Here is a 101,588-nt window from a genome sequence, read left to right as displayed (position 1 = left end):
AAAAAAAAAAAAAAGTTATTTTGACTTTTCTCCTATCTTTCTTACCCATTATATATTTGATCCTTAAATGAAAGGAAAAATAGACATTATTTTTTGTATTTTTCCTTATATATATATATATATATATATATATATATTTATTTCATCTTAATTTTTTTTAGTTTTCATCTTACTTTTACTCTAGATCGATGTAATATATATATAAAGGGGAAAAAATATACTATAACGGGAACTTTACAATAGATATAAGTTGATTGATAAGGCAAGTGATGTAAAAGAGAAAACGCGAAAGAAAAACTTTTGTAGATATTTTTGGGTTAGACATGATGATGACTATAAAAGTATTGTACACCATATAATATATAATCAACAAACTAGTAGCTGATGGATGAGGATGGAGTGAGTCTTTTATTGATGTGTGTTGGATGACAAGCACAGCTATAAAGTGTTTAGTTGTTGTAAATCAAGGATACATTATCTTTATAGTAAGATTATACGAAATATATAAGAGGGGGTCCATAATATCAGACCAATGATGTCTACACTCTCTATCTGGCTAGCTATAAACGTACAGCTAACTGCTCATATATTGCATGAAAGTTGTATGTGACCCAGATCATCATCAATGCTGTTAAGTGTTTGACAGGATTTTTTCACTAACTAGAATTTCTGCACGTGATCCAAACAAGCAAGTGGATCAGATATTAATATCGTTTTCTTGATATTTTAATTTTCGAAATTGTCTGGTAGACATACAAAGTACTCAATTTATGTTAAAATATATATATATATATATATATACTACGTTACTGTATTCGATAAAAGTGAAATTGTTCGAAAAGTGAAATTGTTCGATTATTTGATTGAATAGGTAAAATTTAGTACCTCAATTTAGATCTCGTAGTTCAGTACCACATTATTAGATAGATAAAAGCCCTTAATTAACTTATACGAAGTACTATTAACGTGATAGTTGATTTAATAATTAATACCAAGTATAGTTTCCCACTTCCAACATTTTATACTAAGGGTCTGTTCTCATGGACTGAACTCAGCTGAACTGAAGTGAACTCAACTGAACTTATTAGAGCTGAACTGAACTGAATATTTTATAAAAGAAGGAAATTAGGAGCTAAACTGAACTTATTAGAGCTATACTGAACTGAAAATAATCGTATGAGAACAGACCCTAATAAGTGGCCTGTTTTATTTATTTATTTATTTTTTTTGTGTTCCACTCGATTCGACCTTAGGGCTAATCCGGCTTCGAGGCTAAGTTCTGAGTGGTTAAGAAATAAGTGGTGTTTGTTAGAGTATTGCTATCATAAAATCCAGTGGCTCATGCATCTGCCCGTACATTTACTAATGCTAAGTCCTACCTGCATGAAATGTCATAAATCTGCCTGGACTCCTTCCCTCCCAACCAAAAATAAAATTGTTAGTTAAAGTTCTTTGATTTGTACTTTCCACTACTTTTTTCAGATATCAAAAATCATGGGATATTTAATTTTTGAGTTTGATCCTTCTACTCATTGAACTATCACCATTGATAAATAGGAGATCTAAATTATACACTACTCATTTTAATTGTGGTAAGCTTAGATACATAAAAGTACATATATCCGTGTTGGTTGGATTGCATTACTATCCATAGATCTTTTCAAGTACTCTTCTCATGGATGATTACATATACTAGTAGTATACAAATTCATCACGAGTATAAAACTATTATTTTATCTAGTTATATATATCAAATAGACATAAATGTAGTGTAATAGTGTATTAACATAAACACGAAAACTTGCATAATGCTATGAGATCAATGAATTATTGTGAGACTGTATACGGTGAATTGTTGCTTTTATTTAGCTATAATACGAGTAATTCTTAACATGCATGTCATGTATAATAGTTATTTTGAAATCGTCTCACCCAAGCCAATACATGTAACTTAATGCCATGAATTTAATGTGTTACACTGTTTATATTTATACAGGTCCTTTGCATCAATAGTGCACTGCATTGTGTTGTTGGCCTTGGTGCTCTTTGCAGTTATGCATGACATGACTACTTCAAGGCTCCAATCAGCTTTCAAATAAATCAGCAACATTTTGGCAGATAGAATTAATGTATGAGGCCACTTCACTTTAATTATTTTTGGAAATTTGTATAATTGTATGGATGAAGAGAAAATTTTCTTTAATTTATGAACTGTTTGATAGGCCTATTTTTCTTAGAAAAAAAAAAAAAAAAGAAGGAATAGTAATGGTGATTATTACTTTTTTTTGGGACATATTTGTTGTCCAAGATTTTATTTATTTATTTATTTTTATAAAGAAGTTAGATATATTTCTCAAGTTCAATGATTTCAAATAAAGGATAAAAGAGGAGATGAAAAATCTGTAATTGATTGAGGTGCATGTATTATTGTTATCATATGATCAGGTTGGATATAATTATTTGTAAATCATGCAAGTATTATTGTAAAGTTGTATATCATCATGTCAGGTTGGTCATGTCATCAATTTACTTTAATTTGTTGAAAAGATGACATGAATTATCATCTTATTCATCCCCAAAAGATGGGAAAATTTGGTGAAGTAATTCATTTTAAGATTTTCCCCTTGAATTTTGCACTTAGAGCATATGGCATGGCATAAACATGCAGATTTTGGACATAGTTTCAATCCATCATCTCCTATATGTCCAACCAATTCAAATTTTTAAAGATTGATGTAACAAAACTGACCTATTGTGTCTGAATTTAATAGTTCATTTTAGTTCAACTTACAGCATTAATGTGAAAATTAAGTGCATAATGACCTTGTTTGACAATTAGCTTTTAGTTGTTCATAACATATGCATAATGATTTCTAGGTTCAGTTTTGTTACATCAATACCAGTTTCCATTATTATTGAAGGTATAGTTTATTCAAGATAATGTTCGGGGTTTACAACATCATGTCACTACAACCTTTCTATACATGCTACCATTGATTGTATGTGCAACATACTACGAGTACTTACATAGCATCATACTTAAAGAGTCATCAGGATATCAACCAATGCCTACTTTATTATATATTTATATTGAATAAGTTAATTTTAAGTATTGAGAGAAGACGTTTTGAACGGATGACTTTCATTAATTCAAAAATTATACTCCATAAAGAGAAAAAAAGGCCGACCAATTTCAGGCATCAATAGACAATAACCCAACATATTTGATACCTCACCTAATTCAATAATAATCAACATTTAAACACAGTATGGTAGCATTCCCACCAAATACAAAATATTTCCACTTAACATATGTGTGCTGTGTGAGTGTGACTACAGTGATGAATATCTTTTGACTGAATATTCTTTGCTTTGCTAAAGTCAGCTCCTCTTCTAAGCACCCCCAAAATAGTACGTACTCCGTAATAAACACCTTAGCCTATATGAAACATTGCATATTTTTCTTAGATGACTACAATCTTGAGAAAGGAAAAAATAAAATAATTTGAATATATTGTATGTCTGAAAGTAAATGACACTATGGGAAAATAGTACGTACTCCGTAATTAGTACTCCTTCCGTCTTTTTATTAATGTCCACTTTCTATCATTCATTACTCACATAAAGAGAGAAAGTGAATCATTAATAATTAATAAAGAGACGGAGGGAGTACTGTATTTGGAAATTACAAAAGGGTTTAACATGTAAGAGACCCGGCCCACCAACCTACTCCCAAACTTCGTTGATCAAGTGATTATCCTGGCTCTACAAAAGATTGTTAGACAAACTATAATCATCTTGTTAGATTCTATTAATCAAGATATACATATATAATAATGTTTCAGATCAAGTATCCCAAGATTTAAAAATAAAATTTTATTGATTAGCTCCCATTAGTTAAAGGGTCCTAACACTAGGACTAGGACATGGACATGGACATGGACATCGACCTTATCAGCATACCTACTATATGTTGATAATATCAATCCTCTTAGGCTCTTACTAATTGTATTTTGTATTGTAATTAATTTTCTGATTTAGAAGACAATAACCTAATTTTGAAATATTGTTGATGTCACTAACTAGATGACCATCAAGATTTAAGGTAAAATAATGCTTAGAGCTGGATGATAACTCAAATCTGTGTATTTAGAACCTTATATAATTGTTCTTAACTAACCATTATTTGGTTTTAGCTGTGAACTGTAATACCAGTAAAATTGTAAATTATGCTCATATGTCTCAAATCTCTCGATGACATCTTTGCTTACACATTGAATGTACTAGGAATAATATTACAACAAAAACAAAGAACATGCCGGTTTTCTTGGTTTAATTTGATATGATATAATTTTTTTTTTTGTGTTTAGAGAGCCACAAATGGCGGGGGTCAGAATCGATCCCAAGATTTCCTAGAACCGGGAAGGAAGCTCTAATTACTTGAGCTATCCCTTACTCTTAATTTAATATGATATAATAAAATCTTTAGAAATTGTGAATTAATCAAGTTAAGTAACACTATCAGCCCTGCCTATAACAAGTTACTAGACCATTATATTTTCTCTTTATGTCATACAAATATTATATTTAAGGCCAGACCCAAAGCCACATTATAATATTTAAGTATAATATTATTATGAAGATTCAAGTATAAAGTATTAGATAATATAGATTAATAAACTAATAAATATAGGAGTAAAATATAAGTGTGCCCAGGTCATGGTCAACAATGCTAAGTATACGTGATAAAATAAAGTGGGGGTCACCAAAATCATGTTATCATGTTATTCGCTGGAAGATTATCCTGTTTGATACACTGTACATTTTGCTGCTACCCTTTTGATTTTCCACTCACAATTACGGAAAATTATTTGTATGGATTTTAATTAATTAATTAATTACTCAATACTCGTAGTCGTTTTCCGTACGTGTTGTTGCTTTGTGGTCTTGTCGATTTATTTTGATATTTTAAGTTCCACTACAAATTAATATTCCACACGTTTTGGGTTTGTTATACTTCAGTCATTTTAATTTAAGATTTAATTTTTATTTTTGACATTTTTATGGATGATCAAATGAGGTTACTTTTACATATAAGGGTTATAACCAAATGAAAAATGGGGGTTATTTATATAAAATTAATTGATGTTACCCATATAATAAATTAGGGGACTCTTATGAATAAATTAAGGGCATGTTCACTTCATCTTAATTTTATTCAGTTCAACTCCAATCACTTCAGTTCAGTTCAGCTCCTATTTTCCTTCTTTCATAAAATATTCATTTCAGCTCTATTCAGTTCAGTCCAGCTCCAATCAGTTCAGTTTAGTATCACTAAAGTAGTATCACTCATAAATATTTTATACTTTTATCATATCTTGGGTCTGTAACAAAATTATTTTTTTGATGAGACTGAAATTATTTTTAATGAAACAAAATTATAATTGCTGAACTTAAATTATTTTTACTGAATTTAAATTAATTTTACTGAACTAAAATTATTTTTGCTGAACTGAAATTAATTTTACTGATTTTCTCTTATAATTCTTCTTTAAGAAAACTGAATTTACTGCACTGAACTTATATTTACTGAATAGAAATTATTTTTACTAAACTGAACTTATTATACTGAACTTAACTTATTTTTACTGAACTGAAATTATTTTTACTTAATATTAATTTTTTAAGGTGTTTGGCTCATGTCATGGGATGTGACGAAGTTTTATACTGGCTGTCACTGGCCTACCGTAACCCTCCTCCTTTATCCAGGCTTGGGACTGGCAGCGGGAAACCCACTGGCGGAGTTAATGTCAAGTTGGAGCAATGGAGGCAAAGGTTGGAATCTAGAGGGTTTAAGCTAAGTCGGAGTAAGACTGAATATTTGGTATGTCGTTTTGGCACTCAGAGGGGGACACGCAATGAAGTGGTGAGTTTGGATGGAAAGGATTTGACCATGAGTGAATGTTTTAAGTACCTAGGGTCGATCATCCAGAAGAATGGTGACATTGATCAAGACGTGACCCACAGGATTAAGTCAGGGTGGCTTAAATGGAGAGCGGCCACGGGAGTGTTATGCGACCGCAGCATTCCCTTAAAGTTGAAGGGAAAATTCTACAGGACTGCCATACGACCAGTGTTGCTCTATGGTACAGAATGTTGGGCTTCTAAGAAAGAGCATATTAAAAAGATGGAGGTTACGGAAATGCGCATGTTAAGGTGGATGTGTGGAAACACTTTAAGAGATAGAATCAGAAATGAGGTTATTCGCAAGAAAGTAGGTGTGGCGGGCATTGTAGATAAACTAAGGGAAAATCGTCTGCGTTGGTTTGGACATGTAAGACGGAGACCCGAGGGTGCACCGGTGCGAAGAGTGGAAGAGTGGGACCATGGAGGGATTAAACGAGGAAGAGGGAGACCAAAGATGACTTGGTTGGAAGGAGTGAGGAAGGATATGAAGTGCATGGATTTACGTGAGGATGAAGTTTTGGATCGTAAGGGATGGAGGAGAAAGATTTATGTTGATGACTACACGGAATGATCAAATTTGGTTCATGTTAGCCGACCCCACTTTTGGGATTAAGGCTTTGATTGATTGATTGATTGATTAATTTTTTAAGGTGAAGAGAACAGGGCCTAAGTGTATAAAAATAAATTACAGTACAATATAGAGGCACATAAAATGATAAAAGGACTTCTTTATTTTGTAACCAGATAAGAATGAGGCTCTCACTAAGGTGGTCAGCCCATTAACTATTAGCCCATTAATCTCTCTAGGCATTATTGCACTTTATAGGTTTTTTTTTTTTTTTTTTTTATTTTATTTTATTTTTTTTTTAGAGAGAGAATTACACTTTATAGTTTTAATTTTGATGTTTTGGGTCTAGAGAAAGGTTTGGGTTATACAATATGTTCAATTCAACCCATTTTACCTATACTAATATACTATATATATGCATTCATCATTTAATATCCAATATTTTGCATTATAAAGTTACTAATTCAAAGCTTTTCATTTTTTGACAATTGATAAATGGAAAGACATCAAGATTAATTCATACAACATCGATCAATTTTTTTTTTATAAAATCTATAAATGATCTCTAAACTTTATTTAGACATTAGACCTCGCACTATCAGTTTGACTAATTGACCCGAAATTCAATATTTAAAAACTGCGAAATTAAGTTGATAGATTTGTCTACATATTGTAGAAAGTATATTAGTAGAATGATTATACAGATGTAAATGTTTTAATTTAAGAAAATAATACATGAATGTTCAGTTGTATTAGCATATGACGGATGTAGGTGTTATTGTTCTTTAAATAGTCTTGTTTTGAAATGACGTTTGAGATGACGGTCTTGTAAACATTAGATAGTGGGTTCTTACCTTTGTAAGGCCTTTTCTTGTCGAGATGATGAGGGCAGTTGCAATAGCTTTGGAGGTGGCTGAAAAGGTAGGGTTACTAGTGTAGTGCAAATGTGCAATGTCTTATAATCTAAATGGATGACTAAGCTCCTCTTTTGGCATGACAGAATCACGATTCTTATGGGCTGTTTGCGTTCTTTCATTTGGTAGAAAAGAAATCGGGTTTAAAGTTGAAGCATTACACTAGTTAAATATCGGTGTAATAAGAAATCGGGTTGTGTTCTTTCATCTGCGTTCTTTTTTTACACTGGTTTAAAAGTACTGTAATAGACTAGATAGCCATTGTATTAGAGCCTTTTATTTAGAGGTGTGGAAAAAACCATTCAACTTAATTACATGAAAATATAGCAAGTGCGGCCATGCCACGTTTTATTTCTAGTTAATGAGGAGCTTTTTATGTATAGGGGAATAGCCCCTTATTTGAAAAAGCTAAAAAAAAAAAAAAGAAAAAAAAAGAAAAAAAATTAAATTTTGTTAGGAATATTGAAATGCCTTAAATTCGATTCCAATTTGTAATAAAGCACTTTTAAAATTGTTAAATAAGGGCCTGTTCATATTTACTGAACTGAGCTGAACTGAACTGATTGGAGCTGGACTGAACTGAACTGAACTGAACTGATTAGAACTGAACTGAATTGAATTGAGCTGAAATAAATATTTTATGTGAGAGGGAAATTAAGAGCTGAACTGAACTGAACTGAACTGAACTGAACTGAACTGATTGGAACTGAACTGAACTGAACTGATTGGAACTGAACTTAACTGAACTGAAGTGAAATTAAGTAAATGTGAACAGGCCCTAAAGCTATAAAAGTAAAACCGATCCAATTTTTTGATTCAAAAATAAATATAAATACATTCAAACTTATAATTTGGTTTTGATTGAACTACCCTTAAACATATACTTGAATAATTGTCACCCCTTAACCTCACATTACAAAACAAATTCATACTCATGATTAGCAAAAGACATAAATTGCAGGTTTTGCAGTATAATAAAAGCTACATATACCCCCCTAAAAAGAGTTACCTAGCTATATACATTCCCTCTTATAAAAAAAAACACATACACATTCCAAACATATAATACAATTTCTTAATAAAATTAGTACATCATTAACATTAATGATCAACAACTATTATTGGATCAACTCAATATAAAATAATTAATCTAGTAGATTCTATATGTATCCTAAATAAAGTCTTGGTCTTCAATTCTTCATTGAGTAGACTACACTATTACTTAAGGATAATTAATTAATTAGATACTGTAGATCTTTCCTTAATCATCATGATCTTCCTATATCTTTCCTTGATCATAATACATCATCAAATCATATCATCATATCAAACGGCTATTATTAAAAGCGAGTTCATCATAAGAGTGTACGACAACTCTAGGGTAGTCCCACAAAGATTTTTATTCCAACAAATTATGGATTACCCTTACATTAATTAAAGCCCTTTTATTTTATTATGAATCCTTGTCTTAATAAAATAATAATAAAAAAATATATAAAAAAATCTTTTAAAAAGAATGATTAAATCTCTACCGTATTTTCTCCCTAATTTCTTCTAGTTAGTGTGAAATGATCTTGATTGATCCGTTGATTTTCTCTCTCCTAAATTAAGAGAAAAAAACATGTTCCCTTTCCAACGAAGTTGTGAGCTGTCGTTCAAAATTAGTGATGAGGGGGACCAATTTGAAGAAGAAGATCAGATTATGTTGAATGATAATAATAATGTTTCTGTTGTTGGCCTCAATAATACAACTAGTACTAATCCTGGCCGAGGCCGAGGTCGAGGTGGTCGTGGTCGTGGTCGTAGATCATCATCATCATTAGCTAGTAGTAGTAATACTACCACTAATACTGCTAATGACGATGATGAAAGAAAAGTTATGCATAGAGAATATGAACGTCAAAGGAGGCAAGAAATGGCTGATCTTTATAATTCCCTTCGTTTAACCCTTCCTTCTGAATCTATTCAGGTTAACTAATTTAATTTCTTAGGTTACTTTGATTTTATTTTAATTTATAAATCTTGTTGTTGTTTTTTTTTTTCTTTTGGTATGTTTAATTTGATGGGTATGTATATAATTTTTGATTTAGTATATAGTTTTTATTAGGGTTTTTGTTTAGGGTTCTATGAATTTAATTTAATTAGAGATATTTAAAGTAAGTAATTAATTAGGTTTAATTTGAAGGTTGTTACTAATAATGGAAATTTCAGGGAAAGAAATCAACAAGTGACCATATAGGGGAAGCTGTAAATTACATACAACACTTGAAGAAGAATGTAAAGGAGCTTGAAGAGAGAAGAGATCAGCTTAAACAATCAGTAGATCAACAAGAATCGACGAGTTCGACTTATGAAATAGGTGGATCTAGCAACTCATCTGTAATAATCAGACAATCTGTAGTTGGTTTTGAGATAGAGATTAGTGTTGGATGTGAAGATGAAGACCGGTTTTCGTTGTCAAGCGCTATACAAGTTGTTTTTGATGAAGGACTTGAAGTTATGAGTTGCACTTCAACCAAATTCAATGATAGACTAATTCACCATTTGCAATGTCAGGTAAACTTACAAAAAAAATTCATATGTTTACATGTAGTCTATGTGTGGAGCTTACTATCTTAAGGCTAAAGTTGTTAAAAATTTTAATCTTCTTCTAACTTCAAGGTGTTCATCCAACACCCGAGTGTAATTTTAAAAGCATATGGGAAAAACCGAAAAAGAATGTGAAATGGTGTAAAATTATATTTGGGTGTTATGTTGGATGCTGGTTACATTCCCAACTCGGCCATTCAATTTAGACAACTATCTAGGATCTATTGAACCATGCAAAATCACAAGATTCTATCTGGTTGGTAGTCATTGTCGTTGTTGCTATCATGAAAACATGGTAAAGTTATACAGCAATACAATACATGTATATTCTAAATTTCATGCAGAGTTATATTTCTTTAAAATTAGGCTCTTCTTGCAAGATGATTGCTCAAATTACCCTTAAAATTTTAACGGCCTTTTTCTAATGGTAATTATTCTACAATCCATTTGGCAAGCAGTAAAAATTATTGGTGGTAATAATTTTTGTTCATTTTGCAAGAACTCTTGCCAAGTTCTATCACTACATTAATGCATCTATGAAGAAACAAAATCGTATATCATTTGTAGATGTTAATTATAGCATCATTATTGCTACCAAACGTGCTGTATATATGTTAAGGGTCTATAATTTTCAGTCTCTTTATATAGGATTATGCTTGTTGTTTTAGACCTTTGATATGATTAGCTAATAGTACAAACTTCTCGTAGAGTCGTAGCTAGTATATATGTGCTTCATGATGTTGATCATTCAGGTATATATGTATAGAGCCTTATTGAGTCAATGAGTCATGCATTTTACTCTATGTCCTCTTCCTTAATTGTATATTTGTAGTAATGTTCTTTGATTCAGCAAAGTTTATGCAGGCGATGCAACAATCACATGTATATTAACATTTAAGCAGTCGTATTATCTAGGAAGAGGTTTCATGCTACTTGGTTTAGCTTTAGCCTAATCAAAGAAAAAGAGCATACATAGATCTACATCAGAATAAACTTCGTCATGCATATTTGTTTTGTAATGAACTATAAATTATTAAAATGGCACATTAAACTTCATGTATTTAATATATTGTGAGATGGCAATATTCTTGATTACTATCATACGGGTAAGGCAACTTACATAATTACATCTGACTCCCTAGTCTCTCTAATTAACGATATTGGGGAAATCTTTATATTGATATTAATGTTAATTGTCAATGTTTTATGTGAGTTTAAATCGAAAGCAATTAATTCTTTTATCAACAAGTATATATGCAATATAATTCTGTGATAATAATTAGTTTGATACACAATTTCTATATGATGCAGGTAGGAAACACAGCATGCATTGATGTGAATCAACTACAACAGAAATTAAATGACCTCGTTTGCTGATTATACATACTATCGTTATACATAGCCTGTTATGGTCTGTGACTTGATCCAATTCTAGGTTTTTGTTTATGAAATGGAGGGAGCGTATATGAAACAAGTAACGAGTGTAGACATACATATGTTCATTTATTATTTTGACAATCAAATAAATGTATTGCTAGAGCAGGAAGGGTGGATATGATGTATGAAACAAGTTATGAGTGTAGATGAACATTCATTTGATTGTTCTTTTAGTATTTAGGAAAACCAATATTGCTAGCTAGAGCAGTGAGGGTGTATGAAACAAGTGTAGTTGTGTTCTTGTATAGTATATATAATTGTGTGAGAGAAATTTGTTTATTCTTGAAGAGAAGTAAAATATATTAGCAAGCAAATTATGATATATGTATGCTTGAAAAACTTGTATTTTCAAAGATTGTTATGATTTATGTGCATGAAGGAATAAATGAATTTGATGTAACATTTTTTTTATTTTATTTTTTTTGTAAGAGAATTATTTGATGTAACATTAATTCAAGAGATTTTCATCAAAGAAAGAAAAAATTTCCCCTACTTTATGAATTTCAACATCATACTTTATAGTAAAAAAACATAACTTTGTTGTGATTATGATGTATGCTTGATATATAATTTCAACAATTTAATGATAATGATTTATTTTCTAGCATGTATCCATGTTGGGCTAAATCAACAATCACATGTTCATATCAGTTGTTATACGTACGTACTCATGCAACGGCCTTATTCAAGAGCTAGATGTTGAGCATTTAACAGCTTCTTTGACCATGAAAAAGTTCAAATAATGTGGTTTATTTAATGATTAAAGGAATATGATACGAAACAAAATAACAACAAAAAATTATCGCTCCCTAAAAATTAAACGTGATTAGATGTCTAAAACTTGCGCAACTAAATCGAGGGTAAATTGTATACTTTGTCCCAATTAACAACTTTTACTTTAGTGAAAGCATTTAGGATGTTTCGCCCTTTTTAATAGACTAACCAGTAATCAGCGACACGAAGTACACTTTCTCTTTTAATAATAATGTCAAAATGAACAAACAACATAGTGATAGTAAAATTTTCATAGGTGTGGGCCAATTAATTTTTTGGTCATGGTCAGTAAAGCTTATTAATATGTAATGAAAAGATGCTAAAACTATTGGCAAAGTGCACTCCAATAATCTTGGTTTTGGCATCTCCCTCATTATATTGCACTGTATAATTTGCTGCCTGCCGCCCTATCGCCTTTCTTGACATTTGACATGGAAAAATGTACAGTAGGGGACAATCAAGTAGTTAGATGTACATAATTATACATCAAACAATTGTTATTATTATTGCTATGTTTGAACTTTTTAGAATATTAATTATTATATTTTGGATATTACATTTGTGTATATGTGCATGCTTTTAATTTTGCAAAACCTGCAATATTTGTGCACGATTGCATGATAGAAAAGATATGGTTGGCTACCTACTAAGATCAATTCCATATATCACCTACTAATTAATATCATTACATTCACAATGTGGATGTCAAATAGGAATAAGTTGGTTGATTAAAGTTCTGCAAGCGGTACTTAAGAGACGGAAATCTTGTTTACATTTTTTGTCCTTATAACTTTCTAAATCATTTCCATTATTGAATTTTAGTCAAACTCCCTTTACCCTACAACATGAATATTGATAGTAGTATTTATGACTATACATTTATTTATCATTCAAGAACTGAAGGCGCATCATATATAATCACGGTACTAATATAATATATTTGTTTTATTTTCACTCAATCTATATCCACTTCGGCGCAAGCTTTAACTTTTGAGCCCGGCCATTTAATTCACTTACATCCTTTTCATTAATGTCTTCCATATTTTATTTACAAATCAAGAATCACATACATTGTAGAATGTAGACAAGCAACTCAATCAAACGCTTTGTATTAGCTTTCTAGTCAATCAAACAATTTTTTTATTATTATTATATTTCTTTGTCATGATTTGATAAACTTTTAAAAAAACATCGTGAATCATATTCTTAAAAACCTCGATTACATGCATCAACAATCCTTTAATAAGTTTGCCCTCGAAATTAACACGAATAAAAAAATTATAAAAATTTATATACTTCGTTGAAATTATTCACCATAAGCTCAATTCGCTAACTGTTCATTAATCGGCGAGAAACCAAATCATTGAAAAAGCTGCCGCCCATTTAGCTTAAAGAGATTTTGAAGACATGTGTTTATTTAAGAGTACGATGTGATTTTTTCAGTCAAAATTCAATGAGACATACGAAGTATATTTGATTTTTCTACTTTGATTAATTTTTAAGTTAAAGGTATTATATACTAGGTTGCTTGTACACTCAATTACACATATGAAAAACTTGTTACTTCATGTGTTCCAAATTAGTGTTTTGGCTCATTAGATTTTATTTATTAGGATAATGTATAAGACAATGATTGTATTAATTACCACCGTTTTTGTATTAGCAAGGGGTAATTAAATCCTGATTTAATTTGACACCATTTACAAACTCCACATTGAATTTATGCATATATAACAAAAAAAAACAAAAAATACTCCGTACAATTATGTGATCTTATTACTTTATTATATTAGTCTCAATATGTATTTTTTAAGTATTAATTTTATTGTTTTTATTGATACATGATTGGAGAAGTTAATGGTTGTTAGATGTTTATATTTACAAAGTTAGGTAAGTTTAACCATAATATGAAAACATAAGTGGTAATTATCTTCCAATTATCTTCCGTTTGTTTTTGTATAATTTTGTAAAAAAATAAAAATAAAATCAGGAAATCAAAAGAATCATTGTTATTTTTAAAATAAAAATAAATAACTAAAAAATTACACTGAACGTGTCCTAATAGATTAAAAACCTATGACAAAATTATAAATGCTTTGTGTTGCTTTTATCTTGATGATTTCTATTTTCTAATTTACAATCTTAGAACTACATGAATTTTTTTCCTCAAGTGTAATCATTTGGTATCAACAATGTAACATATAAAACACAATATTTATTTCAAACTACTCTATAGTACTTCAAAAAGAATATTTTAATTTTCATTAAAAGAAACAATTCCTACACCTTAAAACTTCATCCAATAATACATTAATAGATAGTAGGCAGTCGAGATCTTTCCATAATCATAGTAAATGATCACTCCCTCATCATCAAATCATAGAAGGGACAGAAAATATTCTAGTTCATAGCATATGTACAAAATCGTGGAGCCCTCAAAAAGGATGCACGCAGTTTCATGTATACTCCCTAAAATATATAGGGTTTTCAGCTTGATAATGCAACCGTTGTATATATTATGTGATGCGACAAATAGGTATCTATCATAGTAGCACAACCTTTCTTCTTACATCTATTCTATAAATAAGTGAAGATATGTTAGATATCACAAGGTCTCCCTTCAAAAACTACAATAGTACAAAACACAATCTTCTTCAGATCTCCCCTGAAAAAATATATAGACAATAGAGTATTATAAAGTCTTTGATTTTTCTCTCAATTATTTTCACTCAAAAAAAAAAAAAAAAAAAAAATCATAGAAATGTTTCCTTTCCAAAGATCTGGTGAGCTTTCCTTCCAAACCACTGAATTTGTTGCGGATGAAGAACAAATAGGCGCGGCGGAGAATCAGATTTATTGGTTGGATGGTGCACCGTTAAACATAGAAGGAGATATAAACACAGCTAATGTCAGCCTTGGCCCTATTAACAATAGAGGAAGAAGTCGAGGTCGAGGTCGGGGCCGAGGCCGAGCATCCTCTAACAATACTAGTAATTGTAATAATGAGAATGATGATGAACAAAAGAAGGCTATTCACAAAGAAGTTGAGCGACAAAGAAGATCAGAAATGTCTAATCTTTATTCTTCTCTCCGCTCTACCCTTCCTCCAGAATATATTCAGGTATTTATCATTTTTATTTTTTGATTGATTAATTATTTTGAGGAAATGAGCAATTTATATGCAATATATCAGGTTTTTAGTTTCTAATTTTGAAGTAGAAAATGTTGGTTCAAATGATGTTGTTTAGCTTATGCATAAATGTTGAATTAGGGTTTTTGCCTTTTTTTTGTCATTTAGGGTTTGTCGGACTTTACTAAAATCAATCCCCCAAAACCTACTTAATTTTGTTGACTTTAAGAGTTAAAAAAATAAATTCATACAAATTAAAAAGAGGGGCTCATAATACAGGGTAGTTTTAGAAGAATTGTACATTAGATGTAATGTGTCTTCAAAAAGATGTAATTTGATGTGACAATATATGGTCATTACTCATTTGTTTATCGATCGAAAATAGAATTAGAAAATAGGTAAACTATTTGGTTGATATTTTGTGTTCTACTAGGCCTAAATGAAGCTCAACTTTCACTATCTTTACTTCAAGAAAGTCGAATTAAAATGGTAGCGTAAATTCTTAGAGAGTTTATGATATGTACGGAGTAATTTATACTAGTTGTATGAAATTTAATTTCAGGGAAAGAGGTCTACAAGTGATCACTTAGCTGAAGCAGTGAATTACATTAAGGACTTGGAAAAGAACATACAAGAGCTTTCTCTTAAGAGAGATCACCTAAAAGCCGCCCCGGAAAGTGATACTTCAACGTATCAAGTGGGGAGTTCTAGTAATCCAAGACCATCCCTTGGAAGTGTAGAGATAAATCCATGCCTAGGCGGGCTCGATATAGACATTAATGCAGGCTATGAAGATGAAAGTTTTACTCTTTCAAGTGCTCTTCAAGTGATTTTTGAGGAAGGGCTTAGTGTTACAAGCTGCTCATCAACCAAAGTTAACCAAAGAATAATTCATAAGATAGTATGCGAGGTAAAATGCAATGTTTTTTTTTATTTTTTTTCAAGTTTCTAGGGCTATTATTGAAGGAGCTCATGATAATTAAAAGATTTTTCTTCAATTGACTTATTAAAGTACTTGTGTAAAATAGAGGATTCTCTCAAAATCATCGAAAAGTTGTCTTCGAAATTCTCTAGCTTCCAAGTAACTAGACCATTTAGTTAATAGATAGAATGTCAATCCATAGTCTAAGGCGAACTATGAGCTATATATACTTAGAGTATATATGTCATATACTTCGTAGCAAGTAACATTTGCAAGATGTTACTCAATTATGTCTTGGCCTAGTTCTTAAGATAGAGGGCATGTGTACGATCTGTTACAAGTTCAATTCCTCCGCCCCCAATTGTAACTTGTATTGCCTTTGTGGCTCATTCACACCAAATTAAACATTTGCGAGATGTTATGTCATGTATGTTAGGGTATGGTGATTATATATCCATGATGACTAATAATTTTGTTGCAATATTGCAGGTGACTGACGTAACATGCATAGATTTCCAGCGGCTTCACCAGAGATTGTACAATCTAGTTTCCTAATCAAATAATTGATCGTACCTTGTATTTTCGTGTGTTGCTTCACCCCCATCCAGGTTTTGCATTCTTTATTTTACCTCTTGATCTTAATTTAATGATGTGTTACACTTCTGCCTGAATTCTCACTGGAGAGAACTTCTAGTCAGTACTTAAGAGTGTGACCTTATATATATATAGAATATGGTATTGATATTGTTTAGGAGAAATGTATGGTTAAAAAATCCTTGGAGCCGTTGGAGCCTTGGAGGTGGATAAAAAATCCGATCTAGGTGAAGAGAAAATGTATGTGGCTGTGGTAGATTTTTGAATGGATACATATGGTTGTATATCTTGTGTATCTCATAAAAGTACCGGGGTTTATGTTTATGGTGGTACTTTGGATAATCGTGGTGTTATATACTTATATATGTACTCATACTCGTACCTTTTATGTAGTGGTGTTTGTAAATTAATGTGATATCATGATAGGGTTGTTTAGATGGTTGGGAGGTAAAATATACGGTACTAGCTCCTGGAGAGTTATCTACCATTGCTTAGATATCTTGTAGTGCAGTTTGTGTAATATGTTGTTTAAGCTTGTTTAGGGATTCATCTATTAATAGTAGCTGATTGTATTTTTGATGTTTGATTTTTGTTTATTTCAATCGTAATTCTTATTGAAATGCAAGTGTATTACGGAGTATGTATCATTTTTGTTGTTCCCACGTGCATGCTATAATTTAACATACACGAGTATATATAACGACTATATACTACAATGAAGTACAATATAGATATATGGGCCATTTTTCTTGATATAGAAGGTCTGATTCTTGTAGTATTCTTGCGCCATTATTGTCTTCAAAGATTGCCAGAATTTCTGCCATTATCATTATCCTAACTTTTATATACGTAGTACATAAGTATCCTAACTTTTTCTTTCATGAGTATATAATACAAAAAATATATGTTTAACAATAATCCATATGTATAAGTTCAAAGAACATGATTAGCATACGATCATGTATTGATTGTGCTGATTATTTAGATGCCTTTAAATCGTACTTTAAAACTAATAAATTTAAAGTATAGTACTTTGTTTTTAAGGTAATGTTGCTGCTGAACCATGCACAAAAGAGATGTCACAAAAAAATGTACCTTTTTTTTTTTTTTTTTTTTTTTTAATTCTATGACCCTATGATTAATCATTGATTAATTCCATGGATGTCCTTAATATTTGTTTATACAAGTAATGTTTTATGGCTAACAAATCCTGGGATATGATATTGATCCTCATCATGAATAAAATTTAATATCATAAACACAAGTATAAAACACCGGGTATAATTAACAAATATGCAACCATGGGAAGATAGAGGATCAAGAAGATTTTTTTCCAGAAATTAGGATGACAAAATCTTGATAATGGTTTAGTTGGGTATCTATCTTTTAAAGATTTTAATACCTCATTTGATGCTTTATTAGTTGTAAATGATTATAGGAAGATACGTTATTTTAAGTAAAATAATATAATTGAATGATAGAAATTCGATCGTTCTTCTCAATATACTATCTATCATGGATGGTGTATACAATAAATTAGATTTCGACATGTATTTTAATACATCTATCATGGATTGTGAATGCATTAAAATTAGCTTTTGACATGTATTTTACAGCTAATAGGAAATTCTTTACATTATTCTTTTATTGGTTGCTAAATAAAGCATTTAAATGGATAAATAAAATAATTATAGGTTTAAAAAAAAAAAAAAAAAAGCTCCATAACACAAAAATGTTGTAACATTACCAAAGTATGGGTGCAATTCAATGAATAAAACACCTAAAGAGTAAAGGCTATGCACTTGACACAAATAAGCCCACTATAGTTAAACTGATTAGACACATTTCAAGCCCATCAAATACAACAGCATATATAAGTACTCCGTAAGATAACTTCATTGATACGAACATTCATGTATATTGGTAATGAGGTACATACTTTGATATATTTAGCTGATCGTCTTTGTATACTTGGTCATATATATCAACCATTTATTTCCTAACGATTTCGTGTGGTACGAGTCATACGACATCATAACCCATTTATGGCTTACAAAGATGTTGGTTTGGGCATAATTTCAAACAAGTACATACCTCTATCTTCAAATAGCTAGCTACATAAATTACCAATATACAGATTGGTGCTTAAGACTATTGTTATGGGAAACTCATTTCTCCACCACAGCAGTACATAAGGAGTACGTACGTACGTGATTCTAGAAGTAAGATCGATTACTAAGGTGAAAAGTGCTCAAAGAGTACATTCTTTAGACTTCTTTGTATCTCAAGTGTCAAATGTTCATTTTATGCCAAAAGCAGCGTGGATCAATACGTGCAAATGTGCAATTATTCATACAACAACAATATATGTAATGCTTCAGACACCAACTTAAACATATATTCCGATGTTATATGATCACTAGCTCTATCCAAGTGCTGCTGTTTGTCTACAATCTATGGTGCGCCATTACAAGAGTACTTATATAATATGTGCAAATGCTGTTGTATCTTTGGATTGATTTAACCGCGAATTTATGGGAAGTTTAACAATGCCTCAAGAAGAGAATGAATAATATTTTCTTTTTACTTAACACGGTTGATGATAATAGGTTGTAAATAATGAAATGAAACAATGATTTATGTGCTTACTCAATGACTAGTTGTCTTGATCAATTTGTTTGTACATTACTACATACGGAGTACTTTATATTAATAATTACGAAATCATATAGATTAGATGGTAAGTCATTTGCATTCCATGTGAACTTTGATAAAATCATAAAGATATCTTTATATAGAAATTATGAAGAGATCGAAAATCATTTGATTGAAGGCTTTTGTATTGACAAGGTGTCATGTGATGTGTTAACATATTTTGACTAGGGTTTATAGAATGAAATACATACAGTAGATGTAATTGATTGAAAAATGTACGAAATTAGAAATGGTTTTATAGATAGGCCGTAGAATTAATGGATAAGATGAGAATTAGACTATGACCCTTTTCAATTAGTTTTTATTAGTAGTGAGAAATAAAATAGGTTGTAATTAGCTTTATTAAAGTATGAAGTACTTAACAAAAAAATTATTTCAATTCAGATAAGTTGCTTGAACAAGACCTATACTGGAAAGCTTCATATCATCATATGAAGGCTTCACTTCTTAGCATGATCACTCACATATACATCCCTTTATATTAATAGGTGATATGCATACATGGCAACCGTTTGAAAACCTAAAAATTATGTTTCTAATTTACTTTTAGCAATAATGACTTTATCTTTACCCTTAATCATGTGAAATGACTGTTAAATTAATTACAAAAATTATAATTTCATAAAGTTCATATTTCTCTGAAATAGCTCTAACTTTCAATCTTGATGAAAAAAGTTATTCCACCATCAAACACTTTTGTACCTTGTTAAGCTTGCATTGCAAAGTCTCTACACCTCAGGCATCAATCACCTTTTGTGCCCCCTTAAAAAAATAATAAAAATTAAAATAATTAAAAAATTTAAAAAAAAAAAAAAAAAAAAAGGTTGGTAAAGCTTTTAGGAGGATAATTATACCCAAAATTTAGATTTAAATCATCCATGTATTGATTGGTGGATATGCAATATGTCTCCACATGCGTCCAACAATAACAACAAAATATTACTTGGTGATACATAGTGGCAGATTCCAGTCAAAATAGGTCAATAAATAGTGGAGATTGCTCAATTGTGGGATAAAAAAAAAGGTTTTTACTTAAAAAAAAAATAATAAGTTGGTTGACCTAGTGTAAAATTGCTGTCAACATGATGTGAAACAAATTAAAAGCTCAGCAATGGATAATCTATTTACTTTGTATATTTAGTAAGGTTTTGCCTATTGGTTAAGACTTGGGGTGTATACATTAAGTTGAAGGTTTAATTAAATTTCTACGTATTTTTATTCGTGATTTATATTATCCTTGTAGCTCATTCAATCTTTAAAAAACTATTTTCTTTCTTTTAGCCTATAACAAATATTTAATACTATAAGCCATTTATGAGTGTCACAAAAAATCAAAGAAGTATACAATGTATTATGAGTGTATATTGTATTCGGCCTAAAAATAAGCAATTTATTAGAACAATACTCCATGTTACTATTAGCATGAGCATCAAGGGCGGCAAAGATTAGTCGGTTGCCAAAAAAAACATATGGCAATGAGGGTGTGCCAAGGGGCAAGTGTTCCAGGTCGATATAATGTTAACATGAAGTACTTGTACTATCAGTTGTATGATCTTGTATAGAGCCCTGTATGATTTTACCTCGCCCCTAATATACATGAATGGTTACGTTGGCGCGGCGGCCAATATGCAACATGCCTCTGTTGTTGCCTGTTGGCTCCGTATATGCCTTTAAAAATAGAAAAAACATATTTGAAGAAATCAAAATATATAGATAAATAAATAAATTATTGCACTAATTAAGCTAGTACTCCTATAATTATATGAGCGAATGAAGCCATGAAGGTCTTTGAAGAAAGTGCGTCACCAAGTATAAGTGGTATCTTTCCAAACAGTAAATTATGATTGCAATTTGCAAAGTCAGGGATTTGGTGCCCCAAAAGAATAGTGGAAATCATAGCACAAATCGTCCAACAGTTGTACCCCACATGTTTAGGCAATTGGAGGAATAATACCATTTGGGACCCCACTATAAGATTTCCTTACACTTCCTCTAATGGATGCTCCATCAAAAATTTTTAAAATTAAATTATGTTGTGTTTTGGAAATTCTTTGAACTAATAATTTTATGATTATTTAAACAATAATCATAATATTATAGCATTGCATTAGTTATATCATGTAGGATATACAACGATTGTACAACAAGTTGTTTTCCGAGTATATATACGTATCATTGATTGAGTAATAAAAATGTAAACATGATCGAATATTGAAGTATTTGTACTAGAATGCACTACTCTTTTGTGAAGATATGACTGGTGGGTACGAATAGTACTAGTATTGAAAGAGAAATATGCCTTCAAATTGCCAGAAGTGGTTGATGATTCATATTATAGAGAGCCCCAGGAGACTTTATTAATATTCAACTTTTTCTAGTTGGCCATTTTGTGTGCATCAACGCCGACCTCATTTTTTGTTAGTACAATCAAATTTGTTACACATACAATGTTTATATATCAATTTATATATGTTTATATATTTATATCAATGTTTATATGGTTTCAAAAAAATATATCAATTTATATATTTTTATACAATATATGTATATATATATACATACAAAATGTGGTGATTTTGTATATGAATGTGAATTGAATGAATCAAATCGGATATCTTAAATACGGGCTTGTTTGTTAGTTTGACCTTTTAGCTTGCTGCTTTTAACTTCGTCTTCTTGTGTTTGGCATGATATGGGTATTGAATATTGTAGGAAGATACTTGAGCTTAGTACAACTCTTTATTGTTGTATTGGTTGTGTTAAGACAATATACTACTCGTATAGTCGTATGATAATGATACACAGTTAGGGGCATCAAGCTCAAGTACTATGTACGTATACAACTCTGTTACCTACTTATCTCTACCAAATTTATTGTGATAATACAGCATAATATTGAATTAATTACGAAAACAAGATATATAGATAGTAATTTTCACCAATTTAATAAAAAAGCAATAAATTTTTTGAAGTGACATTGCCTACAAATTAATTATAAATTCCAATTTAATTTAGTGCACTACTAATTTTAGAAATAACAAAAGCAGCCACAAACAGCTACAATATTCCCTACTCATTCCAACAATTTTATACGTCCGACATTAAAGCTTAGGTAGGACTTATGAAAAATCAGTGACTTAAATAAAATTATTATACAAAAATAAATAAATAAACAAATGAAATTAATTGAACAATCTCTTTCTTACTAAAAAGTCCTAAAACATAAACTCGTGAATGAGCAATAATGAAATGAAGCTAGCTTATTTATGCATGGTTTGGTTTATTTGCTGCTATTTTTTCAGACGCATGCAATTATATGCATGTATAAAGTGAGAGACGCCACCCTAGCTATGACCTAAGTGCTAACCCTATATACCTACTTATATTTATAATTATACTATACTATAGTATAACAGACTATAGCTTATATTATTAGACCTTAGGTTATTAATTATGTTACATGAATATTGAATATACAAAAGCTAACGGTTTCTGAATTTTATGGAGTTTTTTCTGTGCTAAGGATAAAAGTCATAAAAGAAAAGTTTATTTAAGTTATAAGCATGCATTGTACAAGGACAAGGATAAAAGGAACTTTTAAGTGTTGTTGATGAGACAAAATGACAAAACTATATATAGCATCCAAGATAGACCCGAAATTTATGTTGATCATCTCTACACATTTTGCAACATCGGAGTCAATGCTGTTTGATAGTGATAGTGCAAATGTTTCTGTACTACTTTTCAAGACTCATTTATAAGTAAGAGAGCTTTGAATTCATCGAGACGTACTATATCGATCTAAAGAGTATATATGTAGTCCGTATGAGTATGACTTTGTTCATTTATCTAAATAGAACTAATTTCGGAAAAAATAAGTTCAGATAAAAAGTCAATAAGTTCTGAATTGGTTTCCGAGCTTAAAAACAAGTAGGAAAAATTCGAGAGAAAATAACGTAACATATAGAATCACGGTATTATGTGAAATAGCGACGTTGGGAGTTCTTTGGTGTATTATTTGACCACGTATGGAGGAGTACAACATATTAAGAAATTCATGTGCTATATAGTTTGATGGGCTTTATCCATCGCATTTTGTAGAGTACAACAAGTCCCTGGAAGTAGGGACATTATCACATGATTATGTAGGCTATCGGAGGATTAATCTCTTGAATGGGACTACTTAACATGCTATAATATGGGCCTAAAGTCTTAACCATAACCTTTTTAATCATAAGTCCACTAGTGATTACATTTTATAAGCACATATTATAAGTGGCCTTATAGGATGAGAATATTTAAGTAAGTTCTCATTTAGTCTATCTATCACCAATTTTTACTTTCTACTTTGTAATATAGAATTTTTATTTCAGTGGTTCACTAAATTGTTGTAAAATAGAGTCGTGAGTTCAAAATTTTCATTTTAAAGGGGTTAAATTTAAAAAAAAAAAAAAAGGTCATAATTTTTAAAATATTTTCAAATTTTGGAAAGAGATATCACATATCTTGTCTGTCCGTCCCCAATGTTCCATCCTCAAATGCTCATTCAATAGTTCATACAACCACATGTATCTACCTCTAATTTCTTGTATTTGATATTTTGATACATTAGTGTTTTTCCTCGAGAGGAGAGGACCCTAACATTGTTACCTTTTCGTTACCTTAATCCGCAACTCTAATTTAAGCTACACTTGAGCTAATTCATTAGGCTTATTTGCAAAATAAAAATCGCTAAAATTAAATATTGATTTAGTTTGAAATGAGCTATAAATACCTCTATGACTACCTTCATTTTGAGTCCAAGAATTCTTGATTGAAAATGTAGCTTGTTACCCCAATTGCACTTTGTGTTTTTTCTATTAAAAAAAAAATGTATATATATGTATAAATCTTAATAAGGATATTTATAAAGGGAATACATCAAGCCCACACATATGTAAGGCCAGACCACCTCATTTCCCTTTCTTTGAATCTATTAGCAAATTTTTTTTTTTTTAAAAAAAAATAAAATATTAGCAATTTATTTACTAACCATGTACTAATTGTAAACTAATCTGAAAAGTGAGACGAATTTGGAAATTGAATGTTTTTAATCTGTATACTACCTCCTTGACATATTATTTGCAACGATTTAACATAAAGTTGAGAGGAAAAATGTCTAATTGTTGCAAATAATATGTAACGGAGGTAGTAATTATTTTAGTCCTTTGATTAATCTATTTGTCTAAACTCTAAAGTAATACTAAAAGTGAATGGTTCCTTATCCCCATCCTATATTCCTATTGGTGGAGTGGCTACATAAATTACCACTTAAAAACAAAAACAATGTTGTATATTTTCCATTTTCTATTTTTTTCTTTTCCCTCTATTATTTCGGGGTGTATCTAATCGTGATGATGATATTTTGTAGTTCACTGTCGATATCTCTGCATGCTTCTGTTTTGTTATACAGTAGAAAAAGTGATTGAGATTGTTAAAATATTAACACATGTGGCAATCAAGGACTTTCCCACTTATTATTGTATTAATTAATATTTTATTAATTAATTAATATTGACTGTCTAGGCGTCTAGCAATAAATCAATAGTACGGAGTATAAAAAACAATACTCCATATCATTCCTAAAAACCTATAGATTATACTCTCTCCGTATTTAAACAAGTAAAACGTTTTTGTATTTTTCATCTAATTCATTTTGACTAAAAGAAATGTTTTAATCATTTAAATACAGAGGGAGTACCAGCACATTTTTGTATTATTGGAAAAACTTGATCATTATCTCATACTCCGTAAGCTTTTATTTTTATTTAACTTGTTTTCTTTTAAGTTCACAGGTAAAGTTTATTCATAGTCTATAACAAAATTGGTTAAACTTTAAGATAGAGTTATAATAAGGAATGGTAAATGGTAGATCCCAAATGATGTATGAGTCATGTATACTATTTTGGGATAAACGACCAGTTTATATATTAACATTATTTAAGAATATTTTAAATGTTTATATTTAGTACAGAGTAGTATTTTAAATGTGTACCATTACTGTATTTACCGATAACCGACTTGCCGTAATCATATACAAAACCCACGATATTATTTGCGGAAAAAGAAAAAGAAAAAACCAACCATTAAAATTTGAAATGCAAACCCAAAAATATCCTTTTCCAATGTCTCTACGTATGAAATTTGTGTTTGTCAACTCCAAATTCTTGAGTGGTCATTGAAAGGTGTCGTCCACATCCCTAAAAATAAAGAATCACCCTGGAAAATAGACCCAAATAGATAAATAGAAAGCTCAATAAAAGTGGGAAAGCTCAATAAAGGTAGGATGGGAGATCTCCTATCACCTTTCGCCTTTCTCTGCTTCATTTCCATTCATATATACGTTCTAAAGATGCCACTACCGCATCAAGTCGGACCTGCTCAAGGCATGCCATGACCAAAAAACACTACTTGGATAATAGGGCACTATGCATTACTCATTTGCTCATACGTGCTCGATCCAATAAATAAATTTATTGAAAAAAATGTGTCATTTGATTTTAACACATAAACGCAATGAAACATGATATGACATGTGACTATGTGAACTCATCGACTCAAGTCACTCTTTATCCTACCTAGTTGGTTGGGCTAGGTCGGCCTATTTTCATTAAGCTATAATAATTGATTTTGCATAACAAAAATTGATTATTACTTCGTATCTTTTTTACATTAGACATCAGTCTTAATCACTAGGTCAAAAGTCATTGGTAGTATTGGTTACTTCGTGGTTGGTAATAATCTATTTTGATTGACCATTAGTTACTATTTGAGCCGCTTCGTGCATCTTTTACCTAATCAATACTAAATCAAAAAATGATTTATTTTACTCATTGTAATGTTTGTTGTTTTCCTTCCTATTTCTCACTCAAATTCTTGCAATACTATACAATATGGATGCACTTGAGGCGACAACATCGGAAAAAACCATAATCGTTCTAATCTGGACTAATTCTAGAGCTTTACAAAGTATACTTGTACCTTGCCCATATGTGTAGTAAATCGTCCCAATTCAACAAGGGCATAATGGTTAATCAAAGTCCAAGTTAGATTTGATTTGGGCATAATTTTTTTCAAATATCGTAAAATAGTACACACAACTATTAATTTCTACACCAAACAATACTCTAAACATAATCTCTCCAACAAAAGCATAGCATAGCATTGCATTACATAACATACTTTAGCATAACTGAAATTTACAGCATAAAAAAACTGATAAGAGCCGCGTATTTCAGACCTGAGTACAATCATTACTCCCCCTCTTCTACAATTAATCATGCAAATTTGTTTCGTACTTTCGCTCTCAATCCTAATGACCCATCAAATTTTCAAAAAAAAAATTAAATAAAAATGATAAAACTTTTCTTTTTACAGGGTTTTGAATTGAAAAACAATGCCAAAACTGAACAGTCACATTCATTAGTACAGTTAAGTTTCCACAAATCTCTCTCCATTTTTTCCCACCTTCTTCCTCTGTTTTTTTTCTCACTTTCACTTTCAAACATTTCCTAATAATATTAATATTCACTGTAATAATAATAATAACAATAAGTACATAAATCCTCCTTATTCAAACCCCTCCAAAACCCTAGTTTCTTGGGTTTTTTTAAAGCTCCCATTTTTCTCTCAATTCAACCAGAAAAATTAGAAAATCCCATCTTTTTCCCCTGTTAATTTTACAGAGTCCCCTGTTTTCTCACACCAAAAACAGTGGAATTTTAATTTTTTAATATTTTTAAATTTTATGAAATGAGTGAAAACAAAGATGAGAGAGAAAATTCCCCACATCATCAGAAAGAAGAGAGAGATTCAGCAACAACCCAGAAAATCAGGGGACCTCCACCACCTCCTCTGTTTCTTCCTTCAAGCTTTGATTTTGAGCAATCAAAAAGACCAAGATATGTTCATCACCATCATCATCATCAATGGAAGCAACAAAGCCCATTGGGCCTTCAAAACCCAGAATCAAGCCCATCTCCTTCAAACCCACAAGCCCAATTAACTTCCCCTGATTCATCTTCTTCACCTTCACTTTCTCCAATCCCATCTTCTTCAACTGGTCAAGAACTCACCAACAAACAAGAACAACAACAACAGCAACAATTTAGGAAAGGGAAGTATGTAAGTCCAGTTTGGAAACCCCATGAAATGCTTTGGCTTGCTAAGGCTTGGAGGGCTCAGTATCAAGGAGATGGTTCGGGTTCAGGTTCCGGTTTCGGGTACGAAAGTGTAGGAGGAAGTGGAGGGAGAGGGAAAACAAGAGCTGAAAAAGATAGAGAAGTGGCAGAATTCTTGAACAAGTATGGAGTAAATAGGGATGCAAAAACAGCAGGGACAAAGTGGGACAATATGTTGGGAGAGTTTAGGAAGGTGTATGAATGGGAAAGAGGTAGTGAAAGAGAACAAGTTGGAAAGAGTTATTTTAGACTTTCACCTTATGAAAGAAAGATTCATAGATTACCTGCTTCTTTTGATGAAGAAGTTTTTGAAGAATTGTCTCAATTTATGGGCCCTAAAATGAGACATTCTTCTCATCTTACTTCTCTTCAAACTTGTTCTAGATCATTTTCTACTAGTGCTACTAGTACTAATCCTTGTGATCTTAGTCTTAAAGCTTTGCCTCCTCCTCACCCTTTTAGGGATGATACTTTCCCTCTTTCTAGCATGTTTTCAGGTATGTTCGTGTCCGTTTACTCCCTCCGTCTCATATTATTATTTATTTAACTAATATCACATGTTTGTTGCTACTGTAATTTGATATTGACAGAGAATATTACTCTTTTCGAAATCTATGATTAGTATATTCGAGTAATATTCTCTATCAATAAAGAACTAGTAATGTGATAACTAAATCAGAATAAAGATACTAATAATTTTGTATATTTTTTGTTTTTATTACAGAAAGGGCAAGGCAAATGCAATCTTACTTGATGCATAACCCAAGGAATCCCTTTCTTGGGTTCGAGCCACATTCATCATCAAATGTAGGAATGTCCCCTTTATCTACAACAAGTGGATCTCCGAGAGTCGAGCTCCGAAGAATCGGGAGAATGAGGATGATATGGGAGGAGTGGGTGAGCTTGTGGGCGGAGGAAGGTGAGTACCATAGAGGGAGAGTAAAAGTACAAGGGTCTAACAATTTGTTGAATGCAGATGAACTTGTTTACTTTGATGATTCTATGGTGGCTTCCTCTCTGGAAGCCTTTGAAGATGGCCCCCTCAAAGGCTTCTCCGTCGACCGGTTCGCCCCCGGTCAGCAGCTCAAGGTGTTAGGAAGACGAAAGCACTCCTCTTCGCCTTCCCCTTCTATGTCATCAGCTGGTAAAATAACATATTTCAACACTAGCTAAACCACTTCATAATAGTGTTATATATTGACTTATTTCAATGTTGCATAATAATATGTGTGTATATATGATCATGTTATTGTGTTTTTGTTATTTGTAGATTTTAATGAGAGACTTCCCTTTGCAATAGCAGCTGAACCCTCTATAAGATGTAAGTTTTGATCAAATTACAACATTTCTACATTTAATTGATTTATGACCTTTTTTTTTTTTTTTTTTTTGTTACATATATAAACCTTATTAATGTTACACTTTGATGTAATTGTCAATTGAAGAAAAGGTTTATTACATGAAGTGATTTTATTAGTGATTTGTAAACTTCTTAAATGTAGGGGAGTTCCAAGACCCTACTGAGTATTACCTTGGTTGTCTAAGGTCACCACCGACAACACTACCAACCTTATTTGAGCTCTCATGGTACATACAAGAGCCACCACCGGAGGAGTTTCGGCTTCCCCTTCGCAAGGACATATACCGCGATTTGCCTCAAGGGAGAGAGCTCTTCTTCACCACATCCTCGAATGAGCCACTAGATTGTAAATCATTCACCATTGACGTCCTTAGTTCGCTCATTCGATCAATCCCAAGCATAACCGCCTCAACCTCATCAAGCCGGGACTCCTACATTTCCTTATGGGATGATTGCATCAACCGAGTGGTGTCAAAATTTTGTCCATATGAGATGGTCTTTACAAGAAAGCAACTCACCAAGGCAACATCTTCCGAGTCAATTCGAGATCAATGGCCAAATCTAACAGGCATGGTGAAGAATCTTTGTCTTTGGAGAGGTGAGGAAATTGATCAACTTAGAGAATCACAACCTTTTATTGATCCTTCTTCAACTATTACACAAAAAATTTCATGGACCTACAATGACCTTCCTTATGTGTTAGGGTACTATGCGCTTGGACACAATGTTACATTTTGTGCATTAAGCCCACCCTCACCTTCACCTTCACCTTCATCATCTCAAGACTCGCAAATAACCCGAACCGATCTCTACTCTCTAGACCTAACAAACCCTTCAGAGAGAGTCAAGTTACTAGTCCCATGTTGGAGAATTGGCATCTTATTAGCCTCCTTAGCCGAGAGGTGCACCAAGAATTGTTGTCAAAGCGACTATGAACGACTTGATCAAGGCGATGGAAACATAATTGAAATGACAACCACGACGACAACAAGATTCTACCCTAGCAAAAGAAGATGGCAAACAACCAAGGAAATTTACTCGGTCCTAGACCAACGAGTAGTCCCACACGCGGAACACATGATCTCCTACGACGAAGAAGAATTAGCCCTTGTGTTCAAACCAAGAGGAGTAAAAACAAAGCCAAAAAACACACAACAACTAGTATTAGCCCTAAAACAAGTAGCAAAAGCACTAGTAGCATTACATGACCTAAGTTTCATGCATAGAGGGTTGTCATGGGAGAAAGTCCTAATGATGATGGAGTCAAATAAGGCCGAAGTAGAGTGGTTCGTGGCGGGGTTCGAGGAGGCGGTAGGGGCACCACAGATAAATCCATATAACGTATCGGAAACGGCGAGAGCGGTGGCGCCGGAGATGGGGAGAGGAGTGCATGGGGTGAAAGTAGATGTTTATGGGATAGGAAATTTGATAAAAACAAGTGAAGTAAAATCAGAAGGAATAGTAGGAAAACAGCTAAAGGAGTTGGAAGGAAAATGCATGGAGCAAAACCCAGAACAAAGACCAACAGCAGCTGACTGTTACCATCACTTGTTGCAGATTCAGTCGTCGCTTTCATCAGCCGCCTCTACTCGTTGCAATTGATTCCTGCAACAAAATTAAATTAATAAATCACAGGTTTTTTTTTTATTTATTTTAGGGTATTTTTAATTTTAATTTATTGATATCTATAAGTGGGGAAAAATGTTTATGTGGGTTTGTGCAATTTGTCAGGGTATGTGGTAGAAAGAGGAAATACTCCTATAAAATTGACTGTTCATTGTTGGGGGTATTTAGGGTATTTTTTTTAATGCTAGGGTTTTATTTTATTTTTGAAGGATACCCTATTTTCCAAAAAAGAAAAAAAAAAGGGAATTATTGGGGAGGTAATTAATTGGATAATTGAAGCTAGAAATTAAGTGTAGGAGAAATGATGTGAGTCAGTGATTGTGACTGTTCAATAAGGAATTTTTTTGGTAATTATTACTCTACTAATTTGTGAATTAATATATGTGTTCTACCATTTTGAGCTAGACTTCATTATAAGTACTTGTTTGGATTATTACTACTTGTATGCCAATTGACTTGTTTTCTTTTGTGCATTTTTGGTTTGGGATGTGTCTTTTATTTGAGGATGTGTTGTGTACTTTGCTTTAGATTACTCCATATCTTTATCAAATTAGTGGTAATAATAACTATGTGCCTTGAGCCTTTCTTAGCGAGTATGGAGTTAATACTAGTCTGAGAGAGATCCCTCAAACCTAAAAATTGAAAAGTGATATTATTATGTTAGATCTAGCTGTCACATTATACATTTATACGAATTATGTTGACTTGAATGTGATCAAGTTAATTAGACGTAGTCTAACAGGATTATTATGTATATGAAATTGTCAGACTAACCCATCTAGCATTGTTGGTGTTTGGAGATTAGTATTACATTAAATATTACCTTCATAAGTTATAATTAAATGTTCAAGCACATTGTTTGTATGTAGCTGGCAGTCTATCACATGTATGTAAATCAAATTAAAGCTTGTTCATATAGTGCTTTAGGGCCTATTCTCTTCAAATTATTTTCAGTTCAGTTCTTAATTTCCTTCTCTCATAAATATTCAGTTCAGTTCAGCTCAGCTCAGTTTAGTCAATCAGAACAGACCCATAGACATATAATAATTATTGTAAGCTAGAGGTCATACACTGATACTTGAGATGTAAAATCAAAGTAGGATGGAGTGACTTCCTCTTATCATTTATTTACACTTGGTTGGGTATATACAGATATATAACTACTGTTATTGATTTTGTATTATAAGCTGAAGGGAGACTAATGACTACACTATTAATTTTCATTTTTTTTTTTTTTAGTTGTAATCAAGTCTTTTCCATTGGAGGGTGTTATATATAGTGGTGAGTTTTAGATTAGTTGATTTGTTTTGTATTGAAAGTATTAGAAGCACAAAACATTTAACCTATAATTTAAGTGAGTTACTATGCATGTTAGATTCGAGTCATTACATGTCAAGTGAGTTACTGTGCCTATTAGAATCACGTCTAACTAAAGCTTTGTTAGCGAACATTTCTTCCATTTTTGTGGTTTTCCCCAACATTTCCTACACGGTAAATGATATGTCTTGATCATTTAGATCTTTGATTCTTGGTGTTGATTAATTATGTTACAATTTGCTTTCTTTTGAAATGATTAGTAGCTGCATAATATTTTAGTAAGCGATCAAGTGAATTATGGGTCGATTATTATTCTAAACTTAGCAATGACCTAATTATATTTCTTTAGGCTTTTACTGTATTACAGTAACTCCAAATGCTCTTTAAACTCCATAATCGAGTATTATCCTTTCGATTCAATACATCTAAAACATTGTACCCCATTAATTCACATTACCATACTTAAGCTCTTGTACTTAGACTCTCAAACTAATCAATTTGTTGGCCTCGTCTTCATTAGTGATAGTGTGCTTTCCTCCACATTTATACCTTTGTGACTACTTATTCTTAATTATTGCCTTACTTTTATATGCCCTATCTCCAAATAATACAATGACATTAATTAAACCCTAATCTAATTAAACTATTGATTATAATAAAGAAGATTACATATTTAAAGATAGTTCCTATGTTTCTTCTTAATTATTTTGTGAGGTATAAAAGTTTTGTCAATCTAATAGCTTTCAATTTTTATTAACCTACGAATAAACAAGTTTTTAGTATGCTATTTCCCTCTTATAAATTTCACCTTTAAATTTTCCTTCACCAGTATATACCTTTAATATGTTAAATAATGAGTCCAGTGGTTAAGTAATATTTGGACTCGTTGAGGAATTCAGGTGACAATGAGAACTGAACGTCTGAACAACATTTAGGTATATTAAATTAGGTGGATACAATTACCTTACCCCTTAACTAACATAATAGAGATAAGTTTCATATCCAACAAATCACATTAATTAGCTCCAGTCCAATAAATTAAGCCTAGAACTTACATGCTCTACTTTTTTTTTTTTTTTTAAGGAAATTTTGACAATTACCACCTTCTGTTAGGGCCATTTTAGCAATTACCACCTTCTATTTTTTTTTTTTTTGAAAATTACCACCTTCTATTTTCAAAAACATCAAAAGTTACCACCTTCTTGCCCCCAACTATCACGTGACGTCGTTTTGGGCCCATTCTTTCCCTTTCCTCCCTATTTCCCTCACATTTCTCATTCCTATTTGGATTCTCATCTCCCCTTCCACTTTTTCTCCCCCAAACCACCAATAAGTGTTCGTCAATTTTGATTTGGAGGAGTGAATTGAAGTGTTTTTGATTGTTTGGGGGAAAAGAAGTGAAAGGGGGGATGAAAATCGAGTTAGGAATGAGAAATGTGAGGGAAATAGAGAGGAAAGGGAAAGAATGAGCCCAAAATGACGTCACGTGGTAGTTGAGGGGCAAGAAGGTGGTAACTTTTGATGTTTTTGAAAATAGAAGATGGTAATTTTCAAAAAAAAAAAATACAAGGTGGTAATTGCTAAAATGGACATAACAGAAGGTGGTAATTGTCAAATTTTCCTTTTTTTAATTAACCTAAAAGTAAATACCTATGCACTCAACAAATTGAGCTTAATATGAATGGAATAAAAAGGAGCTTTAATTTATTTATTTAGTTAGGGGTGACTGGTGAGGGTTCTTTTAATTTTATTTCTTCTTTTGTCAAACATAGAATGAATATACCTTAACATTTTTCTTAACAAACGATAAAGAATTCAAACATCATATGCCATAACAAACCTGTGAGATGAGTTCAAACTCCAAGAACAAGTCTAATTTCCATTCAAAAAACAATATGAAGTAACACTTATCTATACTATATACATTAATTAAAAACGTTTTAAAGAAAGTCTACATATCATGTTACACTCTCCTCTATTTGTTTCTTATTTCATGTCATCACTTATATAGAATTAAAATATCCATACAAGATCTGAACATATAACCTATAATTCTAACCTTAAATGTCTTATCACTAAGCTATATATGCACGTTATACATAACAGTTTTAAGGAAAATATTAATATATAGGGAATGATAATATGAAGATTGAGTCATAAATTAAATACTGAGGGTCATTCCTATGTAAGTAATAACTCGAGGTATTATTCAAACTCAAGTAGTAGTTGAATTTTAAAAAATAAAAATAAAAATCTTTTACTTCCTATGTCCCTTTCTTTTGCGCCATGGACTCACTTGTTGTGAGAGATTTTTGGATCAAACGGAGCAAATTATAAGGGACAGAGGTTGTATATATATTACAAAAAACTAATGTCAAAGGGAAGTACCTTAAAATTAACCAAAGTAAAATAATAAAACTTAAAATATTGTTCAAAAACCTATGTGTAACTGTGTAAGTGTGTAACCTTGTATGTAAACATTGAATTAAAAATCTTGAAAGAACAATATATACGAAATACTTCCTCTATTCGGTTTTAATTGAAATGTTTAGAAAATTACATTATTCATTATGTTGTCACATTTGACCACCTTTATTGATTTATATATGGTGGATAAAATATAGTCATGTGAAATTTTGTTAAAGTCGTCTTGATATTTATTATCACAATATTAAATTTATATGTATTTTTATCTATTTATAATTAGAGATATAAAAACATAGGAAGTAATATATTACTCGTAAAGTCGTAACATATAACGCCTACTGAATAATAGCGATACGCCTATACAAGGTGAAAAAAGGAAAAGGAAAAGGAGGTTAGATTGAAATTAAGAAGACAGCAGCAAAGGTCAAATTAGTATTTTGTTAAAAAATGGGTGATACGTGTAGGTTGGATCAAAAGAATTGAAATTTGCTAGGCCTCAACTTATTTTCTGGATGGAGTCTTTATACTGGTAGATGCACACAATCTTGCCATTTCACAATTTTTTAGCTGCTTTTTAGGTGCATATGATTAGCGCCCGTCAATAAGGTTCCTAGCTTCAATCCATGAGTTGGTGCACCTCAATCACCGGTCACCACTAGCATAGGCATGTTTGGGGGCCTTGGGGCGTGGCCTAGTTGCCGGTTAGCCTTGATTACAAGCTGATAAGGGTCAATATGACTACGAGTCTCTATAGGATAGAGACACGAACTACATGAGCCATAACCATGATGTATTACAATATTACATACGTAAATCTAATACCAAGTATGAATTTTTTTTACCATGATTTAATTCTTTAACAAAAACGCTAAATGTTTTTTCAAGTTTTTTTTTTTTTTTTGGGGGGGGGGGGGGGGGGGGGGAGGTCAAGCCCAGCCCACATTTTTAAGAAAACTTTTACTAACTTGGACCTGCTCAAAACTGTATTGGCCCAATAATATAGCCCCGCACACTTCATTGCCTCGAAATATATATACTAGTATATATTTTTGTCCTTAATCAAAGGCTCAAATCCATGTGCCTATTATGTTGTACAACCACTTGTATTATCAATCTATCACCAACATGGCAACAATGCAACATGCATATTAAAGACAAAACAAACCAAAATTTTAATTTATTTATGTTAGTAAGTTAGTAGTTCGTATTATTATACCCATTTAGATCTCAAATGCATTGAAACACATGATCCGCTCCACAATTAGTCTCGACATTTGTACTAAGTATATATAAAAAAAAGTAATAGTTAATGCTAGAAGTTTTAGTCTAAGTTAATCTGACTTTAACAAGAATATGTTTTTAAGATCAAATTGTATTAGTCTATGAATATAATATATTGTCGGAAACTTCAGCGGCCGCCAAAGAAGATCTTTACCCCACTTGCTTACCTCCATATCACATGAATTGAGCCTTGGGGAGCAAGTGATCACCAAATCTCCCACTATTATAAAAAAGCTCACCTTATCATTTCTCATAACTCATTCTACTTAATCCCACCCTTTGCCCCTTTATAACCAAAAAAAACCATTACACTAGCTATACACTCAAAACATAACATTTAGGTAATTTACCAATAATTATTACCACACCACATACTACCTCCGTTTACATAGTTATTTGCAACAAAGGGGGTCAGCGCGGACTCCTAGACAAAAAAATGACAGAAATTAGCAAAATCCCAAACCTCAAAGAAACCCTCCTCATTACCTCAAATCCTGATGGAACCTTCACTCGTCCATTTAACATTTACCCAACCGTCCCTCCTTCCACCGACGACCCCGATTCTCCTTCTCTTTCCAAAGATGTAACTCTAAACACCGAAAAATCGACTTGGGTTCGAGTCTTCTTACCTCGACAATTCCTTAACTCGTCATCCTCTTCTCCTAAGAAGAAACATCCTATTATAGTGTATGTTCATGGGGGCGGCTTTATTGTTGCTAGTGCCGCACACCCTAACTTCCATGACTTCTGCTCCTACGCAGCGAGCCAGCTCGCTGCGTTGGTTGTCTCGGTCGAGTACAGGCTCGCCCCTGAGCATCGTCTACCTGCAGCATACGACGATGTTCTAGAAGCTTTGAAATGGGTGAAAGAGGGAAAGGATGAGTGGATAGAAGAGTACGGTGATTTATCTAGTTGTGTTATGATGGGTGATAGTGCAGGAGGTAATATAGTTTATCATACTGGATTAATGGCCGCAGCTCGAGTCGATGAATTGAAACCGTTGACAATAAAGGGTTTGATTATGATCCAACCGTATTTTAGCGGTGTGGAACGAACGGAGTCCGAGCTCCGCTCGGAAAATGATTCAGTTTTGAAACTTGAATGTAATGACTTGTGTTGGGAAGTGTCTTTGCCGATTGGGGCGAACCGGGGTCATGAGTACTGTGACCCGGTTAAAGATGGTGGTTCGAGTTTGTTGGACCGGGTTCGAGAGTTGGGGTGGCGGGTTTGGGTGGTGAGCTGTGATGGTGATCCGCTTTTTGATCGGAGTGTGGAGTTGGTGAAGTTAATGGAGAAAAGAGGGTTGGATGTTAAGTCTAAGTTTCGTGAAGGTGGTGAGCATGGGATGTTTGTGGGTCATCCTTCTAAGTACAAGGCTGATGAATTGTTGGATTTTGTTAAAGGCTTTTTCTCTTAAGTTATTAATTTTTTGTCTTTAAGACAAGTACCATTTTATATTTTTATGTAAGCTAAAATGAGGGACCATAACTTTACCGTTACGTACTCACGTACATTACTTTTAGTCTCGCCATGTCTCTTCCACTCTTTTTTACATAATTACAACATTCGAATGGGGTAAGCTTAGGGTGGCAAAAGAAACACTGCTTTCGCACATTTATTTACTTACACATAGTAGTTTTAATTACACATGATGTATGTGTTAATTAATATTTATATCCCGAATTACTATTTTTATTTTATATTATTTGCAATTTAAAAATAATATTTATAAGACATAAACTATTTTAAAATTACAAATAATATAAAATAGAAATAGTATATGAAAGTAATGACATTACTCTAATTCCAAACCTTTTTAACAAGTGTATACAAAGTATGCTTTTTTATTTTTTATTTGCTTGAATACCAAGCCCAGCCCACTTTTTTGTTATAAATCTTTTCTTAGACCTACTCAAAAGTCAAATCTGTATTGGCCCAATAATATAGCCCACGCATACTTCATTGAATCATTGCCTCATACAATTCTCATTTAGCTTTACTGCCTTAGTCATACACTCAAATCCATGTGCGCCATTGAAATTACACCGTCTTGATTTCAAGGTAATACTCCCTCCGTTCCTCAATTAAAAGCCTCTTTCACTTTATTATGTGAGTAATAAATGTTAAAAAGAGACTTTGTATTAAGGAACGGTGGGAGTACCATATACTCCCTCCGTCCCAAAAAGAACAACCCATTTGGGTTGATTACGCGGGTATTAAGAAAGTTAAGTAAAAAAAAGTAAAAGTATATTGGAAAGATAAATTTACATGAGGTTTGTAAAAAATAGAGAGAGAAAGTAATAAAATAACATGGAAAATCAAATTTTTATATGGGGAAGCTAATTTTGCACAAATATTGTAGCAAATTGGTGGGTGTTTTAATGCAAATGGGTCATTCTTTTTGGGACAAAGTTTTGGCTAAATGGGTCGTTCTTTTTGGGACGGAGGGAGTAATTACCAATGAACATTATTAATTAGAATCCTCTGGAACTTGAGATATTAAATATAGCCTATGAATTCCTCAATGCATGATTTGCTAAACAATTAGTCTATGAACATTAGATTTAGCTATGACCTCGAAACCTCATCAAGATTTCCTCAAAAAGCATGGATTATAGTCTTTGATTTTGTAATTTTTTGACCTTTTCTCGCCCGTAAATAAAAATAGCCGAGATGTTTATCATGGTCCCTAATATCCTCCGGGAGTCCAATTGTGTCGGTGGAACCATCCAATACGAAATGGTAATTTTACCCGTTCACAACTTGCAGTGATTTAGTAAAGATCAGCCTACCACGTACGTTTATGACAACATATAATGATCATATCTGGTTTCAAAAAGCAATATATGCCCCCAAGATATATCCCCTAGGGTCTCAACACCTTTCGCTATCGGGCCCCGAAACCTCAAAATTTTCTCAAAAAGTGTGGAGTTTAGCCTTTAATTCTGTAATTTTTTGACCTCCTATCGTCCGAAAATAAAAATTATCGAGATGTTTACCATGGTCCTTAATACCCTCCGGGAGTCCAATTAGGTCGATGGAACCATCCAATATGCCCTTAAACAGTCATTTTACCAGTTCACAACTTGTAGTGATTTCGTAAACTCAAACTTACCAAGTACGTTTATGACAACATATAATGATCAAGTATGGTTTCAAACGACATTATATGGCACCAAAATATATCCCCTAGTTTCTTAGCACATTTCGTCACCGGGCCCTGAAACTCAAATTTTTCTCAAAAAACGTGGATTATAGCCTTCAATTTTGTAATTTTTTTTTTAATCTTTTTTTTCACCCGGAAATAAAAAATGCTAAGATATTTACCATGGTCTCTAATACTCTCCGGAAGTCAAATTAGGTCGGTGGAACCATCCAATACGCCCTTAAACGATCATTTTACTTGTTCACAACTTGTAGTGATTTTGTAAACTCAATCCTACCACGTACATTTAGACAACATATAATGCTCATACATGGTTTCAAATGGCATTATATGACCCCAAGATATATCACTTAAGGTCTCAACATTTTTCGCCATCAGGCCCTGAAACCTCTAAATTTCTTCAAAAATAAGCGTGGATTATACTCTTCAATTTTGTAATTTTTTGACCTTTTTTTGCTCGGAAACAAAAATTAATGACATTTATACCATGGTCCCTAATACCCTCCGAGAGTCCAATTGGGTCGGTGGAACCCTCCAATATGCCCTTAAACGGTCATTTTATCCGTTCACAACTTGTAGTGATTTCTTATACTCAAGCTTACAACGGACGTCTATGACAACATATAATGATAATATATGGTTTAAAACGACATTATATGTCCCTGTGATGGATTCCTAAGGGTCTCAAAACTTTTCGCCACCGGGTCAAAAATCTCAAATTTTCCTCAAAAAGCGTGGATTATAGTCTTCAATTTTGTAATTTTTTTACCTTTTTTTCGCCCGAATATAAAAATTGATGAGATTTATATCATGGTCCCTAATACCCTCCGGGAGTCCAATTGGGTCAGTGGAACCATCCAATATGCCCTTAAACGGTCATTTTACCCGTTCACAACTTGTAGTGACTTCTTATACTCAAGTCTACAACGGACGTTTTTGACAACATATAATGAGTATATATGGTTTAAAACGACGTTATATGTCGCTATGATAGATTCCTTAGGGTCTCAAGACTTTTTGCCACCGGGTTAAAAACCTCAAATTTTCCTCAAAAAGCATGGATTATAGTCTTCAATTTTGTAATTTTTTGACCTTTTTTAGCCCAAAAATAAAAATTGATGAGATTTATAACACGGTCCCTAATTCCCTCCGGGAGTCCAATTGGGTCGGTGGAACCACCTAATATACCCTTAAACGGTCATTTTACCCGTTCACACTTTGTAGGATTTCGTAAACTCAAGCATATCATGGACGTTAATGACAACATATAATGATTTTTTTTTGGTGCAAATGACAACATATAATGATTGTATATGGTTAAAACGGCATTATATGACACCGAAATGTATCCCTTAGTGTCTCAAGGTTGTTCATTACCGGGCCCTAAAACCTCAAAATCTTCTCAAAAAACGTGGATTATAGTCATCAATTTTGTAAATTTTTGACCTTTTTTTCGCCCGAAATTAAAAATTTCCTGAGGAGTTTACCATGGTCCTTAAAACCCTCCATGAGAAGTCTAATTTGGTTGGTGGAACTGTCCAATATGCCCTTAAACAATAATTTTACCCGTTCACAATTTGTAGTGATTTCGTAAACTCAAGCCTACCACGGACGTTTATGACAACATATAATGATCATATATGGTTTAAACAGCATTATATAACATTGAGATGTTTCCTTTATGGTCTCAAAGCTTTTCGTCACCAGACCTCAAAACCGCAAAATTTTCTCAAAAAGCGTGGATTATAGCCTTCAATTTTGTAACTGTTTGACCTTTTTCGCCCGAAAATAAAAATTGCCGAGATATTTACTATGATCCATATTACCTTCATGGAGTCTAATAGGTCGGTGGAACCATCCAATATGCCTTAACAGTCATTTTACTTGTTCATAAGTTGTAGTGATTTCGTAAACTCAAGCCTAACATGGACGTTTATGACAACATATGATGATCATATAAGGTTTCAAACGGCATTATATGACCTCGAGATATATCCCTTACGGTTTTATGGCTTTTCGCCACCAGTCCCCTTTACCTCAAAATTTCCTCAAAAAACGTGAATTATAACCCTCAATTTTGTAATTTTTTGATTTTTTTTCACCCAGAAATAAAAATTGCCGATATGTTTATCATGGTCCCTAATACCCTTCGAGAGTCCAATTGGGTTGGGGAACAATCCAATATGCTCTTTAACGGTCATTTTACCTGTTCACAACTTGTAGTGATTTGGTAAATTCAAGCCTACCACGTACATTTATGACAACATATAATGATCATATATGGTTTCTAACGACATTATTTGACCCCGAGATATTTTTCCTAAGATCTCAAAATTTTTCGCCACCGGGCCCGAAAACCTCAAAATTTTCTCAAATAGCGTGGATTATTAATGCCTTCAATTTTTTAATTTTTTTGACCTTTTTTCACCCGAAAATAAAATTTATGAGATCATTACCATGGTCCTTAATACCCATTCAGGAGTTCAATTTGGTTGGTGGAACCATCCAATATGCCCTTAAACGGTCATTTTACCCGTTCACAACTTGTAGTGATTTCGTAAACGTAAGCCTACCACGTACGTTTATGACAACATATAATGATCATATATGGTTTCAAACGACACTATTTGACCCCGAGACATATCCCTTAGGGTCTCAACACTTTTCGCCACCGGGGCCCGAAAACTCAAAATTTCCTTATACAGTGTGGATTATAGCCTTCAATATTGTAATTTTTTGACCTATTTTTTGCCCGGAAATAAAAAATGCCGAGATGTTTACCATGGTCCCTAACACCGTCCGGGGGTCCAATTGGGTCTGTGGAACCATCTAATATGTCCTGAAACGGTGATTTTACCCGTTCGCAACTTGCACCGATTTTGTAAACTCAAGCCTACCACGAATGTTAATGACAACATATAATGATTGTATATGGTTTCAAAATTCAAATGGCATTGTATGACTCCAAGATGTATCCCTTGGGGTTTCAAGGCTTTTTGCCACCGGGCCCCAAAACCTCAAAATTTTCTCAAAAAGCGTGGATTATAGCCTTCAATTTTGTAATTTTTTTAACTTTTGTTGCATGGAAATAAAAATTGCCGAGATATTTACCATGGTCCCTAATACTCTCACTACAAAAAAAATAAGAATAGGCAACACATAAAATTGTAACAAAATAACAAATGTTGTCTTTTGTAGGAAATGGCAACAATTCTTATTTGTTACCTTGATCATACCAATCTATAGTACATGACAATGCAACGGTTGCAAAAGTGTTGCTTTAGAGTGTGTTAGACAACAATATTATTAAATGTAGTCTCTTCTCTTACATAAGACAACATTTATTTCATATGTTCCCCTACAAGATAACAACAATCAAATTGTTGTCTATATAAAAATATAAAAGTTTATATTATAAAAGCATTATATTATTATAATACCTATTTAACAACATATATAATTATAAAAAAAAAATTGTATTTGATAAAGGAAAAAAAACTATTGAACAAAATTTGTATTTAACTTTTTTTTTAAAAACAAAATACCAAACGTGTCAATGATTTTAGGTTTAAGGGGCTTTGAGTTATCACATTAAGTCATTTATGGGTCATCGTATCATTATCATTTTCATTATTATCATTATCTATCAACTTATTATTTTTAAATCAAATTGGTGTTGAATTATCGACAACTGAATGTACCATATAATATGAGTCACACTAAAGTGGTTAGGGTTAAACAGGTTGTGGGTTCGTTGTAAATAATTTGGGTATGATGGGTAATAGACTTATAGGTAAAAACGGGTCTAATGGGTGGTCGGGTTTATATGATTTCAGTTAAACTTTTGGTGGGTTATAAACAATAAAATTTGAGTTAAAACTTGTGGCAGGTTAATTATAAGCGATTTGGGTAAAATAAGTTAGTTGTAGAATGAAATGATTTAGGCTCATCATGTTTATATGATTTTAAGTACAATACCATTAGGTTTGAAACCTAATTGGTACAGGTAGATCATTTACAACTCTATTTGAATTTCACCTTGTATTGGTTTATCAATTATGTCTCTTAATTAGAAGATTATTTTAGAAGCCCGCATATTTATCTTGATAATTTTGGATAAAATTGTATATTCCTATAATTGGCATATCTTGACCAGAAATAGGGAGCTTAGATATGAATATATGATTTAAAACTGATTTAATTTAATATAGGGCAAGTTACTATCGTTTTCAAAACTAATCAATATGCCGCATTATTTTATAAATAATATGAAGTTATTTAACCTTTATAACTCATTGAGACATTGATCAAAATAATTTACAAGGAGTTGAGCATTGAATGGCATTGGTAGAAGGTGCCCTTTACCTAATTACCTATCAAATATTCAAAATACACAGAGTACTTTATAAGAAAAATAGAAATCATGACATAAAACTCGTTAAGAGATAGAAATTAGACCATTATCCTTATTAAAAAAAAAAAATTAAACCTTTTTCTTCTATACATAGTTATAAAAAAATTCACTTTTTTTCTTTAATAGTTGAAATAAAAAAACCTCATATACTCATAATAAGAGATAAAAAGTAGAACTCTCTTAAAAACTAAAAAAAAATTAAAATTACTGTGGAACTTTTATCTCAAAAAATAAATAAATAAATAAATAAATAAAATAAAGACAATCAATCACCGCGAAAATGGTGAATTGTTTTTTGGGTTTTTCCACTAAGAATCAGTTACTCATAATTAACAACGAAAAAAAAATCGCAGCGAGAAACGCTTCTCTCTCTTCAATGGGTAATCTGCCACTGCCAGCCCCCGCTGCTACCTGTGTGCCAACCTGCCGCCGCACCGTCCATCCACCGCACTCCAGTCTCCAGCCACCGCACAGCCACACTCTAGACAAGTTAATTCCGTATTCATACTTAACTATTGATTTTTAAGCTTTTAATTTGTTATTCTACATGAGTTGTTGGGTTGATTTTGTGCATAAATTAATTGTTTATGTTATGTAATCTATCAAGTTAGTGTGGATGTTGCTTGAAATTGATGATTTGTTATTTAGTTTATCAAATTAGAGAGTTAGGGTTTCTAAATTTTTTAGGAATTGATAATATTGGTTTTCTCGATTTTTTTTTTCCTTAGGAATTGATAATATTGGTTTTCTAGATCAGCCACTGGTGTAAGTTATCTTTAGGAATGAAATTAATGAATTGATTTCTATCAATCAAAATTCAAAGAAAAAAGGATTACAAGCTCAGCCCACCTTCTTTATGAAATTAATAACCAGATTATATAGTCATTATTTATCCTGCTTAACTTGAATTTGCTTGTATGATACTGTAGTAATGTTACATTTCATAATTGCATTTATTTCGTTAATATATGAGCTGTTGTACATTCAATTGTTGCTTAAGATTTGTAGCCATTTTATTGACATCTCCACTTGATTACATGTGTTTATTGATGGAAATAATTCACATACAATATTTTGGTGGATGCAATTTGGTACAATAATGTTTAGATGGAATAATTTGGATGCGATTAAATAATTTCTTTAATCAAGATATATTCTACATAGATGTTCAAGAATGTGGGTTGTGTGTGAGAGTTTGGTGTTAGCATTGCTTTTATCTGGAAAAAGCTGAGTTAGTGTTATTGTCTACTCTGTATTATTGTTGCTTGAATGTTAACAGTGCTGCTATAGTTTTTCTGTTCAATTGCTACTGTATTTTGTCTGAAATTATTGCTGCATGTAATAATGTTGTTGTTGCCATGTTGTATTGCTGCTGTTGTTCCTTTGCAGTTTCCCCATAGCTGCAGTTCTATTTGTCCCAAAATTATGGACTTGCATTCGTTTTTAGCCCCTATCCCCTTCATAAAAGTTATAGATCTTGAAAAGTTATCCAATCTAGGCTCAAAAATTTCTCAATTTGGAATTGTGTGCCGAAAGTTATGCCTTCTAGAAATTTATGTGGTCTGCTAACTTGGTTCTATCGCAGCGAGGCTATTATTGTTCTCTTGATGCCTATGTGAGGTTGTTGCATTGAGTTGGGTAGGGTTGCTAAAAAGAATACTCTGCATTTTATTTTTTATTTTTATTCTATTTTTCCTACAATTTTTTACAAATTACTTCTTAAATTAATATGTGGATTTGGAAATACTGGTGTCTTTTGTAAACAAATGTGATTTTGGTGCATTTCTAAACTTGAAGTGATTGAGAAGAATTCTTGAAGTTTTCAGAAATTAGCTTGAGAGAACCATACAAGTTATAGTTGTGCCAGATTATAAACGGATTTTGGGGCTTGGTTATCTTGGTTGTCAGGTGGTTAGATGTGCCCTAGCTCTAAATAGATCATTATTATTGTAAAACTTGTGTGATTTCATAGTTGTAAAAATGAACATGTTTGTGGGAAAATTGGCTCATTAAACAACACTTAGAGGAGTTTGTCCATCAAGGGTAAGCAAAATAGATCCTTTGTGAATTTATTATGTTTAATATATAATTTGAGAAGGTTCGTCCTACCTCTCTTGTTTCAGTGTTTGCCAATAACCACTGATGTCAGGACTTACAACGAGAAAATGCTTAACGATGAGTTCTACATTGGTCTATGACAAAGAAGAGCCACTTGGAAGGTTGTAAAGCTTTTTTAAATTTTTTTTCTTTGATACATGTGATGAAAAATTCGCTACATTATAGATTGAGGTTACATAACTTTTTATTGTAGGAATATGATGAGCTTCTTGAGGAGTTCATGAGTGCAGTAAAGCAGAACTATGGAGAAAAGTTCTTGTTATACAGGTTTGTTACTAGACTTACTACTGTCTATGATTATAATTTTTATTATTTAAAGTAATTTGTATCCTTTCATATTTTAAAATTTAATTGGATTTATAACTGAAATTCAAAGACTACCAACCATAATGCCTTCAAGCTGTTCTCAAAATACTCAACAAGTTATCGTGTGTTAGTTCAATGGTGATATTCAAGTATGTAATGAGATAGATACGTTTTTATGTTATAATTTACTCTGTGTCAGCTCTAACCCCTTTTTTTTTTTCTTTCAATTCTATTCTTCTCTGCATAGGGGACTACATCTATTGTCCTAACAAGAATTTTTTCGACACTGAAATTAGTTGGTGGCACCTTGGCAGAACATACATTTTTATTCCTTGGACCAGGTTAGGTAAGAATGATACCTTTTTTCTTTGACGTTGAAGCTCTGAGTGTAAAGTGGTTCTGATTGAATTACAGTGAAGCTAACATTTTTATTCAATTACGGTGAAGCTGATTCCTGTCATATGACATTGTAGGATGCCCAAGGTTTTAATTCTTTGTTTAGAATTTCAATTATTTATCTTAAATTTTGAAAAACTATGTTATTTTTTAACTTTTTTATTTGATTGGTATTACAGGTAAAGCACATGGAAGAAAGATATATATTGAAGACAGAGAAAGAGAGTTGATTTATTAGAGCTTTAGATTGTCTATAGTCAATTGACTTGTTTCCCGCTTTGGACGTTACAATACCTCCATTGTATATATAATTAGATACGAACAATTAGTGGTACTAATAATGTACTAGTTTGTGAATCTATTTAGCATTTTTAGGGTAGACACATTGTGTTGTATATTTACTTGGATATTGTTTTTGGATTTTGATAGATGTGTTCACATGCGTTATGATATAAAAAATTTTACATCTATATTGATGTTCAGCTTCCATTTAGATTAATTTTTCTACCATTGTTCAGTTCACACGTTTATTCATTATAGTTCTTTCAATTCATATACAATAATTTTTAAAGCGTTGTCTATCAGATTTTTTGGCAACAATATTGTATTATTACTATCTAATACAACAGATAAAGAGCTTGATGCATATTTTTTTTTTGAAAGAAAACATTTTTTTTAATGTTTTCTAAGATTGCAACAATTTTCTTTTGTTGCCTTTGTGAAAGTGTTGCCTTAGGTATCATTATATCTTGGCTTTTAAAATTGTTGTCTTTGAACTAAAATGTGTTGCCTTAGGAATAGACAACGGGGGCATAAACTACGCCTCATATGTGTTGCCTTAGCTACAAGGCAACACTTTTTTGATATTAGGCAATAGTTTTTCAGCGTAACCTTTGCTTTATTTTGTTGTAGTGTCTCCGGGTGTCCAATTGGGTCGGTGGAACCATCCAATATGCCCTTAAACGGTCATTTTACCCGTTCACAACTTGTAGTGCTTTCGTAAACTCAAGCCTACCATGTACTTTTATGACAGCATATAATGATCATATATGGTTTCAAACGGCATTATATGACGCCGAGATCTATCACCCAGGGTTTCAACACTTTTTGTCATCGGGCCCCGAAATCTGAAAATTTCCTCAAAAAGTGTGGATTATAGCTAGAGCCGTCAAAAACTGACCCGACCCGAAAACCCAATCTTAACCGACAATGATATGAACGTAGCCTGTACTCGAACAATGGAGTGAAACTAGTGAACTATATCTTGACCTGAACCTGACCTGATCTTAAGCGAAAGTCGATTTGATCCAATACTTTATGACCTGACCTGAACCTGCACCCAACCTGATAATAACCGTCAACCGATTTAATTTGACCCGAATACAATCCAAACTTGAACTAGTACCTGACCCAATTAAAACCTTAACCCGAGTCATGGAATGTTTAATAAAATTTGATATACCTTTTATTCAGCTTATATACTGGTATTATATTTTTGTAGACCCTCAATCCCATTTAATAAAATCTTTTGTTCATCTTATATACCTTTTGTTCTCTATTACTCTTATATAGATTTAATAAAATCTTGATGATGCTTGCTCAAATTATGGAAGGCGTAATTATATACTTCAACTTGGCCACATCGATATTTATTAGAGATTGAACTTGAATCAAAACCTGACTCAACACTAACCCGAACTCAAATGTACCATCTTGTTAACCCATCTAAACCCGCCTCAACACAACCCGAACTTGAAATTAACCTTAATATGATTTTAACTCAAATTGAACCCAACCTATATTCAAAAAGGGGAACGACCAGTTATAAGTTGAACTGAAATTGACCCGACCTGAACCTGAACCTGATCTGAAGCTAGATTGATCCGACATAATCTGATCCTGATTTAACCTGAGACCTAATTTGACCCGACCCAAACCCGACTTGAATACCCAAATTGACAGCTCTAGGTGTATTTTATTTGTTTAAATGCCCATTCAGATCTCAAATGCGTGAATTTCTTGGGTTCAAATTAATAACATATGATGACAAATCATGATACCAAAATACATATTTAATGGTACCAACAAATGTAAAATATTTTAGTGATATCAAAATAATTTTATGCTGGTTATAAAATAATACCATTTTGATACCAACGAATATTATTAAAACCCTAAACTTGAGTTTTAGAGCTTAAGAATTTCTCGATGATTGAAACTCATGATTCACTCTACAAGTCTATGAACATTAGCAGAAACTATTTAGCCTAAGTCGATCTAATTTTCACAATAATAAGTTTTTGAGATCAAATTGTACTAGGTCTATGAATATACGAAGTAATTGATGAATTGAAGTTTCAGCGCCCGCCAAAGAAGACCTTACCCCACTTGATTTGCTTTCCTCCGTATCACATGAATTGAACCTTGGGGAACAAGCGATCAACAAATCTCCCACTATTACAAACAAAAAAAAAAACCTACCAAGGCACCAAATGCCAAATCATTCCTCGATTTAATTACATTTAGATCGTTTACCAATAATTAACACTCCTACTACATCTATTCATCTCATTTTATTTTAATTACTTCAAAATAACTAAAACTAACAAAATAATCCAAAACCTTAAAGAAACCCTCCACATTACCTCAAATCCTGATGGAACCTTTACTCGTCCCTTAGACATTTACCCTGTAGTCCCTCCTTCCATCGATGACCTAGATTCTCCTTCTCTTTCCAAAGATGTAACTCTAAGCTCTGACAAATCGACTTGGGTTCGAATCTTCTTACCCCGACTTTTCCTTAACTCGTCGTCATCTTCTCCTAGGAAGAAACGTCCTATTATAATGTACGTTCATGGCAGCGGCTTTGTTGTTGCTAGTGCCGCACACCCAAACTTCCATGACTTCTGCTCCTACGCAGCGAGCCAGCTCGCTGCGTTGGTTGTTTCTGTTGAGTACAGGCTCGCCCCTGAACATCGTCTTCCTGCAGCGTATGACGATGTTCTAGAGGCTTTGACTTGGGTCAAAGAAGGTAATGATGAGTGGATACAAGAGTACGGAGATTTATCGAGTTGTGTTTTGATGGGTGATAGTGCAGGAGGTAATATAGTTTATCATACTGGATTAATGGCCGCAGCTCGAGTTGATGAATTAAAACCGTTACAGATAATGGGTTTGGTTTTGATCCAACCGTATTTTAGCGGCTTGGTTCGAACTGAGTCAGAGCTCCGCTTGGAAAATGATAAAATTTTAAATCTTAAATGTAACGACTTGTGTTGGGAAGCCTCTTTGCCGATTGGGGCTGACCGGAGTCATGAGTATTGTGACTCGGTTAAAGATGGTGGTTCGAGTTTATTAGACCGGGTTCGAGAGTTGGGGTGGCGGGTTTGGGTGGTGAGCTGTGATGGTGACCCGCTTTTTGATCGGAGTGTAGAGTTGGTGAAGTTGATGGAAAAGAGAGGGTTGGATGTTAAGTCTAAGTTTCGTGAAGGTGGTGAGCATGGGATGTATGTGGGTCATCCTTCTAAATATAAGGCAGATGAATTGTTGGATTTTGTTAAAGGCTTTTTCTCTTAAGTTTTTAGTCATTTATTTGTCTAAAATAAGTATCATTTGAGTGAAAAAAACACAAAGACAAATTACAATTTTTATTGTAATTGAAATCCTAAGTTATTTATCATTTTTTATAGTACAATTTTACAAATTTCATATATGTTTATTGTAATAATTACTTGTATTATTTTTCGTCTAAGTGAAAAGCTTCATATTATGTCATGATTTCATGACCTATATCGAACACTAATTAGTTACAAGTAATAAGATATGATTATATTGTAATAGCATGTACTCATGTAGCAATTTGGCTAAATAACTTTTTTAATGATAACTCCATAATCATCATCTATTTCCAAAGCCTGTTTAAGCGTTCCAATGTCAACTTTCCAATTGCTTTTTTTAATCAATTGTCTAACACCAAATATATAGTATTGTAACGTACCACCCTTGTATCAAAAATAAGATGGATCATGGGATGATAGAAAGAAGTAGTTCAAGCCTTCAAGGTCAAATTACTTAAAGGGTGATTTGGTCTTTTATCTTATTTAATTTATCTTATTTAGTACTCATTACTTTTGATTTTAAATCTCTATACAAAGAATGAGAAATCTCACCACCTCTGCTACCACCGCCACTACAACCACCATCTTAGTATTCCTCATACTCCTTTACCTCTCCGTCCAAAAATTATATCCGTCACAAAAAATAATGTCACACGTAACGTATTCAATCCCGATAGATCCTTATAACCGCCTCCACATCATCCAAAACTCCGATGGTACACTAACACGCCTCCCCGAGTTCTACCCCACCGTCCCTCCTTCCACCACTAACTCCTCCGCTCCTTCTCTCTCCAAAGACGTCATTCTAAACTCAGATCACAACACCTCGGTTCGAATCTTCCTTCCAAAAAACGTTTCGAACCACGAAAAAACCCCAAAGAAACTCCCAATACTAGTTTTTATTCATGGAGGTGGATTCGTCCTTTGCAGTGTAGCCACCCCTGTTGTTCACGAGTTCTGTTCTGAATCAGCGAGTCAACTCGGCGCGTTAGTCGTCTCGGTTGAGTATAGACTCGCACCTGAACATCGTCTTCCTGCTCAATACGACGACGTTTTGGAGGCGTTGAATTGGGTTAAAGAAGAAAAAGATGAGTGGATAAAAAATTACGGGGATTTAACGAGATGTGTTTTGATGGGTGAGAGTGCAGGGGGTAATATAGTCTATCATGTTGGGTTGAAGTTAGCTAATCAAATCGATGATTTTAAGCCGTTGATTACTAAGGGGTTAATTTTGATCCAACCGTATTTTGGTGGTGTTGAGCGTACTAAATCCGAGATTAGGTTGGTTAATGATGAAACCTTGTGTTTAGTTGTTAATGATTTGTTGTGGGACCTTTCTTTGCCCGTCGGGTCGAATCGGAGTCACGAGTATTGTGACCCGTTTGTAGGTAATGGGTTGAAGTTATGGGACCGGGTTCGGGGTTTGGGTTGGAAAATTGGGGTGACGGGTTGTGATGGTGACCCGCTTTTTGATCGGAATGTGGAATTGGTTAAAGTATTGAAACTTAGAGGATTGAATGTAAAGTCTATGTTTGATAAAGGTGGTTATCATGGAATGTTTTTATCTCATCCTACTAAGACAAAAGAATTGTTTGAATTTGTAAACAATTTTTTCATTTTTAGTGATCAATGATGCTCCGTATTAAAGTTGTAAACGCTTGATCTATTGAATCATTTTCTTTAACTCTCTCTTCTTCTTAGTGTCATTTTTGTTTTTCAATTTTTTTTTTTTTTTTTAATATATGCCTTTTCATCCTAATGTTCAGTTTATCTCAAATGACCCTTTATATCTCTTAAATTTCTTCCCAAATTATAAGTTCCTTCTTTCAAAATTCCTACGAAAACTAACTTTTATGCAGAATTCTTTAATCAACCTACTGCAAAAACATCTCATCAAAATATTTTAACCTACGCATTGCACGGGTGAAATACTAGTTGTACATTAACATAAAATCGTACTTGAACAAAGTACCATAATTTAAGTGAGTTTTTTCTTTTATTGTCAATAGTTTCGGAATAATACCTAGGCTATAGCTTCTCACCCCTCTCTTTTATGCCTATAGCTTAAACTAATTTTTTTTTTTTTTTTGAGGAAAAGCTTAAACTAATTTTCACTCCTAACTAATATTGAACTATATATACTATGCTTAATTAGATTATAAAACAGCAAAAATGCAACGCTTTGCTTAAACTAATATAGTTTACTACGGATTGTGTATTAGTTTGACTTCTCAATGAATAGAAAGAGCACAGTCCATATATAACAAGCTTATTTTGGTTGCTAAATTAATTTCTACTACTAGCCACTCATAAGAATTATGTCAGATCAATATGTAGCATAAAATACTCGTATTACTCCACATAATTGGAAAAATTACATCCAAATCCTCTTAATTTCTTAAACAAACAATGAAAAATGCCATGGGATTATAACTCTTTTTTTTTTTTTTTTTTTTTTTTTTTGGATTATAACTCTTGATCCCGTCTCTTATCAAATGGCTCATAAATAAATAAATAAATAAAAATACTCTCGCATCTGATCATAGACATATTTCCAATAGAAATTCGAGCAATTGGGACAGCTGTAATTACACCAACGACAATAAGAGTACAGTCTTTTTTTTTTGGCTATACCTTATCTCATCCAAATCATACATTTCGCTATTAAATCAACTATTTTAGTTTCCTTCAACAATAATCTAAACAACAATGGATCCTACAAAATTACCTGTATTATTCCTCCTATTTACAATCTTAGCAATTTTACCAATCCATAATCAAGCACAAAATTCCACCAATGATCCTTACAAATTACTCCACCTTATTCCTAATCCCGACGGTTCAATCACTCGAATCAAAGAATTCTATCCGACCGTACCACCCAACACTTCTTCTGTTGCATTCTCTAGGGATGTCCCTCTCAACCACGATAAAAACACGTGGATTCGACTCTACTTACCCAACAAGTCCGACCTTGTAAACCTCCCGATCATAGTTTATGCCCATGGGGGTGGGTTTATTATTCTTAGCACTGCCACCCCTAACTTCGACTGGTTTCTCTCCAACACGGCGAATAACCTCACCGTGTTGGTTGTCTCGGTTGAGTATCGGCTCGCACCCGAACACCGCCTTCCTGCGGCTTACGACGACGTTTTAGAGGCCTTGCATTGGGTAAAAGAAAAAAAGGACGTGTGGGTGAACACGTATGCGGATGTTACAAGGTGTATTTTGATGGGTGAGAGTGCAGGGGGTAACATTGCTTACAATGTAGGATTAGGAGCGTCTATTTTAAACCATGAGCTTAAGCCGTTGGTTATTAAAGGTTTGGTTTTGATCCAACCTTTTTTTGGCGGGTTAAATCGTACCGGATCTGAGTTGAAATTACCCGATTCAGCTGGTTTACCCTTAGTGATTACGGATTTTATGTGGAATTTGTCTTTACCACTTGGAGTTACTAGGAACCACCTGTATTGTGATCCGATGTTTGGAGGCGGGTCAAGTAATTTAGATAAAATTAAAGAGTTGGGCTGGCGGGTTGCAATAGCGGGTTGTGATGGAGATCGACTTTATGACAAACAAGTAGAGGTATTTATGTTTTTAAAAAATCGAGGCGTAGATGTCGTTGGTAATTTTAGTAAAGGAGATTACCATGGTGTTTTTGTTACTGAACTTGCTAAATCTCAAAAGTTGTTTGAATTTGTTAGAAGTGTATTTTCTTACCTTCGTTATTAAATATTTGTACCCTTTTGTTCCTCATTAATTTAAGTGAAGTCCCATTTGATAAATAACGGCACAAAAATTATGTATTCTATTTTATTTCATAAGTGTAGTACCAAAAGTGACAAACAGCTTTAACAAACACAATGGACCCAATACTGTCATCAAAGATGAATTTTTCAAACTTATGTCCCATCATTTTCGATAATTGATTCCCTTTCACACTTGAGCATTAATGAAATGCAACTAACTTTTCTCAATCTTCTTTACTTATTAGCTTAGATTCAAATCACAAAAATTATACTCTACTTGTACTAAGCTAAGCTACAAAAAATGAAAAACCCAACAAAACTACTAGTATTCTTGTTCCTAATTACAAGTTTAGTATCAATCCAAATTACTTTATCCAATGCTCAACCTCCCTTAATAGATCCTTACGCATTTTTCCACATAATTCCGAACCCGGATGGCTCAATCACTCGAATCAAACAGTTTTACCCGACCGTCCCACCCAACACATCCTCTAGTATTGCCTTCTCTAGAGATGTCTCTCTTAACCCCGTTAAAAAGACGTGGGTTCGACTCTACTTACCCAACAAGTCCGATATCTATAACCTTTCAATAGTTGTTTTTGCACACGGAGGTCAATTCATTCTATTGAGTACGGCCACCCCTCAATTTGACACATTCCTCTCCAACACGGCGAACCAACTCAACGTGTTAGTTGTCTCGGTTGAGTACCGGCTAGCCCCCGAGCATCGCCTTCCTGCTGCCTACGACGACGTTTTGGATGCCTTGTATTGGGTGAAGGATAAAAAGGATGAGTGGGTGAGAAAATATGGAGATGCTTCTAGGTGCATTATGATGGGTGAGAGTGCAGGGGGCAACATTGTATACAACGTAGGATTACGAGCGTCTGTTCTAACCCGTGAGTTAAGGCCGTTAATTATACGAGGTTTGGTTTTAATCCAACCCTTTTTTGGAGGATCAAATCCGAGTCGTAATAAGGATGGTAATTTTCAAGCAGTGGTTGATCTATTGTGGCATATGTCTTTACCCGTTGGAGCTAATTGGAACAATCCGTATTTTAACCCGATGTACTGTGGCGGGTTGCGTAATTTGGATAGGGTTAAAGGTTTGGGTTGGCGGGTTGCAATTGCGGGTTGTGATGGGGATTTTATTTTTTATAGGCAATTGGAGGTGTTCAAGTTTCTTGAGAGACGAGGGGTGAATGTTTTTGGTAATTTTAGTAGAGGGTTTTACCATGGTGTTTTTATTGGTGATGCTACCAAAGCTCAAAAGCTTTATCAATTTGTAAGGAATGTTTTCTCACCTTATGTAACTTCTTGAATGTGAAAGTACATTCATAATTATTATGCGGAACCTTATTATACATTGTTTCTTATTGTAATATGTCAAGACTTAAATATTTCAAATCATATGGAGTCCATTAATGTGTCTCGGCTTTACTACTATACCCAAATTTGCTTTTGTTTTCATTAGTTTGATCTAGGATACTCATAATAGAAACCATATTCATTCAATTACTTAAGTAAATACTTACTACTTATATATATGACCCTTTTCTACTAGCTTATTGGCTTTGATTTGCTCAATAATTTGAAGTTAATAAGATACTTCCCCGAATTTGACGGACAAATGGACAACATAGTTTTATTAGTCATAATATACATTCCATGAAAGGAAATAGTGCAATTATTGGAGTAAGGATTTAGGATATAGATTATCAAAGGCTTCAAATCACTAGGTCCTCTTTTTTGGGTATCATGGTAGGGCAGAATAAGCTTCATAGGACTATATAAGCTTACGTTGGAGAAAAGTATAATTATATGCACCGTTGATCCTTACCAATATATTTAATCAAAGCGAAACCTAGATGGTACACTTACTTGATACGGAGCTTTCATCTAGGCATCTACACATGCCAGATCCCAATTCTTCTTCCCCCTCTTTTCTTACCTAAGATTAACCACTTGATAATATAACTAACAGCAATTTGTAGCATTTTTTTTATTCGAATAAGCCACATAAACACTATAATTTAATAATAAAGGCGGAGGATTTGAATACGTGGCTAATCATATGTAAGCTCTTAATATTTACGACCATGTCATGACCGCCGAGTCCATTATACTACCCAATTCCGGATAATGACGCACAAATTAAATTTATCTATTCTAATTTAATGTACTCCGTAATATATGGCGCAATTCCTAACATTATGACAAACACCTTTAGCAAACATAACGGACCCATTACTGCCAACAAGTACGACTATATGGGGTTTTTTCAAACTCACATCTCATCATTTTCAATAATTGATTCTATTTCACAGTTATGCAATAATGAAATGTAACCAACCTTTTCTCAACTTTCTTTACTTAGCTTTGTTTCAAACATAACATTTACTAAGCTAAAAATGATAAATCTAACCAAGCTACTAGCATTCTTCATTCGAATTACAAGTTTTGTATCAATCCAAATTTCTTTATCCAATGCTCAACCTCCCCTCATTGATCCTTACTCATTTTTCCACATAATTCCGAATCCGGATGGCTCAATCACTCGAATTAAGGAGTTTTACCCGACCGTCCCACCCAACACTTCTACTAATCTTGCCTTCTCTAGAGATGTCCCTCTCAACCCCGTTAAAAAGACGTGGGTTCGACTCTACTTACCCAACAAGCCAGATAACTTTAACCTACCTATCATTGTTTTTGCCCATGGTGGTGGGTTCATTATCCTAAGCACTGCCACCCCTAGCGTCGACTCTTTTCTCTCTAACACGGCGAATAATCTTAACGTGTTAGTTGTCTCTGTTGAGTACCGGCTTGCCCCTGAGCATCGCCTTCCTGCTGCCTACGACGACGTTTTGGACGCCTTGTATTGGGTGAAGGATAAAAAAGATGAGTGGGTGAAAAAGTATGGAGATGCTTCTAGGTGCATTATGATGGGGGAGAGTGTAGGAGGCAACATTGCCTACAACGTAGGATTACGAGCGTCTGTTCTAACCCGTGAACTACAACCGTTGGTTATCCGAGGTTTAGTACTAATCCAACCATTCTTTGGAGGATCAAATCCGAACCGTGTTAAGTACGGTAATTTACAAAAAATGGTTGATTTTTTGTGGCATTTGTCTCTACCCCATGGAGCTAACTTGAACAATCCTTATTTTAACCCGATGTACAGTGGCGGGTCCAGGAATTTGGACAATATTAGAGGTTTGGGTTGGCGGATTGCAATAGCAGGTTGTGATGGGGATTTTATTTTCGACAGGCAAGTGGAAGTGTTCAAATTTCTTGAGGAACGAGGGGTGAATGTCGTTAGTAATTTTGGTAAAGGATTTTACCATGGTGTTTCTATTGGTAATAGTACTAAAGCTCAAGAGCTCTACCAATTTGTGCGCTATGTTTTTTCACCTTACATAACTTCTTGAATTAGTTGAATGTTTTAATGCTTGTATACTCAAGCTTGCATTAGTTATGCCTTCATCCTTAATTTGCGCATGTTATGTTAGTGTTGCATATCAGTATATCTGGCCCAATAATGTAGACTAACAAACATCAAATCATATGGAGCCCATATTCCTTGGGCCTTTTTTATATTTATCAGAATTAACTACAGATTTTTTTTTATTTTATTTTTTTTTTCCTAGATCTAATCTAGCATAGTTTTTTGTTTAAAATAATGTCAATGTGCAATTGTGCATGCAAGTGTCAGAAGGAAGAGGAAGGAAGAGAAGGAAAAAAACAATGATTTTATTTTCCGATGTTTGGTAAATGTAAGGAAATGAACGAAAGATCGAGAAAGGAAACATCTTTTAATCTGTGATAGTGCGATTGAAATTATTATTATCACTTTAAATATAATTTTTAATTGACAACCCACTTGAATGTAAGGCTAAGGCTTACCTATTATTAGTAGTAATATCTAAGAATTGTGCACCAAAAAATCTCAAAATTGCTAGTCATATTTGTTTATATTGAAAATTAAGTAAAAATAGAAGCATCTACTACTTGCTCGTAGATAAATTGGACTACAAATAAACATTTAATGAAAGTTTTAACTTTTAAACAATTAACAGGTTGAAGTTTATGCAATAATAATATTCCTTATTTGCTGGCAAAAGTTCGTGCAATGTACAATACAAATCAAAGGCTATACCACATTATAATTCTTCAATCTCTTCTTTAAAACCCCAAATTCTACTTCAATTCTTATAAAACACTACCACAAAAAAAAAAAAAAAAAAAAAAAATCAATCAACGACTCAGATCCAACCATGGCTAGTGAAGATCAAAAGTCAACTCCAATCTGCACCATTGATCCATACCAATACCTTCAATCCAAACTTAACTCAGATGGTACACTTACTAGATACCTAGATGTTCCATCTGCACCTGCTACACCAGATCCTAACTCTACTTCCTCTGTTCTTACCAAAGATTTTACTCTAAACTCGACTTACAATACTTACGTTCGAGTTTTCCTCCCGAAAATTGCACTATCGGATCCTTCCAAGAAGTTCCCCATCGTAGTGTACTACCACGGGGGTGGTTTCGTTCTTTTACATGTCGATTCTTACTATAATCATGATATCTGTTGTGCGCTTGCATCATATGCGTCGGTGATTGTTGTGTCTGTTGAGTATCGGTTGGCGCCTGAGCACCGCCTTCCAGCTGCTTATGATGATGCTATGGATGCTGTGAAGTGGGTTCGTGATTCTGTGGTTAATAAGGAGCATAGCACTTCTGATCCGACTGTAAGTTCATCACTTTTAGTCTAGGTTTTAGTCTTTTTCATTGATAGTTATTTGACTAATGAAATACTTGTTAAGTCATGTAAAAAGTATTCATTTTAATTCTTTGGTGTTAGGAATATTACATGGCTGATATACTGCTACAATTTGATTAATAATAATAATATAACAATATTTCAAATGACGGTGTAATTTGTTTAATTATATCATAGCAAAAATAGAGTCAAAATTGATGAACTTTGACTTTGAAAAGTCACAAACATAGCAATTGCAGTATCATACAAAAATTTCTTAATGAGTAAATTTTTTTTTAAGTTTTTTTATGGGGAGTAAATTTTTTTGAAATAAAAAGAGGTGATATTTGATTGCATAAAAACCCGAGTTAACGTAACGAATGATAAAAATATATATTGGGTAATGGGTATATGTGACAATCAAACCTAGTAAGTGACATAGTAGTTAGCTAAGTTACTCAAAGGGAAGAAGTCTATCAAAATTGAGGTAAAAGTGTTTTTTGAGTAAATTCAATATCGAAATAAATCCTTTATTTTTTTAACACACTCTAAAAATTAGTTTTATTATACAAACACTTAATAAAAGTCAACTTGCATTGTTACATGTATTGAGAAACCAAATAAATACATTACGTATTTTATATCTTTTATATTTACGATTCTGGCCATAAACTAATTTTAAATATATATTGTATGATTTATTATGTGTGTAGGATGAATGGTTGTCCAAGTATGGAGACATTAGTAACTGTTTTTTGATGGGAACAAGTGCTGGAGGGAACATAGCTTATCAAACAGCATTAAGGGTATCTTATCTCATTGACGATCTCCACCCCTTGAAATTTAAAGGTGTGATTTTGCATCATCCATATTTTGGTGGGTCCCAGCGTACCGGGTCGGAATTGAGGTTAATCAATGACCCATATTTGCCATTGTCCGGTAACGATTTGTTTTGGGAGCTCTCTTTGCCTGAAGGGGCCAATCGTGACCATGAGTTTTGCAACCCTTTATCAGGATTAGCGGGTGATGGATTGAGTCGGATAAAAAGGATCAAGGAAATGAGTGTGCGTGTGTTGGTCACGGAGTGTAGTGGTGACCCCCTTGTGGACCGTGTATCGGAGTTTGTTAAGGTGTTGGGAGATATAGGAGTGAATGTGAAAGGGCATTTTACTGAAGGAGATTATCATGGAGTGGAAATTTTGGACCAAAAAAAGTGTGAAGAATTGCTTGTTGTTCTTTATGATTTTATCAACTCCTGCTTAAATGCTTGAATAAATGTTGCGTGTTGATGAAACATTGCAATTCAAGTCTTCACTGTGCTTTTTATTGCATCGTCTAATTTTGCATAATAAAAATTTCTTTGAAGTTGTTAACGCAAAAAAAAAAAACTTGTACTTCGAATTTTTTTATTATAATATTATAAGACATCAATTGGCGTTATAAATGTAATAATTTATAGTTCTGTTTTTATCGTCTTACAAAGTACTCGTATTATCTTATACTTAAGTATACATACATTTTCCAATATCTATTGATATACTCTGTATCATATATGTATGTTCTTTCCTCTTGAAATCCCAAGTCCTCAGGTCATTGCACAGCTAACTGAGCTAAGTTGTCTAATTACAAGAAATCAATAAAGAAAGCAATAATCCAGAGTTGGTTATCCATTTTACTGCTCACAAACTTTTAAATAAAATGGATGTTCAGTAATTTACTGAACATCCGTTATAAAGTAACAATAATATGTGCAAAAGTTACACTAAAACGCACAAAAGTTACACTAAAACGCACAAAAGTTTCCCTGACATATATAAGAGCTATGTATGCTTCATTAATAAATTTGACAAAAGTGACACTAAATCTGACAAAAGTGTACCCGATGTACAGTAAATTACTGAAAACCGAATGTATACAAAAGTTTTCCTTTAGTGTTTTGGGCTGCAAAGACATCAATATGGGCTTTAGTATTAGTGGCCCAAGGTTACAAGTCTTACAACTAGAATTGGGGTGGTGGCTCTTATCTATCAAGGACAAATAGCACTTTGTAAGTTTTCCACGAAAATATTGATTACAGGTACTATAAGTCCATGATTAAAATGTCACTAGCAGAATTCAACCCACATACGAGCCTCACCAGGAAAGTATGGCATGGTGGTTAATGGGCCATATGGGATTAGTTATGCTTGAGGCTGCGTTTTAGACTATTATTTCATGTAGTTCGTATGACACGACACAACACAAAACCATAAATAATTAATAGTACTGTAAGATTCTAAGTTATAGGCTGGATCTAGCCAGCCCATATTGTACATGAGCTTGGAATTGCATGAATGCATGATACAACACATTTTGGGAGTAATATGTAGTATAAGTTACTACGGAACAATTATATATTTATATTAAGTAGTGTTAGTGGAAAATATCTAATATTTATATTAAGTAGTGTTAGTGGAAAATATCTAATATCTTGATATGTTTAAGAAAAATAACATCATTGTATAAAAATTTAATACTACGAAGTAAGTGATTTTTTATTTTATATTATTTTATATTGCTTCCACTGTCCTTTGCATTTTTTTCAAGAAATAATTTTAAATCATGCCTTATACATAAATTTTGTAAACCATACAACCTTTCAGAGAAAGTATTTTTGACTGGTATCCAATTAAGGTCAATGAAACACCTACATTTAATAAAATGTTTTTTCTCTAATGAATTTTCTAATGAAAATGTATTCATCAATAAAATGTCTTCACTTTTATGCTTTATACTCGGTTCAGTTCTAACATTGACCAACTATAGGCTTAATGCTAAAGATTTAAGGTCTATAGCATGTGTATCATAAATTAGTTAGACATGATTTACGTAAATTAAAAAAAAAACTCTCAAAATTAGAACTTTCACACTAAGATGCAAAATATTGTTGATACTTCCCCCTCATATTAGAAAATGTATAGCGACTTCAACCAAGTCAACTCAAAATTAGTACTCGTAATTAATTAGAAGTTCAAAACTGTTGTCAATCAATAACACGATTATGCTATGCTTCTAAGTCTTCATATAAATAGGAGTAAACAACACTTAAAGAATATCAAAAACTATAGTCAAAATAAAAGTACACATACAATTATATAGCTAGATCACAATCAAATTTCACACAACATTATTCGAAGAACAACATCACAATGTTCTTGGCGTAAAATCCGCATGAATCAATGGTCAATTAAATCAAACAAGTAACAATATTGCATTGCAACCACGAGACAAATAGGAGATGTTTTTTGTTCACAAGATCTTATCACAAAGACCAATTTCAAAGATTATATACAAAATTATACTTTTGTTGACAACATGATGTGTACTAACCACTAATGTGGTTGAGTTCACTGCACCAAAATTATTACAAAGGGCCAAGTAAGAACATTAATCTCAAAGCAAAATAACTCCCTTTGTCAAATTGAAAACTATAATCATTGTGATTGAGATTTTGTTTAACTCGATCAACTTAGCTCAACAGAAAACGAAGTTATTTTATCTAAACTTATCTTTGATGAACATTAATTTAACCATCATTATTTTTTTATTTTTATTTTTACTAAACTTTACTTATTTTTGTTGAACTGATTAGTTATATTTAATATATTAGTATACGTACTGCTAAAACTTAAGTTAAAAAATTGTGGAAAGTAGAACCTAAATTACAACTAATTATTATCATTGTTAATTACATCTTATATATTAAGCTCGAACTGTAGACTACTCAACAGTACACTAAGGAAGTATATATAAGTAGAACAACTATACAAGGCAAGGATTGAACTTTAAAGTATAACATGTTTTAATCATTGTGATAATATATTTTAAGAAGTTTTAAAGGATAGACTATTTTAATGTTACATTTATAAAAACAGTTTGTGGAGGTGCCAAATCTCATCTACCCTATAAACTTTCCCCGCTACACATAAGACAATTTTTTGGATGTCAAGGCTTAATTAGGCCGGCCTTTCGAAAAAGTACTTAGACATTAATATAATAATTTGAGATTGAATTACATCCATATTGTATCAATTCAAGGCTCATATTTCATATGCCCCTGTTCTTTTTTACAATAATCCTTATTTAAATAAGTCAAACACAAAAATAAAAATTTAGGGTTCGTTTGGCATTGTTGTGGTAATCTGTTTTTTTATTTTATTTTTGTTTTCCAAAATCATATGATATATGTCATATAATGAATTAAAAATTAGTCAAACTTATTAAAATCATGATAATTTTAAAAACTGACAACAAAAAAGTGAAAACACCCTGTTTTCTGTTTTTGGTTTTTAGTTTTTTGTTAAAAAAAAAATAGAAAATAAAAAACGAAAAATAATGTCAAGCAAGCCCCTAATTATTTTAGAATATATATAATATAAGTTTCTTGATAAGATTATTTAAACTAGTTGATATCCACATTGAAAATCCTAATTAACATGGGTAAAAGTATTTGATTAGTAGCACCCACAAAAAGACAAAAGTCAAAGAATTTTTTGGTTATAAGAATCCAATGCATGCCATAGAAAAAATAAATTATCACTAGCAAACCATTAGAAAGAGTTTCAAGAGAAACTATAATAAAATGAATAAACATCAAAAAAAATCAGGAACACTTGGCAATCAATAAACTAATTAAAATTCATATAATTAGAAAGGAGAAAATGACAAACCTATGATTTAAATTTTTTTAAAATAAAAAAATAAAATAAAATAAAATAAAAAACCTTGTTTAATAAATACCAGAAATAATGAAGCTTTCCAAAAAATAAAAATAAGTAAAAAAAAAAGAAATAATGGAGCTTGGATTTATCTATAACATGAATTCCACTCAAAATTGACATGAAGTTCCCATAATATTTGTCGTTTTGATGCATGCAATCGACAGATTAATTATTCAAAAAACCAACTTTTTTCTAGGCAAAAGATAAAAATAAAAAAATGCAAAATAAAACAAGAGCTTCATCCCAAAAATATTAGTTGAGTCTTGATAAGACTATGCTGTAATATTGAGCCCGCCATGATGTGGTCCTTTGTAGATCAGGATTGATCGAAAAACTACATAAAAACAAAAAATAAATGAATTTATAATATGAGCAAAAAACATGAATTTTGCTTTAAAAAGGAAAAAAAAAAAAATTCCAAGGTTAAGTTTCTTCCCCCTGTTTTTATTACCCTTGAATTTTTCTATAGTACGTGCCATACTAAACGTTAATAAGGACCAAACCCTACGTGGTTAGAAAAATATCTCGATTTTCAATTGTAATAGACACTCTGTGAGCAGTGACACAACCAAATTTTGATAGGGTATATGGATATACTCGGAATTATTTTATCTTTCAATACGTGTATTAATCTGGCGTTATTAATTTTTGATTCATAACTTTAATCATTAATAAAAATTTCTAAATCTTATAAAATCAATCCATGACATTTAATTTTACAAATAAATTGGTAGTCCGTATGAAAATGTGGTCAGAATTAATTAGTACATACTAGATAGGATATAAAAAAAAAAAAAAAATCAAAACTAACGCATGTATTGAGAAAATTACACTTACTTATTGTGAAATATTTATAATTTCATATTAATGTAAACTATGATTCTGCTTCAAAAAAAAATGCTTCAAAAAAAAAATGTGAACTATGATTCTATGAAGAACATATAACATAAAGTACACAATACGACTGATATAACAAATGGCATACAAATGATAATTGGAGTTATATATCATCCTTTTTGTGTAAAAGTCACAAATGACAATAATATATACTAGAAATTAAACTCAATCTCACGTCACCACATTCAAGATTTTGCCAGTTGTCATCCCCTTAAAATACTAAAGTTAGTTAAATTTTGAACTTGATTGAAACTACTTGTACAGTTGCAAGTGGCACTTAATCGTACCTTGACTGGCCGACTACAAAAACTAGAAAAAGAGAGATCGTGAAAGAGGAGAGAAAAACAAAATAAAATGGTTCAATTTCATAAAAGAGAGCGATTAAAAAGAATGGATCTTGTCTTGTTATTCTAATAAACGATATCTATGACTAAAGATTTCAATATCAATCACTAATTAACCAACAAAGTAAACGACAGATGCACATTTAGAAACAAACAACAATATATTTGATCTACTATATACCTTGAATAACCGTTATATGTATATACGTTTGTGTTTGACATGCTGCCACCGTGGCAGGTACTAAATATAATTATTAATGTTTAATAATTAGGAATCCGGATCTTAGGTTATACAATTAATTAATATATTTGCATGGAGTTATTCTTGATTAATAATAATTGCAAAGCACGACGAGGTATCCGATCCTAAACAAATTTGATCATAATAATTATATGCATGATTTTTGTCATTATATAGCTCAATATCAACTAATTAAAGTATTGCTTTGGTCAATTTTTAATTAATTTTAGCTCAATGATCAGTTTTGTAGAAAGTAGTCCATAGCCACCAAAAAAAATTATTGATTTTTGTCGTTTATGATAAAATCAAATTGTTGAATAGTAATCTTCCATTTTACCTTTTGCTTTTAAAAATGTGCATTGTTTAACTTTCTAGATCGCAATTTTGGAGCTACACAACCAATCATATAAGTATGCAATTGTTTTTAGCTATACAATTAGTAGTAATTTATATATATGCAATTGTCTTTAGCTATACAATTAGCATTAATTAATTAGCTAAATACAATGCAAGTAGTTTTTCATGATCTACTTTATTCAATTCTATCATCTATCTTACCCCCATAATCCAAAATTAAAGTTTTAGCCCACATTCACGTACATGATATGCATTTTGGATTTTGGTTTATTTTAGTATACTAAATTACATGCATAATAGACATTAGTTTTAACATTGAGTTTAGATCAATACAAAATTGGTAGTGCATGGTTTTTTTTTGTTTTTTTTTTACTTTAAATACAAGGGTAGTGCATGTTAATATACATATGTAACTGTAGAATATATAGAGCAATCAATATAATCTTAATATGTGTTATGTAGCCGTTAAGGGAAAAAGTACTCCATAATTAAAAAGCTGAAGGAACCTAATCGACATGTTCAAATATAATGCTCTCTAAATCTAACTCTTGTAAAAGAAATTACTATTCAGAACGATACAATAATTTCTCTCATAACTTATGCCAAAACGTAAGAGAAGCAAATAAAGAAGTATATGTTACTCCGTAGTAGATAGGTTATCCTACTAGACTTCCAACTCTCCTTTGCATAAAACAATACTTGGAGGTAAAAAGGAAGGTAGCTAGCTAGACTATCTTTTTCTTTAGAAACAATTGATTTTTTGCAATAATGTATGTATAATTCACAAATTCTTATATGTGGCACACACTGTATGTAATAAAACTAGAATTTTTCTTTAAAAAATAAATTAAAGATAACAATAAAGCAAAATTATGAAAAAAAAAAAAAAAGCTTTTTTGTTTGTCTTTGGCAACTAAGATTTGGTAGAAGCAAAAGCTATTGCAAAAAGCTTTGAGACTTTCCACGTGTACTAAACAAGGTTGCTAAAACATAAATTAATACTTTTAAATTTAAATTAGGTCCCTTATTAATTAACAGAAGAAATCAAAGCTATCACAACATGTCTAGTTGTCTACATGTATGGAAAACATTCAAAATCAAGTCGTGGTGCTTGTTTATTAATTGCGACAATTGATTACGAATATACAGTAAGGTAACTTGTATTTTTCTTTTATAAAATAACAAATGAATTCATTAATTGAAACTCTTATAAAGCCAACTTTTTGTTTTTTTTCGAAATCTTATAGAGCCAACTTGTATGTTGTAAAATATTTCTGTTTTAAAAGTTTTGTGGGGTAATTGAAAAATACTTGCAACATTATATGGATTGGATAGGATTTTTAAGGAATTTGTTGGTGAGAATTTGAGCTGAGGCTTGCTTTCATATTAATCTCCTAACGTCCAACTTCCATATACTTCGTATAATATATCTATCTATCACTTGAGGATTGTTATGTACTTGCGTTGTATGTAGACTCAAAGGTAACGGTATAATGGGTAATTTCTTTATAAATCGACATCATAGTATATATAGGCTTGTCTTAAGCTTTTAGTTGAGATGGTCCACTAACATGGTATCAGAGCCAGCGTGACACAAAGGTCACGGGTTCGAATCTCATCCACCCCCCACTTTCAAGTGGAATATTAAGCGCTGGGTATGAGGGAGGCCCATGCTGCATCCACACTTCTAGCCCAAACGGGCTCTCGTGTAAGGGGGCGTGATAGAGTATAAAACATATTCCTGGGCATCAACCATCAGCTTAAGCTTTTGGTTGAGATGGTCCACTAACACTTTTATTGTATCTCTTATAATACGGATTACGGAGTACTACGTATAAAATTGGCTCAAAATTATTATAATAGTAAAGAGGTGGTGATCGAATGGATACATATAGCAAAGTTTAAACAGTACCTATCTTTTTGATAAAAACTAATTTATAGATATGGAGTGATTGAAGGAAGTAGCATATTTCGTTCAGGTTTAAATTTAGGTAATAAAATGTATATCATTATATTCTTAACTCTTTGTGAAGCACTTATTCATCAAATAATTGTTGTGTATCGATGGACGTACTAATTAAAGGTCGGTTATATATTAAAAAGTCTCTAACTGCATACCTTTGGTATATCATATCGAAATCAGATAAGATTATTGCGGGCCGAATTTGGATTATCACTACCTTATAACAGTACCTTGCATATAGATAGAATATTCTAGCACAGTTAGAGATCGACATCGGGGCAACTCGATCATGTTAAATGTCTAATGAGAGATATATATATACATGCATATACCTTTTGTTAACTTGAAAGGAGGAATAAAAAAATTATAGAGAAGGGGGGGGGTCATGATAGCTTGAGAAGAACAAAGTTAGGTTGTTCACTAGTGGCAATGAGAATATGGCCAGCAAAAAATGTAAAGACGAGGACATGTCAAATGAGGCTGGTGAAATCCATGGTGCAATCTTAGCAAGTGTCCTTATATGTGGGATGTAAAAGAGTAACGACAATTTGAATTTGTAATTATTCAAAGGTTGTCAAGTTAAAGCCAGATGAGAAGGGGGAATAAACCACAAGGTTTCCACGTGATTGCGGGCCTTTTGGAACAAGGGCAGTTTTAGTAACACTAGCTTACCCTAGCTACTAGTCTACTACTACTATTTATTTCATAGCCTTCAATTCCTACATTTGTGTCGTTGTCTTCATTTGTATGCACTTTCCATATTTAAGGCTCCATTATTTATGGTACTATACCCATTAATTTGATTATATATACTAAAATACGTACATGAATGATAGGTTACAGTTTCGAATCGACCCGTTGTAATTTATATCGTATTGTCCGTATGTATTGAGACAATTAAACAACATGATTTAAGCTTCCTTTTTTTTTTTTTTTTACAATTATAATCCATAGTTAAATTATTATGCTTTTTACCTAGTTGACTTGTATACTACGTATGAGGTTAAGGTGATGAAGTATATGTAGTGGCATTATCTCTAAGTTATAGGGACCAAAGTAAACCTGGCCTCATGCAACTTATTTGAGGGATTTCCCATATCTCTCCCATGCTTCAAATGAGTCCCATTCTTTCAACCAAAAATAAAAAATAAAAAAAAAATCAAATCAAATCAAATCAAATCTCATTATATTTTGGTATATATTAAATATGTTTCTGTTGCTCTTCAAAAAAAAAAAATTATGTTTCTTTTGCATATTATTTGATTTTAGTCAAGGTCCGATCAAAGAAAAAGTCATAGAATGAAAAAAATGTGGATCACGTGTAAAAACTAAAAAGACTAAAAACTTTATTTGATATACTATTTAAAAAGGTATGGAATATAATACTAAATTAATTCATGTGCATTGGATCTTCATTCATTCCTATTGCCTACTGTATTAGTGTAAGCATGTAAGGTCATCTAAAAATACTCTATTTTTCTTGTCAAGATAAAATCAAACCAAATTTGACATTATGTTTAGGTAACTCATATATGTCGATTAAAACATGGAAAATGAACAACATACAAATTACAAAATAGGTTACTAAATGACCTTTCAAACTATAGCCTACATTTATCACATGGAACTTTATTTTTTTCTTTTGTTTAAGGTATGTGTAGGTCTTCTCTCATCTTCATCAAAGACACTTTCCACATTGAAGAAATTTGCTTAGGTAATAGTTGTACACCATTCACAAGATATAACTAGTTGTATAGAAAGTAATAAAAAGTGACAATAAAACCTTTAAATTCATCTAGTGTATACTTTGTCTAAGGAAAATTGAAAAGGGAGGATTAATATATACTAACTATCGATCATTAGTCTCTCTCTAGAATTTCATATTAGGTTCTTTTGAATGACACATGTTCTTCCTCCACTAGTAGACATGTACTGAAAAATTAAAGAAAGGGTCAAACTTAGGACTCGCTCCTTAATTATCTCCCATAATCCGGGATAAAATTAGTACTCTTTCTAGAGTTGGTTTATATGAGGTTGGATCATGCGGATCTAAGAACTAGTGGGTGAAAAGATAATAAGTAAAGTATCCAATCCAATATACTTGCTAAACAAGATTAAAATTGGTACATACATTAACCTACACATGTCTGTAACGTGTAAAATTTTAAAAACTTAACTAGAGTATACAATATGTGAGTCAATAAAAGAATAATGGTTTAATTTTTCTCTACATATGAGATGACAACATTCACCTGCATACTAGATACTCCACAACATATAAATTACATTCGACATAGGTAAGTTAAAGTGTACTATGTCTCGTTCGAATACGAGTATCACCTGTAAATGTTTGCGAAATTTAAAAAACCTACCCATGGGAAAGTAAAGGTGGGGTAATTTATATTCGTTTGTACAATAGCTAGAATGGTAATTAATCATTAATGGTACTGTTACATAATAGTGGGGGGAATAGTGTTCTTTCAATTCGTGGGGACTAGAAGAATTTTAACTCTATGCTTGATTTTCAAAATGTACTGCATATTCATAAATTAACATCAACAGAAGAATGTTGCAGTGTTTAAAGACAAGCACCACGACAAATGTTGCAAGTATTCCTTGACATACTATATTGTCACAACCTTCCAAATCTTCAGATATAAAAATATTACAAACCTCAATAAATCCAAATGACCAACATTTTTTTGCAGCTAATTTAATTGAGTCTATTATTAATTTCTAATGGATTTTAGCTTCTCTTTTGAATCATTCAATTAATTTTGTGGGGTCCATTTACTTGGAAGTATATACTAAAGTGTCTTTTACCTCCTGCCCATGTAAATCCAACTAAATAATCAATTTTCATTGGTTAAATGCCAAACAATATGACGTAGATTCTGCCACCATTACATCATTTTTATTCACCCAATTACAATTCACTATATATGAGTATGTGTGTGTAATACCTAAATTTTTTGTATACTAACCTTTAAGGTGTTAGTTACCACTCCCACTGTTGATAATGTTAATTATGCACATATATTTTTATAAGTTGGCATTTATTAAATTTATATTAATAAAATAGTTTATTTTTACTTAAAGTTATTGAAAAAACCTATTATTTAAAGATTTTAATTTAGTTTTACCTAACAATTTGTGGGTCGTAAAACCTCCAAAAAATTATATATATATAAGAATATTTTCAACCTTTTAGTCCCTTTTCTTGCATCTTTGTCTTATTCGCAATGATTCCTATCTATTATAAGGATTAAAAAGTAGCTTAACTTGCTAATTATATGTGTATATATGTATGTATATATATATGTGTGTGTGGATATATATATATATATATATATATATATATATATATATATATATATATATATATATATATATATATATATATATATATATATATATATATATATATATATATTTGACAGAGTTGACTCGTGATCAGTCTTGTGTTGCATAACTTCTTCATGGGGTATATTTTTTTTAACGGTGGTGTAACTGATAAAAATTTATAAGATACGAGTATCTTTAACTAAGTTTTAGATCTATACTCATCTTCACAATAGTACACATATATATTTGGATGAAAAGTACATTTAGGCTTGATTGTATCTTTGTAAAGTCATGTGAGTTGGTGAGCTTGATCTTAATTAGATGAGTTTATCCAACTCATGATCTTGCATTGGTAGGGTAGTGGCTTTAGGTAGGAGGGCTTTAAAAAGATATTATTTATGCATAAAAATAGGAGAACATATAGTATATAGTATATATTAATTAGATGCTAATATTTTCAGAGTGTCATATTTGATATTGGTGAGCACATGAAAATTGGACATACGTTAGTGCTATTCGAATTCAGCCAACCCAAACTTGGCCTTAATATTTAGTGGGAGTCTTTTACCTATTCAGTATTGGAAAGCCGCATCTATTGGGGCAACATCGAAATGGAATACTCGTTACGGACATGTCAAATTGCTCTTTATATATAAGAGAAGCTAAGGGAAGGGGTGAAAGGACTTATCAAACACTTAGTGGATACTTTATTTTATATTATTTCACTTTTGACATTCCCACATAGCTTAAAAATGAAGATGGTTAATCAGAGTTTAAAAAGATAGAGTTACGTTCATTCCATATGGACGAAGTTTGTATCAAAATGTTTGTCATCATGCATCGTACAAGGAGAGTAATCTTGTATGTAGTAGTTAAATTTGGAATCATTACGGTATCATGCATTATTATTGATATTATCAATCTTCTTTGATTAAACACTTATAATCATCAACAATTCAAAGATTTGAATTCATCACTCCAGAATCACATGATTGATATTATTTCATCGAATTTTATACATGAAATGAAAGCCAAAATTTGATTATCTATCTCTACTCTCAAATTATATCACTCAATACCTCAACCTAACTCTAACTACTACTACTACTACTTATCTTCTAAATAATAAAGCAAGGAAAGAAATAAAACTTGCATAGCTTCATAATTTAAATCTCCAAACTACCATGGAAACTTTTCTTTGTACTATGATCATGCACCATTTCTATCTCCTCTTTCCTTCAATTTCCAATGTCTTGTTTTTTTCCAAATAAAGGAGTTTACTAAATAAGGGCTAACTTCCAACATAGGTCACATTTAGATTTCCACCACTTAAGCTCTTTGTTGTTGAACCCATTTAGAGAACACTTTTAAAGTATTCATATCAGCTCTATAATGCTTTTGTGTAAATTCTAGCAAGATAGGCCATGTGAAATCAGGATATTTCCTTTGGTTGTTCTCATTGTCTACAAGTTCTCTTGGTGGTTTTACCACTTTATCCTTGCTTGGGCATAGAAAAAATGCTAGTGATTTTCTTGGTTTTTCACTATTCACCACTGCTCTATGTAGGCAACTCTTATATATTCCATTCGATTGAGCCTGCAGTAGCATCAAAGACAGACGTTAGAAAACGCATGTACATGTCTTTTAAGGTTATGGATAAACAGTTAAATTATAGTCACAAGAAGTATAACATAATATAGTGTAACACGTAATTTAATAAATACCATGCAATTTAAAAATATATTTAGTGTTTATTATCTATAATCCTTATAATTTGCAAAAACTTAATTAGTATATTATAGCACTATGAAAAGTTAACAAAAGGGCACCCACGTATCATAAATTCATAACATATCAGATATTATCATTCACATTTTGCTATAAAAAGGTGTCCTAAAAAAATAGTACTTTCCTTTATAAGTTAATGAAGTTAAAAAGTGAAATACCTAATTTATGTTTTTTCTTTTTTTTTTTTTGGAGATCTCCTTGTATTTATTTATTGAAACTTTAAAGGAGCTACTTAAAAATAATAAAAAAAAAATTATGAAAAAAAATCTAATTTAATCATAAAGATATGATTAGAGGCACAAAGTTTTAATATCATAACAAAGATTTAATTTTTTTCAATTCAACCAACAAAATATATATTTTAAAAAATCTCCCTAGAAAGTTTTAATTCACTGAAGATATGAGAGTGACCTTTCATAAAGTATAAAACAACTATTTATAAGGTGATCAATTTTAGGACAAAGGAAGAGTTAGGATAAGATATTAGTGACATATTATTGGACGCTCCATATACGTACCATGAAAGTGTCACCAATGTTGACGACAAAAGCGTTGAAATTGGGTGATATCGAACGCCATTTTCCATCTGCAAACACTTGAAGACCTCCAACTTGATCTTGATGAAGGATTGTTAACGATGTTGGATCACAATGAGGGCCGGTACCGAGTGTAAGGTCCGGCCTTCGACATGGTGGATAGTAATTCAATCGCATCACTGATTCATTGTCTTCATAAAATTCCCTAAATGGTTTTCTTCCTACTCCCATGCTTAGTCCTAGCAACTCCATGATTCCTAGGGATAACGTGCTCATCGCCTCACAATAGTCTTGGTACACCTTCCTGTTTATTGATTGAAATATATGTTGTAAGTAAATGAGTTAACAATAATAACCATTGAAAAATCTTTAAGAATAATAGTAACAACAACCAAAAAAAAAAAAAAAAAAAGGTTTAGGGTAGCTTACCCTAAGTGATTGAAATCATCACCCAATTTATTGTTGAAGTATTCTTGGACAACTTTGTTGGAATAAGATGAACACTCATTATTATTGGTAGAAGGAGGAGAGAATTGGAAGGAGAGAGTTTCCTTCCAAGGAAGACTCGAAGAAAATCTACCGGTGAAGCTACTAGCATAGCCACAATGCTCTCCAAACTTCCTTTGAGCCTTCTCTTTCTGAGGCAAGGGTTGGTCAAAGAAATGATCCATCAAGTTATGGGCATCCTTAACCAGCTTGGAATCAACACCGTGATTCACAACTAGGAAAAACCCGTGCTTGAGGCAAGCCTCACCCACTAGCTTTGAGGCCTCCAGGGTTGCCTGGGAATCCCCTGAAAGGAAACCCTGGAGGTCGATGAGGGGAACTGGCAACTCTTCCGGGTCAATGATGCTTGGCTTCTCATCATCTGGCCATATAAATTGTTGTGGTATGTTATGTTGGTGGCTAAGAATTGAGGAATCGAATACAAGTTGTGAATCATCTTTTGTGTTTTGGTAGGTTTTTGTGGTAGCAAGAGGTATGTTTCTCATGCAATCAATAGCCATTTTTGCATGAAACTTTATGTATATATTTTTTTTTCTTTCTTATGACCTCAAGAGTAAGAAAGAAAGAAAGTAGCCTTAAAAATTATATTAGAAAATAGATGGAAAAGGTAAAAGGGAAAAGGCGTATGTTTTTCAATGAGTAGTGAAGGAGAAATGTTGAGGGATTATATAGCTCTAAAAAAGGTAAGTAATTTGCAAAAAGGGGCTTACAAAAATGTGTATTTGCAATAGGACTTATAAAGTGAACAAAGTAGGGAATGGCCCAAGTTGTTTTGTCGTGTGTGGAGATTGACAGAGAAGCTTTTCCCAATGGAATTTGGCGTCTCTTTAAGAAAGAGAAATTATTAATTAATTTATTATTACTTCTACTAATATAATTAAGTGAGTATCAAATATAGCTAAGCAATGCTCTCATTTTCATTTTAGTATCTAGTGATATGTGTCAGACCTAAATTAATTTTACCTATATAATCCAATCTTTCAATGGACAGCCTTGAAGTAAGGCAATTGATTGTCAGCAAATTCATAGGTCCATCAAATTAACAAATTAGTAAAAATTTCTAAATTGAGTTGTATCATTGATCAACTATCTATGCATTACTTTGTCTGTGCTATCGACATGTTAATTTTTATTATACATTTGGGTGTATATCGTACACCTAATACAATATTTTTGTTTAGTTGCTCATCATGATTTGGAAGAGGATCAATTTCAGCAACTAAGTATAAAGTAAGTGTGACTGTATCATGTTCATATGATGGTGTACTCAGATGTATTATAGACATCAGTCTATTTTGTACGAGTTAATAAATCAATTAATGATTAAATTTCCATCTATACTCTTAACTAATGCTAACACATTTCTTGTTTTGTGGGTATTAAAAAAGGTATTTACAAAATACGTTGTTATTTAAAGCGATGGCCTGGTTAATACAAAGTACGAGTACTATTCTTAATTGATTTTAAATTAAAATAGTTAGCTAAGCTATTCTTAATTTCATTAAACCAAGATCTAGCAAAAATTCCAGTATTTGCACCAAAAAAATTAAAAAAAAAAAAAAGGTTGTCAACAAATACAATGATAGTGAAAAATCTAAAAATGATAAATTATTTGGGCCATGTTTTGATGTTTAAGTGAAAAAATAGTTGGTAATAACTAATAAGGGCTCCTCAATACGTGTCACATAAACTTAATTTTGACCTTTAATTGCCAAAAACATACACCGAGCACTCTCTCAAGTTCAATTGATGATAAATATAGTATATGAATTAAAACTTGAGTTGTTTCATTTTTTTAATTACTCAAATAAATGAGTGCACTTGTACTCTAAAGATTGAATGTGCCACGAGATCATGCAGATTTGCCTTTTCTTTTATGGATGATTATATTAGTTTACAATATTATGAATTAAAATATTATGATTTTTGTTGTAAGACAAACCTATGACATAAATTAAGTTCTTAGATACGGAGTATACACATACCAAACGTCTACTAAAAATGCTAAAATAATTAAGAAGAAGAAAAAACTTAATTAAACTTTCAATCATAATATCATAAAGAAGTGAGAAATATGTATAGTGATTGATTGGGTTTAAATAAGAAATAAAAATAAATAAATAAATAAAATAATCTTAGGAAAAAAAAAAGTTGTATAAAGAAAAAGTTTTTAGCAATCGTGGGTATAAGTTAAAGTGATTGTTTATTGACAAGAATGTGTTTTGTTGGCTCTCTTTTTTTGCTAAATTAGACCCATACATGATGAATTGATGATAATATCTAGATCTTTATTTGCTAAATATAAAGCAAACCAGCCCAATCCTATGAAAACAGTACAAAATGATGGTCTATTACCAGATTTTCTTTAACATATTATTCCGTCTCAAAATTCTTTTTTAAAAAAATTTTATATTGACTTTTTTACTATTTACATGTTATTTTTTATCATAAAATATTACTTCGTATATTTTTTTTATTTATTATTGGGTTATCTTATCAAATAAAAATTTTTATATTTGTAGATACTTTTTTTAGTAGTAAAATCAATTATTTGATAATTAGATATAGATAAATAACAATAATGAAAGTTTGTACATCAGCAAATTTAAAAGCCAATATATTTATATCGAACAATGTAAATAAAATATACTATTTTATATAGATAATCCGTACTTGATAAAATTTTAAAACCAAACGACTTTTCGGTCTCTAATATGATTTTATCGTAACACAAACGATGATGATGACTCCTCAATTCCTCATGCTAGAGGATTTCTAGCTCTTACACATTTCGGAATACCAAAATTTTAAAAAAGAATTGAGCTAGAAAGCAATATGGTGTTGGAACCAAAAACGATACTCTGATCAACCATCTGTTTTTGACAGAAGAAAAAGATACAGAAAATAATGATATAGGACCAAAACAATTTGTAATAATGAGAAAATAAGGTTAGGGGTAAAGACATAAAAATAATCACAGTACACTTTCAGTTTCAATTGTTCAATTTTGTCTTTTCAAGCATAGTAAAAAAAACGTAAAATTAATAATATAGACGAAATTTAATCTCACATACGTTCTTTACAAGAATTTAACCAGCCGAGCTGGATTTGATTTCGATTGTAAATTTAGGATAAAAGAGAGTTTTTGTACATTGCAATTAAATGCAAAAGACTGCCAAAAATTTGACATATTATGTGGGAGTATTAGTAGTAAAGCGATGTTACCATGACACGGGCCACCACCGGCCCACATATTTTACTATATGGCTATCGGGCTTTGCCCCAATATTAACTTGACCGCTAACATGAAACTCTAGGCCTAATTTTGTACGGACTACTAAATTGATAAACTTTTTAATATTTAATTTCTCTTCACTGGATATTCATATTGCTTCCAATTCTTGGAAATACAATAATTTATTTATTTATTATTATTTGGGAAAATATAATAAATCTAGTCAGTATATAATTAGGGTTTCTTTTGTTATATACGAAAATTATTAGGATTTCTTATGCCTAGCAATAATGCAAGTTTATCTCCCGTCAAAAAAACAAAAAAAAAAAATAAAAATTCAAGTGTATGTTTATGGAAATTACTTCAATTTTTTTGGGTGTTTCTCGGAATGAGAATCGATCTCAGGATCTCCTGGAACTGGGAGGGAAGCTTTTACCACTTGAGCTTTCCCTCACTCTCAATTACTTCAAATTGTAGTAGTACATTATTTTGTATTCAATGGATTAATTGTTGTGGTAGATGGTAACTATGTAAGTAGATGATAAATGTGAGGATTGTCGTCTATTAAATTTTAGTTGTTAGAAATATAGTCAAGGTAATTGTTTGGTAAAAGTGTTCATTACAAACTAGCTGTTGATATAGTTAAACTTTTAAATGGTGATTTAAATGGTAAATTTAAGTGACATTTGATGAACACCACTCCAAAAGTTAGTTTTGTTAGCCTTTGTGAAATAATACGGATTAATTCAAAAGTTAATATGTACCATTATATATTTATATGGCTTAATTCGTACAGTATTTTGTATTGATCAAAACATCAAAATACTAAAAGTTATTGTCAAACACATAAGGTAAAGAGGCCCACTAAAAAGCCCAAATTGAGATGTCATTCTAAAAACCAATTGTCAATAGATGAAATTACCCACTTAGATTATAAAGTGAAGCTCGCTCTTACTTAATAAATATTTTTTTAGGCCGCTTAATAATCACACACTTGCACTTTATACACTTTCACAAAATATGTCTACTCGTTCCGAGTGTGCAAATCTAACTCTGTAGTTAGAAATGATCCTATCAGGCTATCATTACTTCTATTTGATCGACATTTAAGAGTTCTAGCTTACAATTATTACCTCAAACGTAAACTTCGTAAAATACTATCAGTTGTAATATTCATGTACAAGCATTATACATGCGTCAGTGAGAGTGAGAGTGAAAATGATAATGATAGAGAGATTAGTTGATATTTTATTACCTAGAAAACGAATTTTGAAAGCATCATATTTTGTAATACTTATGTTATTATACATGACATTACTGAAAGTGAACAAGATAACGATCAAAGCTCACAATATTTCTTAGAAAAAACGTTGCTTTTCAAAGAAAGGAATATCCAAAATGTCATATTGCTAAAATGTTTGACTTTGGATTGATTGACAAAACATATCAATCTTCATATTTTCTTGATATTAGAGGATGTAATTAGACAAATATGGGTAGGATATTAATGGTACATGCACCGAGGAAATAAAGAAGCCACTAATGTGTTTTAATTATGCGATTCTTCTCAAGATCATACCATCTTAATACTAATCACCCCTCATAAATGTATATCACAAGAACCCCTAAAAATATGTTTAAAAAAAGTCAATTTACGAATAGTTGATCCCACTGAAATGTTGTGATGAGACCTATATCTAGAAAAAAATATTGCGTTTTAAAAAGTGTAAAAAGAAATGACTAGAATATAAGTCTATTGAGCTATTCCATTCATAATTCATTGATTCTCACAGTCAGAGTCCAATTTAGATAAGTGGTCAAGAGTCCGTATTTATGCGTTAGGGGACTTATTAGGGCCATTAACGATTTAAGAAGTGACATATGGTGGACACATATTATCACTATCATTTAAAAGTTTCCGATATATACTAGACACTAGAAGATATATTGCTGGCAAAATTTCATGGTGGGTCTGTTGCATTTCATGCTCATGTGAAGTAATTGGCACATTAGCCTAAGGTACTAGATCATTTAATAGTTTCTACTCGAGAGGAAATCAATTTATGGATGCTGATCTGATGAGATCTATTCATGACATTTAAAAGACAATTTGGTAAAAAGATTCGAATAAAAATGTGATAATGGCACATAATTTTGTTTGTGTGATTTGTAGTCATGCTTACCACTAGTTAGTTTTGCTCCACTTGATACAATGAGGAGGCAAAAGAAACTTTTTGCAATTTGAAATTACCAAGATTGGTAATAACGTACCTTTCAGTTACTCTATGGTACAGAGTAAATCGTACAATTATATTACGTATTACAAAGTGTATCATAACTCTATTAGTATGTGTTAGATGGTTTTTTATTTGTTCAATAATACTATTTAAATTATAACTCTCTCTTTCTTTCAAATTACTTGTATCATTTTGATTGAACTGATTAATCAATATAGATTATTCTTCACATTACCTTATTTTAAGTGAAATGAACAAAATCAACATCTTTTTATTGAAAGGTTGAGATAGAATAGTATGAGTAAGAGTAGGTCATACATTGTATCTTGCCTTTCATTTGAGCTTAAATGTGGCATATATCTCAATATAAGATGCAGATGATATACGGAGTATATAATGGGAGACTAATTTCACCTATTATTACTAATTGGTTATACAATAACTTTATGCGAGATTCTATATGGTCTAATCTCTCCCTAGAAAGTTTTGTCAATGTCCAATGAAATTGTGACACACTATCTAAGGATTCATAGCAAGGTAAAAGATTCTGGGCCCAGATGATGAATAACTTAAAGGAGAGATTTTGTTCGTTGGCATGTGCAATAATCTGTCAATGTTGTTTGCCCATTCAAAGTGCAATCTTCATGGGCCACTTCAAAACTTCATTCAAATATCATCATCATAATTATTCAAATATCATCATCATAATTTTACCAGGTATGATAAGTATAACAGTTTTGTTAATGGACCAACTCAGTCAAAACCTTAAAATGATGGTTGAAATCTAGCAATATGTTTTATACTCTGTCACGTCCCTCACACGAGAGTTCAAATACAGCATGGGCCTTCTTTTACGCTTAATATTCCACTTTAAAAGGAGGAGTAGATGAGATTCGAACCCGTAGTCTTTGTGTCATGTTGGCTCTGATACCATGTCAATGGACCAACTCAAATAAAAGCTTAAATTATCGGTGTTACCAATATAAATGATTTTTCCCCCTTATATATTAGTGTGCATATAATACATTTAAAGTTCAGTCAAATCAAACTAGCACAAACCAAAATAATATAGAGTAAACAAACCAAACAAAAACACACTATAAATTTATATATTAATACACCTTATTTCAAGTAAAAATATAGCCTAAATATATATGACCTAAGTTTGTATTGAACCAACCTATTTAAATTTTTGAATATACTTATATGTCTAGGCCCAGTGAATTTTCGACACGTGATCCAAGTTGCAAATTTATTCTCAAATCATACCCCATATAGCTAAAGGCACTAAGCTGATCAAGACTCAAGTGAAGTACTTCGTATTTCATTCACGTGTTCACAGACATGTTAAATTGTACAATTTGTACCTTCCAATAAACCAAACCAAATTATCTAGACTTAAATTGATATAATTGGTTGAGGGTTCGAACTTATAACCTTAAACTACGTCATTCATGTGTTCTCAAACATGTTAAATTGTACATTTTGTACCTTTCAATAAACCAAACCAAATTATCAAGACTTAAATTGGTATAATTGGTTGAGGACTTGAGGGTTCGACCTTATAGCCTTGAACTACGTACGTGTCTACTAGTTCTTGATGAAGGTAAGAATCTTTTATTTTTCTACTGTACTTTCAAGTGTATGGCCGTTAATAATAACAAAAAAATCATGAACATAAAAGTCTAGCCAAGGATCCTTTACCTAATGGAAAAAATAAACAAAAGAGTTAAATTTACACTATTCTATTTTTTATTTTTTCTAAATAATAGTAGGAGTAATAAAAAACGTGAGCTCACTGCTGACAACATCAGAGCATTCATTTTCTGTAGAAAATTGACTAAAAAAGGACATAAAATTCTCCAATGAACGTTGTGTCTTGCTCCCAGCAATAACTCGTGTGCTCTGCAAATATGGTATCGATAAATAATCAATGGGTGTATGTATCAATGTATGTGTACTCATATTATGTGCTTTTTCAATGGTGTTTCAGAATTAATCAAACCACGTACTCTATTTTAATTATTGAAACTTATATAATTGGTATGTATAACGATATATTATAAATATATATTAGATGTATCATGTATATCCTAAGTTTTGATCCCCACGTACTACAAATACGACACACATGCCCATGCAAGTTTTGGACTACAATCCATGTAAATTAGAAAATAATGTAGTTTCCTAGATATCATATATATGATGCTCCAAGATCCACAATTTATTTGCAGGTTGTTGCTTGCCATCAATCTTTGGACCCATCATGAGCCATAACAACAATTACCAAGATATGATTAGCTTTGGCCTCACTCGAAGTGGATCGGACCGTTTACTATTTTTGTTTATTTCATCACCGTTGCAATAGATAATGAAAAACTACACTAAAACAATGACTAAAAAATAATACTAGTAATAATGTCAGTCGGATAGCAATTCAAAAATTTACATCGACCTAAGCTACCTATTAAAAAGAAGAAAAATATCGACTTCTATGCCTTCTAAGGGGCATCATTGGTGTGTCCGACTCGAATTTTTTAATAATTGATCTTTCGTTTACCTTCTATTTGATGGCTATTGGAGTCACCAAATTCTGCTCAAGTCCCAAATTTTGACCTCTAAAAATGTTTGTAATTTGTCATCAACGAAAATTACATAACATTGTCAACGAAAATCACATAATTTTGTAATTTGTCTTTAAACCATACTCATTCATATATTTCCAACAACTTTTTATCATCACTGTTGCGCACAAGGTTTAGACAACATCATTGATAAAACCCTTACAAGGCTTACTCAGCTCCAGCACTTAATTTCTGGTTATATGCATAAATTAAAAGTTTGAGTTCTTCATTTGTATAAATATTCGTGATATTAGTTTTTGTGCCTACATAAATTCCAAGATATTTGTCATCTGACTTTTTTAAGGGGCAAAAAATTTTGCATCTTCAACAACTCTTTTTGTTACTTTGAATACTTTAGCATCCGTGCAAAAGCAATCAACTTATTTTGTGAGAAAAATTACTCATATATTATATTGCACATATAGAAATATAGATAAATTTGAAAAAAAGAAGAAAACCCAAAGAAGAAGAAATATTCGTCATGTACATTTCATAGCTAGGTGACTATGTTTAACATAATTTGGATTAGGATTTTTGTAAAGCTCAGAGAAAGTGACAAACTATGCTACCACTAAAAGTGTCTAAGATCGACTCTTGACAATCAATGTTGTTAGAATTGAGATACTTTGGGTCGAATAGAGTTGTTTAGAATTGGATTGCTTGACACGTAAAACATTAATTTAAGATTCTACATGTCTCAAAAACTCATGGCAATACCCTTGTAAAGGCATAAGAAATTAAAAATTATACGTATATGAAGTTCAAAAGATCGACTTATATATGCATATTGAATAAGATAATTAATCCACTAATTTTCATTTTAACCTAGGGTTATTGGGCTCCTAAGTAAAGAAGTTGACATCATTGATGAGTGCTGACATTCGTATATTAGTAAAAAATCTCCAATGTTGGAAAATTAGACATATTTTTTTGGTGAAAGAAATTAGCCATATTTTCCTTGAAGCAAATTATGTATCAAATTGACTTTATGAAGGTGTAAATAATCAATCCATGATGAATGATTTTTATCCTTGTGTACTCCAATGCATTTGGATTGGCCCTTAAAATGTGTGATCCTAACTTTATTTTTTTAATTTATCTTTTACATATCATAATAAAAAATAAAAATTGCTATTTTAATTAATATAGGGTAGCATTATCACACAAGAGGACAAAAATCCTTTTCTTATCAAGAGAAATAAAATCTAAAATGTTATATGTTGATAAATAACATCCACAAGTTAAAAATAATTTAAGTCGTGTGATGTTCCAAATTCCGCTTTTGGAAACATTACTTAGCTAAGTGAGGCAATATTAAAAATGCTTTTCCTATTTAGAGTAACACGTTGTTTCTGGAACTCTTGCGTACAATGTGACATGCAACAATGCAATTATTTCTCCATATAAATGAGCAAAATAATGGACAACAATACTATTATAGTGTTTCATCCACTAAGAATTTTAGTAAATAAAGTGAGGACTTATATATATGGACAATGTAAACGCATAATAAAATATTTTATGAATGTTAATGGAATTTTAAATATTTGCTCATTATCAATTTAATCATACTATTCAACTCATGATCAATTTGTTTACGTTGTTTAAAATCTTGAATTAATTCTTTAATCAATAATTTACAAGTCTATTATGGTATAACCATAAGATTCATAACATAACAATATAAAAATACTTTAAAAATTTATAATTTTGTTATACTAGTTAAAAGGTCAAAAATAACTAGTGAAAACAAGTCATGTATGTAGTACTTTTTGTAAAGTATTTTGTCAATGATATAAATCAATGAATCGTAAGTTAATCTTCTTAGGATCGATGTATTAGCAAAATTGGTTCAAATATGTAATGTTAGTTGAAAAATTAATTTAAAGTTATATATGAATTGAAGGTGGTAACTAAGATTTAAAAGCACGGATTTACATTCAAATGCATAATTAATAGATAGAAAGTTGAAAAATTAATCATAAAATTATATAGGACGTGGTATAAATTAAATACGTTCACTAGCCTATATAGATAATTGAAAAGGTAAATATGCTAGATTAAAGGCTAGCTAAACAATTGTGTGGGTACTAAACAACTATATTAGCTTGGTTGAGGTGTACTCCCCACATTATATCTCATTGCTATCATTTATCAGTAAGCTAGATTATAGGTACGTAATTAAGAAATATTCAGATGATTAGCTCATCAAATCTTATCTCTAGCTACTAAACGTACATAACATAATATTTTGGTGTTGCATACTTACATTGCATCTATAGATCGATGTCAACATAAAATGTCTATTTTTCATTTTTATGTATCATTAATTATTAGAAAAGATGAATCTCGATTGGTTCAACAAACAGTTAAAATATACGGATCGAAGTATGTACATTATTAGACTGATCGGTCTAATTACGAAAGATACAAAGAGCTTGAACGATCTTCAAACGAAGAGCTAGATTGAAAACGGAACATGCAACAGATATCCAGCATATACCACCATGCTGCATATAATAAGCTAAGAAGAGTAAAATTTTTATTACTTCGTAGGCTATATGCATGGCACACATTATGATAAGCTAAGAAGAGTACAAATTTTTATTTAATTGTATAATAATCACATCAAATCTATTGAGTAAAACATAATAACTTACTAACATGTTGGGAAATGACAGTACGTGCATACATATACATCAATACATGCATAATATGATAATAGTAATATAGTATACTAAGCTAGCTACATGCGTTCGTTACTTTGAATTAGTTATGCACAAAGATTAAGGAGGGCATGCCGCTGGAGAAATTAAAGTATGCTAGTGCCTAGCGGCTAGCGCATCATGAAAAAGAAGAAGAAATATCATTATTATAAGTTCGGGTGAAATTTATGTAAAAAATAAAGATGATTAGGTTTGTATCTCACAACTTTTTCATAAGATTAGTAGATAAGATTTGTATCGATTCAACCCCACTTGAATTCCTGAAAATGTAATACTTAATAATTGATACAAAAACTATTATCAATATAGAGTACATTGTTATGCAATTCCTTACAATATTTAAATATATATTAGGAGGAAGGAAACAATTTAAGATTAAATAATTAACACATGCTAAATTAAAAAAAAAAGGACAAAAAAATATTGATTGAGAAGGAGAAGACAAAAGAAAGAGTTGTATTAATAGAGGCAAGTAACATGATGAGTAGATTGTAAAAAATAAAATAGACAAATGGTAAAGCAAATTATTGAAATTAAAGTGTAATTAATTATAATAGTGGGGCAAATAAGGTCCCTTGTTTGAAGGCAAAGAACATATCCTTCATCCTATGACATCGACAATGTTAGACCCAACTAGGTTGGATGATCTGTACTACTTTCTAATCTTAGATTATAAAAGAATATTTTTCTATTTTTTCAAGACACCCATTCTTCTCATCCTTTCCTAATCCACAAAAAGTTTCTTCATATTTTTTTTTTTTTTTGTTATTTTTTTTATCTTCAAAGCTTAATTAGGATGTGGGGAACAAAGATGATACGATTTGATATTGCTCTTGGATCCTTTAGAAAGAAAAAAGTTTGTCTTGATTATTCATTGTTTTTTCTTCATTCAAAAATTATATATGCTCTTTTTAATCAATCAAGTTTTTACTAGCTAGGTCCTAGTTTGGACCCTGTCAAATTAATTTTAACTTGTACCTATTGTAAGGGGACAAATTTTTAATCAATGTCTTTGGATGATTTTCGGTCTCGACTTGGGAGTCCATAAAGCCATGCATGGATAGTTTCAATTAAAATTTAACGGTTTGGTTGAACATAAGAAAGAAGTGAAATTTTCATACTAAACATGCATAATATTATAAAATAATGTTTAAATATCCATTTATCCAAGGCATTAGATCAAATTCTGATCTAGCATGAGGTTATGATATTTTCAACAAATAACAAATTACACATTTCATGGCACATATACATCAATATATTATGATGTTGGTACTCTTCAAATCCCATACAGTTTAGATTCATATTGAGATCAGATATCTTATAGATTCGATTAATGGTACATATTCAATTGTGGATATTGACAATCTAGCGAAGTAGCGATTCTCGGTCCATAAACAAATAATAGAAAAGACATGAATAAAGTCATGAATATTATTGAGGGAAAACTACTTGACGCCTCAAAAAATCAAAAATGTGTTACCGAAGTACTATACAATGATTCTTAGGATATGTAAACTTTCATGAAAAATTCATTATATAGTACGGAAAACAACGGTAAATTTTCAATATTAGGGTTGCAACACAATTAAGAATTTTGATGTGAAAAGAAGAATCAAGAAGCTTTAGTAGTTATCCCACACAGGATTCAATTAAATAAATCAAAGCAAGAAATATTGCATTTATATAAGGTGATGTACATTGTATACCATACATGCATGAGATGAGATGGGTTATTCATATCATTTGCAGCACGTTAGTAATTCAAAATAATTCTATAGACTAATGTCAAGAATAATAATAATAATAATACATACTATAATAAAGATAATTGCTACCTCTAAACATTTTCTATTTACCCTTTATGTCAAGCCGTTGTAAATAATTTGAAATTGTGATAGCATGTATTTCGGTATTCTGGATAGATGAGAAAATGTACGAGTATGTATGATACGAAGTATTACACTATCGCAGATGGAGTTGAAAGAGAGCTGACAAAGTTCATGGATAAGCTCACACTCTCAAAGCATAAGATTGGGTCAGGGGCAGGTGGTTCTTTGGTGCTATGAGAGGATCAAAAGATGAAGACATGAAGTTATGTATTCTGTCTCCTCTTTAGGGGTCGAAAATATATTAAAATAAATTCTCGAATAGCAACATCTGGTGCATGATTTGCATCAATAATTAAATAATTAGATTTTTATACTTTTGGTGGAGATAGTTTGAATTGCTTTTAGGGGATGTCTACTGTGTAGAAAATTTTTGAGCTCCTATAATTCGAGACTTTGAGTACTCTGTATGTGTTTTAATTTCCTTAGAAAATGTAATTTTAATGTAAAAATTGATAATACAGTGATAATATAGATCTTATATAGTTGTATTCTATATGTTAGTAAAATTTTACGATTAAAAGAAGATATATGAATAGTGAAAATTCAATGTTTACATTTAACCTGAAACATAAAGAGTTATAGACATAGAAAATTGGGCTAACACAAACTTGTAAATAAAACGATGTTCAGTAATTTACACTAAAAGGCGCAAAAGTTACAATAAAAGTTACACTAAAACGCACAAAAGTTACTCTGACATATATAAGAGTTATTTATGCTTCATTGATAAATTTGACAAAAGTGACACTAAATTTGATAAAAGTGAACTCAATGTACAGTAAATTACTGAAAAACGGGTATATACAAAATTGATTGCAATATCACATAATTTGGATTTGACCTACTTCAATATTATCTAACACAGTATGATAAAATGTCTAGTAATTACAATGATAAGAATATTGGTAATAAATTTGAATATGACCCAACCTAATTCAATCCAAAACCAACTCGAACCATGCTTCTCATATTGACATACATTTCCCAATCCAAACTCCGAGTAATTCAACCTATTTGAACAGCAAATAACTAACCTCTAAAATCTCCTAAGCCCTCTTGGCAAAAGGTTTTTAATACAGAGAACAACTTATTCAATATGTATGCCCGAAGTTGATGGGAGTTTTTCATTACTTGAAAAAGAGTTCGTTGTTCAACGAAAATTGAAAAATAATGTAACCTCTAAATTTAACTTGATTATTGTAAATCTACGAAACTTAATATACTTATGGCCTGGGTGAGCTCTGATTAACCTAGGGGTATCGCGAATGAGCTATCAGCTTATCAGGATATCACAAGTCTGCCTCACCCTTAGGATCAGTATGAGTTATAGGTTCAATTTTGTTTGTGTGTTTGGATTAATTTCCTCTTCAGAAAGACTTCCAGTAACGTACATCTTCAAGCACGAACGTGTCAAAGTGACTCAAGTGTACGAAACAGCAGCATTGTAATGAAGCAAGGTAGCAGCTCCAATTCGCCGCCGTGTGACACGTGATGTATAACCCCAGAACACTAGTCATATTGCATGGCAACGCTTGCACCAACTGTTAGCATTTTCGTACTATCACACTGTCTATAAAATTCGTCTTTCATAAGGACATCAAATAATATACACCATCACTTCCCCTTGCTTAGCAACCGAAAAGAAATCATGAATTTGAAATCTAAGCTACCTTTGTTCCTGCTGTTCCTGCCAGTTTTCCTAACCTCCAGTTTGGCAGTCCGCATTCCTAACCAGTATGAAGCATCGAGTGATGAACATTGGCAATGCCTGCAGCGTTGCAGAAGTCAGCGCGGTGGCCTGTTAGAGTGTATCGATGAGTGTAAAGGTAAGGGAGGGAGTGGGGAATGGGTGTCTGAAGGCGATGACGAGTTGATTGACATAATGATCAACACACACCATGACCGTGAGCGCCAGTTTGAGCAGTGTCGTCGTAAATGCCAAAGGCAAGGCCAGCGTGGCCAAAGCGAACAATGGCAGTGCCAAAGGAGGTGTCAGGAGGAGTATCAGGAGAGGGAGAGTGGTAGAGGTGGTCGTTATGGAGATAGGGATGATGAAGTAGAGGAGATCAGCCAGGGTCGTGACCCATACAGTCGACGTGACCCACAACAACGCTTTGAGCAGTGCCAACAGAGATGCAAGAGGCATGGACAAATAATGGAATGCCAAAGGATGTGCCGGGAAGAGCTGCGAAGGCAAAAGGAGGAACAACAAAGCCGGCGCTATGAGGAGGATGACTTGGAGGTATCCGAGAATCCCCAGCGTGACCCACAACAACGCTTCAAGCAGTGCCAGCAGAGATGCCAAAGGCAAGGACAAAGAATTGAGTGCCAGCAGAGGTGCCAAGAAGAGCTACGAAGGCAAAGAGAGGAACGCCAAGGTGGGAGCTACGAGGAGGATGACTTAGAGGAATCTGAGAACCCCTACCGTGACCCACAGCAACGCTTCAAGCAATGCCAGCAAAGATGCCAGAGGCAAGGGCAAAAAATCGAGTGCCAGAAGAGGTGCCAGGAAGAGCTACAAAGGGAAAGAGAGGAACGCCAAGGTGGGCGCTACGAGGATGATGACTTAGAGGTATCCGAAAACCCCCACCGTGACCCACAACAAAGGTTCAAGCAGTGCCAGCAGAGATGCCAGAGGCAAGGGCAAAGTCAAAAATTTGAATGCCAGAGGAAGTGCCAAATAGAGTACCAAAGGCAGGAAGGAAGAGGCGGGCGCTACACAGAGACGTCTGACCACCCCAATGTACTAGCTTTCTTCTTGAAACTCACTGGATTGTTTTAAGTGATGACGGGTGAGTGATGTGGTAGCCTGACGGCTTTGATGAATAAAGTGTACGATGTAAGATGAATGATGAATTTCACTTTTCTCTTTCAATTAGCTGCAAAGGACCAGAGAGGCAGGGAGTGTGTTTTACAACACCATCTTTCTGTTTTAAAATAAATATAAATAAAGCAATACTGTTAAACAATGTCAAAGTTACACTGCTGCCAAAATAAGAAAAAGAAAAAACAATTACCATAGTATTTCATCCAAGCTCACCTAGAACCGTGTGGAACACATAGTGTTAATGGTTTGTTACATAAATGGAAAGGTATAAGTGAACAAATTAAGAAACACGAAATGCACATCCACCAGGCATGTATGCAGCTCAGCTTGCGAAACTATTGAAGATTTAATTCATTGATTTTTCGATTGTGAATATTTTACAAAAACAGACTACATAATTATACATGGTATAGCTTATTCTTGAGATTATCTGAACACATCCAACGATGTTTTATTCCAGTTCAAATAATATTATACTTCGCACTATATTTTAAACTATTTGGGGGGGGGGGGGGGGGGGGGGAGTGAAAAGCCTAACTCAGCTAGGATACCTGCATGATGGGGAATCAGGAATGAATCTAAACTTGCCTATACTCTTTGGTTTATGTGATGACAGTAGGCTTCTCCCTTCCGGTGAAGTCCTTCAGCTTCGATATAGATAATGCAAGATCTGAACATTGTAGGTAGCAAATAAGGTTTCCAAACACAAATCAGGTCATGATATGAACAGCATAAAAGGGGAAATAACAAACCTATCAATGGTTTTAATGCTATTTGGGCATCCAAATCGTGTTTAGAGGCATCAGGCTCAAATTGCTCAATGTATACTCTAATTGTTGCACCTGCAGAACCAGTACCCTGCAAAACAAGAGAGTATTCAAAACTTATACAATGTGAATTCTCACACACACACACACACACTACTATTCAATCGAATTTTATTATTTCTATTTCCCTCCATCTACCAAAAATTTCTACGACAGCCAAAAAAACCATAAATTAAAAATATTTGCACAAACCTAACAGGAAGATTTCTTATGAAAAGATTGTGTTAAAGATATCTAGTTTAATTGGCAAAGGTGATGTGGCACACTTATAAATGACATGGGCTGAGACATAAGATAGAAAAGAGGATTTCTAATAAATTTTCCACCCTGCAAAATGTTTAACAGAAAAATGAAAAGTTTGAGTTTGCACATACCGATAAACGAAATATTATTCGTGACCCGTCAGTAAAAACAAAGCGAACACCTTGCTTTGATGCCACACTTCCATCAACCTAAGAACAATACCCAAAATAAGGCTACTAAACATATTTGTAGAAACATTCGTATTCCAAATCTTTTTGATAAAAGCATTAAAACTAGAACTTACAGGATCTGTGTAGCTGAAGTCATCTGCGAATCGAAGGACATATTCCCCTGTTTCAAGAGTCGCGTTAGTACCTGCACTTTGACAGAAGCCTCAGATCTAAATTTCTAACAGCAAAGCAGAACTTACCATATCTATCTCCTTCCCTGCTCTTAGATATCAAGTCTCTGAGATGGTCGACCATCTTATTAGCACCTTCAGATTCACACTCCTGTTAAGATGAGCATCAATGTCAAAGTTCTACACCACCACTAACAGTATGTAGCTCACCTCAGAAAAGGTAATGAGGTCAAGTTGCCAAGACATATGCAGCCTTGCATCTAATTGATACTAGTCACTAGCACTACAAAGGTTGGTTCAACTTCAAATAGACCATAAATCCCACAAGGAAAAAAAAAAAATTTAATTCCTCCGTCCTCAAATAATCTTCATGTATTCCATTTCAGGACGTTCAAAAAAATATCGTCTTTTACATAGATAAAAATAAATAAATAAATTTCACCGAAACCATGTGATGTGAATCCCTCCACTATTTTTTTATCTCACATTATCACCTCACCCTACTAAATTCCTTAATATGCGTGTCAAACCTAATAGAAAGATATTTGTGGACAGAAGGAGTGATTTGGTTAATGATACAAAATCAATCAATTCAGAGTTTCAGACAAAAGCAGATCTGATGCTCACTTCATAATCATATCTGGAGAAAAAATTCCTCCCATAAGTTGCCCAATATTCTTTGACTACATCTGAGACGGAAACAAGTCTTTCCCCAGGTTTTGTCTCCTTGTTTCTGTAAGCGATGATTGACATCCAGGCTAAAACAGCCCTGCAATAATGAAACTTTAAAGTCATTCCACATTAAAGATGATATTTGAATTACACAAATATCAGAAGCTCATTACCTCTGGCATTGGCTAAAACACAAAAATATGGATAATCAACAGCACACTTTCACACATATCAACGTCTTGGTCTATGCTTTAGTCCACTACAGAAATATTGGTCAGAAAAGCAGACTCTGAGAGTTTCCACAAAAGTTTCCTATATACTACGTACGTCACATAACACAGTAACTGTACAGCTTTAATTGTACATTTTTTCTAAGTAACCTGGATAAAGTAGAGCATGGGCACTTCCCCACCCCCTTCTTCTCCTTACCAACTACATTCTAAATGTGCGAAGTGGATTACAATAATCTGGTGCTCTGTGCACAAAATTAACGCCACCAAACAGAAATCTATGCTGTCGTACTCAACCCAGTTATTGGAACATAATGTGTTCCAGGTGAGATGAAGAAGTGGATACAGCGCCCTTAATAGAACTAGGCATCGGCAACTAAGCTGCAAGAGACCTATCCTATCGGCAAAGTCATCCATTTTTGGGAACAAACAATAAATCGAGAAAGATAATTCACATCTTTATTCATAATCAACAGTTCAACACAGTAGGCAGCTGCAGCATGTTCTTGAAATGGATTCTGCAGCCTTCAGTTGAAAGGCTAAAGGTAACAAGAACAAGGAGGGACAAATCTAAATGAGCTCATTCAAGAAAAAAGATTGATGGCATTTAGTTGCATATCAGAACAAGGTGAGGCAATCCAAACCAAGCTCATAACCTTAGAGGAACTGATGGCTATTAAACGCAAAACAGACAATCATTGCACTGAGATAGAAGGCACTGCCTTGGCCACACACAGACAGTTCAAAATAAGAGAGTTCATAACTACTAGTCATAACTCATAAGGCTTACCATATGCCATCCTTTTCACGGATGTGATCAGAGCCAGTACCAAAACTCTCTTCACCACAGATTGACAATTTCCCAGAATCCATGAGATTACCAAAGAATTTCCAGCCAGTGGGAACCTGAAACAAGAGAACCATGCATTGTCAGCCAATTTTGGATGATACCAAATTTCAACTAATTAGAAGTGATTTTATAAAAATAAGCTGATACATGATCTATGCTGATCTAAATCAGTTTTTCAGCTTCAGATTCCATTAAGTGAGCTGTAAAGGGCCATTATGTTGGCCTCCATAGAGCATGAACAACTAATGCAAGGCTGATTCAGGCCTATATAAGGTTTTATTGCTGACACAAAGATCATGCGACATGATTATGACACCAATACAACCCCTCAATTAGCATCTTCCATAATGTGTGATCAATGTTGCAATCAAAACTGACATTACAATCTGAAATCCTGAATATCTGATTATAACTTTTACAAGTGAAGAATAGAAACCTCAAAAAAGGGAAGTTTCAATTTTTCAGCAACACGATCAAGTGCACCACTTGTAGGCATGGATCGAGCCAAACCCTGCAGAGCACATACAGCAAGCACTGGATGAGCTATGAGAAACAAGTATAAAAAGATAGTTGATATGCAGACAAAAAGATGCACAGGTTTTACCTTGATTCCATCACGGAAGTATGGAATTGCTTCTAGAGCATTTGCTGCAATTATAGCAACTGAATCTGAAGGTGTAACAAAGAAACTTCTACCCAGAATCATATTTCTATCCCCATCACCTGGGCCATCAAAAAATACCACTCGTAAACATTTACGCAAAGAGATTGCTAAAATTACACACTGATAATGAAAATTACTGTACTGCAAGAATCTTCGTAACAGCTAGACAAACATGCAAACCCATATAATGAACACTCACGGGAAACTTAAAAATATGGTAAGTAATAAAAAAATAAAATAAAATAAAAAAAAAACTATTTCCTTCTTTTTTTTTTCCCCTTGGTGGAGTGTTAGCTTTATGGCTTCAATGAGTTCAATATCATTCTTTTGAACAAATCCAGGCAGAAAGACACAATGTAAATATGTAAAGACATTCAAAACCTGATTCTTTTATACCTGCTCTTTTTTATTTCACAATTAAAGATCAGGAAAGGATATCCCAAGACAACACTTCCATAGTCCTTATAGTCTGGGGGTGAAATAACAGCCAACCACAATTTAACCGGTCAAAAAGGTTCTAGAAAACCTTTTAAGAAATCGCCTTCTTTTTTATAAACTCAGAAAGCATTTTGCAAAAGATTGAGAATGTGAAACGGAACTTTAAAAAATTTCCCAGCAATTTCCCAGTAAATAGGCAGTAAAATATGGTGGCAATAACTTAACTAAAACGAGATTGTGTGCTTCTTATCAATGTCCAAGGTAATGCAAGAAGGCAACTCTACTTCCAAGTACATGTTTTTCCCATATATTTCCAATACCATTGTCAGAGTGATAGCAATAAAATTTTGAATAAAAACAAACATTTGGAGATAGAGTTGGGTTAACATGGACAGTTCATGGATCTCTCATCACAAATTACACAGAAACTTCATAATTATTACTTGCAAATAATACTCCCCACCAAAAGGGCCATGAGGAACTGACATTAGCTAAAACAATGGCCAGAAGGGGGGGGGGGGTGAAGATGTCATACCATCACTAGCAGCCCCAAAGTCAGGTCCATTCTCACCGTACATTATGTCAACCAAATCCTTAGCATAACTGTTCCAATCATCAGTCAGAACATATCATGCATAAAAAGTTTCCACCGTAAGATGTGAATGTAATCTTACGTGAGGTTAGGGTCTGGATGTCCATGGCCAAAGTCTTCCAGAGGAACCCCATTTGTTATTGATTCCTAAAAGAGGCCTCAAGAGATGTAATCAGCATAGCAAAAGAGTTATAATTTAATCATAATACTGTTAACTCAGATAAAAAAAAAAAAAAGTTTACCGGACTGGCACCCAGCTTTTCAACAAAGATTGGTTTTGCATAGGCTCCGGTAACTGCATGCATGGCATCAAATGTGAACCTGAGAAATTATTAACGGAATTTACAATGAAAAACTTAGTAGAAGGTAAAAATAAAATAAAAAAATAAAATAAAAAAATAAAAAAAGATGATACATAAATGAGACCATCACTGGGATAGATCATGCATAAACACAGAAAACCAATGAGCAAGATTTAAATTCACAGAAAAGGAAAAAAGATGTAATGAAACCATTAAAACCACATACTCCAACTAACTAATATGCGGTTAATTATCCTCTATTCATACAAAAATTTACAATAATTACTATGCAGCATATACTGAGGGTCAGACCTCAAGTATACTAATCAGTTTGGGTCAGATGAGTGTCAGACACAGGCACAATAAAATAATTGAGAGTTGAATGAATTAAGGTACACGTGTCAAAGTTAGATACAAAGATGAATGCTTTTGACCCACCACCTACTCTCAGAAAGAGGGTCGCAGAACAAAGAATTGAAGCATGCAGTAAATAAAAATAAAAATAAAAAAAGGAAAATTTAATCAAAAAACAAAGAATTTGTCACAGAATATGAGTCCACACCTGAAATCTGACCGTGACAGAAGACTTCTGATAAGCTGAAAATCAAAAACACTCTGTACAAAGACAAATTTTTTTTAAATTAAAATACAGTAGAGTATTTAGGTTATCTTGTCCAGAACAAGTAATAAGATGACCAAGCAATTAGATCTTCAAATAGTGCTTCTACCTCCATCAGCTCCACATAGTCCGCAACTGGGTCAACTACTTCAACAACAAAGTTGCCAAATTTTGTAACTCCAACACAAGAAAGATCTACATCAGGAACGGTTGCCATCTTAATTTCAGATATCTGCAAAGGAATCCTAATAAATTAAATGAATGCTAAAATAATCCCATGTAGGTATCACTCAGATTTCTAGTACAGATGAATATAAATGTCCCCAAAGTCTCTAGTGGAAAACAGGTACAGAGACATATCTGGGACTTGGGAGAAAAGATTAGGCAAATTATAACCAGAATTCCAGAAAGATTCTGTTTAGATACTAGCTTGAGATGATTTGCAATAGAAAAATGTGATTTTTGTGAGACAAAGATGCACTCTATTTGTAGGTCACAGACACACAGTAACCATGAAGAAAGCAATTGGCCACAAGAAGTTAACATTAATGACTTTATATTCCAAAATTTAGTTTGTAAGATGAAAATGAAGCACGTCCAAAGTTTAAAATTTGAAGGGAAACAAAGAAAATAAGGTTGAATGTCATGTGCTCTTTAAACATCCAGAGAGATATAAAAAGACAAAATGGACAAAAAGGATCGTTGCTTCAAATATTTGCAGAAAATGGTGAGTTTGTGCTGCAAAGGCCACAAACAAATTACATCCTTCCTAATACAGTCTATCCCCAAATGGACTATTATCTTTTGTAGTATATAAGAAAATTTTAGATATATGATTCAATGTTATACAGGTTATTCACCCCCCCCCCCCCCCCCCCCCGCCCCCCAAAAACAAACAAAAAAAAAAGAGAGAGAGAGAGAGAGAGAGAGAGAATGATGATTCAAGCAAGAATATTTTTATTATACTATGTTCATTTGTTTATAATATTTATATATATTTAAGGTCAAAATGAACAAATTTGACTTCAATACTTCCAAGTAAGCTAACATTTTTGGATGAATAATTGAATTTCTTATACAAGGTTTTTTGCTAAAGAAACCTGGAGATGTTTAGATAATGTCTTGGCTTCAAGCATATAATGTGTGGAAATTCGGAAGGGGAATGGAGCTATTTCATATATCGAGCACTCCCTTACAAAGAGATATATCGCCAAAAAAAAAAAAAAAAAAAACTTTGTAAAGGAAGATTTGGCATAAGAAGCTTCTATGGTTTTACCATCTCGTCATACACCCAAAAAACATAGGTATTCGACCAGAGAAATCCTGCAGATGCCCTGCCTTAGTGACTTAGTGGCAGAAGCCCAATGATGTTATGAATCAGACAGATAATAAGGATAATGGACACTGAGCTCTAGAAAGCAGAATCAACAGACATTTCAAACACAGGAAAAGGGTGGCAGAAATGCACATTGGTGATGGAGACAAGCATTTACAGAAGATCAGGCACATACAGAAAGTGTGTTGCCGTATATCTTGTCAGTGATGGATTCAGGTGCAGGTTGCCCACTGCTGTAGTTGAACTGAAACATTAATACAAAATTGTTACCCTTAATTAAGAAAATCAAAGAACACAACAATACAAAAATAGACTGCCATGTCGCATGTTAAGCACATAACAATATAACATCCATGGCCCCTTGGGATTAGTAAACTAAAATAGGCCTCAACATATTTGTAGTGGTAGCGCAGAGGCAAACAGGACCTCTATCAGCACTATCCAGCCTTAAGAAAATCATTGTGTAGTAATGGCTAATTTTGCTCAACATGCACCCAAATAATGTGCAAAAAGATAAAGAAACGGAGCCAAGAAAAAGGAACAAGGTTATGAACATAAATTCTTTACCGAGTACACAAATGTACATAACATTACCTTGATTCCCCAATCATAATCGGGTCCACCAGGATTATGACTTGCACTCATTATAAAACCACCATTGGCCTGCAGAAGTGTGATATCAGGCTATCAGCTTTCAAATTAATTAGCATTTATGTTGTATAAATACATAAGCAAAACAGGGAAAGATACAGAAGCTTGCCTTCCTCTTTCTAATCACAGCAGAAACTGCTGGTGTTGACAAAATACCATCCCTACAACCATAAAACTTTGTCAAACTCACATAATATAGACGGTGCCTAGATATTATAAAGATTTATGGTTCCTTACACACATTGCTAACCAGTCTCAAATTTTATTATTATGTTGTAGGTGATATGAGTTACACGAACTGATTAAATTACGAGAAAGTGAATGCAGACATAGACATGTAGTAATGAATACCAACAAAAAGTACTTGTACATAGTTTTAGCACTGAAGGAAGGTTACAGAGATATACAACTTAGCTATGTCTGCATTCACTTTCTCATTATTAGAGCTATACAATTTAGCTATGTCTGCATAGAGCTAGACAAGTACTTGTGCTTAGCTTTGCAAATTTGTATGTCTGCATTCACTTTCTCGGCATGGGTGGGAGGTCCTTTACCAAATTTCATGGTCATGGGTGGGAGGTCCTTACAGAGATATACCAAAGTACTTGCAAAGTTGTTGTAGTGTACTTCAGAATCTAAGAGTAATGAAGTGATAAAGGACCTCCCACCCATGACCATGAAATTTGCAAATTTCAAAGTCTAGCTTAGGGTACTAGAGCAACTCCAATGACATAGACAAATGGTAATGGGTGCTAGAAAGAAAGTGTTTGAGCTAAAAACTTCATGCGACATGATCCAGAGTGTTCTATAATAATTATTTTTCAAAGAGAAACAATGATGGTGTCTCAAACAAAAGCAACAGGCAGCAGCTGTAGCTCAACATTCCTCTACAAACCAGGTAATTCTAGGGAATATCCTAAGGGATTTAAATTCAGTATGCACTGTCATAGGGATATCAATGAGCCAAAACATTTGTGAACAACTTGTGGTCAAAGATCGTTCTCATTTGGTAAACAAATGATCTTGAACAAATTTTAAGGGCATGTGATTCTGTTCCTGAAACCTAAAGGATATGTGCATTTCTTGAATCTAGATTCTAGAACTTATCATTAGGCAAAGAAAACAACCAATGCAATCGCATTATAAAACAAACAGGTCTTAATTGGTGATAATCTAACCTCTAGTTCTAAAGGTGATACATGGAGTTTTTTTTTTAAAGAAAGGTTATACATGGAGTTTTTTTTTTTTTTTTGTGAAAGAAAGGTTATATATGGAGTTCGAATGGCTCGATTAGAAGAGTGAAATTTCATTGAGGAAGGTTTTTATTGTCTTCAGCTGAGTTCTTGACAGACCTAAAACAGGCTTACATAGAGGGTGGTCTTACAAAATGCAGTAATGCACGTATGTAAATGGTATTAAATACTCCAAATACTTTAAATAAAATATACTCATTCATGATATCGGACTAAAAAACACCATAAAAAAAGGTTCGTAAACAGGATACTCACTGCCCAACTAGTATTTTTGCAACCCCATTGGCTGCCGCGATTTTGATAATTGTCTGAATAACAAACCAAGATGCACAAATTAATGTCCATGCATAGATTATGCAGATTTCATAACTGAAGAGGAGCATACCTGTGCAGCCTCTTTGTTAAAGTACCGACCATCGCCACCAAGAACTAACACCCCATTCACATAGTCCTCTGATGGCAGTGAATTAAACAAGGCCTGCACATTCATAAAAACACACTCTAATCAATGCCGTAATCACAATGCCACCAACATCTCAAGTAAACAAACTATGCTTTTTGAGCAATGTGTTTCGAACCTGTATCCAATTGGCAAGGTAATTCTCTTGCATAAACACTTTAACCTAGAAGCAAACCAATTTTTTTTAAGAAATTAATTAGTTTCCACATCAAATTAACAGGAAGTATTAATCCATATTACTTACAAACACGAAAAACGAATTAAACCTTCTTCCGGAGACCACTGGTGCCGGTTTTCTGGCCATCATAAGGTTTCGTCGGCACCATTTTTATCTGTGGAACTCAATTAAGACAATCAGACAACGATCAACACAAAATGCCACTCTATTACAGAAAAAATTGCAAATTTCAAGACAATGAGATATTGAAACAGAGATCAAAGAAACAATGTATTACTCCGTCAATAAACTCAATAATTTATTTTCCACAAAATGCAATAATTAGCATTAAACAAAGAAACAATTAACACCAAATCATAAGTATACATGCTAATAAAAAAATCGATTAAATATATATTTAAACATTGAATCAATAATTCAAAACAAGAATAAGCTAATACAATTACTCATATTATAATTCAGATATCATTCAAATCAAATGAAATCACAAATAGTAAACACAAAAAAAAAATTCAAAATTAATTAAAAAAAATTGAAATAAAATTAATACCGAAAAATTTTGAGATTCGACTACAGTGGAGGTGGAAGGAGATGATGAAGAAGCTTTAATGGCGGAATGAGAATGCGACGACATTTTAGTGAGAGAGATGAAATTGTGAGAAGGAAGAGGGAGAGAGAAAGAGCGAAGAGGATGAGAGAGAAATTTGGGAGGTGTTTTTCGAGAGTATAGAGAGAGTGAAGGTTCAATTTTTACAGAAAACGCCATTGTTACAGAGCTTAAAGAATGAGAGGGTGAGAGAGAGTGAGAAATATAATTTTGAAGATTTTTTTTATATACATTTTTTATCCACCCAAAAATAGAATTGGTCTGGGCTGGGTTGGGCTGGATTGGGCTTGTATGGACTGGGTTAGATTGGGCTGGGCTGGGTTGGGGAAAACACAAATTCTTAAATGAACCTGGTTCACACTAATTTATTGTGGACTACTAATATTAGGGAAACTATGGATGTTTTATTAATTAAAAAAAAAATTCACTATAATAAAAATAAGGTCACTATGTTGAAATAAAAATCATTTTGGTAATATATATGCTATAAGAGGTTAATATTTTAATGAAATATTTTATATACTGTTTAATATAAATAATAAAGTTCACTATGTTAAAATTAGAGTCATAACGTCGTGTTCAAGTTCACAATAATATTAAACGTTATACAAGTTTTAATAAACGTTACTATGTTAAAAAATAATGTTATTATGTTAAAAATAAGGGTCACTATGTGCAATATAATCTCAGTTACATGTGTATAAATCTCAGGTCCACAATAATATTATTGTGAACCAGGTCCCATGTAAGTCTTTTTGTGGGGAAGATCCAAGACGAATTGAACGACGGTATTTTGACGGAATGTATTGACACCACGTGTCTTTAGGTTTGCCCTTGGTTTGATGGGTTATCACGTGAGTCGGTGAGTTTATTTGTTTTTCCAATGTTCTTTTTTGGTGTATTGAGTTTGTTAACAACTTTATGCGGTGGAAGTGCATGGTGATTGCTTAGCAGCTTAGGTGGGTGCACTTTTAGTCCTTTTTACAGATTTTGCATAACGTGTATGGGACTATGAAGTCACTTTGTATATCCTCCCTTTCATCACTTAACTAGAGAGATCTTGTTATGAATTTGGTGATTAATGTATAATTGTCTAATTGATGACTTAATATTAAGTCATTTTCAAACTAAGTATTGTCTTATACGAAGTATAATTTACAGTAGTAGTAGCAGATTTGTAATTATGTTGGCCTAGCAAATTTGCTTGTTTATATCTACTCATCATCATGTATCTCAAATATATGTGAAATGGACATTATATAATTTTTTTTCTCCTAGTGTATGATATATTTTAAAATGAAAATCAACTAGCATTTTGGAGTGCTATAAGTATGCTAATAATGTAAGATTACTGATCATTTATTCATTGATAAGTGTATCTCTTACTTTTTTTTTTTTTTTGAAAGAGTATCTCTTACTTTTAATAAATTGGATTTAGAATAGTAACTGCCATAGTGGTTTTATGACTCCCTAAGTGCTTTGGGAACCCTTAGAATTACTTGGATGCATAATCTCGCCGGGTGAAAAAATGATATACGGATGGAAAATATGAAGGCTATAATACACGAAATCGGAGCGGTTTAGGAGGTGTTGGGACCCGGTGTCGGAATTTCACGGAACATTATGGGAGGCATCCTAGGGTCAGATAATATTGTTTCGACCCATATATGACCATTATCCGGCTACATACAGGCCACGCGAAAGCTTATTGCCAATACAAGAGGTGTGTACGAAAACGAGTAAACTGGTCGTTTTAAGGCAAATTGGATGGTTCCACCCACCTAATTGGATCCCAGAAGGATATTAGGGACTATAGTAAACATCTCTACAATTTTTATTTTCGGGCGAAAAAAGGTCAAAAAATTCCAAAATTTTTTGAGGAATTTTTGATGTTACGGGGGCCGGTGGCGAAAAGTCTTGAGACCCTAGGGGATACATCTTAGGGTCATATAATGACGTTTGAAACCATAAATGACCATTATATGTTGTCAAAAATGTCCGTGGTAGGCTTCAGTTCACGAAATCGGTGCAAGTTTCGAACGGGTTAATTGACCGTTTTAATGCATATTGGATGGTTCCATCCACCTAATTGGACTCCCGGAGGGTATTAAGGACCATGGTAAACATTTCAGCAATTTTTATTTCCGGGCGAAAAAAGGTCAAAAACATTCAAAAATTGAAGGCTATTATCCACGCTTTTTGAGGAATTTTTGTGGTTACGGGGCCCAGTGGCAAAAAGTCTTGAGACCCCTAGGGGATACATCTTAAGGTCATATAATGACGTTTGGAACCATATATGACCATTATATGTTGTCAAAAATGTCCGTAATAGGCTTCAGTTCACGAAATCGGTGCAAGTTTCGAACGAGTTAATTGACCGTTTTAAGGCATATTGGATGGTTCCATCCATCCAGTTGGACTCCCGGAGGGTATTAGGGACCATGGTAAACATGTTGGCAATTTTTATTTCCGGGCGAAAAATGGTCAAAAAAGTCTAAAATTGATAATCCAAGTTTTTTGAGAAATTTTTGAGGTTACGGGGCCCGGTGGCGATAAGTCTTGAGATCATAGGGGATACATCTTAGGGTCATATAATGACGTTTGGAACCATATATGACCATTATATGTTGTCATAAATGTCCGTGGTAGGCTTGAGTT

The 101,588-nt window shown here is 32.6% G+C and overlaps 5 protein-coding genes, 1 long non-coding RNA gene and 7 pseudogenes across 9 annotated transcripts; 11 read left to right on the top strand and 2 right to left on the bottom strand.

Annotated features, from left to right (window-relative positions):
* The first annotated feature begins 9,063 nt into the window (after positions 1 to 9,063).
* On the top strand, positions 9,064 to 11,483 carry LOC145609503 (transcription factor bHLH118-like). Its single transcript, XM_081664969.1, has 3 exons — positions 9,064 to 9,418; positions 9,661 to 10,005; positions 11,350 to 11,483. Exons 1-3 carry the CDS (start codon positions 9,071 to 9,073, stop codon positions 11,413 to 11,415), a joined length of 759 nt encoding a protein of 252 aa, XP_081521095.1. The 5' UTR covers positions 9,064 to 9,070; the 3' UTR covers positions 11,416 to 11,483.
* Positions 11,484 to 15,010: 3,527 nt separating this feature from the next.
* Positions 15,011 to 16,856, top strand: LOC145609463 (transcription factor bHLH118-like). Its single transcript, XM_081664942.1, has 3 exons — positions 15,011 to 15,370; positions 15,942 to 16,289; positions 16,791 to 16,856. Exons 1-3 carry the CDS (start codon positions 15,011 to 15,013, stop codon positions 16,854 to 16,856), a joined length of 774 nt encoding a protein of 257 aa, XP_081521068.1.
* Positions 16,857 to 27,401: 10,545 nt separating this feature from the next.
* Positions 27,402 to 31,155, top strand: LOC145607584 (uncharacterized). Its single transcript, XM_081663189.1, has 4 exons — positions 27,402 to 28,326; positions 28,554 to 28,973; positions 29,100 to 29,150; positions 29,332 to 31,155. Exons 1-4 carry the CDS (start codon positions 27,402 to 27,404, stop codon positions 30,789 to 30,791), a joined length of 2,856 nt encoding a protein of 951 aa, XP_081519315.1. The 3' UTR covers positions 30,792 to 31,155.
* Positions 31,156 to 36,276: 5,121 nt separating this feature from the next.
* LOC145609380 (carboxylesterase 1 pseudogene) lies at positions 36,277 to 37,425 on the top strand (annotated as a pseudogene).
* A 6,307-nt stretch (positions 37,426 to 43,732) lies between these two features.
* Positions 43,733 to 46,678, top strand: LOC145609406 (uncharacterized). Of its 3 annotated transcripts, XR_014106023.1 has the most exons (5): positions 43,733 to 45,639; positions 45,732 to 45,805; positions 46,092 to 46,185; positions 46,259 to 46,327; positions 46,420 to 46,678. It is a non-coding gene; the product is annotated as an uncharacterized LOC145609406 (long non-coding RNA). The 3 variants fall into 3 exon arrangements; XR_014106022.1 differs by having other exon boundaries at positions 46,259 to 46,678; XR_014106021.1 differs by lacking the exon at positions 46,259 to 46,327 and having other exon boundaries at positions 46,092 to 46,190.
* A 2,121-nt stretch (positions 46,679 to 48,799) lies between these two features.
* On the top strand, positions 48,800 to 49,920 carry LOC145607582 (carboxylesterase 1 pseudogene; annotated as a pseudogene).
* A 483-nt stretch (positions 49,921 to 50,403) lies between these two features.
* LOC145609421 (carboxylesterase 1 pseudogene) lies at positions 50,404 to 51,705 on the top strand (annotated as a pseudogene).
* Positions 51,706 to 52,454: 749 nt separating this feature from the next.
* On the top strand, positions 52,455 to 53,626 carry LOC145609469 (carboxylesterase 20 pseudogene; annotated as a pseudogene).
* A 224-nt stretch (positions 53,627 to 53,850) lies between these two features.
* On the top strand, positions 53,851 to 54,987 carry LOC145609456 (carboxylesterase 1 pseudogene; annotated as a pseudogene).
* A 1,027-nt stretch (positions 54,988 to 56,014) lies between these two features.
* LOC145607581 (carboxylesterase 20 pseudogene) lies at positions 56,015 to 57,031 on the top strand (annotated as a pseudogene).
* Positions 57,032 to 57,877: 846 nt separating this feature from the next.
* Positions 57,878 to 59,731, top strand: LOC145607580 (carboxylesterase 1 pseudogene; annotated as a pseudogene). Its single transcript, XR_014105587.1, has 2 exons — positions 57,878 to 58,357; positions 59,082 to 59,731. The product of XR_014105587.1 is annotated as a carboxylesterase 1 pseudogene (transcript).
* An 11,533-nt stretch (positions 59,732 to 71,264) lies between these two features.
* Positions 71,265 to 73,726, bottom strand: LOC145608114 (gibberellin 20 oxidase 1-like). The gene is made up of 3 exons (XM_081663715.1): positions 73,029 to 73,726; positions 72,582 to 72,903; positions 71,265 to 71,871 (listed from the first exon to the last, which is right to left on the bottom strand). The coding sequence occupies exons 1-3, from the start codon at positions 73,604 to 73,606 to the stop codon at positions 71,605 to 71,607; spliced, it is 1,167 nt and encodes a 388-aa protein (XP_081519841.1). The 5' UTR covers positions 73,607 to 73,726; the 3' UTR covers positions 71,265 to 71,604.
* A 15,443-nt stretch (positions 73,727 to 89,169) lies between these two features.
* Positions 89,170 to 99,137, bottom strand: LOC145607875 (phosphoglucomutase, chloroplastic-like). The gene is made up of 22 exons (XM_081663471.1): positions 98,874 to 99,137; positions 98,412 to 98,477; positions 98,264 to 98,308; positions 98,071 to 98,163; positions 97,941 to 97,993; positions 96,542 to 96,593; positions 96,376 to 96,444; positions 95,957 to 96,025; positions 94,555 to 94,677; positions 94,389 to 94,441; positions 93,767 to 93,845; positions 93,607 to 93,671; positions 93,468 to 93,535; positions 92,435 to 92,553; positions 92,267 to 92,341; positions 91,771 to 91,886; positions 90,706 to 90,847; positions 90,148 to 90,229; positions 90,022 to 90,068; positions 89,849 to 89,926; positions 89,400 to 89,505; positions 89,170 to 89,317 (listed from the first exon to the last, which is right to left on the bottom strand). The coding sequence occupies exons 1-22, from the start codon at positions 99,087 to 99,089 to the stop codon at positions 89,250 to 89,252; spliced, it is 1,884 nt and encodes a 627-aa protein (XP_081519597.1). The 5' UTR covers positions 99,090 to 99,137; the 3' UTR covers positions 89,170 to 89,249.
* Between the last annotated feature and the right edge of the window lie 2,451 nt (positions 99,138 to 101,588).

This window comes from Chenopodium album, chromosome 23 (genome assembly GCF_948465745.1).
Source record: "Chenopodium album chromosome 23, dcCheAlbu1.1, whole genome shotgun sequence".
In the NCBI taxonomy this organism is placed as follows: domain Eukaryota; kingdom Viridiplantae; phylum Streptophyta; class Magnoliopsida; order Caryophyllales; family Amaranthaceae; genus Chenopodium; species Chenopodium album.
The sequence above is the reverse complement of the archived record's forward strand: the minus strand, read 5'-3'. Positions and strand labels throughout refer to the sequence as shown.

What these genes read in the sequence shown, in the direction of transcription:
- LOC145609503 (XM_081664969.1), top strand. Translation starts at nt 9,071, where the DNA reads ATGTTCCCTTTCCAACGAAGTTGTGAGCTGTCGTTCAAAATTAGTGAT. An exon ending in TTCCTTCTGAATCTATTCAG is followed by an intron (nt 9,419 to 9,660) that starts GTTAACTAATTT and finishes TGGAAATTTCAG; the next exon opens with GGAAAGAAATCAACAAGTGA. An exon ending in TTCACCATTTGCAATGTCAG is followed by an intron (nt 10,006 to 11,349) that starts GTAAACTTACAA and finishes TATATGATGCAG; the next exon opens with GTAGGAAACACAGCATGCAT.
- LOC145609463 (XM_081664942.1), top strand. Translation starts at nt 15,011, where the DNA reads ATGTTTCCTTTCCAAAGATCTGGTGAGCTTTCCTTCCAAACCACTGAA. An exon ending in TTCCTCCAGAATATATTCAG is followed by an intron (nt 15,371 to 15,941) that starts GTATTTATCATT and finishes ATTTAATTTCAG; the next exon opens with GGAAAGAGGTCTACAAGTGA. An exon ending in TTCATAAGATAGTATGCGAG is followed by an intron (nt 16,290 to 16,790) that starts GTAAAATGCAAT and finishes GCAATATTGCAG; the next exon opens with GTGACTGACGTAACATGCAT.
- LOC145607584 (XM_081663189.1), top strand. Translation starts at nt 27,402, where the DNA reads ATGAGTGAAAACAAAGATGAGAGAGAAAATTCCCCACATCATCAGAAA. An exon ending in CCCTTCTATGTCATCAGCTG is followed by an intron (nt 28,974 to 29,099) that starts GTAAAATAACAT and finishes TGTTATTTGTAG; the next exon opens with ATTTTAATGAGAGACTTCCC. An exon ending in AGCTGAACCCTCTATAAGAT is followed by an intron (nt 29,151 to 29,331) that starts GTAAGTTTTGAT and finishes TCTTAAATGTAG; the next exon opens with GGGAGTTCCAAGACCCTACT.
- LOC145608114 (XM_081663715.1), bottom strand. Translation starts at nt 73,606, where the DNA reads ATGGCTATTGATTGCATGAGAAACATACCTCTTGCTACCACAAAAACC. An exon ending in GATGATTTCAATCACTTAGG is followed by an intron (nt 72,904 to 73,028) that starts GTAAGCTACCCT and finishes ATCAATAAACAG; the next exon opens with GAAGGTGTACCAAGACTATT. An exon ending in ACATTGGTGACACTTTCATG is followed by an intron (nt 71,872 to 72,581) that starts GTACGTATATGG and finishes ATGCTACTGCAG; the next exon opens with GCTCAATCGAATGGAATATA.
- LOC145607875 (XM_081663471.1), bottom strand. Translation starts at nt 99,089, where the DNA reads ATGGCGTTTTCTGTAAAAATTGAACCTTCACTCTCTCTATACTCTCGA. An exon ending in CATCCAGACCCTAACCTCAC is followed by an intron (nt 93,536 to 93,606) that starts GTAAGATTACAT and finishes TGATTGGAACAG; the next exon opens with TTATGCTAAGGATTTGGTTG. An exon ending in TCTCCAGATATGATTATGAA is followed by an intron (nt 90,230 to 90,705) that starts GTGAGCATCAGA and finishes TCATCTTAACAG; the next exon opens with GAGTGTGAATCTGAAGGTGC.